Source organism: Balaenoptera acutorostrata, chromosome 14 (genome assembly GCF_949987535.1).
Source record: "Balaenoptera acutorostrata chromosome 14, mBalAcu1.1, whole genome shotgun sequence".
NCBI lineage: Eukaryota > Metazoa > Chordata > Mammalia > Artiodactyla > Balaenopteridae > Balaenoptera > Balaenoptera acutorostrata.
In genome coordinates this window covers 33081024-33225202 of record NC_080077.1, presented here as the reverse complement: position 1 = coordinate 33225202, position 144179 = coordinate 33081024, and the positions used below count along the sequence as shown (strand labels likewise).

The 144179-nt window shown below is 38.5% G+C and overlaps 2 protein-coding genes across 9 annotated transcripts in view; one reads left to right on the top strand and one right to left on the bottom strand.

Moving 5' to 3' along the window:
• The window catches only part of L3MBTL3 (L3MBTL histone methyl-lysine binding protein 3), a 120000-nt gene extending 89870 nt beyond the window's left edge, over positions 1-30130 (top strand). For all 8 annotated transcript variants that reach the window (XM_057528264.1, XM_007190838.2, XM_057528266.1 and 5 more), the window contains 4 exons: positions 12202-12281; positions 23481-23650; positions 24238-24300; positions 29728-30130. In XM_057528264.1, the coding sequence (XP_057384247.1) occupies positions 12202-12281; positions 23481-23650; positions 24238-24300; positions 29728-29871 (457 nt within the window). In that variant the 3' untranslated portion in view covers positions 29872-30130. The remainder of the gene's footprint in view (positions 1-12201; positions 12282-23480; positions 23651-24237; positions 24301-29727) is intronic.
• Positions 30131-34856: 4726 nt separating this feature from the next.
• SAMD3 (sterile alpha motif domain containing 3) lies at positions 34857-77821 on the bottom strand. Its single transcript, XM_007190842.2, has 11 exons — positions 77728-77821; positions 76869-77049; positions 76507-76512; positions 73601-73699; positions 59813-59998; positions 59474-59558; positions 53795-53962; positions 42760-42960; positions 35981-36152; positions 35373-35455; positions 34857-35141 (listed from the first exon to the last, which is right to left on the bottom strand). Exons 1-11 carry the CDS (start codon positions 77804-77806, stop codon positions 34857-34859), a joined length of 1545 nt encoding a protein of 514 aa, XP_007190904.1. The 5' UTR covers positions 77807-77821.
• Between the last annotated feature and the right edge of the window lie 66358 nt (positions 77822-144179).

The window sequence follows — 144179 nt, the reverse complement described above, 5'->3', positions numbered from 1 at the left end:
TTTCTTTTATGGAGAGTTTTTAAAATCTAAGACAATGTAGTTCTTTGATTATTTTAATATTTTGTAACTTTTATTCTCATGGATGAACCAAGTGAACATTTGAATTAATAAATCTGATTCTTGGACTTCCCTGGTGGCCCAGTGGTTAAGAATCCACCTGCCAATGCAGGGGACACGGGTTCAATCCCTGGTCCAGGAAGATCCCACATGCCACAGAGCAGCTAAGCCCGTACACCACAACTACTGAGCCTGTGCTCTAGAGCCCTCGAGCCACAACTACTAAGCTCACGTGCTGCAACTACTGAAGCCTGTATGCTAGATCCCATGCTCCGCAACAAGAGAAGCCACAGCAATGAGAAGCACATGCACTACGACAAAGAGTAACCCCTGCTCGCCGCAACTAGAGAAAAAAGCCCGTGTGCAGCAATGAAGACCCAACGCAGCCAAAAATAAATTAATTAATTAATTTAAAAAATTTTTTTTTAAAAATCTGATTCTCAGCTCACAGCAGTGTTATTGGAGTAATGGCATTTAAAGTATCAAAATCCTTAGAGAAAAGCAGTTTCGCCCTATGGATTGGGGAGAACTGTAACTTCTTTAATTATCAACAACAATGATGTTTTTTGGTTTTTTTTTTGGCTGCGTTGGGTCTTCATTGCTGCGCATGGGCTTCCTCTAGTTGCAGCGAGCGGAGGCTACTCTTCATTGCGGTGCGTGGGCTTCTCATTGTGGTGGCTTCTCTTGTTATGGAGCATGGGCTCAGTAGTTGTGGTGCACGGGCTCAGTAGTTGTGGTGCACGGGCTCTAGAGCGCAGGCTCAGTAGTTGTGGCAAACGGGCTTAGTTGCTCCGCGGCTTGTGGGATCTTCCCGGACTAGGGATCGAACCCGTGTCCCCTGCGTTAGCAGACGGATTCTTAACCACTGTGCCACCAGGGAAGTCCCTGATGATTTGTTTTTCATCCTTAAAACCGTGACTAATGTAACATAAATTCATGTACCCAGCTCAGTGCCCTATAATGAGGGCATATCAGATATTGAGGAAATTTACTTTAAGACAAATAAAGTACTAATTCACATAGTAATAATTACAGAAACAGAGTTCATTGACTCACAAGGAGGTAAGGATCCCTGAAGTTTAGATTTCAAAAGCTGAGATGTTGTTTACAATTTTAACAGGATACTCTGAAGGGCTGGCAGTTTCATCTCACAGGCTTTTCACTAACTTTCTGGGCTCTGGGCTGGATACCTGGGTCCAGTTTCCTCACAGCAGAAAGACCTAGTTGGTTTAGATGATTTTTGCGGTCCTTTTTAACTCGAAATATTTGTAAGAAAAGAGTAATTTTTTTCCTTTCAGTTTTATTGAGATATAACTGACATATAGCACTGTGTAAGTTTAAGGTGTGCAGCATAATCACTTGGCTTACGTATATTATGAAATGATTACCACAGTAAATGAACATCCATCCCTTCATGTACGTCCAAAAAAAAAAAGAAAAAAATGTTTTTTTCCTTGTGATGAGAATCTACTTTCTTAGCAGCTTTCAAATATACCATCCAACAGTGTTAACTGTAGTCATCATGCTGTACATCTTTAGGACTTATTTATTATTTTTTTTAAGTTTTTTTTTTAATTTTTATTTATTTAAACACTATTTTTTATTTATTTATGGCTGTGTTGGGTCTTCGTTTCTGTGCGAGGGCTTTCTCCAGTTGCGGCAAGTGGGGGCCACTCTTCATCGTGGTGCGCGGGGCCTCTCACTATAGCGGCCTCTCCAGACGCGCAGGCTCAGTAATTGTGGCTCACGGGCCCAGCTGCTCCGCGGCATGTGGGATCCTCCCAGACCAGGGCCCGAACCCGTGTCCCCTGCATTGGCAGACAGACTCTCAACCACTGCGCCACCAGGGAAGCCCCAGGACTTATTTATTTTATAACCGGAAGTTTGTACCTTTTAACCGCCTTCCTCCAATTCCCCCTCCCCCATCCCCTGCCTCTGGTAACCACAAGTCTGATCTCTAGAAAAGAGTGGCGTTTATAGTCGATCTAACGGTTCCAGGGATCTGTCTTCTGTGAGGATGTGAGCGTGGTTCTTCACATCATCACCCGTCACTAAGGAGACAGTCTTAGAGATTTTAAGGTTTCTGTCGTAACCCATGGCACATGTTTGATATCTAAATAATTTTTACATTACATAGATTTTTAGCCCCTCCTGTCTTTTGATTCAGTGAATTCTAACCTGCCATTACTTCTCTGTGAATTAATATTTACACTTATTTGTGTTAAAGTTAAATTGCTTCAGGGGTACCAGGATTTGGTAAATGAGCGTTATGTTATTCATGGTTTTGTAGACTTTGTTCAGATTTCTTCTCGTCTTCAACTTTCCAGGTTAACTATTTTTATTTTATTTATTTATTTACTGGCTCATTTATTTATTTATTTTGAGGCTAGTAGTAACCTGAGAGATTTGATTAGTTATATGTTGTCAAAGGAAACATGAGGGAGACAATCCCTTAATGATCCCAGACTTTTTAAGGTGAACATTTTTGACCGAGATTTTTTTTCACTTTACTTTTTATGCTAAGTATTTTTAAGAAATGATTACAGACATCATGATATTTCAATCTAAGCACTTCATTATGCATAAAAACAACATTTCCAACATAGCCAAAATAACATCGATTTATTTACTTTTCTAAATATAGATTTTATTCTTTTAAATTTTTAAAAATTGGCTTCAGATTATTTTATTTTTTTTCTTCTCCAGGCAGTCACTAGTTCTCAACAACAATCAAAATGATACATGGTATTTTAGATATAAATGATCATGGGGTAGCAACACAGCAGATGTTAACAAATGAAAGGTTGTTAACAAAGAAGTCTCATCTTAAGGCTTGAGGATGGTTGATTTAATGTCGAATTAATAGAGTTGAAGTTATCTGGCTTCTTTGCTGTAAGTGAATCTGTATGAACATATTTAATTACTTTTTTCTTTTTTAAAATTAAAAAAAAATTTTTTATTGAAGTATAGTTGATTTACAATGTTGTGTTAGTTTCAGGTGTACAGCAAAGTGAATTAGTTATACATAGATCCACTCTTTTTTAGATTCTTTTCCCATATAGGCCGTTTCAGAGTATTGAGTAGAGTTCCCTGTGCTGTACAGTAGGTCGTTATTAGTTATCTATTTTATATATAGTAGTGTGTATAGCAAACATAAAATTTTTTGATCACTGATTCTTTCACCTGGACTTAAGAATGAAATCGTGAGCTGTGCAAAGCTCTGAGAACAGTGACTAATAAGCAATAAGCCCTCAATAAATGTTAGTTTTTATTAGTGCTGTTGCAAGAGGAATAGGTTGCTTATTTGTTTCACAATATTTATTTTATTTCAGAGGAGCAAAGTAAGGCTGGCCCTTTTTTTTTTTTAATATTCCTAGGTTAAACTTTGAGTAGAGAGCACTCAAACAAGATGATTCTCATAATGTCAGATTACGGTCTCTCCTCTTTTCCCATAATCATTGCTCATGTAGATGGAATTTCCTAGTCAGGTTTTAACACATTTTCTTTGCATCCTTCTTAACAATTTGCTAAAAATTGGTTGCCAGACTCTACTTTTTTCCAAAAAAAAAAGGCATTTGGCACAGCAAGAGACAGTTGCACCCCCAGAAGCAGACCTTGAGACAGAGATTTGATGGCAAGTGGTTTACTTGAGAGGTGAGGAAAACGCCAGTAGGGGAGAGGAGAGGTGAGACCGGGGAGGGAAGACAGCCAGTAGAAGCTTCATTGTCACACCAGCTACCACTGTGGGCAGCGGGAACACAGCCCTGCTGGCGGCACTCTGGGAGGCTGTGTAAAGCACACATCTCAGGTTTTCCCACCGTGGGGATGAGGGAGCTGAGCTATTTTAAAACACCAGCTCCTCTTCGGTCACGGAGCTAGGCTGCCAGGGGAGGAGGGATGAGTTAATTTCCCAGCATGTCCCCTGCTGCACAGCAGGCAGAGCAGTCAGGGCCCCAGTAAATCCTGTGGGAAGGCAGAGCAGGTGAGAGGTAGCTAGGAGTCGGCCGCTGTGCGCTGAAGGGGTAGCATGTGGCTAGGAGATATGGGCCAGGCCCTGACAATGTCTGCTGCACCAGCCCATTCACCCATTTCAAATGCCAGCCGGTCCCCAGAGTGAAGTGTGCTGGCATGGCTTGTGATCCAGGAGCAGACGTAATAGGGCCAGATAAATGAACAATGCAAGGAATATGTGTGTCCTTTTCATACCATAACTGGTATTTTAAGGGCCAGTTCACCAGCCAGCTTGGGATAGACCCATGGACAACCAGTGTTCCATAGCAATGCTTCCCAAACCTGACTCCACGTCTGATTCCCTGAGATCTCTAAAATTCAGATTATGGGGCCCAGCCCAGCCTGCCAGAATCTTGCAGGCTAGAGCCTTAGGAGTCTGCATTTAAAAAATTCACTTGGGATATCTTCCTGCTTAAAATTTTCTGCGACTTCCCATTACCCTTGGAATTAAGACCCTAATTCTGAACATGGCCTACAAAACCAGTGTTACCTGGCCCCTGCCGAACTCTCCAGCTTTTTCTCTACTAGGCTGTTTTTAAACTTAATGCTTCAGCTACCTTGGTCCTCAAACATTCTTTTCTCTCTACCTCGAACCCCCATTCCTACACTTTCCTAGTGAGTCTCTTACCTCTCAGGCTCCAGGTTAACTCCCGTTTCCTTAGGGAAGCTTTATCTGATCCTCCAGACCGTGGGTCAGATTCCTCATTATTATGTGCTTTTGTGTCACACATCCCGACACAATTGACAATTCTGCGTAAATACTTTCTCCGAGTCTGTGTACTTTGCTCGGTGATAAGCTCCACAAGGGCAGAGGCCACGTCTTCTGTGATTCTGAGACGCCCTCGGCACCGAGCACACTACCTGGCACTCAGTGAGGTTGGAAGGCCACCATGAATCATCCACCAGCCTTCAAAGGAGACGTTATCAGTCACATAACCTAAGAGGCAACTGCTTCATAACCTTCTTTTTATTCCAGTAGAACTTCCTACTTTCTCAGCTTTGTAAAATCCCCACACTGGATATCTAAGAGGTGAATCCCCCAAACACATACCGACACTTGTATAAATTAGGGCACTGTTTCCCAAACTGTTGTTTAACTACCTGCCCACTTAGAAAATGGTACTGCGGAAACGACCACATTTGTATGACACAGAGGGCTGCCTCTGGCTGTCAAGAGCCCCACAGGCGACAGTATCTCAGAGCACTGGTACCCAAGGGTTAGGGCATCCTAGCTGGGGAGCTCTGCCCCACATTAAGAGGGCTCTACCCTGAGTCCTTCTGTGGGTGTGCTGAACGCTTGGGTCTGTTTTCCTACAGAGACTCGTCAGATGGGTGGTCAGCTGATGAATGAATTCCCAGTGTGTATTTAGATAGAAATGTGAGGATGTAATCCTCTCCCAGTTATCCATTCATTCATCAGATGCGTAAGGAGCGTCTGTGTTGCGTCTAGAGCTTTCAGTGAGATGTTTTCCTTACTTGGGAGAGCAGCCATCTCTGCCCTCGCCATGCTCCTGGCAGCAAGATGGTGAGGCTGGGCTCTGCCAATCAGTGGAGGAGCTTTTCCTGGGGACCAATAACCTTAAGTCTCTATGTGTCTACAGCTGAGTAAAAGAAAGTTTATTTTTCTCTGTCTATCTGAATAAAACCTGTGGGTTTCAAACTTTGTTTTGCATCAGAAGCATCAGATGCTTGTTAAAATCCAACCTTGGAGGTACCATCTCCAAGATACTGATTCAGAAAATGTAAGCTGCATCCCAGTTCATTTTTAACAAGCATCCCCAGGTGATTGGATGCAAGTGATCTATAAACCAGGCCTTGAGAATCATTACTGAATATAAAGACCCTTCTCCGGAGTAATAGTTCACAATGTGTTACCAAATAGAGAACATCGGCGTCTATCCCACATAGTCTTATTCTCATGAAATATATTCTACAGATGCTTGTAATTGTGTTTCTAAATTAGGTGCTATCGCTATTAAAAACTACATAATGTTTTAAGGTTCCATGTTGTTTCCACCTGCTTAGGGATAACCACAGAAGTACAATAAAGCATTTAAAAAATACCTGCTAATGCTTGTATTACCTTGCAAGGCAAATGCCCATTACTAACCTATATCCAATGAAAAAATTCAATTCAGTTCTTTATAGGCCATTAAAACAGCTTTTCAAGTTGTAGGTCTAGTGTTTCTACTCTCAGAATTACATGGAGCAGTTACAGGAATTGCAGCTTCAATCTAATTTATATATTTAGGATGAATCATATTTGCCCATCTGTACCCATGAGAAGGGCCCTGTGAAACAGATGGGAATACAGGCTAACATAAAATATGGAACTATAAGCATGTATACATCTCTTTATTTGCAAAACTGTAAAATCTAGTAGAATAAAATTAATTTAGAGCCAGAAGTTCTTAAAAGATTACAAAAGTTAATTAGGAATCTTCAGAAACTTTGTTTTGCTTCCTAAGGTTTTCTGGTCCTGAGGGCTTTGATGTTGACTACTCAGAAAGTTCCTTTAATGACTGGGTCATTCCCTGCCTGTTGTAAAGCCTCTTCCCCCCTTCTGTTGATGGGCTGCCAGATACAGATTAGGAGCTGTGGAAATTTTCAAATATTCCAGTTCTTGGGAATCTGAGTCAAATCTGTGTCGTTGGTTGTGTGCACCAGGGAGAAGCTGGGTTTGGGTTAAAACACTCGCAGTCCTGATGCCAACTGCTGTGACACAAGGCAACCATTCAGAGCGTAAGGAAGAGATGACCGTGTTACTGCTGATGCCTGGGAAGTTGTTAGAACAATATTGTAACAGAGTCTGATTTTTCTCTCCTTGAATAGCACTTATTCTTGACTCAGGAGACTCTTTTATAAATAGTAGAAAAGCAACGATATCTGTTCTTTTTCATATGACAGCAGCATGAAAGCAATGCAGTCCTGCTCTTCTTATGCTACATGATCTTTACTTCCCAGATCTCACCTTACTGGTTAGGGTTTTTCATTTTATAAGAGAATTGATTAATTAATTGATGAATTCATTTTACTGGGGAGTTTCCTTGGCATCTTGATAACATCCACTATTATTTACTTACTCATTATATTCCTTTCTTCACTAACATATGTTCCTTATGCTAAATTTTAATTCAATAGCCTTATTAATCAAAATGTTTTATTCGTAGTCATTAGATAAATAGTAAACTATGCTTATCTCTCCTGGGCTGTGTTTATGAAAACTCTATTAAAACTATTGTTCATGTATAGTCTCAAAAGGGATTTGGTTATAAAAACTCTTTATTCGAATGTTAACTGTAGACATGGAAGTTTTAATTGCACTGGTTCTATTTGCCATCTTTTCCGAATCCCTTTGAAGATGGTGACCTCCTTGTCCTGAAGCCATTAAGCACAGTTTGTAGGGGGCATTTTGGAGACAATTCAGGTTCTCTTTTACAGTTCCTCTAACATACAACCTTGAGATTCCCATTCTCTGATTTTTTACCTGTGAGTGACCTCAGCCCAGAATTTTTTTTTTCAAAATGCTGGGGACATGCAAAGAGACATCCTTTTAACATTCAAAATAGGAAACGCTACATTTTTTTACAGCTCTCAGTACATTCACTGTGTTCCCACTTGTTCCTGGGGAATACAGGTCCTCTGCAGCTCTGACAAAGCCCCTATGAGACTAGAATAAGCTCTTCTGGAAAGAGAAGGATGGGGTGGTTTTAAGGTACGAGCCAAGCCAAACTCATGCTGGAGTTAGAGAGCTGGCTGAAATCCCTGAATTGAAGCAAAATAGTTGTTTCATATTGTTTCAATATTACTTTTAACGAACTGATGACTGATTGAAACATAATGGGCTAGGGATTGTTTTTAAATGAAAAATAAAATTGAAGAAACAGCTGTTGGCATTCAAATGCTATCCTGTTACTATGTATTTACTCTTCTAATGTTTGTTTCACTAATATTTACCACAAATCTCATTTGAGTAAGATCGTAAGACATCTAAAGCATGACACATAATTACAGAGAAAAAGAGAATGCTGACTCAAAAAGAAAACATTTTTCCATTTGAGTGTATTCCACTGTCTTAATTAAAAGCCTAAAGAATATTCTTGAGTAAGATTTTAGTTATGATCATATTTCAATTCAGGCTAAAGAAATGCTGAAATAAATTGGTTGTTGAAAATTCTAAAATCCCAAGAGAAATTGCTGTGTTCCAGACACTCTTCTAGGTGCTTTTAGCTATGTTAGATCATTTAACCCTCATAATGCCTATGTGGGGTAGGCGCTATTATTACATCTACATTCAGCAAACAGACCTCTCTTGGTTACAGGTTACACAGCTAGTAAGTAGCTAGGCAGTCTGACTGTAGGCTGGCTCATAACCATTACTCTAAAGGTTGTTTTAAAACTTGAGGAAAAACAGGTTACTTAAAGAAAATAGGTGTCAGTAGATAATTTTATCCTAAAATATAAGTAATTCTTAAATAGTAATAGCTGCCATTTATCATGCTCCTACTTATGTGCCTGGCTGTATGCTAAGCACTTCCTATATATTGTTTTATTCAGTTCTCAAAAAGCCTGTGAGGTAAAGGATTTATCATCCTTGTTTTACAGAAGATGCAGCTGAAGATTAGGGAAGTTCAGTAACTTGCTGAAGGTCATATAGAACTTGTAAGTAGCAGAGCTGAAATTTGAACCAGGACTATTCACTTTCAAAGACCATCAAGACCACTGCTGGGCTGCTTTCTCCATGTTACGATTCAGCTTGTATTCCCTTCCTAAACAAAATTGTTTGTAATGAAAAATGTTGATCAAGAGGAGAAGATAAAGGAGTTTTAAAGTGAGGAAAATTGTCATATTAAAATACAACAAAAATATTTTTGCTTGTCATTAAAAAAAAAAATCTGTCAACAAGCATATCTTGTACTCTGTTCCAGAGTGTGTTATAATATTATCACAGAGTTTTGACATTGTGATATAAACATGTTTTGTTTATAATTGGAAGACTGTGCAGCTAGAATAACTTTTTGCTTGGGAAGTCGATATCCTAGATAAAGCATTTCATTTTTGCATAGAGAAAGAAATTAATCACAGTACCTATTCAGTGAGAATTAGTGAAATTTCTAACCTTATAGGTGAGAGAAATATTGGTTGCCCAGTTGAGAAAGTGATTTTTATTTTAGATAAAATATAAAACAAGTAAGAATATTAGTCAGATTCCTCATTCCTGACCTTATCAATAAAAGACAGTTTGAAAATAAGATTATGACACCAGAAGGCAAGTTCCCTTTAACTGCATGTAACAAGGATATTTACTGTATTCTGGAAAAACACAAGGGTAAAAAAACAAATAATAATTAAATCTAATTATAGATTTTGGTGTCAGTAAGATCTGGTGCTATACTTGCCCTGAAAATTTGAGATTAACCTCTTTAAGTTTCAGTGGATATAACAACAGAACCTTCTTCCAGTGACTGTTATGAAATATTGGACATGTAAAGAACTCGGCCAGTCTTTGGTGCATAATATGTTCTTAAGTATGTTAAGTTTTCTTATTATTACTTCTTATTAATACTGTTTCCACATTTCTGGATGTGCTTGGTCAGGATTCTGTTACCTTCAGGGGTTCTGTTCATCCATCTGTTTCGTAATACCCCTTCTAACAGACTATTCTTATTGACCCCACCCCAGCTAAAGGAAGCATCAGAACCCAAAGGGGCTTAGTCACTTTTAATTTTAAGGAGTTAGCAAAATCAATTTATTAATTGGAAATACAACATTCAATGAACATTTCTTGCGGAGTCCTGCATTGGAATTGTTTTTCGGTGAAGATAAATATCCATATGTATATATTCCCAAGTTTATATGGGTTACATTTAATGAAATATCATGAGTTAAAGTAAGGAAAGTAAGAACTGAACACGCTTCTATAGTGAAGGAACATGAATATACGAGCAGAAAGCTTCTTTTTTGCTTCTCTTCAGCGATGGATTATGGCACGTTTAGGATGAAGAAACTTTTGGGGTCAAACGTCTTATTTTCCTTTTCTATCTCTGTTCCCTCCTAGAAAATGATCCTTTTCCTACATTTCATAAAATAAGTCATTGGCATCGTATTTGGGCATAAGAATACAGAAGAACTTTCCTCATACTTAGGTCTTATAGCTTTAGTTTAATAAAGTTTACTTTAAAGGAAAATATAATATGCATTATTGAAACCACAAACATGTAACTGTTAATTATCAGTGGACAATTTCAACCATGAAAACTGAAATATACAGAAAATTCTAAGATATAATTTTAGCCTTTGGGCTCAGTTTGGTTTTTTGTTTGTTTCTTTGGGTTTTGTTTTTTTTTTTTTAACCGTTCATTAAAGCTTTTAGGCAATCTACATTAATTAATTGGGAATTTATTTTCTTTGACTCCGAGAAATGCCAGTTTTAAGTTATGTCACTCTAATGTGTGATTGTTTCTGATAACTATTAATATAGCCATCCACAAACCACTTATTTCAGTGGCCACAGTACATACTGGGATAGATTTGTGGGCTCAAAGATGATTATTTCCAGTTTAATATGAAACAAGTTCAGAAGATCACATAAGCTAATTTTAGCATAATAAGCTGATTTTAACATGTAATTACCAAGTCTAACTTCAACACTGTTTACAGAGAAGGCAGTTTTCTACTATCACTTCAACTAGTGTCCTTTCTCCAGTTATCAGCGATTTTCTTATTTGTTTTCACTATACCTCCATCTCCCCACTTTCTATGGAGTAAGAGCCTCCATAGTCGTTAATTGATCTCTCTTGGAAAAAAATTTTTTATTGCATAATGACGGTGATTCTTCCCATTCTCAAATAAACAAGTATTCTTCAGCAGTTGCGATAAGTTGTTTTTAGTATGAAGTAAGCCAGGGAGCTCAGATTCCAGTGAAATTTCATGTGTCCCTGGAAATGATCTTTCTAAGAACTAGTGAACATTTTATTTATCTCATGCTTACTGTGTTGGCAGCATTGTGTTAAATTATTATTGTTACAAAAAGCGAGTAAATTAGTGCCTTGGTAATTAAGACTATAGAACTCCTTTATATTTTGTTGGGATATTTGGTTTCAAAGGTATTATCCCTTTTCTTATCACCAACAGAAGTGTGGTCTGAGTCTTCAAGAAACTAAGGATATATTTGTAAAGGTAACAGCATTTGAAACAACAGAACATCATAAGTACAGAGTATTATAGAGTATTATAGAGGATTTATTTTGAACCCTGAGAACGGAATACATTAGGTTAAAATTTTTAAATCCCTGAAGTTTAGTTTTAAAGAAAATATAAGTAGCCTGTGCCTGGTTTCCTTTAAAGCCATTTTTGTCGCTGACTTCAGGGTAAAGCTCTGAATTAGGATTGGAATGGGTCCATTCCATTTTAGAGCGTTCTTGGCATGGTTAGATTAACATTAGTTCATTCCTGGTCAGAAAGGGGTGGAATCAGTTCAGCCTATGAATTTGACCTGATTAAGCCAGGAAAAGCTTCCTAGAATTGAGTTTGATTCTCCTGGGCAATCTCAGCCTCAATCTCAAATTCTGGAGCTGAGTAGTATATAGTGACTTGATTAAATGGTATGGACTTTAAAACCATTTTCTTTGTTAAAATTGTAGTCTTACCATACAGGACAAGTAAAATTCCTCATGAATACATGTCCCAATTTGAAGTTGAGCTATTCAGTAGCCACATTTTCCAGAATAGTTAACCTTAATACCATTCTTAGCTTTAAAATCTTTCTGAACAGTAAATGAAAATTGATAATGAGGAAAATGAACATTTATAGGTGTTTTTAGTATTAATTGCTTTTTAGTAAAACCAAAAATCCTTTCTAACATTTTAATGGTATCATTTGTTTCTAAATTAAAAAAAAAAAAAAAACAGTTGCTGAGGTGCAGTGTTGAGCCATTCCTTTCTTTTTTTTTCGTACTTCAATTTTTATTTTATTTTTTTTTATATACAGCAGGTTCTTATTATCTGTTTTATACATATTAGTGTATATATGTCAATCCCAATCTCCCAGTTCATCCCACCACTACCACCCACCCCCGCTTTCCCATTTTAAACATTTCTATTACAAAATATTAAAACACCTATTTTTCTCAGAGACCAGCATGCTGATGAGGTCAAAGAAGACTTTGAAGAGAGAACAGAGAGTGAAATGAGGACATCACATGAAGCCACAGGTACCCATAATAATCTCATATTTTGATGGGTATTACTATTAATACTCAACAATCAAAACTTAACTGGAATGTAGCAGTCCCTTTTATATAAGATCAACTTTGTTTGGTTGGTTCTGTTACCACAGGCAATAAAAGTTTATTGTTCAGGATAAATTTGGTGTATACTTCATAATGATATGGATTCATCTGTGACCTGTATTTACAGTCTCTTTCACATATCTGTACAATATTGTATATAAAGTTTGGATAAGGCATTCTATTTGGTCCTTGTCGTAAATTTTTTTGATATTGTTGATGTCATTTGCTTCATATGTTTCAGACTCATCTCAGAATGTGTTGAAATTCAAATAGAACTAATATGGTCTTAATCTAATACCACAAAATGAAAAGGAAATTGCTTGAACAAAAGTTTTAAGTTGTATTGGAGAAAGTAATTTGTCTTACATCTTTGCTGAATAGACATTACAGTGGTTTAACTGAACAATGAAGTCGTAATGACTGTTACTTACAGTACAGATGGTATTTATACTTTACGCATAGTGTTATAATTATTATTTATTTTTTATAAGAAAATGTTGTCCCGATTATGATTTTAATGATTGTCCCTGGGACTTTGCTTGTCATGTGCTTTATTTGGTTTAGACTATTTATAAGATTGTAGAATGGCACCTAAGGACTGTTTGCCTATAATGACCTATTCCATAAGTGATGCTTTGATTTCCATATCTGATTGTCATAAAGCAGTAACTTATGATTAATTTAAAAGTTATATTCTCTGCTGTCCTCAGCATGTTTTATGGTGTTTAATCTTTCACCACATACAAACCCTTCAGATGGCCAGGATTTGCATCCCTGATCTACCACCTGCTAGCTGTGTAATCTTGGACATTTCATGGAATACCTTTCAGTGCTTGTTTCCTTATCTGTCCAGAAGGTTGATGATGGTAACTCCCTCCCACAGTTGTTATGGGGATTGAGTACAGTAACATTTGTAACTTGCTTAGAACAGTGCCTGGCACATAATAAGTGCTATAATGTTTCTGGTCATTTAGAAAGGAAGAAAAACATTTAATTTGCAAAGCTTTTGTCATCCGGGTATATCGGGTTCTTAATCAAAGGCTTCAGCCTTTCTTTGTGAATGGTGGTTAGGAGCACCGCCTTCATTCTCTTCTCAGCTCCACCAGTACTAGCTGTGTGGCTGGCTTTGGGAAAAGTATTTAACTCTCTGTTCCTCAGTTTCTTAATAGTACCCACATCACTGGATTATTATGAGGAATAAATGCATCAGTGGCCAAAGTATTAGCTGCTAGTGGTAGTAGAAGTAATAGCAGAAGTAGTAGTAGTATTGTGAAATGAGTGTCTATTGCATGGAATTATCTGATCATTGCAAGGTTTAGATAGATTCATAATAAAATCTTCTGGGCTCTGAACTTTTTGAGGGAGTAATAATTTGACAACCTTTTCAGTTTCTTCCTAACTTGGTGATGTAATTCACTTTTCATTTTATTTGCTGAGCTGATTCTGATAATTTTTTTCTGAAAATAGTCTAATTAATGGAGAATTTCAGGTTTATTAACATGATATGCGTGGTGTTCTCTCTTCTTCTGTGGTAGTTTTATGTCTTTTCAAACTTTGTATATTTTTATCCTATTTTTTTTTATTTGAATTGCCTGAGTTTTTCTGTTTTACAGTTCTTTCCAAAGAAACATTGCTAGGATCCATATATAACTCTTTATTATTTTTGTCACCCATAAAACCTACAGTTCAATATACATATTTTACTTACTGTCTTATTTTTCATTAGTGAAAAGGAGCCTCATAAAAACAAGCTGCTTTGAGAATTTTTGCACATATGTTCCTAAGTAAGATTAGCATATTAATATCTCATCCAGTTTTAGCCTCCTAAAATGAGTTTGATGACTTCCCTTCATTTCCAAATTTTTGAAACATTTTATGTAAAACTTTCATAAAATTAATTTTTACTGTAGTGAAATCATGTTATGATTGTCAGCTTTTATTTAACTGCTTTCTTAGCTTTAGATTTCCTTTCTTTCCTTTTTTTTTTGAAAATTTTTTCCAGATTCATGTTGTATGGAAAAGATTTGAATTTCACTTCCTGACCTTACCATTTAAGAGTTTATTGGTTGTCTTTCCCTGGACCCCACGATCCTTCAGTCCAAAATGAGATCTTATGGTGTCTGAGGGCTCCTGTATCTTGGTGATGTTGGTGATATCTCAGATCCTAGTCAGTGGGTGGATGTGTTTAGTTTTTTCTGTCCTCCTGCCTCTCAGGTCTCAATAGAGCCATGACCTAGTGTCTCCGATTGGGCTCTCTGGAAACAGACGTTGAGAGTGTTGTGTGCAGAAGGTTTTTGGTGGGTGCTCTTGGGAACGATACCAATGAGAGAGTGAGAGAAGCAACAGTGGGCAGAATGAGCTGTGATGCAGTTACAGCAGAAGCCTCAGTCGATCCCATAAAGGAGCTCCAGATGACCCTTCCGAGTTATCCCGAATTTAGGCATGAGGACCAGGCCTTTGTACTGACCAGTCCTTGGATGTTGGCTGAGAGGAGCCGTGTCCTTGGGCAAGGAGCCCCCCTTTGGCTTAGGGCAGTTCCTGGAGAGGGAGGTAGCTCTGAGGCATCAGCAGTCAGCAGGTAGGAGAATGAATCTCTGGGTTCCGAAGCGGGAGCCCACCACAGTGTGCACTACACCTAGCTAGTCATTTGGTCTCTGACTTTCCTTTAAGAAAAATCAAACAGAACTGAAGAAAACTGAACAACAAACCAAAACATCCTTTCACATAGGTGGGATTAGGCCCAATTCAATCCAATTTTTTGGTTTTAGACAATGAATCTGGCTCCTAAATTCAGTCTTCTTTCATTATTTTGCCTGAGATGTCATGCGCTTTATTTACTTTTTTTTTTAGATCCAGGATTTTTTTTTAATCCAGAAAAATTCCTTCAGTTATTATTTTTATTATTACTTTTGTTCTGTTCTCTTTTTTGATTGGTAGTACCTTTTACTCTTGGGTTAGATCCAAAGGATGATATTCAAAATATTTAACAACTGGTTTGACAGCCAACATTGCACAGGACAGTTAAAACAAACACCAGCCTTAGTGCTGGAGCAGTTTGGAAGCTCCCTGCTGTACTTGGTTGCAGCATCTTAGGGAAGTCCCGCAAGGGCCTGACTGCTGAGGGTGGAGGGGACTGTTACCAGCCACTATGGAAGTAGTTTAATATTTCAACAGCTTATGCATTTTTTGATATTCTAGACATATTTCTCAAGTTGCAATGTCTTACTCTAGCTCTGTCAAGTCTACTAGTTACTGCCTTTAACATGAATTTTAATAGTGGTTTTTATTTTCCTTTAATTTCCTGCACTGGCTTGTTTTTTTCTTTTCATAGCCTGTTTTGTTTTGTAGAGGTCATGTTCCCTTGTGCCTTACTAAAATCATGAAACTCTTCTGTCAATAAATCAATGCTCCTCTCCCAGTGTTTTGTAGAACTTATCAGAGGCCCCTGGTGATTGTTTTTTATTTTATCATTTTTGAGTGCAGAGAAGTTTCCCCAGGTTTTTTGTGAAGAACACTTACCCCTCAATGCTCCCATTTGGGTGCCAGTAGAATTCCTCTTTCACACCTGAGCCTGAGGGTCAGGTAGATATGCTGAGCCTCGTAGGTGCTCACCAGTGTTCATTCACAATGCCATTCGCCAGTGGTGGAAGCAGCCCTTCCCAGATCTGGCTTGGCTGGGGGGGTGGCATAGGGGATAGGAGAGAAACCTTCTTGCAGTTTGTGCACTATTTAGTATAGAGGAGTCTGAAAAGAAGCCACCCTGTATTCCTTATAGCTAGTAGGATTTAAGATTCAGTAAGCCCATGAGAACTATTTTGTTTGGAGTCTTAGAGCAAATTGATTTTTAAAAACACTTCCCCCTAAAACAACATCTTCCTACCTTGTTTCTTCAGTTAGTTCAATTTAATTCCATACAATATGTGTAATTATGAGGCTTTTTGATTTTTTGATGATTGCCACTGTGCTACCGAATTTGACCTTTGGGGACCTTTACTGAATACAATGCATCACTTTTTTCTTCTTTTTCTTTTTGTTGGCTTCTGTCTCCTTTGCCTGAAAGATAAACTAGTTCATTTCCTCCATTGTAGGAAGGCCCATTAATAAAGGATCCTATAAATAGACCTTCAAATTTAAACTCCTGTATTCCTGGGAAATGTGTAATTTTCTTTTCCCTTCTGCAAACATTCTCTCTCACGGGTGCTGATACGCAGAAAGAGTTGAATTTTATTTTGTAATGTACTAGATTCTCACTTGCAAAATCAGGCTTGCTTTTTGCTTCCATAGCAATTGGTTTTTATTTTGGTTGTTAACCTTGAAATGATCCTCAAATATTTTTCACGCCTGAGTTTAGGATCTTGGAGCTAATTTTATCCACATTCCTTGATGTTGTGATCCATTTATTTTACCCAATCATTGTTATTGTTCATCCTTTTTATATTTAGTCACCAGTTAGTAACTCCATTAAAAAAAACTTGGTTGACAGATGTATCCCATTTCTTCTGGCTTTTTTTCCTTTCACATTAAGAGCATTTTTTTATAGACTCATGGAATATTAGCTTAAAAGAGTCATTGACTCCTTTTCATTTTTGCCTTTTTATATTCAGTATACTCTCAGTGGCATGCCTTTCTCTCAAGATAGGAATAAGTTTTCCCATTTGCTGCGTCTTTACTATATGTCAGACACTGGAATAAGCATTTTTTTAAATATCATGTTATCCTTACAATGATCCTGTTACATTGATTTAGCCAAAATTTAGAGCTAGTTAGTGGCAGAACAGGGACTTGAATCCATGTGTATCAGACTCTTAAACTCACCCCCTTGACCATGACCCTATACTTTGTTATTAGGAGACAGAAGATCTAGGGCCACTTTCTGATACTTCCCCTATCTCACAGGGTGGCTTTGGGCTTTGCCCTATCTCACAATGTGTTTTCCTCATCTTTGGGATAGCTACCTCCTAGCATTGTTTTGAAACTAAAATGAAACAAGGCAGCTGGAGATTCTGGTCTCACTTCTGTCACTGGCTTCAAGGGATAGGAATGAGTCCGGACAAATGGTAAGTCATGCTGTGGCTTGTTGATTTAGCATTGTTCAGACTTGGAAATAGGAAGCAGAGTGGGATCTGAGTCCGAAAGCAGCAGGGAGCAGCATGAAGAGTACTTTTCCTTTTCTCTGGATCTTGCCCTCCCTGTGGTTCTACTGTGGTTCTGCAGCGGTTCTACTGGGCCCTAATGGGAACAGTCCTATAGGAAGCAGGTTCTCATGCGCCATGGTAGTGAAGACATCTCTTTCTACTGGGAGATTTCATGTTTGGTTTAGATGGTGGTCTCTATTCTGAAGATTTATTGTCTTGATTCTGCATGAAACATTGGAGGATACATTTCTTCAGGATCACCTTTATCAGACCTGTCTTCTTACAAGGGTTAATCTTCTACTTCACTTTTTCCTACCCTAAGCCAAATCAAGGATTTTAATACCTATATTCTCAACCAGAACCGAGAGACATTTGTATTTGCAAACTTCTGCTTTGGATAACTACATTATTATCTATTAAACATCATTTCAAGAAAGTCTACAAGAATATGCTGTATTGATGTAGCCCTCCACATTGCATTGTAAGTGCTGAATAAGTAATTGCTGAATGAGTGATTTCCATATTATAAACAATAAATGTAAATGGTAGAGGCAGGGCTTTACTATCCATCCATTAAGTATCAACATAAGAAAAATATTCCTCATTTGATAATTGGCTAGAGAGATGAAATAGCAGTAAAACCAAAGATCCACAAAGTTATTTCTCTTAACGCTACTCCCATCTAATATTTTCTTGCTTCTGATATTAAGGGAGCCCAGCAATTGATGTTTTAATAATATATTTCCAAAAATGCATTAAATTGCTTTCCAAGTCACCAAAGTGAGGCTTTCATTTTTTGTTTGTTTGTTTGTTTGTTTTTTGGCTGCGTTGGGTCCCCGCCTCTGTGCAAGGGCCCCCTCCCGTTGCGGCAAGCGGGGGCCACTCTTCACCGCGGCGCGCGGGCCCCTCACCATCGCAGCCTCTCCCGTTGCGGGGCACAGGCTCCAGACGTGCAGGCTCAGCAATTGTGGCCCACGGGCCCAGCCGCTCCGCGGCACGTGGGATCCTCCCAGACCAGGGCTCGAACCCGTGTCCCCCGCACTGGCAGGCAGACTCCCAACCACTGCGCCACCAGGGAAGCCCTTGTTATTATTTTTGAGTAACAATAAGTAGCTTATTCAATATCGGCTTCTGGTTTTATATAACTTATTGTTAAAATAACATTTATTATAGAATAATTAGAAAATACAGGGAATCAAATAGCAGAAAATCAAAATTATCTGTAATTTTCTTTTAAATTATTATTTATTTATTTATTTATTGGGCTGTGTTGGGTCTTCGTTTCTGTGTGAGGGCTTCCTCTAGCTGCGGCAAGCAGGGGCCACTCTTCATCGCGGTGCGCGGGCCTCTCACTATCGTGGCCTCTCTTGTTGCGGAGCACAGGCTCCAGACGCGCAGGCTCAGCAGTTGTGGCTCATGGGCCTAGTTGCTCCGCGGCATGTGGGATCTTCCCAGACCAGGGCTCGAACCCGTGTCCCCTGCATTAGCAGGCAGATTCTCAACCACTTCGCCACCAGGGAAGCCCTGTAATTTTATTTTCTAACACCATTTTCTGAATTTTGGGGAGTTTTTTGGGGAGTTTTTTAATATCTGAAATATTGTACTAACTACTTTGTAACCTGCAGTTTTTTAACTACGTAATATTGCAATCATTTTTTCATAAATATTTATACTAATTACAAAATAATATTAAATATTCCCTCTGTGGATCGATGATCAACGCAGCATCATTTAACAGACCAATCTCTAGTGGATATCTAAGCTAGTTATTTCCTGTCTCTCACTATTATGAACGCTCTTGCAGTAAACCTTGGTAGTGATTAGGATAAGGGGAGTGTGTGTGTGTGTGACATAAAACACATACAAGTGGTTTATATCAGGTAAAAGCAGTTTAGTTCTCTCTCACATGGAGGAGGTTCAAAGGTAGCTGCTCCAGGATTTAATGGTACTCAACAGTATCAAGAAGTCAGGTTCCATGTATCTTGTTGCTCTCCTTTGCAGAGTGTCTGTTCCCAAGGTCTTCTCTTGGTCAAGGGTGGTTCTGGGGGGCTAGTTATTCAGTTACTGTTCTCCCCAGGAGGAAGGAGAGTCAGGGTGTGGGAGTAGTGAGAAAAAGTTTGACCATATACCTTGGGTAAATTTTCTTCTCGGGAAACTTCAAAAAATACCGAGAACTCCTTAAAAAGTATTATTTTTCATGCAGGTAGATCATTTGAGAGGAGGGTGGTGAGAAATCTGACCCTCATAAAATGCTATTGGCAGAAATGTCTTCCAGAATAAAAAAGCTTTGTTTTCTAAATCACGTTATACACATTCAAACCTACTCTTCCCTACTCTTTGCACTGAGCCAGCTACTTGAGCCAGAGTCTATGTGCGTTTATTTTAGTCTATATCACATGTTAAAATAAAAACCTGGAGTCACGTTTCTGTGCATTTCAAGGGATCAAATACATATCCACTCAAATGAAGTTGTTTTCTTTATCCTTTTTGGATTGGGAGTGTGTACCTAACATCTTCTGAGGAGATGGCATATTCTGTGGTTGGTAAATGCTACAGTTGCCCCATTCGTCAGAAAATAACACTGGGCATCAGTCAACATGAAAGAATCAGCAAAAGGAAGGGGGGGTCTTAAGGTGAAGGATGCAAAACTGGTATTAGGATTGGAGTGGTGTATGAGTCTAGGCCTATGTATAATGTCAGCTTCGAAGACATGCAAACGCTACCAGAAATATAGGAGCTTTAGGGTTTTTAGTCATTTCTTTAGAATGGCTCAGTTATTCTTCTAAGGAATAATGATGTAGGAGCATTAGAAATGAACTGTGAATAACACAACTTTAGCAGGAAAAGAATGAACATAGAATGGAGCTTCAGTGAAGGAGGAAACAGTGCCAAGTGTCAACAGAACATAAATAGTTATAGAAGAAAGTGTATGGCTTTGGAAAGAACTGACACTGTGGCAGGCAATCCAAATACAAGTTACAAAGTAGACTGTGTTGTTTTACTCTAGTGTGGAACTAGAACTCTTACCATTTCATGTAAGTCCATCTCCTGAAGGATTTACAAATAATGTGTTGCAAATAATTGCTGAACTCTTGGGACTGTCTGAGATTAAGGAGTGTTTTTAAGTTACCCCATGTTTATGCAAAACAAAAGTTTCTTGAACTCTGGGTAATTTTAAAAGAATAAAAACAAACTGGTACAGGTTTATATATTTGGCTTATAATAGATTTTCAGTAAAATAGGATGAAGACCTAAAACCTTAAAACCAATTACATGAGATTCGGTGGATGAAATGTGGAAAGAGGGACCATGAAGGGTTTTTTAAAAATATTTGAAGAATTGAAATGTTTCATGGGGAGCAGACACAGCTTTCTATATGAGCTCACTCAGGTACAGCAAGGACCAGTGGGTGTTAGCTCCAGTAAGATAGACTTTTTTTCTTTTAATTCAGTATAGCGACTTTTCTAACATTCAGAGCAATTCAAATTTAGATTAGGCTAGTTTAAGAGAAGAGTTATTAAAGATGCACAATAAAACAGTAGGAAATAGTTTTTAAAAAACTATACCACTTATAATAGCAACAGAAAACATCAGACACATAAAAATAAATTTAACAAAAGATGTGCAAGACCTCTACATGAAAATGACAAAATACTGAAGAGGGGTATTTTAAGATCCAAAGAAATGGAGAGAGATACCTTGTTCTTGGATTGAAAGGCTTGATATTGTGAAGATGTTATCTCTCACCAAATTGGTGTATATTCAGTGGTTATCCCAATGTAAATCCTAGCATTTTTTTTAACAAGCAGATCCTAAAATTGGAAATGCAAAGGGGTAAGGATAGTCAAGGAGTCTTGAAGAAGACCTAGATCACAGATACCAGTACACTCATAAAATGAGAGTAATTAAAGTCTGTGGGTCGATGTGAAGAGACCAGTGGAACAGAAGAGAATATTTGAAAACACATTTAGATTTATTTTTAACCTGGCACTGCAGTACAGCAGGGAAAGGATGGTTGGTCTTTTTCATTAAATCATGGTTGGGCAATTAGAAATTCATGTGGGAAAAAAACATGAATATTGATCTTTACCTCATACCATACACAAAAATAAATTTCATCTGGATTGTGATCTCAACGTAAAAGGTAAAACATAAAGTGTTCAGAGGAAAACAGAGGAGGCTATCTTCAGGACCTTGGGGTAAGCAAAGATTTCTCGAAGATTTCTTCAAAAGTACTAGCCCTAAAAGAAAAAATTAATAAATTTTACTACAATTAAGAACTTCTGTTTATCAAAAGACCTTTTTAGGAGAGTAAAAAGAAGACACAGAGCGGGAGGAGATATAAGTAATACATATTTTCAAGAAAGGATTCTTACCCAGAGTATATATATATAGATAACTTCTACAAATCAGTAAGAAAAAGGCAAGATGACCTGATGGAAAAATAGGCATAAAATAGATAAGTACTTCACAAAAGAGGTTCTCCGTATGACCGATGAACATAGAAAAAGGTTGTCAACTTTGTCATCAGACAAATGCAATTGTAACCACAATATGATACCATGACACCCGCACCAAAAGGGTTACAGTGAGAAAGATAGACAGTACCACATGTTGATAAGAGTATGTATGGAGCATTTGGAACACTTTTATACTGTTAGTAGGTGTGTACTATACAGCTGTTTTGGAAAACTGGTGGAATTTGCTGAGGCTTAATGTGCACAAATGTTATAACCACGAAGTCCCACTCTTCAGTATGTATGCAACAGAAAGGCATACATATATTCAAGAAAAGATATGTACAAGAGCATTCATAGCAACAATGTCGGTCTTAGCCAAAACTTAAAATCAACTCAAATGTCCATCAGCTCCAAATTACTTGTGAAATATTCATAACAATGAAAAACCACACAGCAAAGAGCAGGTGAGCTACAACTACATACAGCAATGTGGATGAATCACACAGACCCTGTTGAGAGGAAGAAGCCAGATACCAAGTTTTCATCAAATTTACAGTTCAGAACCAGGGCAAAAGAAGCGATGGTGTTCGAAGTCAGGGAAGTGGTTTCCTTGCTGGGTGGGGTGTGATTGGAGGGGGTTCTAGGTGTGCTGCCACCTTCAGTTCCTAGCTGAGCTGGTGGTCAGAGGGGAGAGTAAGTGTGGGGAGGTGCCTTCTTCTGATGGGCTTTGAGTAAGTAGTTTTCAGAAAAGATTTCCGTTCTAAAGGATCCGATCTTACGGAGATAATGATGGACAAACTCTAAGTCAAGAGTCCCAAGGACAAAAAAAACATTTGCTAGAAAACGGCTGTTTTAGAAGAGCAGCAGTAAACTAGGTTTGGATTCAGAAGAACTAGCAGATAAATAGAATATTCTGTAGTTTTAACTTTGATCTTCACAAATGAAGAATGACAAAAGCATTTGCCTTTATGCTATTTTATTTTTATTGCAATAATTTCATATCCCCTTTCAAAAAAAATAAGTTGGCTATTTAAAAAGTCGATGTGATTAGTAAATAGAAATTGGAAGAACAAAACAGGGCTGAAGTAAAAGGAGAGAACAGGTATGGTAACTACAGGGTAAACACAGTGGCTGGACTTGAGCATACAACTTGGCTCTTACTTTTAGGACATCCAAAGCCAAAAGGGAACCAAATATAATTTCCTAGGGTGAGAGTTATTTTCCTTGTCACTAAAGCTCGGGGGTAGATTTCTTATCTGAAGCATTAAAGAGGGAACGTTGAATGATATAATATGCATGTCTTCAGTGATGGGTGATGTGGCAAACATGTCAGTTGAATTTTAGGTTGTTTCTTATGGTGACTTTCAGTAAAGATGAACGAGAGTGTAATTATTCAGTGAATGTAATGTTGAACCAATGCTTTGCCTTGTTTCCATGCTACTCATTGTTTGGGGGTGACACGTGGCATTGGGGGCTTTTTTGGCTGCTTTTCAGAGAGTGACTTCCTGATTGTTTCTGTCAACCAGGTGCCCGGGAAGAACCCAGCGTACAGCAGGCACAGCGGCGGTCGGCGGTCTTTCTGTCCTTTAAGTCCCCGATTCCATGTCTGCCCTTGCGCTGGGAGCAGCAGAGCAAACTTCTCCCAACTGTAGCCGGCATCCCTGCCAGTAAAGTTTCCAAATGGAGCACAGATGAGGTATATTTTATTTTCTTGGTCTGCCAGGGGCCAGACGTAGTAGTACTGGCTTAAGGAGAGGGCAACATGAATGCATGTGGGGTTTAGTCTTTTTTTTTCTGAAAGAGAAGAAATTATTCTGAGAGAAACAATGAAAGTATAGGTTAAATATTTTGAACCTGTAGCATTTAGATTCTGGCTTCTTTTTTTTTAAAGATTTATTTTTTGATGTGGACCATTTTTTTTTTTAAATAAATTTATTTATTTTTTTATTTATGGCTGCGTTGGGTCTTCGTTGCTGTTCACAGGCTTTCTCCAGTTGTGGTGAATGGGGGCCACTCTTCACTGCACTGCGCGGGCCCCTCATTGCGGTGGCTTCTCTTGCTGCGGAGCACAGGCTCTAGGCACACGGGCCTCAGCAGCCGTGGCACAGAGGCTCAGCAGTTGTGGCACACAGGCCCAGTCGCTCCGCGGCATGTGGGATCCTCCCGGACCAGGGCTCGAACCCATGTCCCCCGCACTGGCAGGCGGACTCTTAACCACTGTGCCACCAGCAAAGTCCCCCGGCTTCTTTTTTTAAACTGGAATTTTGATCATATTTTTAACAGGTGTCAGAATTCATACAGAGCCTACCTGGATGTGAAGAACATGGAAAGGTATTTAAAGACGAAGTAAGTATTCCACTAAATTGCAGTATGTTACTTAAGGGGGGGACAAAGCACTGAAAGGCAGTGAATGGTGAAATGTTCTAAATTGGCAGAGGAAGGAAGAGACGGGTTATGTTGAAACTGACAAAGTGATATCGAGTTGTCTAACAAGCAGCATTAATCAGTTGTATAAAAATGTGTTTGTATAAAATTAGATGCAAAGGAAGTTGTTTGTGCCATTTTATTGATGCCCCACAGCAGTAGCACTAAGCTCATTATTTAACAAAACAAACACAAAACTTAAAAACATGCATTTATATAGTATATAGCACAGAAAGAAACCAACGCAAGAAAGAAGCAACGTTTCATTTTTAATAAAGTGAAATTAGTTCCTGTTATTTTATTTTCAAACATCATTTTAACACCAGGATTAACTTCATTTGATGCTGATAATTAATATTACCATTATTGCTAAAACAATCCCTTAGACCTTATACATTTCTCAGTGATGTTTATACTAACCGATATTCATTACATTTATTACCGTCTGCTGCTGGAAGATGATTTTATTAGTTGTGTTCATCTGCCCGTCCGAAACTTCAATATAAGGGATGATTAATAATGATACCGCCTCTAGTGAGCGTTAGGACAAAAAGGAATTCTACTTCTAACTACACTAGAAGCAGGAGACTCTTTTCACTAGAGACCTTTAAAAATAAGCCACTTGCCTGTCATCTCCTCCAAGCAGAACAGTCAGTTATCACCCTGATCTCAGAAGGTACAATGAGGACTGAGTCATCTCAGAAGCCTTTGTCCAGCATCTGCTGTCTGCAGCTATAAGATACCTTGTTTGCTCCTATGCTTAGCCTCCACTGTTCAAATAGCACACTTTCAGTTAAGAACACTGCAGGAGTGTCGGCACAGCCAAGAATTGAGCCACCGGTCGCCAATGTCATTATACTATTAGATATCATTTATGCTTTATGTGGATGCCTGTTAAAATGCACAAGGATCTGATTGTCATCAGCCTTTTTCTGATTTATGTTCTTTCAGAAATGTTCTGTCTTCTTTCTAGTTGAAGGTCAAATTAAAGAATTTGCAGTTATTCAGATTCTGAGTTTCTTAAGGCCCAGGTCCTAAGTGTCTTTGTGGGTTACTCTCAGTCGATTTTCGATCCCTGAGCAGACTTAGATTCCTGCAGGGAGCTGTTGCTCTTTCCTTGAAAGAGCCATGTAGTAACATTACCTTTGAAAATGATGAAACAATTTTAAAAATAAATTTCTAGCACATCTGTTTTATAAATTCTACTTTTGGTTCTGTTGATATCTGGCCAACCCATATAGATTTGCTCTGTTATTTAGGTTAAGTAAGATTCAAATTCAAATGATATGTTATTTCTTTGAAAAACTTTTTTCTTCATATTATCTTTGGAGACATTCCCCAGGCACCTAATATCCTCAAAGGCAGAGCCTTCTTTTGAAGAATGAGGCAATGAATGTTCTCTGTCCACATGTATTATTCATATGTTCATTCCGCTATTCATTCACCCTGTGAAATCTTGTTAATTTCCTACCATGTGTATGATACTACATGTAGTGCTCTAGTAAGAGGGTTAATTCAGAGATAATAGGACATGATCCTTGCTCTCACGTCTCACCAGGTCAGCAGGTGTGGGTTTTGAGTCCTAGACGAAAACGAGAAAACAAATCTAGCTGAAGTCTTGTAAGTCATCTCTAAAAGGCAAAGTGCAGGTGTGGGCTATTATCTGAAACCATCCTGGATGACTCCTTCTCTTACACACTCCGCATTTAATCTGTTGAAAACCTTATTGGATGTACTTTAAAAGCATATAAGTGTTCCAGCTCCCTCTCCCCCCTCCACCGCTACCTCTGGTCGGAGCCACCATCCTCTCCCACCTGGATTAAAGCAATAACCTCCTGGCCGAGCTCCCCGCTTCTATTTCTGCTTCTCTATAATCTTTTTTTAAAATAATATTTTTTTTATTTATTTATTTTATTTTTGGCTGCATTGGGTCTTCGTTGCTGCACGCGGGCTTTCTCTGGTTGTGGCGAGCGGGGGCGACTCTTCATTGCGGTGCATGGGCTTATCATTGTAGTGCTTCTCTTGTTGTGGAGCCTGGGCTCTAGGCATGTGGGCTTCAGTAGTTGTGACTCACAGGCTCTAGAGCGCAGGCTCAGTAGTTGTGGCTCTTGGGCTCTAGAGTGCAGGCTCAGTAGTTGTGGCCCTTGGGCTCTAGAGCACAGGCTCAGTAGTTGTGGCACACGGGCTCAGTAGTTGTGGCTCATGGGCTCTAGAGCGCAGGCTCAGTAGTTGTGGCGCACGGGCTTAGTTGCTCCACGGCATGTGAGATCTTCCCAGACCAGGGCTCGAACCCGTGTCCCCTGCATTAGCACTGCACCACCGGGGAAGTCCCTGCTCCTCTATAATTTATTTCCAGCATAGCTGGGCTGATTCTGCTACAAGATCAAGTCAAATCATGTCACTCCTCTGTTCAGGTCTTTCCGGTAGTTAAATCAGAGTAAAAGCCAAGAGCCTCACAAGGGTGACAGTCTGACACCCCATCACCTCTCTCACCGCCTGACCTCTTGGTCCACTCTGTCCCCTGCTTACACTGTTCCACACACAGACCTCCTTGCCATTCCTCAAATTATCCAGGTACACTCTGGCTCTCCCCTCTGCCTGGGATGCTCTTCCTCTAGGTGTTCACATGGCTTACTCCACTTTTCAATATCCTATCCTAACTACCCTCCTTCAATCTGCCACCTGCCACCACACATCCATCCTGGCCTACTGTCCACTCATCTCCCCAACTCGCAGTTTTTTCATACCACCTTTTAGAATTAGTTACTAATTAATTTGCTTCTTGTGGTTTTTCTTATAGTCTGTCTCCTACTACTAAAATGTAAACTCTACAAGGAGTTTTTATTTGTTTGCTTAGTTTTGTTTTTATCTGTTTTAGTCTGCACTATATGCCCAGGCCCAAGAATAATATGTAGACTATAATGGGTATTTAATAAGTTTCTGTTGAATGAATAGACTCATACCTTTACACTCTGAGAAAGACATTCAAAGAGCATGTTGCTGTGATTTGCAGAGTTACAACATTGGAAAAGAACCACGAGTGCACAGTGGAAAGAGCAATGAAATGGAAGGCAGGAACCCCAAGTTCCAAATCCTCCTTCAGAGTTTTGGGCCTTTAGCAAGATACTTAATCTCTGGAGCTAGACCAGTTTATATGCATTACAAAAGCATAAACCAAAAATAAACCCAGCAATCCATTGCAGTAATTACTGTTTTCAGAAAGTACTTTCTTAAATTATTTGCTTCTTTCCAGTTGAGGCTTATCCTTATGGCTACACATCAGAGCAGCTTGTATGTAATATACTAAAGTTTGGCTCTAGCCTCAAGATGATTTTTTTCTTCCCAGGGTAGCTTTAAAAATAATAATCTACCAAAACTTATCCTTCTCATCCCACTCCTAGCTTTCAGGCTCCAGCCTCGTAGTTCTCTGAATGTTCCTTTTCATCAGTCATCTGTCACTTTAAACTCTTACTTAGTCCCAGAAGAAGACTCAGTAGGGCCCAAAGTTATAATAAACCATTCACTCTTTGTAGTGAGCTCCCTGGGAACCCGGTACGTTGACATTTTAGTTAATGTCTTAGACGACTTCTGTCAGACCCTTCATTCTACCAAGGTCTGTCTGGGTTGAGTGAAGTGTTAGTAGATCTGCCTCTCTGCTTGGACTTGTTTATCAGAGACCTGTCACAGCACAAGCAAATGAGACCAAAGCAAATGTTTCCAAAAAACAATAGAACGTTTCTCATAGCTGCCACTTAACTTGTCTTACACTTAGAAATTAACATTGCAATGTCTTTACTTCTAGTTTATGACAGCAGGGTGTTTCCTTGCTGAAAATTAGCAAACTTTTTCCACATAATTGTTACTTAAAGTTGTATAAGATGACTCTCCTTCTTACTGATTAAGCATATAAGCAATTTAGATTTACAGGTTTTTATTTTTAGAGGAAAGGGGAAAATTTCAAGAAATGGCAACTTAATTACATTAGGCTTTATTTAGTGAACTGCTGACAGAATTTAGAGTAGTATTTGTTTGCTAGGGCTGCTGTAACAAAATACCATAAACCAGTAGCTTGAACAGCAGAAATTTAATGTCTTCCAATTCTGGAGGCTAGAAATCTGAACACAAGAAATGATGGCATTGGCAAGTAGCTTCCTTCAAGGGCTGTGAGGAAAGGAGCTGCTCCAGGCCTCTTCTCTTGGCTTGCAGATGGTGTTCTCTTGTTGTCTTCACATCGTCTTCTCTCTATGTGTGTCTGTGTCACAATTTCCCCTTTTTATAAGAACACCAGTCATCTTGGTTTAGGGACCCACCCTACTCTAGTATGACCTCATCTTAACTAATTACATCTGCAGTGACCCTGTTTCCAAATAAGGTCACATTCTAAGATTATTGGAGGTTAGTACTCCAACATAGGAATTTGGGAGGAACACAATTCAGCCCATAATAGTACACTGCTGTCAAGGTTTCTAATGTCCTCTGAGGCAGAGAGCAAAAGTGTATTTTACTTTTTGTACAAAATGAGAAGACAAAGAGAGTGAATTAATTTTTTTAAGATGGTGGACTCCCCAAGAGCTGAAAATTATACAATAAGAAGACTACTCCTTTGCTCTACCCACTGAACCAGACATCATCTTCACAGAGTTATATCTTTGAACCTCACAGTATCCTATTCTGTAAAAGTGTAGACTTTAGTCTTAGAAGGGACCCAGAGAGAGGAAGGATGCTTCTTATGGTTACCCAAGTAGTAGAAGAACCAGCCTAGAGTGTACAACTCTTCCCACCAGGCTTACATTCCTTCAGCTATACTGGTGGTTGCCTTTGTTGGTTGTTAGTAATTCCTTTTCTTCTGTATTTGAAGGATAACTGTGGCTACTCTAAAAATGAATGTTATCACTGATTTTCTTTTCTTCATGGTGGAAGGCATGTAGCTGATGTGTTTGCCTGAATTCCTTTGCTTATCAGCAAGTATTTATGTACTTATTCTCATCTCTCATTTTAAAACCTGCCCTGATAAGAACTGGATCTGAGGCACCCTAGATTTTCCCAAATTGTTCTTGACTCAGCGCCTACGTCAGAATAATCACAGATAGATATGAGCACCTTCCACTTTCCTATGAGCTGATTCTTCAGATGAATGAATTTGACTTTGTTCCCAGTCCACATTTGGGGGTGTTGTTGTAGATAAGAAAGGTCCACTTACGAGGAACTGTGGTTTGTACACATGAACTGCCCATCTGTGCCATTTCAGTGTTACTGTGTAGAAGACAGCTGAAAATTGAACCTTGAATGTGTCCCATAATCCTACATCCGATTAACTCACAATCTTTTGTCTTTTTCCTCCCATTTTAGCAAATTGATGGAGAAGCATTTCTGCTTATGACCCAAACAGACATTGTGAAAATTATGAGCATTAAGTTGGGCCCTGCTCTCAAAATTTTCAATTCTATCCTGATGTTCAAAGCCGCAGAGAAGAACTCTCACAATGAACTTTGAAGATGGTGAATTTTGAACACCATCAGCTTTCTGCTTTAAAGCTCATGTTTTACTCAAAGCACAAAGACAGTTGTAACTCCTAAGTGAGAAGTCTCCAAAACTCTAAAGAGCAATGCTGTCAGATTATTTATATTCCTTAAGAGACAATATATATGAATTCTTACGAAAGTGCTTGAGCTTTTAACCAGGTACTGTCTAACAACAGTCATCTTTCGGTTCTGTTCACTGAGCTAAATTTATCTTTGTAAATCTTTTTGAGGCTGGGGGGTGGGAGGGAAGGGGGACTTCATTAATTATTTATGGAAAAAGCGGGGGTGGGGGGGAGGGCAGAGTAAGAACTTTTGGCATTTTGTAAACATTGTTGAATTCTCTTTCATGTACACTGTTTCTTTTTCAATACTTTCAGGAACCTTTTTATATAATCAAACTTCAACTTAAACCAAATTCGTCAAAACCTGGCTAACTTTAGCCAGTGGGACTGTTATCTGTATTGTTAATTCTGTGCCATATTTTGAATTGCAACATTATGCTAAGTATAACTTTGCAAGTCATGATATTGCCTAACTGCTTGTCATAATTTGTTGGGGCTGAATAGTTGTAAAAATTACCTTTCTTTAAATCAGTGTTTTTACTTTTGCACGCAATTATGAAATGTTAAACAAATTAATTTTCACCAGCATCTTGACTTAATTACCAAAAACGTGTATATAAATAATGGAATTGAAAAATAAAATATATAAACATAAATAAATTAGGTGATGTATTTGAATGACATCAGTCTCATACATCGTGGTGCCCTGTGTGTTTACAGGACCCCAGTGATATCAAAGGAATATGCAGTTATATTGGGGGGCTGTTTGTATGATCTTGAACTATTTATGAGATTATCTTGAGCTTCTAATTGTCATTGAAATAACTGTGGTGCTCTTCAGAGATGAAGGGCTCATTCTATCGATATAAACACTAACCTGGAAAGAGCTCTGTCTCAGACCTTTGCAGTGTCCTCCAAACCCAAAGGTTTTCTTTAGGATTGGCTGAAGAGAGAGTGTATAGATTTTACCCAAGAGGCGAGATTTGAGGGAGCAACCCCAGTCAACACAAAGATTCTAAATGCTCACAGATGAGGGAGGTGACCTTCCCAGAGCAGTTATTCAAGGAGCTCTGTTTTGGAGAGACTCTTTTCTCCTCAATATAGAAGCATACAGATGCACTTTAAATGAAAGCCCTTGATGACCTATAAACTGATAGCTGGTAGTGTTTCTTTTGCAAGAATGCATTTCCAACGCAAAAGGTAAATTATTTTATCAGCCTATGTATGTAACTTTTAATTCCAGGATTCGATATTTATTTAAGAACTATTTTAAAAGTAAAAAGTAAGTTTGTAGCATGTTGTCTGAATTCTGGGGAAAGGTCCACCTCTTTCCTTAGTTGCTTTCATTTTTTTATCATGTAGGATTCCCTTGATACTCCCCCCTGCATTGGAAGTCTATGAGTGGTCCTTTGCTTTTGTCATAATTCAAGGTAAAACAGGGCCCATGACCCCCCCCTTCATTTCTTTGCATAAATCTGCTTTAAAAAAAGTTTTTTGTTGTTAGTTCTTTTCTCCTTTTTTGTTCAGAATTTGTACATTCAAGTTGTACTTGTTATACCTGACATGAATGAAATAAAATCTTAATTGCAGATACTTTTTTATATACGTATGATTCTTAAGAAACCTTGTCAGATAGGAGGGGCGTATGAGAGCAGGAACAATATCAAACATATGGGCACCTGTGTAATGAATGAATCTGTAGGATTTGGAATTGTTTGTCAAACTGTGTCCCAGATGATGTGAAGAGTGACAAAAAGGAAAAAAAAATCAAAAATTTTATGGTTACGTCAAGTAGAATTGACACGCATTGAGGACTTTTCCTTTCTAGTTTAAAGCACGTATTATAACAGGAACCTTTTCAATCTTACTGAAAACATCTGCTCATTCTAAGAAGCATGTTGTTGTATGTTAGAGGCAAGGCATTAAGCATCCCTATTAGGGTGGAAGAGTCCACCACAAGAAAAGGAAACCTTTCACCATTCCATCCCTGGGATATAGTCTAAGTATAGTCTAAGCTTTAACAGAGGAAATAGGGAGCCGGGATGACAGGGAGGTCCCTGAAATGAGAGAAGCAGGCTTGGAGTAAGACAAAAGGGAGGGATGGGGAATGTGGAACTTGACAGAACCTTCCCATCTATAAAGGCATTTTAAAAAATTACAAACACTCTACAAGCCAAAGGAGTCCGTCCCTTCTACCGGTTGAAATATTACTCCAGGTTGCTATTTTGCAACTTCTAGATTCAGTGGACTCAGCTTCCAAAGAAAATAGGATTAGGTTGGTCAAGAAATATTGAATATTTGCCAAGTGGCATGGCCATGCTGTCCACTGGAGACAGATACACCACTGAAAGAGACAATGAAGCTTATGGGAGTCTCTGCCCTCATGGTCAGCGCATGTCTGTCATGTTCGAGCCAAATTTCACTGCAGTTACCCTGCAGCTCCACCCCTATCTCTCCGCCGCCAGCCCAAAGGAACAAAGAGAGGCTTTCTTTCAAGGCTAACCCTAAGAAAAGATGATACAAATGAACTTATTTACAAAACAGACTCACAGACTTAGAAAACAAACTTATCGTTACCAGAGGAGAAAGGTGGGGGGAGGGATAAATTGGGAGTTTGGGATTGACATATACACACTACTATATATAAAATAGATCATCAACAAGGACCTACTGGATAGCACAGGGAGCTCTACTCAGTACTCTGTAATAACCTAAATGGGAAAAGAATTTGAAAAAGAATAGATACATGTATATGTATAACTGAATCACTTTGCGGTACACCTGAAACTAACACAACATTGTTAACTTTACTCCAATATTAAAAAAAAAAAGGCCAGCCATAGAGACTGTGGACCTCCAAGGGAAAGGACTCTCTCAAGAACTTGGTAAATTCATTTGGGAGAAGAGGAGTAAGATTTTGAAACTTAAAAAATGGGAGGGGGAAGGGTAAGCTGGGATGATGTGAGAGAGTGGTATGGACATATATACACTACCCAACGTAAAATAGATAGCTAGTGGGAAGCAGCCGCATAGCACAGGGAGATCAGCTCGGTGCTTTGTGACCACCTAGAGGGGTGGGCTAGGGAGGGTGGGAGGGAGACGCAAGAGGGAGGAGATATGGGGATGTATGTATATGTATAGCTGATTCACTTTGTTATAAAGCAGAAACTAACACACCATTGTAAAGCAATTATACTCCAATAAAGATGGTTAAAAAAAAACACAAAAAACGGGAGTGGGGAGAGAACAATTGGAGGAAATAAAAGAAACTTTTTTTTGTAAGGAACTAAAGGCACATTGTAGTGAAAGGGAAGAAATGGAAACTGTAGAATTGGGAATAGTTATTCAAAAATGAAATGTACCAAATTGTTATTGCCTGTCCATTCTCACGTAAGTAGCGAATAGTCATGGCAGAGGTGGGCAGCTGATCTTTCGTTTTCTTTTATCTCACTGACTTAAGCATTTTAATGAACAGTTAGAAAGATATTAGTATTTTGCAGTATTTCTAGAGACGTGCTATAAAAATATTTCTTTAGTAATTCATATGAACCCTTTTCTTATTAAACTTTAAAAAAAAAATTTTATTTGATGAAATAACCCAGGAAATGTCCATCGCATTGTGGTGCAATTATTAGCACACTTAAATTCTTCAGTCTCTAAACCAACCAGTTCTGTCAAAACTAGGTAATGTTAGGGCTTCCCTGGTGGCGCAGTGGTTGGGAGTCCGCCTGCCGGTGCGGGGGACACGGGTTCGAGCCCTGGTCTGGGAGGATCCCGCATGCCGCGGAGCAACTAAGCCCGTGAGCCAACTACTGAGCTTGCGCGTCTGGAGCCTGTGCTCCGCAAGAAGAGAGGCCGCGATAGTGAGAGGCCCGCGCACCGCGATGAAGAGTGGCCTCTGCTCGCCGCAGCTGGAGAAAAAGCCCTCACACAGAAACGAAGACCCAACACAGCCAAAAATAAATAAATTAATTAATAAAAAAAGAAAACTAAGGAATGTTGAGATTGTGATGGTGACAACAAGGGGCACCTTAAAGCTAATGTTGGATGAGTTACAACATGGGGCTTTGGGCTGCGTGAGGCACCAGGACCAGGGCTCCTGAGAGAGGCTGGAGAGCCAGTCTAGGAAGGGTCCTGACCTGGAAGCTAGAAGCTGGGGCCCAAGTGGTGCTGGGAGTGAAAAGCAAGATCCTTATTATAGATCAAAACAAGCCCAAGGGGCAACCAGGGCAGATGAGGTCAAGGCGAAGGAAAACCAGAAACTGGGGGGAGACAAGGACCAGGCACATCACTGCATCTCGAGGGAGGGAAGCAGAGAAAGATGAAGACGGGTCACAGATGATCAAAACCTGTGCCAGCGAGATTGGCCAGAAGTGAGACCTCAGGAATGAAGCAGCCCGGGTTCTCAACAGGTAGGAATGAAGGAAACCAAAACACCCCTCAGGGCAGGTCAGCTGAGGGAAAGAGGAACTGGGGAGCGCGAGCATCTTCTTAAAATGCTCAAAATGTTTCCAAGCAATGTTCAGACCAGAGGCAGAACCACAGGCCACAAATGTGCAGCTCCTGGGCATTAAGTCTTTCAAAAGGGGTCATACCCTAATCTGAAGGATTTAAGAAAATGTGAAGCGTAGTGTCTTTTAAAAACTAATGCACCCTTGAAAGTGTTAACTTGGACTGGAATTGCTTAGAACTCAAACATCTCTTTAAGTAGTATTTTATTACAGAATTTCAATAAAGAATTAAAGTATCGAAGTGTAAGGATAGAAGGCATTGATATTCATTCAAATCCTAGAGACAAGATGATTTTCTAATACCTACCTCTACTAAAGCAAAACAATTTTTAATAGTTTCAGCCATCCTAGAGATCAATTCTGATAAAATATTTGGCATGCTATTAAGTGACTGGGTGTTGAAATCCTACTTCCTTTTCCTTTTCTTTCACAGAAGGAAAATATGGACTGTGCGTATCAAAAATCAGTGTCTCTAGGAAGTTGAGGGTTTGGGACAGTCTTCTTGGACACTCGATCCCAAATACATGGAAGGCAGCTATGAGAGTGGCCAAGGCTGTAATACAGTCATCCACCTTTGTGAGTCTCTCTTTTTCTAAATACAAAGAAAATTCACAGACATCCATGTTGAAAGGGTTCTTAACTTCTAACACGGGTGTGGACACTTGCACCTGAAAAAAGAAAAGATTACAGTAGTCACCAACCCATGATGTGTAAACTAGCTAAATAATACAAGATGCCTCAATCTAACCGTGATATTACAATATATGAGCTTGTTGCAATTTAGCATATTTGTAAATATGACAAAACATAACTTCAAAATAGGCCACCATCCTGCTTCAAATAAATGATCATAGAAAGATACGAAATCTCAAACAAGTGATCATTGACATACCGCATACCTTCTCATTCACAATGACAAAAAGGCTGGGATCCTCCCCGAAAACATCTGGTAGGAGTAAACAGGTGGCTGTCATCTTCATATCTGTCAAAGCAAACAGGCTCACAGTCTAAGTAAAAGTAAGCTCTTACCAGTTGTTGTAAGTAAAGCCAGTATCAAAACATGTGGATTTTTTTTTTGTTACCTTCTACGGAGAACAAACTAGCCTTCTTAGATCAGTGTTTCCCTACCATTTTTTAAGCCAACATCCCCTTCTAATAAACATTCAAGATCTCCTGTTCTGCCCTCCAGATCACTGCCAGGAGAAGATAAGAGTTCTGTACTCTCTGTCCCTCAGCCAGGGTGATTTCATTGTACTTTACCTTGTGGCTTGTAAATTACCTTGTGTATGAAATTAACAGGTTACTAGTTTCCTAAATATAATTTTACAATATCAAGTGTACTTTTAAAATCTATACCTCAACTCCTCCTAGTTGAGAAATTCTTTTTTGCTTTCCCACATGTTGTTTCACTGAATTCTACTGAATTCTACAAAGCATAGCTTTCCTAATTATCCTGACTTACACAGATAACTGAGACCACATCACCCTATCCCTTAGGTTTACTAACGTTTCAACATGTCTTCATCTGTATGTTGTTTCATTTTTTCTTGCAATGCAATATTGATTGGATTGTCCACCAAAGAAAAAGAAGCCAGTATATTTTCTGAATAGGATTCCAAAATGTGCCTTGTTTTCTTATAAATATCTGTTCTTGTAAGAAGTTGGAATTCTCTGAACAGCTGAAAAAAGAAAAAGATCACAAGAAAAGCTAATGTATAGAATGTAAGGAAGTAAATTACTCTTTAGAATTATATTAAGCTCTGAATGTTAGTTTATATACTAGATATTTGATTAGCTTTAGTGGGGAAGTATAAAGACTTAGGATGGAGGAGGAGAAAAGAATGAAAGCCTGAAGTGAATAGGAAGAAATAAATAATGGACATGACAAACGTCTAAGCCTGTAGAATTAAAACTGGATGCAGACTCAAGTGAATGAGGGTTACAAAGTACTTGGAAAAAAGCAAACAGAAAACAAATCCCTCTACAAAGTATATGACACATATTTTGGCTGTCTGGGTTACCAAGCTAAGATTCTAGGATCTTACATTTCTTTGCTACGTTGTTATATTTTGGCATTGTCCAACAAAAGGCACAAGAAGAAAACTGTCAGATTTCAGGAAGCAAACCTTGAAAAATTCCTGACCATGGTATCCTAAAGGGAAAAGAGCTTTAGAAACTCTGTAAGATCAGACAGAAATAAAGGGTGAAAAACAAAATGAGTCTAGGAGATTTGACTACAAAGTGAAAGCAAAAACAGTTTACCTGTATGGAAACCCCTTTACTCAAAACCACCTTTTCTTGCCACTGCCTAAGTTCTTCCCTTCGGAGAAGTCCACCACCACTGTCCCCCTCCCAACTTTTCTGACAGAGTGGCATTATAAGACTGTTCATCACCCACACTGGTAGGAATTATGTAATTATCACTTTCCTTAAAACACTATAAGGAACAGTTATATACTACCCACTGGGTCTCATCATTTCTTGAGTATTTTGGTGGATCATAAATTGCCCAAAGAGTAGGTCCAAAAGTTAAGTTATTGGAAAATTGGAATTCACATTCTCATAAAGACATAGCGGCTCTGCTATCAGGCAACACTCAGTGGACGACTAATTTAGATTAATACCCTGCAAAGAACCTCTCTCAGCAGAGAGATGTGAAGTGAAGCATGAGGAAGGTAAATATTGTCCACTTTCTTGGGCGCACAGCTTAGGAATTCTTTTAACCTTTTTAAAAAAAAAACTAATTTCAAGTCGACCTTAAAGTTGCAGAAAGAGTAAACAGAGCTCGCAACTTCCCCCAAGGCTAACATTTCTGATCCACTTGAAAGTAAGCTGTAGACCCCTTAATTCTTCATTGCGTATTATTCTTCCTTGCACTTAGCTAGAAGTACAAGGATGCTCTCCTATATAACCACAGCATAACCATCAAAATCAGGAACATCTAATCCATTCAAACTTGCCCGTTGTTGCAGTCATGCTCTTCATAAATCCAGGACCTAATCCAGGAACACGTGAGATTTAGATATCTTGTTTCTTTAGCCTCCTTCAATCTGAAGCAGCATCTTGGTTTTCTTAAATTCCCTGACATTTTTGAAAAGTAGAGGCCAATTACTTAGCAGAACACCCCTCATTCTAGGTTCGTATGATGTTTCTTCATGATTTATGAATTACGGCAAGAATGCTGGCACTTCTCCGTCAGCAGGTGGTAACTGGAGCCATTACTGAAGATACTAACTTATCACTCGGTGAAGGTGGAATCTGACAGGTTAATTAATATACATGTTATTAATTAACATATAGTTGTAAGTGTTTTAAGGGGGGGGGTTCCCTTGAGTTGATGTAAATATATTGTTTTTCCTGTCTTTCAGCCATAAGATTTCACATCCACCAACGATTCTTGCCTGAATCAAGTATTACTACTGAATATGATAGTTGCCAAATGGTGATTTTCTAATTCCATAATTCTTTCTCCATTTATTGGCTGTCTACTCTACGGTGTAGCTTTCTCTTCTCCTACATTAATTATTTATTCATTTATTTGTATCACTACAGAATAATAAATTCCTCTTTACTCAAATGATCATAACTCTAATCCTTTTTTTATTTATATTAATGCTCAGATTGTCCAGATTCGGCCAGTAGGAGTTGACCCCTGAATCCTCTTGACATAGCCTCTTGGTCTGTGAGCACTTCCTTAGTTTCTGGCACTACGCAATATTTCAGGTTCATCTCGTATTTTTTCTGCCTCGACCTTGGAGTCAGCTATTTCTCCAAAAGCCCCGGGTTCCTTCTAATGGAGAATGATATTTAAAAACTAAGATTTCAGCCCTTGATGTGCTCATTGCTTCACTGGTGTTCTAGGATTTCTTACAGAACAAAGCTAGGAAATACATATTTGTATATACAGGCACACAGACATACATCTATCTGTTTAAATATCTATATATAAGTATTAAAAACCATGAGTTCACACTGATATCTTCAATTCCAACCCAACAACACAGGCCTTATTCCAACCTCCGTGCTTCCCTTACATCCTCTCTCAACTGCGAAAACCTGGCTCCCATTATCCTGGATGTATTGATATTTACTTATTTGCCCAAATCTTCCCCAAATGTCATGTAGCCAAACCCCCAGCCATGAATGGTCAGTCACAGAATGGCCAACCCAATATTTACTTCTTTGCTCAAATCCTCCCCAAACCCCATGTAGCCAAACCCCCAGTCATGAATGGTCAGTCACAGAATAGCCCCTCTCTCTACAACCCCAGGTTTTGTCCCAAAGGTTATGAACCTTAATCCTTTTTCCTTTTCTATTCAGATTGGATCACTTCTATCTTCAAGTTCACAGACCCTTAGTTTATATTTCCCAATAAGCATTTCCCTATCCAATGATGTTTTCATTTCAGATAAATGTTCTTTTCAGTTCTGAATTTCAATTTGGTTCTTTTAAAATACATATTCCATTCTCTGCTAAGATGCCCCACAGTGATGCTGCATGAATTCACTGGTTTTACCGTGTTCCCACCATCCTGAAGCAGCTGGCTTGATGGAACGGTGAAATGGCCTTTTGAAGACTTGGTTACAGCACCAGTTAGACAGCAGTTCCTTGTAGGGCTGGGGAAAGGTTCTCCAGGAGCTGTATATGCGCTGAGTCAGAGCCCAATATATGGTGCTGTTTCTCTCGTAGCCAGAATTCACAGGTCCAGGAATCCAGGGGTGGAAACTGGAGCGGCACCACTCACTGTTACCCCTAGTGACCACTAGTAGGGAGGCGGAATTAAACTGTGTTCCTTTCAAGGGTGTTAAATTTTGTTCTGGCAGGCAATTAAATTTCTGGTTGATCCTTCTGGTTCTGTCAGACTTAATCTTATCGTTTGTTTGAACGAGTTTATTTTGGTTTATTTTGGTTTTCGTCCTTAGTTCTAGGCAATGGCCCCAACTCAAATCTCGGACATAAAGTATGGACTTTCTGGAGTCTCAGATGGATGCCCAAGACTCTCAGCAAGGTCTTCCCGCTCTGACTGGGCCAGAATTCTTATTTTTCAACACCGTGTGGCCTCTGCTTTCAGGTTGCCGTCTTGTGGCAGCCTCTCTTCGCAGCTTTGTGGGGTCTTGTCCTGTGCAGTCCAGCTCTCAGCCAAAGACCTCTGGGGGATCCCTCCATGGACTTCTGCCCTCCATCTTTCTTCTAGTACCTTGTCTCGCAAATACCAGCTACTTCATCATTCCCAGACTCCCACCTCTAACTGTTCAACTCTGTGAGACCACCATTCTGCTTGGCTTTCACCTTTTTGTGCCGTGATCTAGAAAGTAACCCCAAGGAAGAAACCTGAGGCATATCCTGTATGTTCCCCTTTAATCAAGATCAGAGTCCTACAGATACAGAGAACAAACTAGTGGTTCCCAGAGGGAAGGGGATGGGGAATGGGTGAAATACATGAAGGGGACCAAGAGGTAAAAAATTACTAGTTATAAAATAAATAAGTCACAGGGTTGTAAGGTACAACACAGGAAATATAGTCAATATAATTGTAGTAACTTTCTATAATGCATAATCTATAAAAATATTGAATCACTACGTTGTACACCTGAAACTAACATAATGTTGTAAGTCAACTACATTTCAATTAATTCATTAAAAATAATCAATTTCATAAAACAAACAAAAGAGCAGAGTCCTGCGATGCCTACTCTCTAATGCCTGGAAGCAGTTGCCTCACAGATATTTTTCCCAGTTTTATCCATGTTAATGATGGGAAGGTAGGCCCACCAGTTTCTCCATCATGGCCAAAAACAAAACTCAGATTCTTTTGTTTTCCTTTGAAACTTTATTGTATTAGCTGGTGATTCTTAGGCACTTTGCTTAAGTTTTAAACAATGATTGCTGAAATAGTTTCTCAGTAAGGTGAAAACTATAGCATTTCAAAGGATTTACTGGAAATTTGAGGAATTAATTAAATTTGTGTTTGGTATTTTCCCCTCCTCAACTTTTCTTACTTGTCTTGTGCCACATCAACTAGGTCCCAGTAACAAATTCCTAGTTGATAATATCCTAGTCTCATGAAGTACATTTTAAAAGTTTAAATTTTTAAATTTTCTGTTGAGAGAAAGTTTCTTGAGAGGAGGACGTTGATGAGTACAGGTGGTAATTGAGGGTCCTGGGACCAGCTTCCCACACTGGCTGCTTCTCTTCAACCAACCTGCATCCACAAGCTCCCTAAGCGCCAAGTGTTTTCACATTGGTAGTAGAAACAAACAGGTAATGGGGGAGGTCTGAAGCAGAGGCAGCTGTCCTACTAAAGGAATTGTTTGTTAACCGGGTATTTGTAAGCAAGGTCAAACTTGCTTTTATTTTCAGAAGCGCCACAAGGATTTTATGAATTGTTAATCCCAGCTAGCTACCCAAGGCTGAGTTAGGGACGTACTTCCTGAAGAAGCCTAAAATGTTTAATCCTTTTGTTTACAACAATAAATAGGGCAACTTTATTCAGTAAGTACAGCCATTGCCAAAACTATACCCCAATCCACATTTTGAATATAAAGGGTGAAATACCTGAGGGAATAGGAAGAGAAGACTTACAGATGCCACAATGGGAGACTTAAACAAAGCAGGAGAGATACAGCCTTAGGTCTGAAATGTCTCTATTCTTCATTAGAGCTATAATGAACCCCAGATTTACTATCAACTATAGTTCTTTGAAAGGCCACTGAACCATAGCTCATCTGTTTTAATCACTAAAACTTTGCAGGCTGCAGTCCAGTGAAAACCTCAAAGGTTGCAACATCAGTGACCAGAGCAGCCTTACCAACCACTATTGTAAGTGGGGAATGGGGGAAATACATGAAGGGGACCAAGAGTCCCCTTGGTTTGTGTCCCCCACCAAATGTTTGTGTCCCCCACCAAATGTTTGTGTCCCCCACCAAATTCATACGTTGAAACCTAGCAGTGTGATGGTATTAGGAGATGAGGTCTTTGGGAGGTGCTTAGGTCATGAGGGCAGAGTCCTCATAAACGGGATTAGTGCCCTTATACAAAAGTCCCCAGAGAGCTAGCTTGCCCTTCAGCCATATGAAGTTACAGCTAAGAAGCACCATCCATGAACCAGAAAGTGGACTCTCACCAGACACCAAATCTGAAGGCACCTTGATCTTGAACTTCCCCGATTCTAGAACTGGGAGAAATAAATTTCAATTGTTTATAAGCTACTCAGTCGATGGTATTTTTGTTTATAGCAGCTAGATTGGACTAAGACACCAACCATCTACTAACTCATCCAGAATTCAAAAAAATCAATACTTTATTTGTATTTTACACACAGTACTCTGCTAGGTACTTTGGGAACTACTACAATGTTCAGAACATGCTCCTTACATTTAAAGAGTTTATAGACTATCAGTTTAACAGTTTTTCACTTTAAAAGTATATTTTGTACGTGTGTCAATCTGGCATACTCTTCTAACAGCTAGAGGCTACCATATGCTACTGTTCCTAGCAACCCAAAGATTAAGGAGAAAGCAAGCAATAAATAAGGTAGGGTTGCTGAGAAAAAATTAAATAAAATAATCCATGTAAAGCACTGAGAACATAGCTGCTATGTAGCAAACACTCAGATGTTTGCTATAGACATTATTATTAAAATAAAGCATGCAGGCAAATTCTTATTTCAGTTTCTTTTGGAAGAAAAGCATGTAAAACTTTTCATTTCCAGTTTGGTTGACTGCACCTACAGAATTCCTCCATGAAATGTATTCTCAGATAAAAACATTGAAGAGTCTTTCATTATATACTACAGCCAGAATTACACTAAAATTGTAATAGGACCCTTTAATGGCCACCTTAAATAAACTAAATGGCAGGGTGTCTGATTTACCCATAAACTTCGTATATTTTAAGACCACTTTATGAAATGATTTGGGATCATAAAGGAAATAGATTTTGAGTAATGTTGCATGCTAACAGTTATCTCATAAACTATCTTGATTGTCTAAATGCATGCTAAGGGAAAATGTTTCCCATTGTCAAAATATCCCAAAGTAGTGGTGCCCCTGCCTCCACAATGTGTCCAGTGATGGAGAACTCTTCAAAGCTGAAGGCAGCCAGTGTGTGTTATCAGAATATGATTCCAGAAATTTTTACCAAATGGTCCTAGTTGTACCCCTTGGGCCTCACGCATTCTCCTGAGATTCATAACCACCATCTTGCTGCATAGTCCTGCTACCACTCCAAGAGGAAAGAGACAAAAATCAATTTGGACATTATAATCAGACTATTATAAGCAAATACCTGATAGGGGCACTTCAGGAAAGGAAACATTTTAAGAATGTCCTTGAGAGGTGTTCTGCTGCTGATCAACTTTCTTCTTATTTCCAAAGTCTGGCTCATCCTCTTATCAATTTCACTCCAGTCCTTTTCTGTTTTCACATATTCTTGCTGGAACCAGTTAATATGTTCATCTACCTCATAATCTAAACAAACAGCTTCCTCCTGCAAAATATTTTCAAAATATTAATATGTTCCATGTTTCAAGTGGCAGTTTAATGCTTCATGAAAACCTGAATTATGGGCTATTACGGCACACTCAACGATTCACTCATATGGTGAGCACTACTATGTAGCATTATGCTTGGCTTGGAACATGGTTAACAAATGTCTTTGACGCTGTGAACAAATCAAACAGTTAATTACTGACTCTGGAATTATAATCTGTTCTCTTTTTTAAAAAATTTATTTATTTATTCATTTATTTAATTTTTGGCTGCATTGGGTCTTTGCTGCTGCACGCGGGTTTTCTCTAGTTGCTGAGAGCAGGGGCTACTCTTCGTTGCGGTGGGTGGGCTTCTCATTGCGGTGGCTTCTCTTGTTGCGGAGCACTGGCTTCTAGGTGCGCGGGCTTCAGTAGTTGTGGCACATGGGCTCCAGTAGTTGTGGCTCGCGGGCTGTAGAGCGCAGGCTCAGTAGTTGTGGCGCACGGGCTTAGTTGCTCCGCGGCATGTGGGATCCTCCCGGACCAGGGCTCGAACCTGTGTCCCTTGCATTGGCAGGTGGATTCTTAACCACTGCACCACCAGGGAAGTCCCAAAATTAAGTTTTTGTTATTGTTATTGTTTGTATTTTTCCTTCTTAAATGCTTTTTTAGGGCTGCAGTACTATGCCATATAATCCAAATTCAAAATAATTATGGTGGGTATTTTGTGATGCTAAATCATGAAGCTGTCAATTATATTCGCTATGCGTTTGGGTACATTGGATGGGGTGGGGTGGCTAAAAGTACCTCACATATTCTCATTAAAAATCTAAGGTAATCAATAGGCTTTGAGGAGACAAGAAAAAAATCTTTCTAGAAAAGTTAGTTGAGCGGACACTTGGCTGAACTACACTTGAAGCAACAAGTTGACAAACTGTCTAGCTGACCAGAATGTGAGCAGATGTTACCTGTAAAAGATGGAAAAATGGTAAAGAGCCTAAAAGACTCCTATATCAAGACTTTTACAAGCATATTAGGAAAGCGTCAGGTAGATCCACTATCTGTGAACATAGGATGATTAGCAAGACATAGACCAACTGAACAAATTCCTAGAAAAATATAACATACAAACAGACTAAAAAGAAATTCCTAGACCCTTATATAAATTTAATTAGAAGACAAAAGTCTTTCCACAAAGAAAATACCAAGACCTGAGGTTTTCACAGACAAATTCTACTAAACTTTCAAAACAGAGGGCATACCAAATTTATGCAGATTTTTTCAAGGAGTCAAAAAAAAGAAATTCTATGAAGAATTCCAACCCATTCTACAAAGCCTCTATGTCTATGAATTTGATTCCCAAACCTGAAAGAACTGTATGAGAGAGGATAATTACAGGTCAGTCTCATTCATGAACAAAGTTACAAATATTAGGAACAAGACACAACTAACTTGGATTTATCCCAGAAATGCAACAAGGGTTTGACATTAGTAACTGGTCATGCTCCCTGCTAAGTATGGTGTTCCCCAGAGAGTGTCATTTAACCCTCTAATTCCTCTAAGGGGGTATTTATCTGAGTTATCCGGTCTAAAAGCCACTAGCCACATATGGCTATGGAGCACTTGAACTGTGGCTAGACCAAATTAAGATGTGTGCTGGAAACACTGAATTTCAGACTTAGTATGCAAAAAAAGAATGTAAAACATCTCATTAACAATTTTTCATAATGATTACATGTTGAAATGATAATATTGGGTTAAGTAAACTATACTCTTAATGTTATAATTCTGCCTGCTTCTTTTTACATTTTTTAATGTGGCTACTAGGAAATCTTAAATTATATCTGTGGTTTGTATTATGTTTCTATTGAACAGTGCTGTGTTAGATGCTAGAGTTTTCTTCATACCAAATTCCAGTCATCCCTGTTTCCACTTCTATTGTCATCAAATTGACTTTGGAAACTATGTTTCCCTGTGTAACTTGAACAGTCTCTTTCCTTAACATTCAGTCACGTGTCTTAGTCAATCGGCAGGGAAACTGCCTTGACTTTGCCCCGTGTTTCCAAGTGCACAGCTGACTTGTAAAACTTCACAGTATTAGCAAACGTGCCACCTGCTGATGGCAGTAATTGCATTATATCCAGAATGCAATTAACTGTCAACATTTTTCTTCAACTTTTGCTTCTTGTTCAGTTTTGCACCATGAGAGAAACATCTGTGGAAAAGGCTATAAAAATGATTAGTATTTATACAATAAATCATTATGTCAGGTGCAGTAAGAAACAAACAGTAAATGCCCTAAAAGAAATCAAAAGAAACCTAGTGTATGTCCTTAGCATTGACTAAGCAGTTTTTGCATGACTTTCAATTCCATTGTATTTGTAAGCCAAAGAAAGCTAACACACAAAACTACTTCATGACTTTCAAAGTCACTGGGTACATGTATACCCAACAAGTAGGAAAAGAAATGTTTAAAGAGAGAAATGAATTACAGTAGCCCCCTACTTATCTGTGGGGGATACGTTCCAAAGCCCCACTGGAAGCCTGAAACCACAGATGGTACTGAACCTTATATATACTATGTTTTTCCCTTAACACGTACCTATGGAGAAGTTTAATTTATAAATTAGGCACAGTAAGAGATTAACAACAACAATAATAAAATAGAACAATTATAACAATACACTGTAATAAAAGTTATGTGAATGTGGTCTCTCTCTCAACTTAAAACTTATAAATTGTTTATTTCTAGAACTTTCCATTTAATATTTTGAGAACACAGTTGACTGAGGGTAACTGAAACCCCAGAAAGTGAAACTGTGGATGTTGCAGGGGTTACTGTATAAGTATAGTGTTAGTAATTTAACACCCGGCAGTTTGTTTATTTATTTATCTATTTATTTATTTAACAAAAGTCTGGAGGACTTTGGATGCACCCCACAATCATTTATTAAATCCCTGTGTTCCTGTCCTAGATATAGCATAAGTTTAAAAAAAAAGCATAAATTAACCTCTCTACAGAAACTGCTGCAACATTCCCAGTATATGTTTGATAAGATATTTCACATCAGAATCGGGCAAAATATTGTGTTTTCTTCATGTTTTAGACTCTGAGAAAAGTCCATAAAACTCCATCACTTGATGAAGCCTGCCCTGGAACAGGAGAATCACTGAGATGTGGGTCCAAAGCCTGACATGCTGTACTTGGAGCCGCTGGTATTACTCAGGATAGGCAAGATACTGCGGCTCTATCTAGCAACCCCCAAACGTTAGGGCAACAGAAGTTTATCACTCATGGGAATGTCCCTCTCGGGGCCCAGCTCCTCACCCTCTTCACCCAAGAAACTGGCTCCACCATCTAGAATATCAGTCATCATTGCAAAAGAAAGGGGAAAGATGGGGCACTGCATACTGGATCTTCAATGCGCTTGACATTTCTTCTCACATTCCATTGATCAGAGTCAGTCTCATGGCCACATCTCACTTCAAGGGAGTGGAGATGTACAAACATGATGATTGTCTGGAGGAGACGAGCTGATTAAATTGGTGAGCAGCAATCATATCCACACTCATCCACCTCTGGGTTTCTTATTATGTGAAGGCATAGCTCTCCTTATAGTTTTAGCCAATTTCAGACAGGATTTTCTGGTAGCTATAGCCAAAACCATAACAATTGAACACTGGAACACCCAATTCTCAAACCAGAAATCAATTCCCTCAATGAATTCTATGTCTAGCAAAACATCCTTCAAATAATAAAGGAGAGATTTAAGACATTCCCAGATAAATAAAAAGTTAGAGAATTGATCACGAGCAGATCTGCCCTACCAGAAATACTAAAGATGGTCTTTCAAGCTAAAATGGAAGAACGTTGACTGTAACTCAAATCCACATGAAAAAACAGAGCAGTGGTAAAGGTCACTACATAGGTAAGTATAAAAGACAGTATCAATGTATTTTCTGGTTGTAACTCTTTCTTTCTCCCACCTTGTTTTCAAAACAATTGCATGAAGCAAGAGTTATAAATTCTGTGTTGATGGGCATACAGTGTATAAAAGGAAGACAAGTGTAGTTATACAGGGGGAAAGTTTTTATGTGCTGTTATAATTAAATGGATATTAATCCAAACTAGATTATTATAAATCAAGATGTTAGTTGTAATCCCCAGGGCAACCACTAAGGAAATAACTATGAATGTTTATTTACTAAAAGAAACAATAGGGAAATTAAATTAATACACTAGAAAACATTTACTTAACACAAAATAAGGCAGTAATTAAGGAATAAAGTAACAAGAAAAAGATGACATAGAAAACAAATAGCAGACATAAATCCTAACTTATCACTAATCACATTAGGTAATTGACAAAATGGGTTTTTTAAAAATGATCCAAATATATACTGTCTACTAGAGACACACTTTAGATTCAAAGACATAAGTAGATTGAAAGTAAAAAGATGGGAAAAGATATACCAGTAAGCAGTAACCAAAAGAGAGACAGAATAGCTATACTAATATGAAACAAAATAAATTTTAAGACAAAAATTGTTCCTAGAGACAAAGGAAGATATTTTATAATGGGAAGAGGGCCAATCCATTAGGAAGATATAACAATTATAAACTTATATACACTAGCAACAGCAACCCCAAAACCATGTGGCAAAAACTGATAGAATGGAAGGGAGAAAGAGACAATTCAGTAATAACAGTAGCTGGAGCTTTTAATATGTCACTTTCAATAATGAATAGAGCCACTATACAGATGGTAAACAAGGAACTGGAAGACTAGAGTGACTGCTCTTCCTGGAGAAGACAACATGGATTTTAAGAACTTGGAGCTGGATGTAATAAATCATGCATAAAATGAAAACCTCCAAGAAGATGATATCAAAAGGAATTTTGAAGAAACTGATTGATAGGATTAAATTACTTACTTAAAACTCTTTAAAAAAACCAAAATGTAGACTACATTAACTGATAAAGATAAAATAAGCTGTACACTTAAAGATCACATTAATAGCCTCCAAACTGAGAGAACTTCATTGCAATTAGGAAAAAAAAAAATAGAAAGAGAGAAAAGCAAAAGCTCCTGTGGAAAATTCAAAGTCCTTCCTGTACTGCTTCAAGGAACCAAAATAAATGTTCACCAAATATCCATTTCAGAGTTAATCTACTCCATAAAGACAGAGGAGAATCTTTTCAAAGTGGATGAAAAGATCAGGCATTAAATGTGAAAGACTGGACACATGAAAGATTCAAGCCAGGTTTTTATCAGAAAAATTTGAAAGAAGCAATGACTATTATTAAAGTCAGCTTATATCCCAAGAGTGAAAAGTTTATGGTAATAAGTCGAAGCCTCTACTGGATGAAAGAAACCTCAATAACTTAAGAAAAGAAAATGCGTGCATTAGTCAAAAAGCATTAAAGATGAGTTTAAGCATTTCAAAGTATGTTTACATCCTGATGTTTCAAATGGGGCATGGATGGGGGAGGGATAAATTAGGAGTCAGCAGAGGCCCAAAGGGACCACCAAGGAATCCTCTGCATGAAGAGATTTCCGAGAAATGATGTGCATCAGGCTGGGTAAGTGTGAAGATCGGGGTCCAGTGCCCTATGTCAACCAGTTGCCATGCCCACTCCACCCCAGGGTCAGGATGACAGGAGCAGGATGCCTCCATAGGCCACCTCCATCCTGTCACAGCAGGCTCTCCACAAGAGCAAGACAGAGCTTATCCTGATGCTCCTTGCACGGGCAGATGCTCGGGACCTTCCTTTGGTCCTACCCTCCCACCTGAGCTCAGCACCCCTAGGCCAGGCTCTAGTTCTTCTATGAGAAGGCAGGTGCTACAAAGGAGTCCCAGGGTGGGTTCTTGAGACAAGGACCCCCTGTCCTTCCCCTTATTCCAGAAAATGAGGGTGAACCACCCCAGAAGTGTCTGTACACTAAGTGCTAAGTGATACTAAGTAATAAACACTAAGTAATCAACTGTAATGTGACAATGGCGTAAGAGTAGACTGAGAGACCAGTGGAATAAGGGACAGTGCCCAGAACACACCCAAGTCTTTTGGGGGAACTTAACATACAATAAAAGTACCACCATAAATAAATAAAAAAAGGATGGATTGTTTAGTAATTGGTGTTGTAAGAGCAACTCACCCTATGGCTATCCTTACTTAATAGCATATACAAAGACAGACTCCAGATGACTTAAAGATCTAAACATGAAAATGCAAACTATAAACTTAATAAGAGAAAGAGTAGGAGAATATCTTTGTGACTTAGGGCATGGGAAGGACTGCTTCCTACAAATTAACAAGAAAAAGATGCCAACCCATTAAAAACTGGGCAATGGATCTAAAGAGGTAATTTTCTAAAAGAAGAAACTCAAAAGTCTAACAAACACATGAAGAGATGCTCAGACTCATTAGTTATCAAGGGAAATGCAAATCACAAGAATCAGATTGCACTTTATACCTATTAGACTTGGCAAAACTCACAAGGCTGGCTAGTGCCAAGCAATGGCAGGAAGACAGGGATATGCAGTATTATGGGAGTGAGACTAACAAAATCATTCTAGAAAGTAATTGGTCAGATTAACTACATGCATGCCCTCTGCCCCATCAGTTCCACTTCTTGGTGGACAAGCCAAAGGAATAACACACAGGTGAGTCCATAACCAGACAGGTATAATGGCATTCTCTGCAGTACAACCCGTTGAGGGGCTTGAGGCAAGGGCTTGTAATAATCGTTACAATCATGGGCTAGAAACATACATAGTAACATGAATGAGTCTTAAAGAGTGTCAGTGAAAAAGTGAAACACGAATGAGATATAGAATACCATTTTCACTGGGTCAAATATGTATACACCCAAAATCATAGTACACATTTTAGAACACCTTACAAACAAAAAGATACAGATGAAACACAATAGAAGGATTGCCCAAGAGCAGAGGTGGGGAAGAGGGCAGAGAAGAACGAGCACAAAAAGAAGTGAATAGAACAAGAGAAAGGCCTGGCACAGAACAATGACAATAATATACCATGAGGTGAGGAGTTTGATTCATTCAACTTTAACACCTGAGGTTTTGCACAAAAAATAATACAGTACAAAGTTAATTCCACTACTCTGCATGCAGCTCCATACAATTCCTGTAAGCTTTTAAAACCAGTGTGTCTTCATCATTTAAACAGGATAATGTTGTCAGCAACTTAAGAAATTACTCAGTTAAGATACAAATGAACTTATTAACAAGACAGAAATAGACTCACAGATATAGAAAACAAACTTATGGTTACCAAAGGGGAAAGGGGGTGGGGGAGGGATAAATTAGGAGTTTAAGCTTGACATATACACACCACTATATATAAAATAGGTAAACAAGGACCTACTGTATAGCACAGGGAACTATATTCAATAGCTTGTAATAAACTATAATGGAAAAGAATCTGAAAAAGAACATATATATATGTGTGTATATATATATAACTGAATCATTTTGCTGTACATCTGAAACACTGTAAATCAACTATACATCAATAAAAAAAGAAATTACTCAGTTAATTCTGTTTTGAGAATCTAATTATGTCTCCGTTTATAAATACTAGAAGAAGTATAATAAAAGGCAATTAAGCAAAGCAAACAGATTTTTCAATTCACAGGGCTACAAGTTGCTTGGACCTAAAGCTAAAAGTCAGATGCATAAGAAGCAACGTCACTTATGTTGCACTTGACAGCATGATTTACAAGCAGCAGTGACATGAGGTCGTGAGGTTGGCAAAGGATTTTTAAACATTGCATTTAAAACCAGTATTTTGTAGGACTGATCTGGAAACAGTCTGGTATTCTGACAAGTATAGCCATCTGCATACCATGGTTATAAGTTTTTTTAAGAGTAGAATATGAGGAACCCAGGCATTTTTAAGACTCATGGGTGGATGTTTTGATGCTGCTGAAGCTTTGGGTTTTGTAGCGTAGTTTAAGCAGTGCCACGCTGACCTTGGAGATTGAGGGAGGAGGAGGGTTGGGGACAAAAGATCTGTGACCTAAGCTCAAACTCACACAAATTCTGCAGCTGCTTGGTTATCTGCAGAAGCCCATGTGACAGGACTAAGAAACACACTGTCCTTCGTTGAGGCATCTACCATCAATTCTTTGGTAAATTCCTTCCAACCACCAAAGGACAAACAACAGAAACAAAAGGAATGAAAAATCTCTTCCCCTCCCTTACTCCTTCCCCAAACCTTCCTCCAGTTTAGCCAAACCCACTTCCCTGCCTTTGAGGGAACGGCCTGCCTCCTGGCGTCTTGCCTGCATCAATATTTTCCATCTCTACAGCACAGGAAATAACTTTTTTCTATATTATGGAAATGCTGTGCCCAGTCAAGAAATTTTAAAAGATGTGAAAGTTGTCACAGTGTATCTTAATCCAACTATCTTTAATTTTCAGAAATCATAAAGACATTAAAAAGGAGCTATCAGAAATTCAAAATGAAGCCCAAAATAATTTAGGCAATTCATCTGAAGTCTAAAATCCCATGAGATAAGTGGTATGTTCAATGGATTTATCCCTCTACTCTTCTTAGTGTTTTTCCATTTGCTTAATCACCATGGAGGGTACAAAACACGGAAACACGTTGTAATGTAATATTCTAGTGTAAAATTTTCTCCATCCTTCAAAGCTTTTGGCTTTACAGAACATGAGGTCATAAACAGGGATGCTACAGTGTTTAAAAGAATCAGCAATTTGTAGCTCCATTTGTAAGAGGGAGGAAAGTAAATCCTTATGAATTAGATTTGCTTGGCAGGAAAAATGTTGCCTCTTCAGATGTGAACAATGACCTCTTTTTGCCCCAGTTGGCAGGAAGGTCAAAACTAAATTCTGTTGCAACTTAACTCATCTTGGGCCCTGGTACATCAACTCATCTTGGGCCCTGGTACATTCAATCCCTGTTCTTTTTGTAGCAAAGACCCTTGCATGGGCCTTAGTAGGATTCAATTTAGAATCCCAGCATGTCTGGGAGACTCCAAGACAGGAACAACAAAAGGTGCAGTTACATGAAGAATTGCGGTGGTTTTGAGAAAGAACGGAAAGATGATTGTACAAACTGGGTCAGTGATGATGTGTCAACATAGGAGAGGAGCTGCCATTTAGCCTGTGTCCCTCAGGGTGGCCTCTGACCCCCTGGGCTTACCCTTGCTGGGGATAAGTGCTACTTTTCCGATTTTACCATTCATCCATTCCAATGAATTTTGGTGGGACGTGCATCAATTCTGGTGGCATGTGGTGGGAAAGAAAGAAAACTGAATTTAAAATTTGTAAAATTTTAAATTGTAAAATTTGTAAAATTTTAATTCATTTATAAAGGAACTCCATTTGTAGTATATGGAAAATCACATATTTTGAAAATATGCACAATATAATTATGTTCCTTTACAAAGTGGCTTTTTATTTTAAGAATATAAAAGATTTTAAAATGAATGTAATTCTACCTTATCATGATTTCAGTTTATAATTGGAATATTGCAGTTAAAGTTTCTATAAAATTACACTAAATTTAGGTACCTTTCATCTGTCTTGTCTTTTCATCAAAGAGCAGACTTAAAATTATATTATCTTAACTGGCCTGTCATTTGAAAATCTCTTTGAAAATTATAATAAGGTATTTCTTTTTATTTATTTATTTGGCTGCCCCGGGTCTTAGTTGCGGCACGTGGGATCTTTTAGTTGCAGCATGCGAACTCTTAGCTGCAGCATGTGGGATCTAGTTCTTTGGCCAGGGATCGAACCCAGGCCCCCTGCATTGGAGTGTGGAGTCTTAGCCACTGGACCACCAGGGAAGCCCCAATAAGGAATTTCAAAATACTCCTTCATCTAAAATGTTTCTTACTTCTAATGCTGGGATGAACAGTTTACAAAATATGTTAAAAAATATTCCCGGCCCCTGGTGCTTATAAGTAGTGATAATAAAATTGAGATGATCTGACAGGTTGCTCTATTAATATCAGATAACTATACCAGCTGAAGAAGAAAACAGCATATTTACACCAAGTACATTCACTGACATAAACGTGTCTGTAGTGAAAAATTATATTTACATATTCATGTTGGATTGATGTGAAAAGAGATTTTGGGGAGGACCTGAGATTTAGCTTCTATAACTTGATAGTTTGGACATCCTTCCTAAGGAGCTCAATCTACTTTATTAGCAGGGGACATTTTTGTTTCTGAGAACACTTGGGGGCTGTGAGGTAGATAAGGAATATTTATAGAATTTCAGGTAATTAGGACCCACGTGAACATTATGTACAGCAAACCCACTGCAGAGGGAGGAATCTCCAGGCCCTGCCTGGGGCCCTTTGCCTGTAGCTCCTCATGGCCGCCTCTGTACAAAGTGAGAACAGTATGGGGTTTTGGACCCATGCATGTGGATTAGTTTCCACCCTGAAACCTTGAAACCAGAAGCAATTTGACCCCTACAATATGAGTATTAAAAAAACTTTCTGTAGCAGTAAGAACAGCAAGAACGCAGGATACATTTTAGGATGAGAGGGAAAAAAATTATTCAAAGATCCAGAACTTTAGGGTTTCTCCAGGTTTTTTGAAGATTGTGAAAGAATAAACTTGTGATGTTCAATAACACTCTCTGCTCCGTTTTTGGAAGTCCTCTTTTAGAAATATTCTCATTCACAAAAAAAAAAAAACAGATTTTTTTTTGGTTTCTGACCCACACCTCAAATTTTCAAAAGGATATTTTATTTTGTTTTAATTATTTTAAATGCTAGCATTTATTATCCCTTAATCAATCAACCAACCAATACATTGTCAGAACAATTAAAGATTCAATCTTACTTTTATCTGGACGATTTTAATTTCATCAAATCTTATATCAGCAAGAGATTTCCTTGTCTGGCCTCTTCGGTGTCCAAATTTACACTTATTTCTCATCACTTGTTCATCATCTTCTATGGGTCTTCGAACATATTTAAAACGATCTTTGAGGGCTCGTTTCCATAAAAACTGTGTAAAATTATAAAACAGGGCAGTTAATCTTCAAAGAGATTGGAATAATCCTATATAAACAATAAGATCTTTGCCTATCACCTTTGGGCTTGAAATTATTTTCCCATCACAGTAATAGAAATAATATATCTATTCTTCTATTTATCCTCACAATAATCTTGTGATAATGCTATAAATATATACATATATTGATATTTTGTATAGTACATAGTTATATGTGTGTGTGTGTGTGTGTGTATTTATATACAATGTCATATAGCTAAATATACTGGCTCTTGAGTCTAGAGTTCCTAATTGCTAAAATTGGATACTTTCCACTTTACTCTGGTGTCTCCACAATGCACTCCACTTTCCTGTTGGATTCTAGAAAAGAACTGATACTGGCTTATGCATATATGGAGTGACGCGCTTTCTTTAAATGCATCATCAGATGAAGCAGCGTGTGCAACAGAGGAGAGGAAGAGATGGTACCCTTTGGGGAACTGCCAAGAGTCGTGCAGGGCAGGAACAGAGAGCTCAAGATGTGGAAGGGTAGGAGGTGTAGAAAATAGAGAAGTCAGCCCCAACCTGAAGGGCATGGTTACCCCAAAAAGAGCTTCAAGGTAATCCGGAACCAGATCCTTTCAAACCCCTCTCTGTGGACAGAGAAGTTCTCTTCTAGAGCAATGGTTCTCAAACTTCAGCCTGAATCACAATTCTTGGAGGATCTGTTAAAACACAGGTTGCTGGGTCCTACCCTCAGAGCCTCTAATTCAGTAGGTCAGGGGCAGGGCTGAGGATCTGCATTTCTTCCAAGTTCCCGAGGGGCGGTGCTGCTGGTGCTTAGCCAGACTCTAGAGATTCTGCTTCAGCAGGTCTGAGAGGAGCCCAGGTGTCTGTATCCTTTAAAGCTTTGTAGAAAGTGGCTGCAGAGCTGGGTTAGGAAGCCCTCTTAGGCCACATCGAGTGAGAAGTGTGGATGGTCAGATTGTGCTCTGGGAGAATCTGTCTGGCATGTGGACAGCTTGGAAGACAAGAGACGTGGTTAACAACTTGGGGACACACCTGGGCTTCTTCCTCAACACACCAACACTGCTAACATTCTTTCCCTCTGCTGGGCCTTTGGTTTTGGCCTGGAAAGCTCTGTCCCTCTCCTCGCCTACCCTGCTGGTATCTAGGTAAAGCTTGCTCTGTTTCCAGATCTCAGCTCAGCCATCACTCCCTTACGGCCTCCCTAACGGCTCACTTCCCTTGGTTATCAGGCTCACCTTTCCTTGTCAACACTTATCACACTGGTAGTTTACCCTCATCTATGTGATGTTTTTGTTTCTTTTCTTTTTTTGTTCTTTTCATTCTTCCTCTCTTCAAATTTCCCCTTCCTTTCTTCCTTCCTTCCATTCTTTCCTTCCCCTAGGCTGTGAGCACATGAAGAAGGTCTTGGGTCTACTTTGCTCACCAAACCCAGCACAGTGCTTGGTGCATCTGGGAAACTATAAACACTAGATGCCTTGTGTCTGTCCTCTGTGAAGTACATGGACCCAGGTGTTGAGCAACAGACTAGAAGCAAGACTCTGAGTCTTGGTCTTGCTTGGTAAGTATCTCACTGTGTGAAGAGTGGCCAAACCTGAGCCTCAAGGCTTCTTTTCAGCCCCTCATCTTCCCTGCAATGCCATGCACTTGAATAGGCCCAAGAGTGGGTGCAGGGAAAGAAATGGCCATTTGTAGCTACACAGGCCCATATTTGCCTCCTAGTCTTGGCCACTAGATGGGTTAAGTCACTGGGTGACTTTGGGCATATCTTATGATCTCAGGCAAATGGGAATGCCACTGAGATCATGTTAGTCCAGTGTCTGGCACTTAGATTTTGTCATTCCCGGTTCCTTGGTTTAAGTCTCAATAAGAGCTATTTCCTGCCCCTGAAAAAGCACTGGGACCTAAACTGGAAAGACCCAGGATGCTGGACTAGCTCCAGTATGTATTAGCTAAGAAATCTTCAACAAGTAATCCCTCAGCCTTAGTTTCTTCAACTATAATGGAATAAGAAGATTAGTCCTGTCAACTGCCCTGGGTTAGGGGGACACTCAAATGAAGAGCTACTTCATGGAAGACATTTGTAAACTAAAGTGCTGCTCACACAGGGAGATCAGCTCGGTGCTTTGTGACCACCTAGAGGGGTGGGATAGGGAGGGTGGGAGGGAGACGCAAGAGGGAGGAGATATGGGGACATATGTATATGTATAGCTGATTCACTTGTTATAAAGCAGAAACTAACACACCATTGTAAAGCAATTATACTCCAATAAAGATGTTAAAAAAAAAATAACAAAAAACCCTTGGCAGCCCTGGTGAGGAGTACTGGGGCTTGGGGGTTGGGAAGGCAGCTTCGGCCCCAATTAAGCGCCTGGGTATGTATGAGTCAGAGATACTTCCTCACCTCCCACAGGCTTGTGGGTCTGGACACTGCCACTGCTGTTTTACAACAGCACAGAAATAATGGATGGCTTGTATTTTTCTTAGCCCTGAAATCTGAACTAGTGCCAATACATTTTTTCCCCCCTCATGTTTCCCACAGCTCTTAAGGGCTTCTAAACCTGCGGACTTGGTGGGAGGTATTACAGCAATCAACTGCTAGGACATTTTTTAATTGCCAATGTCTTCTTTCCAGCCTCTCCCTTCTCTCCTTAGCAAGTATCTGATAGGAACAAAAAAAGGGCCAGTCAATGCAGTGGTCCACATGAGCAGTCAATCAAGGAGCGTGCCCTGAGCATCTGCTACGTGCGTGGCACAGAGAATTCCTGACACAGATGCCACAACAGAAAATCTTTTCGTCACTGAACAATCATCCTTCTTCTCCATGCTTTTCCAGCTAGAGGGGGTGTGGAAAGAGCTACATAGACACAGTTCTCCAATCACTCTGAAATGAAACACAACCCTGAAGTTATGGCCTCCTGATCAGATATGTGAAAAGTCCACATATCACCAGCAGATCTTCCCCTAACATTGTAAACCCAAATATAATCATTAGGAAACATTTAGACAAACCCAAAATGTGGATCATTGTACACAGCAACTGGACTAGCCTTGTCCAAAAGAGAAAATATCATGGAAAAAAAAAAAAAAAAAAAAGGTAGGGAAACTATCCTAGAGACAAAAAGAAATTAAAGAGACATAGTAACTACATGGAATGCATAATCTCTGATTAGATGTTATAGCCAAAAATCCATTTTAAAAACTTTGTTTCAATAACTGAAGAAACAGGGATATGGATTGTATATGATATTATGCAATTATTGTTAATTCTTTTGGTACAAAAATGGTATTGTGGTTAGGTAGGAGATTGTCCTTATCCTTGTAAGATATATGCTGAGGTATTTAGGAGTGGCAACTGCGACTTGCTTTTTTTCAGATGCTCAGTCAAAACAAACAAATAAATATGAGAAAGGAAAAGTAAATGTGGCAAAATGGTGATACCTAGTGAATCTAGATCAGTGATTTTCAGTCATCGGAGATTTTGCCCCCCGCCCAGGATACATTTGGCAATGTTTGGAGACACGGTTGGTTGTTACATCAGTTTGGGTGAAGGGGTACTAGTCACACTTGGTGAGTGCCAGGGATGTTGCTAAGTACCCTCCAATGCAGAGGACAGCCCACACCGCAAAGAAGTATCCACCCAAAACGCAATACTGCCCAGACTAAGAAACCTCGAGCTACATAAAGGGTATATGGCTGCCCACTGCAGCAGTCTTTCAACTCCTGGGTAGATTTGAAAACTTTTGAAATAAAAAGTTGAGAATATCAGTATCTTGTAATAACCTATGGTAGAGAATGATCTGTAAAATATATATATACATATAAATATAACTGAATCACTTTGCTATACATCTGAAATACAACATTATAAATCAACTATACTTCAATATAAAAAAGTTGAGAATAAAGTTAGTCCTAAAAATGACTAAATGCTTCCTTGCTGTGTGCATGCTCTCTCGCTCTCTCTCTCTCTCTCTCTCTCTCTCACACACACACACACACACACACACACACACACACAGTGTGTCTTGAAGACACACACTATGTCTTCAAGAAAGTACAGCAAACAATTTTTCTCAGAGATATCTGCTATAATAAGGTGCAAAAGACATCTATCTTATTTAGATAAGACTTCCAATGTATGCGTATATGGCATATAGAGATATAAGGACTAATAGACAGCAAATCTTATGTACCCAAAGCTATAATTCCCCACAATTGTCCCTTAAATCATATAGTTCCAGTGTCACAATACACTCAATTTTTTTAACCATCTTAACTATTTTTAAGTGTACAGTTCAGTAGAGTTAAGCATACTCACATTGTTGGGCAATGGATATCCCAGGCTTTTAAAGCCAAGAGACTTGCAGACCCAGAGAGCAAAGCTTGTATTGAAACCTCTAGAGCAGTGTTTCCCAACCCTGACTGCACATCAGAATCATCTGGGGAACTTTAAGGTGTCAGGGTTTCTTCTCCAGATCAACTAAACCAGAATCTCTGGGGATCCTGATGTACAGCCAGAGTGGAGAACTGCTGCCCCAGAACACCTCCAGGATCTGTTTTTGTCAGAACAGCAGAGATGTGAGAGGGCCAGGTGAGGCTGGAGGTCAAGACCTCAAAAGCAGACCACTTCTCCACTGGCTCTAAACAAAGGCAAGAACCACTTTATTGATGAAAACACTGATGTAGGTGCCGTCACAGCCTTCTTTCCACGTATCGCATCTCTTAAAGATCCTTCCTAGAGACTCATCTTTACACATGAGCTTCCAAACAGCTTTCAGAGAGAGACAGAACGATGATGACATAGAGAGAGAAAGAAGATGGAGAAGGATGAGGAGGGATGAACAGGTGGCACACAGAGGATTTTTAGAGCAGTGAAAATAGTAGACATATACACGATACAGTAATGATGGATACATTTGTCTCATGGCATAGAATGTACTACACCAAGAGTGAACCTTAACGTAACCTACAGACTTTGGGTGATAACGATGTGTCAATATAGGTTCATCCACTGTAACAAAGGTACCCCTCTGGTTGGGGATGTTGATAATGGGGGAGGCTGTGCATGTGTGGGTCGGGGGGGAGATGGGAAATCTCTGTACCTTTCACTCAATTTTGCTGTGTACGTAAAACTGCTCTAAAAAATAAAGTGTTATTATTTTTTAAAGAAGACAAAGGAACACAGAGAGACACAGAGAAGTCATCAAAAAGAACAGAGCTAGAGGGAAGAGAGAGAGATAGAAAAGAGAAAGAAAGACCAAAACTTAGAACAAAACAGGGACTGACAGCGAGAGACAGGAGAGACGGCCGAAGGAACAGAATCAGAGACCAGACAGAGTCAGAGAAATTGACAGAGAAAGAGAAACAGATAGACCCAGATAAACAGACAGAAAGAGACTGAGGAAAGGGGAAAGAGGCATAAGATTACTGGACAATACAAGGTTCTTATTTTAAGAAAGGTTGAGAGAAACAGAAGGGCTCCACGTTGTCACTTACAAAGCCACAGCCGTCCTCATCCAGGAAAGGGTGGGCCTGCAGCAGGGCGTTGACCACGTCGTTATACTGCTGGGTGGTGGGGTACCTGTTCGGTGCGACAGGGAGGACATTTTTCAGTTCAAGAAGCCCACGTTCCTCCTCATAAGATGAGTCTAAATTACATTCACTTTTCTTCACATCTTTCTATATGACAATGTAGACATTCAAATATTGGGCAATGTTGGACTTACTACCAATATGTCATGCAAAATCTGAAGAGAATCGGTTCCAAATGAATTCAAGTCTACTCTGAAAACACACCCTCTCTCAAAGCAGCAAGTCTGCCCTGTTATTACTCACAGTGAGCCTTCCAGATACTTCGTCATGTCAGCCTGGAGAAACTCAATGATCCTTATCCTCATGCTGTGATCAGGACACTTCTGCTCTGCTAACATGCATTTGACATCATAGGGAAACTCCGGTAAAACATAGGACTTAGTCCATTGTAAGGCTTTATTCCCTGTTAGAACCTGTTTCACATTCCTTCTGTTAAATAAAAACACACAAATGGTGAAATTCTGTTTCAAATATATGCAACTTATTAATTCTCTACACCCTGAGAACTTATGACAGAAACCACTTTGTTGAGACCTAAATATATGGAAGTCATCAATCCATCTTCCATCCAATCATCTACCTGCCAATGTTTGAGGCCTCATTGGGTATCTCTGTTTTCTTTTCCTTTGCACACACACGAATACTTGTCATTCTGGAGAAAAATTTCATAACAGTATAGACTATAGAATAAAGTCTGAAGTTGGAAAGAGTATTGATCCATATATCTTGAAGAGTTAATATGTAATGCATAGCTCAAAACTGAACAAGGTATCTAACTAAGAGAGAGTAAATTGCAATTCAGCAAAGCAAATGAGGCACATGATAAGGTCTTAGCACCTGATTCAGAAAATTCTTCTAATTAACTTATTTGGCTTCTGTTTGTAGTAAAATACAAGAGTCACTTAATTCAGTTGTTCTTGGCTATTTTAATAAGGTGAACTTGGTCTCTAAATTTAAAATAAGTATCAGATATTCTGATCCATTCAGATGAAGTTGCTACAAAAGGCTACAGAAAATGATAGCTACAGAAAGCAGATCAGTGGTTGCCTGGGGCTGGGGGCTGGAGTGAAGATTGACTGAAAAAAGGACACCAGGGAATTTTTAGGGTGATGAAAGCATTCCAAAATGGATTGTGACAATGGCTGCACACCCGCATAAATCTGCTAAAATTAACTGAGCTGTATAATTTAATGGGTGAATTTTATGTTATGAAAATTACACCTCAATAAGGTTTTTTATAAAATTAAATATCAGAACCACTTTAAAACCTTAAAGTTAATGATTGATCCAGTGTATAAAAAGTAAAATTTCCAAGCAAGTTACCAGAGACAATAGATAGCTTTTAACCCATTTCACTAATAGGATTGATTGGAATGGAAGTGAAGCAATAGAGGCAAGCCAAGCAGAAGACAAAGAAAGATTTCCTAAGTTAACTTAAGTAGGTTAATTTTCTGGTACAAGCATGGAAGCCTTAGTAGTACAAATAAAATTCAGATGAGCTTTGAAAGGCCAGGTTTCCTTTAGAATTTTAAGTCATATTTTGTAAGAATGCAAGAGGTATAATGAAACATGGGGAATAAAGAAAATAAGAGAAATAACTCTCCTCTCTTTTCATGATAAGCTCTTTCTCCTTTTTTTCCCTCTTTGGCAATAACTGCATCGGCGATGAAAAGATGTCCTGGCTAAAATGAGCACACCGATAATTTCAACGCTGGCTTCAGTACAGCAACAGGCCGTTCCCAGAAGAAATTTTTGCCTCAGCCCAAATTATTTTCCAGTGTTCCTCTCTCATTTCATTCATTTACTCAACCAATATTTATTGGGGGTGTACTAGGTGGCAAATACTCTTCTACAATCCCTATTTCCTTTCCTATTCTATTCTATTATTTCTTTCTCTCATGATCTCTCCCTTATCTACTTAAACCGAGGGTGTAAAGTAATGGCAAGTTTTGTTTGCTGTATTTTGTGCCTTCCCAAGATTTTTGAAAAGTGCTGCAACTGTGCAGGTGTTAAACTTGGTTTCAGTACAAGATTTTAACATCTATCTCCTTTTCCTCAGGAGTTTCAAGCTAATTTAGCTGCATGACCCCTTTAGACTTGTGAGGTTGCCATGTCTTATTTAGTACCACATCAATGGATAACTTCCACATTCCAATGCTATAAAATAGGGCTGGAGGCAATTTTTACCTTCTTGTTCTATATATTTTTTCTGTATGTCTTTTCAACATCAGGGTAGGCACTATATAGCATGGTCTTATTTCTGTCAAATACCTAGAATGTAACTAGACACATACAAGCTCTATCAAAGCCAGATATTCCATCTTGCTCCTAATTAGACAAAATCAGGGGCATCAAATTATCCTTTTCTTTACATTAAAACAATTTAACAAGATATTTGGGGAGTGAATAGAATACAAGCTATGCTAACTAATACAAGTCAAAACTAGTATTACACAGAATACTAGAATCAGAAATTAAAAATACACTCTAATTTAGGTGCAGATAACTGCAGGCACAATCACTTCCCAACCATAAAACAATATTTGCATTGGATTTTAAAAACTTTACTGTGAGGTTAAGATTATTCATATCTTTATTGAGGTAGAGTTGGGCAGAACACACTAGAAGTCAGCTTAAAGTAAGTGCACAGAGCAGAAAAAATTCCCAGACTAAGAGGATGTTGATATTTCTGTTCCTACCTCAGAGCCAGTGCCCTTCACCAAGATACCACCACAGAACAAAGATCTTTAATCCAATGGATCTCAACCCTGGGTACACAGTACAATCATCTGGAGAGCTTTTAAAACATGTTAATGGCTAGGATTGTTCCCAGTCTAACTAATCAGAGTCTATTGCACTGAACACTCAGTATGTATGTAGAGTTTATATTCGTAATAAAATAAAACTTACAATAAGGGTAAGCTGACACATATGATAATAGTATTATTACTGCAGTATGCGCTAATTAAAAAAAATTATGAGGTGGAGGTTCTCATGAAAAAGCTCATTGACTGAGTGGAGTCAAGATGGCGTACTAGGAGGATGTGGAATTCGCGTCTGCTCACAACTAGGGCACCTACCAGGCACCGGTGGGGGACGATGGACACCTAAGGGGACAGGAGGACCCACCAGCAACCGGGCAGGATGTGGGGCTTGGGGGGAGTGAAGGGAGAGGAGAAGTGGAGGCGGGACGGGACTGGGGCCCCTGAGGGGCGGCTGGGGGAGGGGAAGGGATCCCACACCTGAAGGGGGAAATTGGGGAACCACTGGGAGGGCAGAGGATCAAAAGGGAGTGTGGCCAGGTTTCCCCTGCCCACTTGGATCCCCCAGGAACCTGTTGAGATCCCGGACCTGACCCTCTGCCCACCGAGGCCCCCTCCAGCCTCGTGGGTCCTAAGGGAGTGGGAGGGAGGGAAGGGGGAGCAAAAGTAAAGGCTGGGCCTCCGGGACTGGCACCCTGAGGGGTGGCTGGGGGAGGGGAGGTGTTCCTACACCCAGCGGGACCCACCCATGGTTAGGAGTCCAGGGTCGACAGGAGAGACCCTGGGGGAGACGGTGGGGGAGGCGTGTGAAGGAATGGAAAGGAACGGGACCAGCGCTTTCCCTGTCCACTTAGGCACCGGGGAGCCTGTTGGACCTAAACCCCACCCACACACCCTCACCCAGGGCCCTACCTCCAAACTCGGAACTCCACACTCCAGAAGCCCTCCTTTCCACGTGCTGCCTCTCCCCTTCTGCACAGGTTCTAAGCAGAGGCCCCGCCCCACACTCAAAGGTCACCCCCCCACCCACCTAGGTCCCGCCCCACCTTAAACCCTGCCCCCACCTAAGTTCCACCCCCTGCTTAAATTCCCCCCCATAGCCAAGGTTTTATTTTTTCTTTTTTTTTCTTCTTTTAGATTGGGGTTCTGATTCATTGTTGTTGATACTTTTATATTTTTATTTTTCCTAATAAATCTCTTATTTTTCTAATTTTATTTTATTCTTTTTACTTTGTTAGTGATCTCTCCTTTTGGCTTGTTCCCCACGCCCCCCCAAAGCCTTTTTTATATTATTTTTTTTCCTTTTTTCTGTTGTGGTTTTATTTTACCTTGTTGCAGTTGTTTCAATTATAGTTTTATTTTTCCTAATATATCTTTTATCTTTCTAATTTTATTTTGTTTTTTATTCTTTGATATTGTACTGTTGTACTGGTCCTTTTTTTCTTTCTTTCTTCCTTTTTTTTTTTTTTTTTTTTTTTTAACCGTGCCAGGAAGCTTGCAGGATCTTGGTTCCCAGGCCGGAGGTCGGGCCCGAGCTCCTGTGGTGGGAGCTCCGAGTCCAAACCACTGGACTAACAGAGAAACTCAGACCCCAGGGAATGTCAGTCAGAGTGAGGCCTCATGGAGGTCCTCATCTCAGCACCAAGACCCGGCTCTATCCAACTGCCTGCAAACTCCAGTGCTGGACGTCTCAGACCAAACAACCAGTAAGACAGGAATACAGTACCACCCATCAAAAAAAAAAAAAAAATGAAATGACAAAAAACTTTGTAACAGATGAAGGAGCAAGGTAAAAACCTACAAGACCAAATAAATGAAGACGAAATAGGCAACCTACCTGAAAAAGAATTCAGAGTAATGATAATAAAGATGATCCAAAATCACGGAAACAGAATGGAGAAAATACAAGAAACATTTAACAAGGATCTAGAACAACTAAAGAGCAAACAGTGAGGAACAACACAATTACTGAAATTAAAAATACTCTAGAAGGAATCAATAACACAATAACTGAGACAGAAGAATGCATAAGTGAGCTGGAAGATAAAATGGTGGAAATAACTGCCAGGGTGCAGAATAAAGAAAAAAGAATAAAAAGAATTGAGGACAGTCTCAGAGACCTCTGGGACAACATTAAATGCACTAACATTCGAATCATAGGGTCCCAGAAGAAGAAGAGTAAAAGAAAGGGTCTGAGAAAATATTTGAAGAGATTATGGTCAAAAACTTCCCTAACATGGGAAAGGAAATAGTCAATCAAGTCCAGGAAGCACAGAGAGTCCCATACAGGATAAACCCAAAGAGAAACAAGACAAGACACATATTAATCAAACTATCAAAAATTAAATACAAAGAAAAAATATTAAAAGCAGCAAGGGAAAAAACAAGGGAATCCCCATAAAGTTAAAGTTCTCTTAAGAAAAAATCTCAATGTAGAGAAGGCAGATGTTGAGCCATGGCAGGGAGCAGAAGAGACATACATGAGGGTAGGGACTACTTGTTTTATCTCCAGTTACATAACTTACTTAATAATTAGGACAATTCATAATATGGTCCAATTTTGTGTGCCATTTTATTATCAGCTAGTATCCAATGTGAATTCTCAGATCCAGCCAAGGTTCAAGCCTACTAAGTCTCCAGGCCACACTATGCATGTGTTAGCAGTTGTTTCTCTCACCCCAATGCCCTAAGTTTCCCTCGATCTTCTTGGCTCATCTTAGCCCTCTCCCCAGGTGGATTCTCTTCCCCACTCTCCTGCCTCTTGGGTGGTCTTTCTTGTCTGAATCTCCCACGTGACCTGGTCCAACACTGGCCCTGTGAGTAGTCATCTTAAGTCTTGGCTCCTTATCTGTTTTGATTTCCCTATGTCATTGTTGAGTGGAACAGTTTGTAACAAAAATGTTGTAGAAAGTTTTAGGAACATTTGAGAGAGATACAAAACATTAAATGTAACATTCTATGACAGATAAGCAAAGGGAGACATTAGTTCCACGAACTTGTGTTTTCATACATGAAATTGAAGTGTCACATCACTAAGTCCCCAAGTTTGAGATATGAAAACTAGTGGGACCCAAATGCAAGAGAGGCAGATCTGGCAATTGGAGTAGAGTCCTCTGTATATACAAAGTGTACCTAGGAATTAGACTGTGGCTGTTGAGAATTACAAAATGATCAAACATCACTGGAAAAAACGTCCCAAAGAAGTTTTCTCAGTATCTCACCAGGCTTCAGCTGCATCGCATGTGGATTCTTTACAGAACAAAGGGCAGAATTCACATCACACTCAACTGACTTCTGGTTGACTTTTGGAGTCGTTATGAATCATGCCTGCTTTCCTAGAATTTAGGTAACAAATGACACCTTTTTCTAGGGGCCCCAGCTTGGAGATAATCTGCTACCTTGAGGGATTGTGATGCTTTTCTAGTCTCGTAAAATGGTATTGCTTTCTGGTCCTCAAGGAAGAAGAACAAGAGACAAGTGAGGACTTAGCTGTGAAGAACAGCCTTTCTCGCTACTGGTCTTAGTCTTCACATCTAAAGTACCACTACCATCAGCAGCAGTACTCCCACCATCGGAAGAGAAAGCAGCGACAAATACCATGCTCTCCAGGGACCTACCTGAAAGACTGTGTTCCACAAGCCTACATTCATTTTATTCTTTTCCACACCCAAGCTTGCAGACTTTATACACTGAAAATGGTATATATTGGGATGCCCAATTTTTGTATTATCAACTCTGAAACTAAATGGCATGTAACCACAGAAACATCTAAATGTTTCAGTGTTTTTGGAACATAGAAGAAGAGAAAGGAAGCTAGAGGAGGCTTAGACGTTTGTTTAAAGAACTTGCTATCATCTTACCATAGGACAGAAAAGGACCTCATAATGCATATCTTCAAAATAGGGACCAAATTTCACCAAACGACAAAGTTAAACAGAAATGTTGCTTCTGTGTTACGATGCCAGTACCCTGACAATTACCTGCTTTACTTCACCTAGGCAAGACTTTCCACTGCTAAGGAAACAAAGTAAACAAGACGTTCTGAAAAGCCCAATAAAGAGATACATGCCAATGAGCAAGGTGAGATGCCATCTCTGAAAATAGTGAACAATGTCACTGCAAGACATGCAAGAACTATGAAGGAAATGCTGCTTTCTTGCTGCAACTGATGATAACCACCACTAATTCAGGAAATGTTTGCTCCACATTCTCAGCATTTTGATGATTGCTTTTAATTTATGTTTTATAGCTCTGGGCTATCACAGCTGCTATTTAATCTACGAGACTTCCAGAAGAATTTAGTTTCTGAAAGGCATGTGTGAACACATAATCAAGCATAAAGTAGAGGTAAAGATGGCATCAGGCATTCTGCTGTGACACAAACTGGCACCTCTCAAATCCTCCCGGTCCTTGCTTGCCAATGCGAGATTCAAGAACCCAGGAACTTCTGGGGCCCTGACTTATCAAGCAAAGAAGCATAAAATACATAAATCTGTTATTTCTTCCTATTCCCCAATTCTTCTTGGTAGTGAGAGATGGACAAAGACCCAGAAACTTCTGGCTTTTACCCTCAATATTTACACTTATTAGCATGACAGTCACAAAAACAGATCTCATGGAGCTATCATGTCTGAGTCCCTCTTCTTTCTTTTTAATTCCTCATTCATACCAAAGAAAAAGTAATGAGACATTACCTACACAATTGTTGCAAAATGGTTGAGGACTACTATTTTGTAGTTCAGAATTATCAAAATCTGGTAGTTCAGGGTTGAATGGATCTAGGGCAGCTTTTTATTAATCTACCTGTATACAACTAGCTTTTGAATCCTGACCTCGCAGTGAACAGCATACATCCTCAGAGCAACTTCTAAACGGAGATGGAGGTGTAAAATTCACTTCTCAAATCTGGCCCAGAGTGCTGGTTTTATGTGCTTCGTGGAAAAAAAAAAAAAACAAAGACTGACAGTCTTCTCCCAACTGTGTGTCACCTAGGCTGTGGCTTGCCAGTTCCTCCACTATGTAGCGTCATAAAAATAAAAGTTTCCTATTTGTAAGGATTCAAGTAACTTGATTTATACCAGATTACCATTAAACTGGGTGGCTTAAACAACAAACATTAATTTCTCACAGTTATGGAGGCTGGATGTTCCAGATGAGGGTGACAGCAAAGTTGGGTTCCTGGTGAATGCCCTCTTCCAGGTTTACAGAAGGCTGTCTTCTTGCTGTGTCCTCACTTGCCAGAAAGAGAGCTAGCTAGCTTTCTGGCCTCTTCTTTTAATGACACTAATCCCATCCATGAGGGGTCCACTTTCATGACCTAATTACCTCCCGAAAGTCCTCTCCCTCCAATTACCATCATATTGGGATTAGGGTTTCAACATATGAATTTTGGAGGGACACAAGCATCCAGTCTGTTGTACACCTCCAGAAATGACTTGCTACTACTACACAGGGTAGTCCTAGGACAGCTTGGCATTTCTTAGGGGTTCTGTTAGAAATGCTGAATCTTGAGCCCCACCCCGACCTACTAAATTAGAATCTGCATTTTAATAAGATTCCTGGGTGACCTTTCATTACATTAGAGTTTGAGGAGCACGGTCTAGGGCTCTGCTAAATTTTGTTTAAGTCCTCCAGGAGAATCTAATGTACAGTCAAGGTTAAAAACCACTGTCTTGTCCATGGGCACAGCACAGAGGCTCCTTACCTCCCTAACAGCACCTCTCACCATTCCCAGCAAGTCCATCTCCTCTGCTTCTATCTCTCACATTCCAAAAATACTTATTCCAAATAGAATGCCCTATTCCGTTTCAGGTGCCTGTACCTTTGCACGTGCTGTTTGCTTTGCTGTGAATGTCCTTTTCTTCTCTTGTTTCATCTTCCTTCAGATGAAATTCTAATCATGTTTCAAAATCCTCCCTCGGTTTTTGTGCAGACTTCCCCCAGGGGCATTCTCCATACTCACTTCCCTGAAAGTCTTATTTATCCTTCTTCTGTGCTTTTTCTGTACCCTGTGCATATCTATTTCTGCATCTCTTTCTCAGTATTGCAGTTATTAACTTATGTATCTTTCTTGTCAGACTCTGAGTGCCCCTAGGCAAGGACAAAATTGCCCCCGCTTCACCCACTGTCCATATAATACCTAGCTCATGGGATATATTTAGTAACTTTTGGACTGAACGAAAGGGAAAAAGAGGCTAGAAATCCAGCTTATTTTGATCTCTCCGAAGACATCCCATTAGATTTAATGGGAATGGGCAGGAGTCAGAGAGTTATTTATCAGTCATGCCAGCCCAACTGTCCCTGATTTTGTAATTCCTGTTTGGCTGGGTCCACAGATATCTTCCACTGAAGGAAATTTCGGTTCTAGCTCATTTCATGTGGGTCTCTGCTCAAGCATTACTTAGTCAAAGTTGAAGGACTTAACTGAAAACCCCATCTGGAATAGAACCCTCCTGTAGCTAACACACACATATGCACATACACACGCCACTCACTCTCTATTCCCCCCTTTTTTCTTGGCATTATTGGCCTTCATAGCACTTAAACATATTTACAATGTAATATCATATGTATTTGTTATTCCCCCCACCATTAGACCGTGAACTCTGTGAGCTGAGAGGCTTGGTCTGCTCCGCTCACCCCTGTATCCTCTGTGTCTACCAGTACCTGGCACAGAGTAAGCACTCAGTAAGTATCTACTGTGGGATGAATGAATGAATCCTGACTTAAGTAAGACATCTTTAAGTCAGTATTTCCTGAGGTGTTTCCTGTAATGTTAATAGCTGTTACACAAAGAAAGAATTCTGGGCCAGACAGAGTGAAAGGAGTTTTCTTACTGTAGGACTCCTCATAGCCTTTACTATGTTAATGTACACTGGGAATCTCCAATCAAGGACTAGAGTTACAATATAACACTTCCAAACACACAACCCTTAGGTATGGGGTGTTCTCTACACCTGTGGGGTAGGAGATGTGGGATCCTGCACTTCACTCTGAGGGATGCTTGTTGTTTCACGGACCTGGGATTCAGCATCTAAATGTGATAATTTATCACCTATGTTGTCTTTGGTGCAATTCACTGAACCTCCCTTTGTTACGACGTGCTGGATAAGATGCATACGTAAGTGTGCTGCCCCTTTTCTGGGCTGTGTGTGTGGCAGTGACTACAAACAATACATCAAGTGCGGACCCACTGACATTTTCCCTCCTGAGCATAGGCAGGTGGGTAAGATCACTCTACAACATCTTACAGCAGTAGCCAGACCCAGAAAAAAAATCATCGTTAAAATAATTTTTTAATATGAGTGAAACTGTGACTAATTTATAATTACACCCAAAGGCTGAAGCAAAATATCTGCATGCATATATTTAAAGTTCAAGCCAAGTGTTTTTAAAGTGACATTTAGGAAACCTCTACCTGTTTATCTGATTTCATGCCTTACTAGGTACTAAAAGGGAAGCAAACAGTTTCAAATAGTGTAGAGGCAAAACGAAGAATAGCATGGAAAAAAAGTCTTTCTAAAGGATCACCAACACATGTTGAGGATGGGACCTTATAAGCCTTCCATTAAGAAAGGGCATTTAAGCAATTCGGTAAAGAGCACGGGGTCATCTATCACCAAAGAAAACTGCATTGTGTCACAGCACCCTAGTGTTTCCTTGGGACTTGGAATTCATCCACTGGGAAAATCTTTTCAAGGGCCACAGTCACGTGAATGTCCTGCCTCTAGAGCCTTCTTTGACTTCTTGTCTGCAAATAATCTGGATGGAAAACACATGTTCATTTTAGGGAACTTGGGAAAAAAATATCACAAGAATGATGACGGCCACCTTGTATGGTGTGATGACAGCTGCCAGTACCTTAATTGTCATCTCACGAGCAGGTGGGTGTGCCCATCACACATTGTTCAGAGACCACCTGGAGAACAAGTGAAGGGTCGGGATTCCCACCCAGGTGTGTGAGACCCCAAAGCTGGCACTTGGTCCAGCATCCCTCCCTGCCTCGTGAAAGCAGTAGCCAACCATCAGCTTTCTAGCCTGTTAATGTGTGAGGGGCGCATAAACTCCTGGAGTTTAATTCTGTTAAAAAAATTAGCATATTCAGCAGGAATTGTATCAAAAAGGTCTAAAGAGAAATTGATGTTATTCGAATATTTATCCCGTCCCATGAAGATATAATCAGTCTTTCATTGGACCATGCGTCCTCATTTCAATTAAAAACTCCTATTTAGCCTCTGTGTGTCAGGAACTATGCCAAATGCTGTGTTTACAAGGACAGAAGGGTACAGTCTTTGTCCAGGAGGTGCTTCTAAGGAAGGAATACAAACTTTAAAGCAATCAGTTCCATCATCTAGTTTTACAAGTGAAGCAAGAGAGACGTAGAGGATGCTATACATAGAAGGGCACCTTGCCAGACCTGGAATATCACTGGAGGGGCTTCCTTCCAACAGAGGGATTTTGAGCAGAGTCTTCAAAAATGAGCAGGTAGGGGAGGGAAGGGAACAACACAGCCTGACCCAGGAGCCATGCAATAGGCTCTTAATCAACACCTGTTGAATGAATAGCACCCTAGGCAGAAGGGCAGGAGGAGGGGATCAAGGGTGACTCCAGTGATTTTAACTCACACGGCTGGATGACGGAACCACTGTCTGAGACAGGACTTGGGAAGGGAGAGAATCTTCTGTCCCACTCCATTCCACAGCCCTGGACAAAGGGCAGGACCAGAGTGAAAATATTTAAAACGGGTACCCCTGCCTTGTCCTCATCGGCCCACACATAGCTGATTGCCCAGGAGGGGACATCTGATCCACAGGAGACCCCTCAGTTCCTCTTCCCCAGATACTGAACTAAGCAACACTGAAAGGCTGAGTCCGTTGGCTGGAACGAGCTGAGCTGTTTTCAGGGAGAACTTCCTCTGGAGGCAGTGCTATGGCCAGCCAGTCTGAACGGGGCAGAGCAGCCATGAGTAGTAGGGTAACCCATCCTCACAGGAAGAAGCAAGGGACTGAAACGGATGAGGAAGGCAGAAGAGAGATGGCGACAGCCATCATGTGGATCCACGAGAGGGAGGGACAGCTTCACCCCTGGCTTCCCAGCACCAGTGCTTCTGTACCCAGGGCACTGGGTTTGAGTACATTTGCATTTCTTACACCTATATATATGCTAAGGCAAGGGACATGAGCTCATTGCTGGACACGTTTAACTCTGCGGTGCTTGTGGATAGTGATGGGTACCTTGGTGGTCATATAGATTAGGAGAGACTTTATGATTAGAAGAAAGATACGAGAGTATTGGCTCTGGTTTCCAAACCCTCTTATTTCTCTCCATGTCTAACCCAATTCTGTTTTTTTCCATGCTAGACACTATAAAGAATGAGACATACCCTGAAGCAAAGGCTGTGTCTTCGATCAGCCTCGTGAAAAAAAGGGGAATAATAATCCTGCCTGGCCAGCATCACAGGACCGTATGAGAATGGGATATCACCAGAGGGCTGAGGAAGGGAAACGACCTAGAGAACTTGTAGAAGGTGGCATCCTCCTTTCCCACAGGCAGCAAGCAGGGAGAGGAAAGAAGTCCTCGGGCACGTGGGATTACTGCCTGGAGCAGTGCTGCGTAGATGGCGGTACACTGAATGCTTTCCAGGTGCTTCCACTGTGCTTAGCACCGCGCAGGTATTACCTGTTTTTAGACAGTGGTCCTCACAGGAGCACTGTGAGGAATGTACTGTGTTTATTATTCCTGTTTTGCAGTTTGGATACTGATTCACAGCGGTATTAGGGTTGGACCACTGGGACTAATCATCGCTCTTCCTGTCTCTGCTGAACAGTCAGAGAAGGCCCGGCTGCCTTTGGCAGCTTCCTGAAGGGGTCGCTGAGGACGCACGGCCGACTCCGCACACCTGGCACCACATCCAAGACAGCACTTGGGACCAACAAGCTCCCATGAGTAGAAAGGAGGTGAATGAAGCCACCATTAAAATGTATTTACATCTTCTGAACCATAGTTCAGACCAGGAAGACCACGTAGGACATCGCCCTCTACCTCCTCGCTCACCACCCCGAATGGGAACCAATGGCACGGAGGAAGATGGACCCTAACACTGGGACATCTTGGGCAGCTGGAGACTTTGAGCCCAGGGGTGAGAGTGAGAGGTTGAAGGTGGTGGAGCGAGAAAGAGAACAGAGAGGACGCCCAGAGCTGAAGCCCATTTGCAAGAGCTTCTGACCAGAGGTGCAGTGTTTCCTGCACTCACGGGGCCTCTGGGGGCAGGCAGCCAGGGGCTGAGGCTGCTGTCTTTGGTCCCCTGAGCTCCCACACTGATGGCGGTAGATTCTGTGCTGAGGTGAGAACAGCCCATTTGGGAAACCTAGCTAGAAGCCCCTTGACTTCTCTAAATCTCAGTTTAACTCATTCACATAAAAGAGAATAATGCCCACCTTGCAGGACTTCTGTGTGGACTAAACAAGATGATAACGTAAAGGGCTTGTAAAAACTATAAAGGACCACACCCTGGCTTGACTGTTGCCTGACTATTCTTCTACGCCAGCTGACATCTCTCCTTTCAGTGACAGTACATTTAACGAAAAGCATTTGCTCATCAGCTGCTGCAAACAATAGGTATCACGAGTGATGGGTGAACGGCACAGGCCAGGTGGCTGGAAAGTGCTGCATAGGCCGCCATGACTCTCGGACCGTATCTTACCTACAGTGCCCCTCAGAACTTCGTCTGAGCGCCACATTTCTGGGTCTGGTTCTCTAGGTCTATAGTTTTCCTCTGTTCCAGCGTAGCCTGTATATTGAACTACTACAGCCCCAAATCCCAGTGTAGGAATATGAGGAAATGTTTACCAAAGCAGTGCTTCCATCAGGAGCCGTCGAGTTAAGACACCAACTATAAAACTCAAATCCGAAACTCAAAGACTCCACAAAAGGCATATTCTATAGGACACTATTTACTGAATAAATTCCATCTCTGTGGCTACTGCCAATCACTCTGGACAGTGTAGGGCACAGAAATCATCTTTTTCCTTAACAACGTGTAATTGAAAGATGCATGATATCATCTCAAAACTTTACTTTTTCAATGTGAAGATCAAAAAGTTTAACCTTCACCTCTTACCAAGTAACTTCATCACTTGATTTACAAAAATCCCTTCCAGAAAAACAAATAGCTTCCACTCAGAAATACATTTAAACACACGAAACGTCATAAAAATAAAGGCAAATATTATCATTTGGATTTCAAATGTTTAGAAGTCGTCAATCCCACCTCTGTTTCAGTACTCTTTGGTCAATCGGATCATTATTATGGTTTTCAACCGGATAGAAAGATGGCATCTGCTCCCCACGACTGGAGGACTGTTCATCCCTGTCACCAAGAAAGAAAAGGTGGGTCAGGGGCTATTCAACAGGGGTCACAGCTACTGCTCTCATAGAGGCTCTCACAGAGAGTAGGAGTCAGCCCGTAGAAACACTATGATCTGTGTCCACTTTTAAGCTCCACTTTAGAGTCCTGACTGAGAGAACTGAAAGAGAAATCCTCTGAGGTCATCTCACTCAGTTCATACATGCCAGGAGACAGACAATGCCACTTCACACTGCTGTTTTCCCCAATCCATCACATTTATAATTGGTGTTATGATAATCCTTTCCTTTATGAAATAATAGTGATGACAGAATGCACTTTTATTGGTTAATATTCTTATTTGGCAAAAAAAAAAAAAAAAAAGAACTCTGTGTCAGATCCTTTCTCTATTCCCTGTCATTTTGGGGGACATTTTATTATGTGTAAAATTTCATGATCGTTGAACCACACTTCACTAACAAACACCCTCATTTTCTTTCTTTTTAAATTTTATTTATTTATTTATTTTTGGCTGTGTTGGGTCTTCATTTCTGTGCGAGGGCCTTCTCTAATTGCGGCGAGTGGGGGCCACTCTTCATCGCGGTGCGCGGGCCTCTCACTATCGCGGCCTCTCTTGTTGCGGAGCACAAGCTACAGACGTGCAGGCTCAGTAGTTGTGGCTCACAGGCCTAGTTGCTCTGTGGCATGTGGGATCTTCCCAGACCAGGGCCCGAACCCGTGTCCCCTGCATTGGCAGGCAGATTCTCAACCACTGCGCCACCAGGGAAGCCCAACACCCTCATTTTCTAAATGATACAACTAAAGCCCTGAAAGGAAAACAACTTGCTCACCACCACAAGCTACTTAGTAGCAACACCAGTTGACCTCAGTTTTCCAACTTCCAACTTTCCAACTTCCTGTCCAGTGATTTTTCTACCAGCTTCAACAAGAACGACACCAAAAAGCAACTGCAGATACTCCTACCTATTACATATTCCTATCATTTGCCTAAGTCTGAATAGGATGCCAAATATCCTGTCCAGATGTGGCCTGTAAAGTTTTTTTCAAAATAACATACCAGGCAACCATTAGCCATTAAAGGAAATTTATACGCAAGTTGAAACCCATCTGCAATCTCTGATCTAGAATGCTATTTTATAAACCATTTAGAAGGAGTCTTAAGCATCATTTATTCTACTCACTTCATTTTACAGTTGAAACTAAGAAAAGTCAAGCAAATCTCCAAGGTTAGATGAGTAGCTAATATCAGAACAGGGATTTAAAATCAAGTGTTTTAATACCTAGCTTCAGGGTTCTTTTTACTACGCTGAGTTTCCTATCTTTATTAAGCACTTCCTAAAAGGGTTTAATTAAATAGCGTATTAAATAAATAGCATATTCTCATACCTTTCTCTATTATCATGATTCCCATAGGACAATATATTTGTCAAGTGACTATATATTTGACAATAAGCAAATATAGCCAATAAACATTTTAACAAACTACCTATAAACCCACCTGCAATTGTGATTTTGCAGCAGAATAATTTAATTTGAATGCCAGACAACACAAACCTTAGAGTCAACTATTTACTGGGTGAAAAGCCCCCACTCAGTCCCTGGAAAACCAGTGTTCCAAGTCTTGGTTACATTTGAAAATGGCTTTCTTAACCAGGTTAACACAGCTTAATATTTAGCAAAAGACTATTTTGGTCTGGGAGAAGGAGGAGAGATTTTCTCAAAGACTGTGATACTCCTAAGATCAGTGTGAATTAACACGGAGTTAAGTACTGTATTACTTTTCACAACCTACAGATGAAGCAACAGGAGTGTCAACATTTAACATAATCAATCCAAGTCAGTGGTAGAACCAGGAATGATGCCCGGGTTTCCTGGCAGTCCAGTTAGTTCTCATTTACTAGAGAACATTATAAACTGATTTGCAGTGGAAACAAGGGTGTCTGTTTTCTTCCAAGCTCTGCCTAAGGCAATATCAAGATTCTAGTCAACTGAGGGGAACTTCCAGCTCAAAAGTCCAACTCATCCAAGAATGCTGGGAAATTACTTTGAGCTCTATTTGAGGTTTACACCCTCCCCTTGCTGGAAAGGAGTAAAAACATACAATGGGAACTTCAACAAAAGTCACATATCTTTTACATAGATATGTCAAAACAATGTTTAGAAGAAATCCTTCAAATAAATCAGATGGTAGAATCTCCAGACCAACTGTGGACCATTCCTTCAAGTCTACCTATCCCCCTCCTTGTCCCAAATATCCAAATATTCTAGAAGTCAAATTACTTAAGCCAGGTCTCTCTAACATTGTATTGCTTATAACAGAGCAAGACAGAAATATATAGTTTGACAGATATAACCTGAAAAACTTAAAGTAAAAACTTAGAATGAATTTCACCAAACATCATAATCTTACTTTAAAAATTAATAATTGGTCTGCAGTAATTATTTAAACTTAGAAACCTTGCAAAAGTCTCAAATACAGAAAAACCAAAACAGAATGCCTGAGATGATCCTGGGGCATAGAATTGCAAAGTGAAATTTTAAATTTTATAATTCCTGTCATCATTCCTTTTTATTGTAGAAGTCAGTGATAAAAAACAAACAAAAACATCCCTAAACCTCAAAGCCATCACAAATTTTTCTACATGACTTTTGTGGGATGCTATCATAGCATTCAGTACTCCAAGAATACTCTTGAGAAATTTTAAAAATCCATTGCAGCAAGAGTCTTTAGCAAATTATATTATGAAGGCCTCTAGAGGAGAATATAAATTAGTTACTATAAGGAATCCTTGGCAAATAAATAAATACACAAATAGCTTTGGGAAAAGCAAAGGAGCAGAAAAAGATGCCTTTCTCAAACACTAGCTTTAAGACCTAAGCTGCAGGAGTTCATTTCTGCTGGTGTTATATGTACATTTTAACTGCTTGTTATAGAGCTTTCTATGTAGGAACTTTGGGCTTATAGGTCTTCCTTAACAAACGGAGTCAGTGTTTAAAAAACTGGTGCATTTAAAAAAAAAAGTACCTTGACTCATAAAACTTTGCAAAAAGTGTCACTGTACACACAATCTGAAAATGGCCACAATTTTCAAAGAGGTTTAAACCCCAAATGTCACGCTACAGCCATCATCAGGAGAGCACAGCAAAAATAAAGCCATTCATGAACACTTACTCTGGCGGTGCTTCTGCTTGCGTGACCAGGGCTGTTTCTCCAGGGGACTTCAGTTCTTGACTCTTCTGCTTATATTTTGTAATTAAATCCATTAGAACAGCCTGGTGCCCAATTTTCTTTACTAGTTGCTGAACCATTCGATCATTAAGCGCTAGAAGAGCGGCCCCACTTACTTCTTCCTCTGGGAAAAAGGAAAAAAAAATGTCTCTACCTGTCTGCTGGGTAAAGCACTGTAAAACACGGCACTCTGAGCAGGCAGAATTATTTCCGATATTAAAAGATGCATCTAAACTTGTGCTCTGCAGTTATAAAATTATCTGTGCTTTTGACAAAAGTATAACACTAATATTGCATAATTCCAAATACATGCTTGCTCCTAAGAAAGTACCACAACCTAGAGTCACAATAAAAACTTTTTACTTCCACGTTAATGCCTCCCCTCTCCCGATTCTTTCTAACAGACATTGTTTTGATAAGGAAGAAATATTTTCGGAAAAGTATTCTTCATGGTACCTACCAGGCAATATTCCATACTTGTAAACCCAACACTACGCAACGCTGCACAAAAAATGCACAAGCTGCATATTTATAGACAGAAGCAGTATCAAATGCATATATCAAATATGTATTTTAAGTTACTCAAGATTTATCTTATTTGAGATCCTTTTGAAATATTAGATTCTCTCGTGGATACTAGGTCAAACGCAAACTCTGCTACAGTCAGTAGAGAAATGAGTTTCCCACTGCAGCAACTCCACATCAATGTTCACATGCATTAGGAAAAAAAAAAAAAATCAATAACACAGGACACTCAATATCTAAGCTGCTCAATTAACATTTTTGAAAGTAAACAACTCACCTTGAAACCTATGAACTAGCTCTCCTAAGTTTTTCTCCACCAACCAACTGCAGACCTGATCAACTGACCAAGTTTCCATTGCTGTAGCCTGTAAATACACCTGTAGAATAAAAAGAGGAGTCTTCAGTTTTTCTTTCTGACTGTTGTTCTTCTATTTATTTCTTTATTTTTACCAATCAGCGCTCTAATCTCAGCCCTTTCTTTGCCAGACTCTTTGAGACTCTCAATGCTAAGCTTCTTTAAAATTATTCTTTTCCTAATACACATTTAAAAGTTGCTAATAAAACAAACACTCTTTTAAAAAATGAGACCAATTTGAACCTATTTCCTGGTCTCATTTCTCAAATTTCTTCACCTTCTCCTACTTTTTTTCCACAGGCATCCCTCAGCTTTACTCACAGACGGCCAGAGTCATACAATGGTACCCAATCCTGTACCATTAACACCCAGGTTTCTTCACAAAGAAAAGGAAGGTGTGAAATTCACCACTACCAGGCTCATCAGGAAGTTGTTGACATTTACAAAAGGGGTGGGCAGGGGAGGAAGGGAGGAAGGATCAGATAAAAGCCTGACAAAGATACTTAGTAAACCAAGACTGGTTAACCCCTTGCTGCTCCCCATGGAGGAGAGAGAGCTTGCAGCTGCTTCTGATTGCTTTGCTTTAACAAGATTAGGAAGTAGGAGCCAAATTCTCAGGAGAATCTGTTTCTCTCCTTCCTTTCAATAATATTCTTACATATTCCATTCAGTTCTAGAACTTTATTGAACACCATTATGATTCGTAAAATAACTAGTACAAACTAACACGTTGATTGAAAACTTAAAAAAAATTAGTCGGTAGATTAAAAATGTGAAGACAATTCAGTATGTCAATAATTGTAAGTGAAACGAGTATACAAAGTTTGCAAGATATATTCTTTAACTATTCAGTTATGTTTGTATGCCACTATTCGTCTCTACCACTTAGAAAACTTAAAACAATATGCCAATTACAATAATTTTTCTAATTTCCCTTAGGCAGCTCATCCTTGTTTTTTTACAATTCAATCCAAATGACTTTCAATGGACTGGGGAGGAACTGAAAAACTTAAAACATTTAAATCTTTTTAACATTACTTTCGATTTCATCTTTCAAACTAAATGATGTAGATTTACCTGTACAGTAAGATACTAACTCTCCCATAAAGACAGAAGGAAAAGCTACTCTTAGAGAAATGGAATCTTAAGGAAAGATAAAAAACACTTATTAAATCATATATTTAAATATTATTGCTAGAAGTTCTCAAAATAAGTATTATTGTATTTTTCACTTTTGTGTGTTTGAATGTCACAATTTCCAACAGTTAGAATGGTGGAAAGGGAGAACCTGTTTACCTTTCATTCTTGACAATCTGAAAAAATAACAGCCTTCAAAAATCATTTCCTAAAAAACAAGGACACTTCAAAGTAATAAGACACATTCTCATAAGTATTCACAAATACTAAGTTGCAAAATTGAGAACAAGGGTTAAATGTAGACAAACATCGCCCCAAATTACAGCAGTGGATTTAATTTGCTAGGACAGTAGCCTCAACACTCCTCCCCTAGGCTAAGCAGCCAAAGCAGGGTGTGAAAAGTCATTATTTGCGAGACTCTGGTGTAAATTAAAAATCACACCTTCCTGTCACACTTCTGGCTTCCTTGCAAAGAGTAGGACTTAGAAAAAAAGTAGAAGAGGGAGAACAAAAAGGCAACAATTCTCTAAACTTCAAGATTAAAAGGTATGCAGAGCAGAAGATACTGCCCTGCAGCCATCGATGGATAAAAGGAAATTTGAAAATAAAATGAATCCTTGGAAACCTTTTGGATTTTTTAATTCCCAGATTTCTACAAAATCTACTTCTGGGTAAAACAAAACAGTTATCAAATTATACCTCGTACAAAATAATAAGATTAAAATAAGTATAGTATAACCCATTTGTTTTTCTGAATATTTCGTAAAATAAAATAATATCGCGGCCTAGGCAATGTAACATCTTTAAGTACCAACCTTAAAACTTCCTCTCACATAAATAATGGATATATTATTTATGATCTTATACATCATAAAGGAATAAAAGATATGGCAAATGTGAAAAGATGTATCCAGCAGCTTTACTGCGTATCCAGCAGTTTCAGAAACATCTGAAGATTTTGAAATGTGAGGGCAAGTATGATCACTAAATATTTTAAGACTCAATAATAAAAAAAGAATAAAAATAATTAATAATAGTATTCTGTTGGGATACTCCAGCCAAACCAGTCTTATTATTTGATTAAATTATATTTCAATTAAATAAATTGGTATTAAATATTAAAGGATATCATCTAATGAAAGCCAGGGAGAGGCAAGACTTTAGCTAAAGCAACCTGAATGTGGGCAAGTCTTATTTAATAAGTTTGTTAAAACTCCAAAGGAAGATAATAATGCCAACTGTTGTGGGTGTGGTTTATAATCTTTAAGAGCAATGTAACATACAACAACATCAGCCACAAATAAACACTTTTTAAGAAAATGTAAAAATATTTTGTCTCTTTCCCTTTTGTTTGCACTTTTATTTTCCCAGAGTTCAAAAGCCGAGACAAAACAAAAAGATCTTTAAAAGCGCTAACTCTCTTGGATCAATTCATCGTCCTGCTCTGGGAAAGGACATCTCCTGCCATGGCTGTACTTGAAGGAACCAGCCATTTAGCAAAAATCAGGTCCCGTTGGTGAAAAAGAAGGAAAATCGAGGGACAAAAATAGGGATGTGGCTGTCACGTGGAGCGATGTCCAGACAGCTCTGTTGGGTAGCAGCCTTGCTTTGACATGAAGCAATGATATCATTGAACTCCACTGGAGCATAACATCTCATCTGCTTTGGGCAGTTGTTCATTCCAACTATCACCAGACCAGGAGGAATGAAAACTGGAATCGTCAACTAGAATACCTTGCATACTTTAGTCATCAAAAGGTTTACTGCCTAGATAGCTCAGAGCTAGGTGAATGGTGATACACCAAAGAAGCTAGAAGCCTTACCAAGAAGATAAGACACGTACATAAGCAGAATATAAATATAGAGTCAATTATAATGGGTGCTGTAAATAACACTAGGGGCTGAATTTTCCCACTCTCCTGGAAAGGAATGCATCTTGATTTGGAATCTGAACAAAAGATACAGTTTAGGTACAGAAAGAGCCAGAAGAAATGGGATCAATAGAATGAACTACAGGTAAAAGGTCAGAAATAAGCAAGTTATGTTTTGGGACCTGAAAATGGACCACACTGCAGAGAATGGTGAGCACATTGTAGGGAGTGACAGCAGAGAGGGTCGGAAAGATCGCTGGAGAGCTTGGAATACTGAGTTCAGAGTTTATAGATATACTTAAGCTTTGAGAAAGAAGTCATTGAGCTGATCATATACACCATGTTTTAGAAAGATTATTTATGCAGCTGAGCCAGATGAATTACAGGAAAGGGTGGTCTTTCTTGAAGTAAATTGCACATGAGAAGGAATGGTTTAACTTTTACTAAACATTCACATATGGACCAATTTTTCTTCATTTTAGAAAGATAGATATTTATATTAGTCTTTCCAAAAAATTTGGAAATAAGAGTTTTAATTTTTTTCATACATCGTGGGCAAAAAGGGAGTGAGATGTACAAAGCTAGCTGACACCAAGCAAGTGAAACACACCAAAAGGAACTGTCAGTATACATTAAGCTAAGCCATATGAAATTGCCATTTTTGTACATACAAGAGTCTAAGATCAGTAATTTCTTATAGTTGAACTTACTGATTGAACCTTGATTTTCTGAAAACTACTAATAAATCTTGGTTGGTTCCTTTTGTTCAGCAAAACTTATCAGACGTCTCTGTGATTCACACCACCTCCAAAATTTGAGGGAGAGGAGAAGTGGGGAGCACAGTAATAGTCATTTAAATTTTTTGTTTTTACACTTATAAAGAAAATAAACAGCAATCTATCTGAGAGGTTTAATTAAATTAATGAACAAAAAATAGCAGTGAATCAGAGTTTCAGGTCTTTTGGGACTTTTGAGTCACAAACACCCAGGTCTTTTGGCTTTTGAGTCCGACTTCTGTGGCATCCTTGCTTCTTCCTAGTTGACTGTCAAAGCTTATGGATCAGCAACATGAACTACATCCTCTGGGTTCTGGCCAGAGAGGGTAACTGTGAGCTGTGCTGTCAACTTTTATCAAAAACTGAATCTGTAACTGAGAAGACTCTTCCAGAATTAATCTATAAATTCCAATTAATATTTAAATGTGTTTATATACTGTTACTTACTATGGTACTGGTACTGGATAAATAGACAGAAAGAGCTAGAAATGCCTGGCAAAAGGACTTGCACTCCCAGATGTTCAAAAGTATAAAATTATAATAAATATAAAAACATGGTATTGGAGCAAAAGAGGACAGATCATTGAAACAGAATAGAAACCTGAAAACAGAAATATATGGAAGTATTAAAAAGATGTTTTCTCAAGTTGGTGGTGAAAGAAGGGATCATTCAACAAATTTTGTTGGGACACTACCTCATACCACCTATAAAATAAATTACTTGGATGAGTTAAATAATTAAATATGAAAAATTAAATTTAAAAATTAAATGAATCTGAAATAAGTTTATAAAATAAAAATAAAAGATTGATAGATATGACCACAAATAAATGAAAAAGTGTATATATACATATATGTCACATAAAATTGTGGAGACTATAATAATTCCTTAAAACCAATAAAAAGATAAATATATCAATAGAAAAATAGGGACAGGCAATTCATGAACAAAATTTTAAGTAATTAAATATCTAAAAATGTGCCACATTTTGTGAAATAAAATAATTAAATTAAATATCATTCTTATTTATTCTACTAGAAAAGGTGAGAAAAAAGATTAGCAAGAGGTCTAACATTCTCTTACACATTGCTAAGGGAGGTATAAACTGGTACAATTTATTCTGACGTATTATTCTCATTTTATAGATGAAAACCTTGAAGTTTACAGAAGTAATTCACCTAAGATCTCATAGATGGTGAGGGGAAGAGTAGATCTGAACCCCAATCTATCCAACTTTAAAGGCTACTAATATACATCAAAAATCTTCAAAATACTCTAATGCTTTGACCCCAAAATAACATTTCTAAGAATTTACCCTGAGGATATTAACAGAATGAGCACAAAGATGTCTGCCAAAGCAATAGTTAGAATTGCAAAGAAATCAGACAAATTAAGTTTCAGCAATAGGAACTGACCAATAAATTGTGGTCATTTATATTTAAGACGGAATATGTAGTGATTAAAGACTGTGTTTTAGAGAAATAGTTGCGAAATATATATAAGTGAAAATAGGTTTAAAATAGTATGATTCAACTTGTACAAAGAATAAAATAAAAATAGAATAACACACAAAGGTAACACAAAGACTGGGAAAACATACCCATAGGTAAAAGTGATTCTTTCATTTTGGTGGAATCAATGTATTTTATTTTTTGATTTGCTACTCTCAAAATCGTTCCCATGTAAGAATGTTACTGTTATTTTCAGGAAAGTTAGGGTTTTAAAGATACAAGGTAAAAAGTGATATTTATAGATCATTGCTGGAGAGGCCTCAGTCCATCTGTTCTACACCAGAAAATTAAAAGAGAGAGCACTGGATCAAATACAGCCCGTCGAAGTGGTTTTGGTTCCTTTATTTCATTTTAAAAATGGAAGATTTCACCTATAAATCTGGAATCTTAGTTTCTTTTGAAAAATCAGATGTTCTTGCAACACTGGGTTCATATTTCTGAACGGCAAGAATTTGAGTAGAGGCAGCTCCCTTGAAAGAAGAGTAAGACACTCTCTGAGGAGGTGTAGGTTATAGGAAGCATATAGCAAGTTTGAAACAGGCTGGATCTCGGAAAGCTAATGACTGTCAGCTCTCGAAGGACGAAGGTTTTGAGAAGAGTGATAAATACCTATATATACATGTATATATATGTATGTGTATACATATATGTGTGTACATATATGTGCACAATAATTATCTTTGAATACACTTAGTTCTTAATTAACTTTTTGTTAAGTCCTAGAAGAAATAATACCTATCAGAAAAACATGTGTCACAGCAAACTTAAGGCGGAGATGATAATACATATATTAGAATTTAGGTCTTGAATCAAAGTCAAGGACGCAAAGCTTTGTGCTTCAGAAAGCCCTGGTATGTTGGGGCTTTTGTTTCCTGGTAACTATACTCTTGAAGTAAAAGGCACTTTATTGATCATAGACCCTGGCTTACTGTAATTCTTCTTACATAGCTCAATGGGTATGCAATAGTACAGGTGAGAACTGCTTATCTTATAGCTCTGTATGGTGGCAAGAACGGATGCTATTAAAACATTACAGTTATTAAACTCTTTCTTCGGAGCCACTCATCTGTTAGAGCACGTGACAGTTGATTTCTGCAGCCTCCTAGAAGGTTTAGCTGGTAGAGCCAAGCTGGGCTCTCTTGATCTGTTACACCAAGTGTTGGTCTGACTTTTTAGGTCCCTTCTGGAGGAAGAGGACACAAGGTGGAGGATCTTCTTAATGCGCTGTCACTGCAGCCACACGTGGGAGGTGTGGGGATGAAAAAGGCACAGGACTCTGTAGCTCTCCTACAAGATTTATACAGGTTGAGAGACCAACGCTCATGCTTCTGTCACCCCTGGGTTTCTCCGAAGACAGGCTGGAATGTTCAAACGTTTTGCTGATACCAAGCCACTCTTCCTAAAAAATTGGCCAAAACAGTCAAAGTGGTACCAATTGGTAGTCTATAGTTGACTGGCTAGTCTGAGTGTGTGTGCTTGAGTTTGTGTGTGAGGTGTGTGTGTGAGAGAGAGACAGAGAGAGAGAGAGACAGAGAGAATGAAACCAAAACTGAACAAGGGAGCAAGCCAGGCTAGGGGAGAGAGTAAGGAGGAGAGGAAGAGATTATAGTGAATGATAACAAATAAATGATAATGTTACCGAACCAAACTTGGGTCCGCTGGCTCACTCACAGTAAAGCCAATCTACGGACACCGGGTTGTGGTGAAGGCAAGTGCAGTGTTTATTGCGGGGCACTAAGCAAGGAGTTCAGGGCAGCTAGTGCTCAAAAAGCCTGCACTCCCCATGGGTTTCAAGAAAGCATTTTTTAAAGGCCAGGTGAGGGAGGGGTGTCCCAGAGTGTGTGAGCAGCTCATGCACATTCTCTAATCGGCTGATGGTAAGGTAACAGGGCTGTGTCACAGGGATTAGTTATCAATGTTTAGGCTCCAGGAGGCCTGAGGGCTATGTGCTCATGGTCATCAAGTAGTTCGCATCTTCCATTTGGTGGGGGGGTTTCACATCTCTAAAACAACCGGTAAATGTGCATCAGATAGTATTATCTAGGTACTTCAGAGAGGAACTAGAGCAGAGGATATGGGGCAAGGGTCTGTCCCAGAAAGACCCCATACGGTCCTGCTCGGTTACAATAAGATAATCATATTGGAAATAAAGATTGTAGGAATGTAATGAAGTTTTCATGTTAAACGTGGTAAACACGTTTTTAAAATTTGTTTCATGGTAAATTTGTAAAACTCTCCACATTTCAGTCTTAACTCTCATCCTATTCACTTCTACCCTTCTTTGATTGCATTTGAGAACAAATGTGGCACGCCAGAGTAACGGTGAGAGTACTTTGGGGGAAGAGGAAGAAAAATAAATTGGATTCAGAAATTAGGTCTTCCCCAAAAGATTAAAATATGAAAAAACAATCTATATTTCTGCAACCAGGCCTAAAACTAATTTGTCATTTCAAATTTCTTGGCATTTAGAATACAGCTTAAAAAATGCTTGCCTGGGCACTTGTTCCTAGTAAAATGCTAAGGAGAGATGCCTAAGTGAATTAAGCTGTCAGTCTGCTATTGGCTTAATCGTAGATTCATTGTCTACTGATCACATTACCCTTTTAATCCAATTGCCCAAATCCCCTGTTGAGTTATCCACATCAGGTTGTTCTCTTCCTAGTACAGTTTTCCATCCATTGTTGCAGAAATATTTGCAGTTATTCAGCACAGCATCAACTTTCCCGAGAAAGAGTATTAGTGGAGCTGTCACCTGGTGGCACCTGACAGGCAGACCAGGGGCGGAGAGTGGTAAGAGGTGTTGCTGAGGGACGTCTGGGTGCTGCTGATTACCTGCTTCTCTCTCAGTTGAACTCAGAATTCAGAATTTGATCTCAAAAATGTATTTCCCACCTTATCTAATATAAGAGTCAACCGGGGGGACTTCATGAAAATATTGATTCCCAAGCTTTTTCCCAGAAGATTCTGATTCAGATGGCTTGGGGTAAGTCCCAGTAATAAATATTTTGAATCATTTCTAGTGGTTCTTCTAATTAGCCAAGTTTGAGAAGCAATTGAAATATTCATCATGACTTATTTCCAATTTTTAGGGTGCAACAGGTCAAAGTTTACAAACCATCCTAACATGTCATTAGGCATAAATTATATCATAGAAAAACTTTTTAGCAATTTATAAAAATAATCATGTAAATATCACTGAAATTAATGCAGTGCTATTGTATTTACAAGGATTTTTCATAAAACTAAGAATGTAAAATAAATGTAGTAACCTCATTTTAAAAAATAGTTTTTGTTGTGGTTAAATATATATATATATGTATAAAATAAAATTTACCATTTTAACCCTTTTTGTGTGTGCAGTTCAGTGGCATTACGTACATTCACACTGAGCAGAACCATTACTATGATCAATCTCCAGAACTGCTTTACCATCCCAAACTGAAACTCTCTACTCATTAAATAATAACTCCTATCCTTCACCCTGATAACTGCCATTCTACTTTCTCTCTCTATGAATCTGACTATTCTAGGTACCTCATATAGGTGGAATCATAGAATATTTGTCCTTGTGTATCTGGCTTATTTCACTTAGTATAATGCTTTCTATGTTGTATTATCCTTCCTTTTTAAGGCTGGATAATATTTCTTTGTATATTTATATCACATTCTATTTATCCTTTCATCTGTCAATTGACATTTGGGTTGTTTCCCCCTTTTGGCTGCTGTGTGTAATGCTGATATGAATATGGGTGTACAAATATCTGTTCAAGTCCCTGCTTTAGTAACTTGATTTTCATGGTTTTAAATGTCAGAGGAATCATTCAACATACTCTGATTTCTTTCTACTTCATTAGCAGACATGTAGACCTTACATGGATCATCCAGATCTGGCAAAATCCTCTCATTTCCTAGATGGAGGAAAAAAGGGTTTCAGAAATGTTAAGGGACTTGCCCAAGGATGCACAGCTAGCTGAATGAGAATGCACTTTTTATCAGGCCCAGTAAGGCAAGTAAAATGAATTATATTTAATGAGACCAACCTATAAGGCACTTTCATCCTAAAAAAGACTAGAAGCCCTTGCATGGTGACAACTATGTCTTTTCAATTTTGTATTCCCTCTGCTGAACACTAACAACAAACACATAATAGGACACAAAGGTTATTGAGTAAACATTTCAATGCACAGATACACTAACATTTATTGTGTGAATTTGCTTTGAAGGAAAAGACATACAGGTTGTAAACACAAGGGCAGTTGCCTGTCTTAACCTAGAGTGGCCCAGCTGCAGTGTCTGGGCACTCTGGTTGCCTCCAATCTGTTGACAGGCGGTGAGAACTGACTTCTCTCTTTGCCATAGCTAGCATTTCTTCCAGGTGTACAGAGGCTCCAAACACTCTCATATTCAGCCCATTGCTCTCTAAAAATTTTTTTTTTCCTCTGTATGTCATGATGTGAAAAAGTTTGAGAAGCAAAGGGCAGTCTAGAAAATGGAGCTTGGAAGGACCAGGAGGAGATGGATATAGCAATGCTTCAATCATTACCTCTGACTGCATGTTCCTCTCCAGGGGACTGTGCCCAGCTTCCATGCCAGTCCAGTTAAACGAGAATTTCTGGAGGCGGGGTTCACAGGCATTAGTAATTTGTAAAGCTTTCCCAAGTGATTCCAGTGTGCATCAGGGCTGAGAACTGGTATAAAGCGAGGCAGAGAGAACAGACTTGCAGAAACAAGCAAAGACTTTGCCATGGAAACATTTTCTTTTTCAGCCTCCTCTTGAATTGTATGCCATCAACTCAAGAGAGGCTCTCCTGGAGGCCTGCAGGTGGGAGGTGTGAGAAGACAGTGCTCAGCAGACGCATTTCTTTGTGCATCTGGGGTAATTCCCAAGCCCACATTTCTCCCTCCTCACTACCAGCCCTCTCCCAAGTAGGTTTTGGGCTCATTGCCACTCGGGAGGAACATGGCAGTGTAGAAATCAGAAATGAGCACAGGTGTTCCTGGTTATTATAAACAAAATCTTGGGCCCTAAGGGAAGTTTAGGTACTTAGGCTTAGAGAGAGTGTCCTGGTAAAACACGAAGAGAGGAGGACTTTCCCCAGACTGGAGGGAGAGTTCTCTCGGGGATTGGGGGTTACCTCTGCCATCTCAGTAGCACTGACAGGGAGAGAGCAATACCGGGGACCAGCACTGCTGTGCTGTGAGTCTGCACAGATGTGACCTGGGAGGCCTGGGCCAAGTTTCGTGTGCCCAATCGTGGCCCAGATGTAATAGTGAGCCTCTGGACCCAAGGACCGTGTCAATGGGTGCAGTGGATGTTGTGATGGGAAATTGTGTATCGAACCACCAAAGGCCAGATGCCACCTGTCCCCTCCTCCTCAATATTTCAGTGCCCAAGTTATGGGATCCATGGCACAGGCCTAGGGATTAGGAGTGTGGTTGGTTGTCTTTCTCCTTACTCTGGTGGAACTGGGACCCAGAGCCTGGTATTTAATTGCTATGAAATAATGAAAAATTGATAGCTTACACTACTGATTTATTGGACAGAGGTTTATGCCTGTGTGCTGACACATTTTATATTAAGTAAGTCATAGGAATTAAGAGAAACAGGGGGTGGTAAAGCATGAATTCGGTGCACTGTAACATCATATTATGCTTCTATTATGACATTCATCACATAGAAATAATATTGTTTGATCATGAACCTGGGTTTTCCCCATTATATGATTTTTGAGGATAAGGACTGTGTAGTATCCAGCTTTGTATTTCTAGCACTTAGTACTATGGCTGGCACAGAGCAAGCCATCAATTAATTGGAGTAATAAACTGCATAGCTCCTTATGAGCAAATTCATAGCTAGCAAACTGAATAGTTAGTAAAATGCAGAGCTAGTAAAACGCACAGCTCCCTATGAGTCAATGAACTAGTATAGTAGATGCTATGCTAGCTAGTATAGGAGACGCTCAAAGAAAAAAAGTCAGAAAACATCCCACAGCGACAATTTTAATGGTTATCAAACTGCAGACTCTGAAATATAGACAAGTTTCATGGCTGGAGAAATTATTTTGTTCTAGTCGTGGTTCATAATACAAGTACCTGCTCATACAAATACTACCAAATGTTTGACAATAAATTGTGATCTGTTGAGGAGCCAAAGTTTAAAAATAAAGAATGACTCCATGGTATTATATCTTACTCATGTAGTAGAAGCTGTGATGCAGAACAGTGTCGATTAAATTACTAAAGAGAAGAATGCAGATTTCTTTCCACCAAGTTCCCTAAAGAGTTCCTAAGAACCTAAATGCTGAAGCGATTCCTTTGAGCCCATTGGATGAATGGTATGATATTGGAACTTTTTGCACTAGAGCATTAATGTCAAACCCAAAGGACTCTCTGGTGGGAAGGTTCAGCAGGCTGGGGCCAAGCAGGGGCAAGGGGACAGGGGACTGTCAAACTCCTACAGCCGCGCCCAGGACAGGGTCTGCTGTGCTCACGGCTATGGTGATGTTTGTCCACCTCTCGAGTGCAAAACCCCAGGACCCTTCCTGTTCAGCTGGAGGACGACGGCTCCTTAACAAATGTTTGTTGAATAAGCTGAACGAACAAATTCAGTCCTGGTTAAAGAAATCTTATTAACATCTTGTGGTCAAGATATAGAAATATGGGTTGGGTGACAAGATAAAAAGGAATTTTTTAAATGGGTGAATAATCATACCTGAAAAGTTGTGATAAGGCAAAATCAAACCTGGGGGAATATCTCCAGTGTCTGTCACCTCAATTCAGCCTGTAGTCACGTTCTATTTAAGAGCATTATCAATGACTTAGAAAAGAAAACAAAGATTTCAAAGACCTTAACAATTGTGTGTATGTGTGTACTGTTTTTATTTTATTTATGACTATAGAGATAACATTATCATTATAGGAAATGTGGAAAACATGTAAGATAGATAGAAAAATATTTAAACCCTATAATGTATATGTTTTAATATAGTTAAGACTATAGTACACAGTTATTTTTATTTTTTATTTCTGCCATTTCTCCTGCTATTAAAAAATTTCTCCACCTTATTCAACTTTGTAAAATATAATTTTTAATAGGAAGCATTTCAACTTATGGAAGTATAATTAGCCCACCCCAAATATTGAATGTTTAAATTGTTTCTGGTTTTGTGTGGGTGTGTTGGCATTAAAAATAATACTACAATAAACATCTTTATTCATGATGGCTCACAGATATTTCAAGGATTAGTTCCTTGACCAATTAAGGCTGGTCAGTCAAAGGTATAAACAGTTATAAGGTTTTTGATTTTTTTTTTCCAAATTGCTTTCTAGAAGGGATATCTCCCCAACTTCCCTACATAACAGCATAGACTAGTGCTGAACAAAAGAACTTTTATTGTTAATGGAAATGTTTTATATCCACTTTGTCTAATGTAGTAGTCCCTAGTTACATATGGTCATGAGGCATTTGAAACACAATTAATGTGGCTGAGGGAATAAAATTTTAATTTTATTTAATTTTAATTAATTTTCACTTAAATAGTTACATGTGGCTTCTGGTTACTGTACTAGACAGCACAGGGAGAGAGTTTCCGTCACTATGAGGAATGTATAACAGAACTTGTCAGTGTCCACCCATAACTTCTCATGTCTAACCATTATAGTGTGGGAAATGCTGACTTCCACTTCCCCGGGGGCTTTCTCTAGCAACTAGAGCCCATGATGCCCAAGGCAGGCTGCAAGCACAACAGTCTTAACAATAGAATATGGTAATTCTATTGAATTACTAATAGAATTTGGTGTATAAATACTCCTGTGGGGTTGGGGAAGGCCACTATAGATATCTCAGAAGCACAAGTTCACTCAGACTTCAAGAGTTCCCAAGCAGGATTAAGTTTGGTTACCTACTGTGGTGACAGGCTTGTTAATTCACCTTTTATAAGCTGTCTTACATTCCCTTTTTCATTTCTCCACTTCTATCCTCGTGTTTCTTTGCATCCAAGTTCTCTCAGTATCTACTTGGGAAACCAAAACTAAGAGTGCTACCAGTTCCAGAAATGTACCTACATGCTGAGACATGTATGTTCTGAGAGCATACAGTGAAAACTGTAAGACAATGAGGAAAAAAATTGAAGACGGCACAGATCAATGGAAAGATATACCCTACTTGTGAATTGGAAGGATAAATATTATTAAAATGCCCAAACAATCTAAAAATTCAATGTAATCCCTGTCAAAACACCAAAGGCATTTTTCACAGAAGTAGAACAAGTAATCCTAAAATTTGTATGGAACCACAAACAAACAAACAAACAAACAAACAAAAAAAACCCCCCCTGAATAGCCAAAGCAATCTTGAGAAAGAAGAACAAAGCTGGAGGTATCCCACTCCTGGACTTGAAACTATACTACAAAGCTACAGCTATCAAAACAGTAAGGTACTGGCACAAAAACAAGCACATAGATCAGTGCAACAGAATAGAGAGTCCAGAAATAAACCCACACTCATTTGGTCAATTAATCTACACAATAGAGGCAAGAGTATAAAATGGAGTAAAGACAGTCTCATGGACAGCTACATGCAAAAGAATCAAACTGGACTACTTCTTTACACCGTATACAAAAATAAATTCAAAATGGATTAAAGACTTAAATGTAAGACCTGAAACCAGAAAACATAGGCAGTAACCTCTTTAATATTGATCTTAGAAATATTTTTTGGATACGTCTCCATGGACAAGGGAAACAAAAGCAAAAATAAACAAATAGGACTACATCAAATTAGAAAGGTTTTGCACCGTGAATGCAACCACCAACAAAACAAAAAGGCAACCTACTACTGAGTGGGAGAAGATATTTGTAAATGATATATCTGATAAAGGATTGATATCCGAAATACATAAAGAACTCATACAACTCAATATAAAGTATGAGTAAATGGGCAGAAGACCTGAATAAACGTTTTTCCAAAGAAGACATGCAGATGACCAACAGGGACATGAAAAGACGCTCAATATCTCTAATCATCAGAGAAATGCAAATCAAAACCACAATGAGATACCACATCACACCTGTCAGGATGGCTATTACCAGAAACACAACAAATAACAAGTGTTGGAGAGGATGTGGAGAAAAGAGAACACTTGTACACTGTTGGTGGAAATGTAAATTGTTGCAGCCACTGTGGAAAACTGTATGGCAGTTCCTCAAAAAATGAAAACTACAACTACCATACAATCCAGCAATTCCACTTCTGGGTATTTATCCAAAGAAAATGAAAACACTAATTCGAAGAGATAGATGTACCCTTATGTTCACTGCAGCATTATTTACAATAGTTGAGATATGGAAGCAACCTAAGCGTCCATTGATAGATGAATGGATAAAGAAGAAGTGGTATATATATATACAATGGAATATTTCTGAATCATAAAAAAGAATGAAATCTTGCCATTTGAAGTAACATGGTTGGACCTGGAGGGTATTATGCTAGATGAAATAAGTCAGACAGAGATAAACAAATACTGTGTGACTTCACTTATATGTGAAATCTAAAAACGAAACAAATGAACAAACAAAACAGAAACAGACTTATAAATACAGAAAACAAACCGATGGTTGCCAGAGGGGAGGGGGAAGGGGGACAGACAAAACAGGTGAAGGGGATTAATAGGTACAAACTTCCAGCTATAAAAGAAATAAATCATGTGGATGTAACGTACACACAGGAATACCATACTATTGTAACAACTTTGTGTGGTGGCTGATAGTAACATTTCATAATGTATAAAAATATCAAATCAACTAGCAAATGTTGACACAGCATTAATTGTTATTTTCTTAACTGTGATTTTTAATAATGGTGTGGAGTGCTATTTGCTAAGCGGGGCCAGTTTGTATATGAAAAACTGGAACATATTCCAAGCTATTTAACAGAAGAATTAGCCAGTGGGGAGAGTAAAGAGAGCGTTTCACAGATGTGGCACTGGTCTTGGTTCATTCACTGTGATACGAGCTGAGCCTGTACTGTTTCTGATAGGCAAAGACAGGCCTGGCTGGAAGCTTTGGAAGAGCAGTCCAATGAGTTTGTCAGGCCACGAGGTCTGAGGGCACAGTCCTTCATAAAACTGACCTCCCTTCAGAACCAGCAGCAAGTTCAGGGGTCCCCAGGGACACCCTCACTTCTGACAAGCTAGCTACAAATTTGGATGTTCCCACAACCACTTTAGGTTCCATAATTCACTAGAAAGACTGACAGATCTCACTGAAAGTGCTCTACATATGATTACAGCTTTATTATGGCAAAGGGATACACATTAGAAGCAGCCAAAAGAAAAGACACACAGGGCACAGTCTGTGAGGGTTCCAAATGCAAAGCTCTCATCCTCAGGACGTCATCCCTTCCCTGTACTGAAGTGTGACAATACTCAGAGCATTGTTGACCAGGGAAGTTCACTCAATCTTTGGTGTCCAGAGTTTTATTGAGGGTTCATTATGTAGGCAAACTTGATTGATTCACAATAAAGACACTCCTATCACTTGGCAAATTCCAAGTCTTAGAAGTTAACTCCCAGGGACAAAGTCCCACCAAATCCTTGATGATAATGACAGTAATTGGACTGAAGTGCAGTGAGTCCATGGGCTCCATAATCACTGGAGACAAAGAGCATAATGTGTGGACCCAGTGCCCTCATCTCCCTGATCACTCTGAAAGCTTTTGGTTTCAAAGACTAAAATGGAAATAACAGGAGGAGAACTCTATCACAGTTCACAGCAGACCACAGCTATGGGACTCTTCATAAACTCCTGAAAATGATCTAAGTTTGCCATATTGCATGGCTGAGCTGACCTAGATGGAGGGCAGGGGAGATGTGAGAACCTTCTTTATATTCTACAACCCAATTTGCCCTTGAAGTTCCCTGCATCCAAGGGAGAAAACAGGCAAGGGAGGAACAGAAGGAGCAGGGGGCAAAATAGAAACCTTCCCTTTCCTCTGACTTCTGTCAAAGAAACAAACACCAGCAACCAAATTCTGTCTATTCATTTGTAAAATCAAACGGAGGTATTAGCTGAGTTCAGGGGGTAATTTACTTTCATATGTCACCTAGGGTTCATCTTTAGTATTTGGGACAAGGAGCCATGTCAGCATACAAATTATTCTTAGTCAAGTTTGGCCCAGCCTAGACATGGCCCAGGTTGGTTAGGAGTTTTGATTTGCATGGTGAAAACTGCTTGGAAAAAGAAACTGTCAACAAATGGATTTGTCATCTTGTATAAAGCCCCTGATTACTAGGCAGCCTTAACTTTCTGATTAGTTAATGATCACTGACACTTAAAATTTCAAGCTCAAAATGGAAAGGATTTGATTTAATTTTCAGATTAGCAAAAGTGTCACACCATCCTCTCAGCAATCTAGCAATGTGAATGAATAGCAAAAGAGGTCATCAAGGATTCTGAGTTGAATGGAAAAATAAATGTCAAACATTTGCTTGAGGAGAGTACTTCAAGATGGCGGAGGAGTAAGATGTGGAGATCACCTTCCTCCCCACAAATACATCAGAAATACATCTACGTGTGGAACAACTCCTACAGAACACCTACTGAACGCTGGCAGAAGACCTCAGACTTCCCAAAAGGCAAGAAACTCCCCATGTACCTGGCTGTGTGGCTGACAGTGTCTTTGTGCTCCAGCCGGATGTCAGGCCTGAACCTCTGAGGTGGGAGAGCTGAGTTCAGGACATTGGTCCACCAGAGACTTCCCGGCTCCACATAATATCAAACGGCGAAAGCTCTCCCAGAGATCTCCATCTCAATGCTAAAACCGAGCTCCACTCAATGACCAGCAAACTACAGTGCTGGACACCCTATGCCAAACAACTAGTAAGACAGGAACACAGCCCCACCCATTAGCAGAGAGGCAAAAACCCACCAGACCAAACAAATGAAGAGGAAATAGGCAGTCCACCTGAAAAAGAATTCAGAGTAATGATAGTAAAGATGATCCAAAATCTTGGAAATAGAATGGAGAAAGTACAAGAAATGTTTAACAAGGATCTAGAAGAACTAAAGAGCAAACAAACAATGATGAACAACACAAAAAATGAAATTAAAAATTCTCTACAAGCAATCAATAGCAGAATAACTGAGGCAGAAGAACGGGTAAGTGACCTGGAAGATAAAATAGTGGAAATAACGACTGCAGAGCAGAATAAAAAAAAAAGAATGAAAAGAATTGAGGACAGTCTCAGAGACCTCTGGGACAGCATTAAATGTACCAACATTCAAATTATAGGGGTCCCAGAAGAAGAAGAGAAAAAGAAAGGGACTGAGAAAATACTTGAAGAGATTATACATGAAAACTTCCCTAATATGGGAAAGGAAATAGTCATCCAAGTCCAGGAAACACAGAGAGTCCCATACAGGATAAGTCCAAGGAGAAACATGCCAAGACACATATTAATCAAACTATCAAAAATTAAATACAAAAAAAAAATATTAAAAGCAGCAAGGGAATAACAACAAATAACATACGGGGGAATCCTCATAAGGTTAACAGCTGATCTTTCAGCAGAAAATCTGCAAGCCAGAAGGAAGTGGCAGGACATATTTAAAGCGATGAAAGGGAAAAGCCTACAACCAAGATTACTCTACCCAGCAAGGATCTCATTCAGATTTGACAGAGAAATTAAAACCTTTATAGACAAGCAAAAACTAAGAGAATTCAGCACCACCAAACCAGCTCTACAACAAATGTTAAAGTAACTTCTCTAAGTGGGAAAAACAAGAGAAGAAAAGGACCTACAAAAAGAAACCCAAAACAATTAAGAAAATGGTAATAGGAATGTACATATCGATAATCACCTTAAATGTAAATGGATTAAATGCTCCAACCATAAAACAGAGGCTCGCTGAATGGATACCAAAACAAGACCCATTTATATGCTGTTTACAAGAGACCCACTTCAGACCGAGGGACACATACAGACTGAAAGTGAGGGGACGGAAAAAGATATTCCATGCAAATGGAAACCAAAATAAAGCTGTAGTAGCAATACTCATATCAGATAAAATAGACTTTAAAATAAAGAATGTTACAAGAGACAAGGCAGGACACTACATAATGATCAAGGGATCAACCCAAGAAGAAGATATAACAATTATAAATATGTATGCACCCAACACAGGAGCACCTCAAACATAAGGCAACTGCTAGCAGCTATAAAAGAGGAAATCGACAGTAACACAATAATAGTGGGGGACTTTAACACCTCACTTACACCAATGGACAGATCATCCAAACAGAAAATTAATAAGGAAACACAAGTTTTGAATGACACAATAGACCAGATAGATTTAATTGATATTTATAGGAATATAAAAAACAGCAGATGACACTTTCTTCTCAAGTGCACATGGAACATTCTCCAGGATAGATCATATCTTGGGTAACAAATCAAGCCTCAGTAAATTTAAGAAAATTGAAATCGTATCAAGTATCTTTTCCAACAACAACGCTATGAGACTAGATATCAATTACAGGAAAAAATCTGTAAAAAATACAAATACATGGATGCTAAACAATACACTAGTTAATAACCAAGAAATCCGTGAAGAAATCAAAGAGGAAATCAAAAAATACCTAGAAACAGAGGGCAATGAAAACACAATGACCCAAAACCTATGGGATGCACCAAAAGCAGTTCTAAGAAGGAAGTTTATAACAATACAATCTTACCTCAAGAAACAAGAAATATCTCAAATAAACAACCTAAACTTACAACTAAAGCAATTAGAGAAATAAGAACAAAAACCCCCAAAGTTAGCAGAAGGAAAGAAATCATAAAGATCAGATCAGAAATAAATGAAAAAGAATTGAAGGAAACAATAGCAAAGACCTATAAAACTGAACGCTGCTTCTTTGAGAAAATAAACAAAATTGATAAACCATTAGCCAGTCTCATCAAGAAAAACAGGGAGAAGACTCAGATAAATAGAATTAGAAATGAAAAAGGGGAAGTAACAACTGACACTGCAGAAATACAAAGTGTCATGAGAGATTACTACAAGCAACTGTATGCCAGTAAAACAGACAACCTGGAAGAAATGGACACATTCTTAGAGAACCACAACCTTCCGAGACGAAACCAGGAAGAAATAGAAAATACAAACAGACCAATCACAAGCACTGAAATTGAAACTGTGATGAAAAATCTTCCAACAAACAAAAGCCCAGGACCAGATGGCTTCACAGAAGAATTCTATCAAACATTTAGAAAAGAGCTAATACCTATACTTCGCAAAGTCTTCCAAAATATAGCAGAGGGAGGAACACTCCCAAATTCATTCTACGAGGCCACCATCACCCTGATACCAAAACCAGACAAAGATGTCACAAAAAAAGGAAAATTTTTTTGACATCTGGCCAATATCTCTGATGACCAGAGATGCAAAAATCCTCAACAAAATACTAGCAAACAGAATCCAACAACACATTAAAAGGATCATACACATTGATTAAGTGGGATTTATCCCAGGAATACAAGGATTCTTCAATATACGCATATCAATCAATGTGATAAAGCATATTAACAAATTGAAGGAGAAAAACCATATGATCATCTCAATAGATACAGAAAAACTTTCAACAAAATTCAACACACATTTATGATAAAAACCCTCCAGAAAGTAGGCATAGAAGGAACTTACCTCAACATAATAAATGACAAACCCACAGCCAACATCATTCTCAATGGTGAAAAACTGAAACCATTTCCTCTAAGAACAGGAACAAGGCAAGGTTGTCCACTCTCACCACTATTATTCAACATAGTTTTGGAAGTGTTAGCCACAGCAATCAGAGAAGAAAAAGAAATAAAAGGAATCCAAATAGGGAAAGAAGAAGTAAAGCTGTCACTGTTTGCAGATGACATGACTATACATAGAGAATCCTAAAGACACCACCAGAAAACTGCTAGAGCTAATCAATGAATTTGGTAAAGTAGCAGGATACAAAATTAATGCACAGAAATCTCTTCCATTCCTAGACACTAATGATGAAAAATCTTAACGAGAAATTAAGGAAACACTCCCATTTACCACTGCAACAAAAAGAATAAAATACCTAGGATTAAACCTACCTAAGGAAACAAAAGTCCTGTATGCAAAAAACTATAAGACACTGATGAAAGAAATTAAAGATGATACAAACAAATGGAGAGATATACCATGTTCTTGGATTGGAAGAATCAACATTGTGAAAATGACTCTACTACCCAAAGCAATCTACAGATTCAATGCAATCCCTATCAAACTACCACTGGCATTTTTCACGGAACTAGAACAAAAAATTTCACAATTTGTATGGAAACACAAAAGACCCCAAATAGCCAAAGCAATCTTGAGAAAGAAAAACGGAGCTGGAGGAATCAGGCTCCCGGACTTCACACTGTGCTACAAAGCTACAGTAATCAAGACAGTATGGTACTGGCACAAAAACAGAAATGTAAATCAATGGAACAGGATAGAAAGCCCAGAGATAAACCCATGAACCTATGGTTACCTTATTTTTGATAAAGGAGGTAAGACTATACAACGGAGAAAAGACAGCCTCTTCAATAAATGGTGCTGGGAAAACTGGACAGCTACATGTAAAAGAATGAAATTAGAACACTCCCTAACACCATACACAAAAATAAACTCAAAATGGATTAAAGACCTAAATGTAAGGCTAGACACTATAAAACTCTTAGAGGAAAACATAGGCAGAACACACTATGACATAAATCACAGCAAGATCCTTTTTGACTCATCTCCTAGAGAAATGGAAATAAAAACAAAAATAAACAAATAGGATCTAATGAAACTTAAAAGCTTTTGTACAACAAAGGAAACCATAAACAAGAGGAAAAGACAGCCCTCAGAATGGGAAAAAATACTTGCAGATGAAGCGACTGACAAAGGATTAATCTCCAAAATTTACAAGCAGCTCATGCAGCTCAATATCAAAAAAACGAACAACCCAATCCAAAACTGGGCAGAAGACCTAAATAGACATTTCTCCAAAGAAGATATACAGATTGCCAACAAACACATGAAAGGATGCTCAACATCACTAATTATTAGAGAAATGCAAGTCAAAACTATAATGAGGTATCGCCTCACACTGGTCAGAATGGCCATCATCAAAAAATCTAGAAACAATAAATGCTGAAGAGGGTGTGGAGAAAAGGGAACCCTCTTGCACTGTTGGTGGGAATGTAAATTGATACAGCCACTATGGAGAACAGTATGGAGGTTACTCAAAAAACTAAATAGAATTACCATATGACCCAGTAATCCCACTACTGGGCATATACCCTGAGAAAACCATAATTCAAAAAGAGTCATGTACCACAATGTTCACTGCAGCTCTATTTACAATAAGCAGGACATGGAAGCAACCTAAGTGTCCATTGACAGATGAATGGATAAAGAAGAGGTGGTACATATATACAATGGAATATTACTCAGCCATAAAAAGAAATGAAATTGAGTTATTTGTAGTGAGGTGGATTGACCTAGAGTCTGTCATACAGAGTGAAGTAAGTCAGAAACAGAAAACAAATACCTTATGCTAACACATATATATGGAATCTAAAAAGCAAAAAAAACAAATGGTTCTGAAGAACCTAGGGGAAGGACAGGAATAAAGGCACAGACATAGAGATTGGACTTGAGGACATGGGGAGGGGGAAGGGTAAGCTGGGACGAAGTGAGAGAGCAGCACTGACATATATACACTACCAAATGTAAAATAGATAGCTAATGGGAAGCAGCCGCATAGCACAGGGAGATCAGCTTGGTGCTTTGTGACCACCTAGAGGGGTGGGATAGGGAGGGTGGGAGAGAGGGAGATGCAAGAGGGAGGAGCTATGGGGATATATGTATATGTATATGTAAGCAAAAAATTTTTAAACATCTTTATTGGAGTAAAATTGCTTTACAATGGTGTGTTAGTTTCTGCTGTATAAAAAAGTGAATCAGCTATACGTATACATATATCCCCATATCCCCTCCCTCTTGCATCTCTCTCCCACTCTCCCTAACGCACCCCTTTAGGTGGTCACACAGCACTGAGTTGATCTCCCTCTGCTATGTGGCTGCTTCCCACTAGCTGTCTATTTTACATTTGGTAGTGTATATATGTCCATGCCACTCTCTCACTTCATCCCAGCTTACCCTTCCCCCTCCCCATGTCCTCAAATCCATTCTGCATCTTTATTCCTCTCCTGCCCCTAGGTTCTTCAGAACCATTTCTTTTTCTTTAGATTCCACATATATGTGTTACCATATGGTATTTGTTTTTCTCTTTCTGACTTACTTCATTGTGTATGACAGACTCTAGGTCCATCCACCTCACTACAAATAACTCAATTTCGTTTCTTTTCATGGCTGAGTAATATTCCATTGTATATATGTGCCACATCTTCTTTATCCATTCATCTGTCGATGGACACTTAGGTTGCTTCCATGTCCTGGCTATTGTAAATAGAGCTGCAATGAACATTGTGGTACATGACTCTTTTTGAATTATGGTTTTCTCAGGGTATATGCCCTGTAGTGGGATTGCTGGGTCGTATGGTAGTTCTATTTTTAGTTTTTTAAGGAACATCCATACTGTTCTCCATAGTGGCTGTATCAATTTATATTCCCACCAACAGTGCAAGAGGGTTCCCTTTTCTCCACACCCTCTCCAGCATTTATTGTGTGTAGATTTTTTGATGATGGCCATTCTGACTGGTGTGAGGTGATACCTCATTGTAGTTTGTTTTTTTAAAAAAATTATTTATTTATTTATTTTTGGGTGTGTTGGGTCTTCGTTTCTGTGCGAGGGCTTTCTCTAGTTGCGGCGAGCGAGGGCCCACTCTTCATCGCGGTGTGCAGGCCTCTCACTTTCGCAGCCTCTCCCGTTGCGGGGCACAGGCTCCAGACGCGCAGGCTCAGCAGTTGTGGCTCACGGGCCCAGTTGCTCCGTGGCATGTGGGATCTTCCCAGACCAGGGCTCGAACCCGTGTCCCGTGCATTAGCAGGCAGATTCTCAACCATTGTGCCACCAGGGAAGCCTCTCTCATTGTAGTTTTGATTTGCATTTCTCTAATGATTAGTGATGTTGAGCATCCTTTACAATAGACAATTTGAAGCCTCACTAACCTTATGAGATGTGTCATAAAAACATATGAATGATTGAGATACTTCTCGGGTAGCAATTTTCATTAGAAGACAGCAAGTATAGTAGTTCAGAATGGACTCAAAAGTCAGAATGTCTAGGTTTGATTCCTGGCTCCTTCATTTACTATATAATGTATATTTAGCCAAGTGCTCTCGAGTAAGTATTTAATATCTCTGTGCCTCCTTTTTTTTTTTTCACCTGTAGAATAGCACAGTGGTATACCAGCTGTATAGGATTGTGTGATTAACCACATGATGCTGTGGAACTGTGCAGGACTAAACTGAAGAACTGCGCCCCCAGTAAATATTCACCGTTTTTACTTCCAATCCATGTTCTAGGGGAACACAGCTATGAAGAATGTTAGCACCCATGCCTGGAGAGCAGCACTGTGGCTGAAATGCTCTGACATTCTCATGGGCTACATGAATTCCTCTGCAGGGTGAATCTCTGTAGAAGTTCCCAAGTTCATTTGAATTTGGAATATTTTGAGTACATGCCTACAAATGCTCACAGGAAAATGTTCCAGAGAACAATGGAAAAATACAACCTAAGGCATACCATCTTCTGTAAAAAACTAAGATTGTGTGGAAGGTGCTAGCCTAATTTGAAAAGGCGTTAAAAGGTGTTTCTGCTGCCAAAGAACAAGGAGAAAATACACAACATGATCAGAAATGTCTAGAAACTTTTAAGACGCTTAGCATGGAAAAGAGCCAAGTGATGCTATTTTGATACGACATCTCTATACTTCACCACTAGATCACAGATTCGCAAAGTTCAAATCTCTCCCTTTTGTCAGGGCACCATGTATGCTCAAGCGTAGTTGAGAGGAAGTATTCTCTCTCTCACCTACTTCTCTGTGATAACGTCTCAATTCAGACTTACACTGGACTCAAACAGAGGAAGTGATATCCCATTTAGATCAGAGGTCACTGCATTCTGCAAGGAGGATGGACGCCACTGCGCTGTGTGTTTTATAATCTAATAAAGGGAATCGCTCTCCAAGAGCACATTGGTGGCCACAACACAGTAAGTGGAGACTCTTGAGAATATAAGCCTCTCAACCCCCTTTGGAGCAGAGTCATGAACAGACCTCAGAGAACACAACAAACCTCTTGAAACGTGTATAAGACTGTACATAACAGGGTAAGGCAGAAATGAAACAGAATGCCAACCGAGGTGGATACCTAAAATTTATGCCAGCCTCTCCCATGTCTATTTTGTGGCAAAGCACTTGTGTGGTGTCCCTTAGTTACATGAATATAGGACAAGGTAGGAGGGTGGTAAAGGTGTAACAGACACTTTAATAACTTTCAAATCGACACATTGAGATTTTGTTCATGCAAAACTAGTTTCAGGAAGTATAGATCAATCTGCAAATGGACTCAGTTGCCCATCCAACAGCTACTCCTGCAGTACCAGTTAAGCTTCTTAGTTGCAAGCAACAGTAGCCAAGCCTAGTAGACTAAGCAAAAAAAAAAAAAAAGGGTTTATTAAAAAGACATTCAGTAGCTCAGCTCATAGAACCACTGAGAGTCCTGGAAAACCAAGATCAAAACTAAGCTTCTACAGGGAGATCAGCTCAGTGCTTTGTGACCACCTAGAGGGGTGGGATAGGGAGGGTGGGAGGGAGGCTCAAGAGGGAGGAGATATGGGGATATATGTATATGTATAGCTGATTCACTTTGTTATAAAGCAGAAACTAACACACCATTGTAAAGCAATTATACTCCAATAAAGATGTTTAAAAAAAAAACAACTAAGCTTCTAGAAAATATATAAGAGATCATGACACACACAAAATTTAATATATATATATGTATATACACATATATGTATACCACATTTTGTACATTTAACTTTGAAACCATGTAAATATGTTACATAACTATAAAACAGAATAAAAATTTTACAAATCATCCCTACAAACTGAAAGCAAAGCAAAATGAAACAAAGGAACACAATAGTATGCCAAGCTGGCAAACTGCACAGAAGAGAAATTATTTCAAATGGCTCTAAAATACCTTAATTTGACTATATAACACCAGCGGATGGACTGTAAGGACAAAGAGAGCCCCCCCAAATTATAACCTATTTTCAGTAATCATATCTTTGGTGGTAGTGTTGGTATTGTTGGTATTGAGACTGCTATGTGTGTATTGTTGGTATTGAGACTGCTATGTGTGTATTAAATGGGTAATTATGTTGATTTTAGAAAGTAGAATTTTAGGTGTGGGAAAAAGCAGATAAAAATATGAGATTGGAAAAGCTAAGTAAAATCCCTCTAGCTGTAAATTTGCACTTGAAATTTCAATACGAACTCATGATTTATTTTAAATATATATGATTATATTATATATTTATATATTATATTTACATATATATCATATTTTATATAATTTTGACCACCAAAAAGGCCTAGAAACATTGAGCACTCTTAGAATGCAGATTTTATCTCTAAAATCTATTTTCAAAGGAACCAGTTCTCCTTGATGAAATGACTATGTTCCAACCTTGGGCGAGAGGTAACTCAATAAGCCTGCGTCATCCTGTCGTATCAGAAATTGAAGGAGAGGTTAAAGATTCTTGTTATCATGTCGAAAGGACTCAGGAATCAACTTGAAAATGCTCCTAGTGAACAAAGATGGGGCAATTTGAATGTCAGTGTGAATAATACCTTTACTGGATTGAAATACATCAAGCATATTTAAAACCATGAATTCATAATAGAATAAAACAAAATCATGGGGTCAATCACCTTTGGAGGATGCTCGATGAACAAGCCATTATTTTGCAAACTGGTAAATCAGAGAACAATAATGAAGTCAGGAGTCTATCCTGTCTTTCTGGTATGACATGCATCTCAGGATAAGCACATAGTTGATGAGAAGTTCCATTTTTTTTTTTAATCTTTATTGGAGTATAATTGCTTTACAATGGTGTGTTAGTTTCTGCTTTATAACAAAGTGAATCAGTTATACATATACATATGTTCCCATATCTCTTCTCTCTTGCGTCTCCCTCCCTCCCACCCTCCCTATCCCACCCCTCTAGGTGGTCACAAAGCACCAAGCTGATCTCCCTGTGCTATGCGGCTGCTTCCCACTAGCTATCTATTTTACATTTGGTAGTGTATATATGTCCATGCCACTCTCTCACTTTGCCACAGCTTACCCTTCCCCCTCCCCATGTCCTCAAGTCCAATCTCTATGTCTGTGCCTTTATTCCTGTCCTTCCCCTAGGTTCTTCAGAACCATTTGTTTTTTTTGCTTTTTAGATTCCATATATATGTGTTAGCATAAGGTGTTTGTTTTCTGTTTCTGACTTACTTCACTCTGTATGACAGACTCTAGGTCCATCCACCTCACTACAAATAACTCAATTTCATTTCTTTTTATGACTGAGTAATATTCCATTGTATATATGTACCACCTCTTCTTTATCCATTCATCTGTCAATGGACACTTAGGTTGCTTCCATGTCCTGGCTATTGTAAACAGAGCTGCAATGAACATTGTGGTACATGACTCTTTTTGAATTATGGTTTTCTCAGGGTATATGCCCAGTAGTGGGATTGCTGGGTCGTATGGTAGTTCTATTTGTAGTTTTTTAAGGAACATCCATACTGTTCTCCATAGTGGCTGTATCAACTTACATTCCCACCAACAGTGCAAGAGGGTTCCCTTTTCTCCACACCTTCTCCAGCATTTATTGTTTCTAGATTTTTTGATGATGGCCATTCTGACCGGTGTGAGATGATATCTCATTGTAGTTTTGATTTGCATTTCTCTAATGGTTAATGATGTTGAGCATTCTTTCATGTGTTTGTTGGCAATCTGTATATCTTCTTTGGAGAAATGTCTATTTAAGTCTTCTGCCCATTTTTGGATTGGGTTGTTTGTTTTTTTGATATTGCGCTGCATGAGCTGCTTGTAAATTTTGGAGATTAATCCTTTGTCAGTTGCTTCATTTGCAAATATTGAGAAGTTCCATTTTTTTAAAGTATTTGGATAAAACATGAAGAAACTACTAGGTTATTTAGCGTTTCTAGTTCTCTACTCATTTTTGGACAATTGATCCATCATAGTCTGAGTGAGTTGCATTACAATTGTCTATCGCTAGTGTTTCTGGGTATTTCTGTTTGTATCTTGTTTCTTTTATGATTGTTGTTATAGCATTTGGTTCATAAGTGTTCATAACATATTTAGTATGAAGTATATCCTGTAGCGTTATAAACTGCCCCTCATTTTGTTGTTTGATATTTTGTGCCATATTTCCACCTTGTTGATATTAAGAGTCACAGATACACTTTCCATGTGTTAACATTCATCTGGTATACTTTTGTTCCCCTCCGTTATTTTGAACTACTATGAATCCTTTTGTTTAAGGTACCTTTTGTGTTCCAATCTGAAACTTTTGATTTGTGTGCTTCTTTGCCTTTATTAACAAAAATCACTTACAGCATTTCAAAATTTATTCAAATACAGTAGCCAGTGACTCCAACGAGGGACCACCTAGTGTCTGGATCAAAGCCACACTGCAGGGAGCTGTATCCTCTCCAGTCTACCTCATAAGCATCTTCATCTCTTCTTTTCTTTGATCTAATATGCCTGATAGAAAATGTGCAGAAACAAAATCACAGTGGAGGAGTTGGGGGCCCACCTCATTAACAAGGGAAAACATTAGATGTCTGATGGAGCAAACAGGAAAAGCACTGCTTGTCATCCAGAGGATGCCAGTCTACCCACTGAATCTGGCTGCCCCATGCTCAGCCTGTCGATTCCCTTGGTCCCAGTAGGGACTCAGCACAGAGAAAGAAGCAAGGAAGATACTCCAAGTGTGGCATTATCCGGCACTGAAGAAATTAATGCTGACCCAATCAATGGCCAGAACTCTGCAGTAATAAGCCAGCCTCTCCTTGAGGGGCAAGGGGTAGGGAGAGAGGCTTTAGAGAAAGGACCTGGGCTTCATTTACCAGCAGCTCAGCTAAGATGCCTCTTAGAAATCTTAATGATGAATCCTGCCCTTATTCTTGGGGCATTAGGAAATTTTAAATTAATATTAGACGGCTAGCAGGATAAAACTTGATTAAAACCATCCCCCAAGGGTAGAAGTATCATCAATGTCTGTCTCACAGAGCATCTGATATAGGGCTCAATACCAGGTTTTTAAAACGAGATTGTACAGAGGACTTCTGAAAAGACAAATGAAATAAAATTTATCAATGAGATAATTGTTCTTATATCTGCTTTTCCAGACCACCTTTCCCTTTCCTGGAAAACTTGATAATACAACTTGGGTAGGGACCAGATGCATACCCCCCAGCCATGAGTCTGGGCCACCCCAGGAAAGGAAATAAAAGGGTTGGAGTCTAAACAATCAGAATTATTTGGACACATGGCCCTGAATTTAGCTTCTCTTTGTCTTCATGACTCTAACATTACTCACTCTAATTGTCCTAAGAGTACCTCTTCCAAAGCCATTTGTCTTACTCTAGCAGAAAGAGCTTCTTAAAAATTTTTCATTTTTTTCTTGAATACATCCAAACCTCATTTTTGAGAAAGAATGGTGTCTAGGAACTTTTAGGAAAGAGGCGATGATACTCTCACTCTAATTTATCTAACATTTTGCAGCTACGAACATCTTGGGCATTGGCTGGAGTTTTGCCACACCAGCATCTATAATTTTAGTTGCTTGTATACATGTATGTGTCATCAGACATAACTGTACTCCAAGGTATATGTTTTTATCCTATTGTACAGGATTAAGGAAACAAGGAATGAAAGAGAAACCAGCAGAAGAGTTGTGCTAACTGGTCAGAGTAATACAAGAAGCTCAAAATATATTTGACATAGTTTATACTAGTTTCTAAAAATTATCAGTCTAGACCCAACTCATAAGCACATGAGCTGTGGGATATGGAGAACCACTGATATTAAGGTACTCAGGAGGACCAGTCTCAGGGCAAGTCTTTCATCAAAGAAGCATTCCCCAGAGAAGTTATACTTCTGAGTAGGACTTGAGATAATACTGGAGGTTATCCAGGAAAAAAAAAAAAGATTCTTTGGTTATTTCATATTCAAAACAGTCTCACTGAGACCCATAAGCTCTAAGAGAAAGTCCAGAAACAAGCTCTATGTCACAATCTTAAGGAGGGTTTACGATTTACATCACCCAACCCTGGTCAAACACGAGGTTTGATGCTAAAAACATGGCGATCCCAGGAATGAAGTGATGAGCATTAGGTGGGGCTGGAAATGCACATGAGCCCTGAAACTGCTGTGCAACATATACATACAGTTATGGGTGTAAACTAGAATCATCAGCACCACAATGAGACAAGTTTGGCTAAGATTTGTAGCCAAAAAGAGGCACAAGCTTAGTACATTTAATAAAGGTACAGTCGACCCTTGAATAACAAGAAGATTAGGAGCTCTTATCCCCATGCAGTCGAAAAGCCATGTATAACTTTTGACTCCCCCCAAACTTAACTGGTAGTAATAGTCTACTGTTGACTGAAAACCTTGCTGATAACATTAGCGGTTAATACATATTTTGTATGTTATATGTATTATATACTGTATTGTTACAATAAATTAAGCTAGAGAAAAGAAAATGTTATTAAGAAAATCATAATGAAGGGAAAATACATTTACAGTATGTACATGTATTTAGTGAAAAAAAAAATCAGTGTATAAGTGGACCTTCACAGTTCAAAGCTGTGTTGTTCAAGGGTCAAGTATATTTCCAAAGACAGTCACAGAAATAACACCATTTTTTAGACACAGCAACATAACACATTTGACACCTTCCAAAGCTTTCCGCCTCTTGCTCTAAGCTGTCAAAAGAAGGCCTACCAAGTGCCCTTACCCTTGGTCTAGCACAAAAAGACCGGGAAGAGAGGGGGTAAGGAAATGCTGTAGAAGCAGTTATACCTGCTAAATAAAAGCCTCCCTCCTATTACATCTTTACTGAGATAAATTTCACATAACATGAAATTTATCCATTTAAGTGTATAGTATAGGTGTTTAGGGTATGTTCACAGAGTTGCGCAATCATCACAATTTAATTTTAGAACATTTACATCACTACAAAAAGAAACTGCACACATATTAACTGTCATTCCCCAATTCCTCCCTCCCAACTGCTCCAGCTGGAGACAAGCACTAATCTACCTTTTATGTCTTTGGATTTGCCTATTCTGGACATTTCACATAAATGGAATCACATAGTGTATGGCCCTTTGTGTCTGACTTCTTTCACTTAGCACAATGTTTTTAAGGTTCATCCACATTGGAGCATGAATCAGTAATTCATTCCTTTCTAGACCACATAATATTACAATGTATTAACATAGCACATTTTGCTTATACTTGTTCATCAGCACTGGCATAAGTTATGGTGCCTTTGTTTCTTCTCAGACAATGGAGAAAGTCACATTAGTCAACATAAAGGCTCCTCTTCCTTCACTGCCTCAGAGTCAGATTGCTTCCTGAAAACATGGCTGCCTGTGTGAATTTGCCATTTTCTTCCACCTCCTCAAAACCAAAAAGAGCTCAGGAATGCTCCTGTCAACAGCTATTGCACTTCACTGGGTGTCTTTTACCTTTAAGAAATGTAACTTTCTAGTCCTGCTGATATCTGAAGCTAATGAGTTTTCTTGCCTGTAAATTATCTTTGGGTGTATCTTCTCTCCACTTCTTTCCTTATAATTCTTGATTTCCCTGTTCAACCTCAGCTATTTTCAGTAGCCCTGGTCTCTACTTTAGAGTCTGGAAAATTTAGCTTCTTGCAGTTTCATTTTTTTAAAAAAAAGTGGTTTGAAGATCTAAGGTGATTTCCAAGAGTAAGAGGGAAGAAATTTTAATTAATGCCACCATGTATACACAAGAAGTCAGCTAATAACATTTTACATAGGAAACTCACTTTACCTCACTAGGCTTTATACATTCACTTGTGATTATTAAATGCCTACTATGTATTAGGTCCTTTCTTAGTAAAATGAGGTTGTGAATCTCTATCACTAATGTTTGGACACTTTTTGATTTTAATGCTTATTAACTGATCTTACTTTATAAACATTTTTCTATATCACTAAACAATTTCATTTTTAAATTCCTGTCAGTCTGTAAAAAACATTAGCTCCAGAAATGAGGGAATAAAAGAATGTGAAGATGAACTTATAAAGAATAAGAAAACATTTAAATGTATAGTTGAAAAGAAACCCTATCCTGTCAGTAATATTCATGTGCTAACAGAGTTGTTTTAATATAATAATGGGTATCATTTATTCAGTGTGCAACATGGATCAGATAACACACAAGGCTTCTATATCCTTTATGTCTAATTTTTATATGAATCTTACAACGTATACATTATTAATCCTTTTTATGTATGAGCAAACTAAGGATCAGAATGGCTAGCCTAGGCTTACAGAACTAGTTGACAGTGCAGAGCAAGGATTCTAAAAAATTCTGTAAGCTATCATAGCTATGCCTATCAGTTCAACTATATTCTTTCACTTACCCTACTCTTCAAATTTTTACAGTGAGAGTGTAGCAGTCGTATTCCCAAGAGTTATTTTCCCTCCTCAACTCTGTTCCTTGATAACAGAATTTTCTTCCTATTAGGAAGGCTGATAATATCAGATACTTCCCTTCCTGCCCATCCTCCTGTTGTAAAGAACTTGGGGATGTGGCTTAATTCTAATCAAGGGGACTGAGGAGGAACCTGTTGCTTCTTCTTCAACAACCAAAAACTGATGCCTAGTAGGAAGTACTCTTATTTTGTTCAGCCAAATTTGTGTCTATAAGTCTGAGACTGTAGCAGCCACATTGTAACCATGACAGCCAATGTAAGTACCAAGCAGGTAAGCTGAAGACGGCATACTGGAAAGATGGAAAGGATTTGAATCCTTGATTTCATTGATGAGTTGCTTAATGGAACTGCTGCATAACCATGGAATTCCAGGCTTCATGTACTTTAGCACAATTAGGAATGAGATCCTTATACCAGAACCTCTTCTGTAGCTAGTAGTTGTAACATTAAAATACAGAAGAATTTATTGTTTAAACTATTTATATGCCCTTTATATTGAAATTTAAGACAATCATTATAATTGTACTCCAGAGATCTTTCTCTTTTTTAAAATTAATTAATTTTATTTATTTATTTTTTGGCTGCATTGGGTCTCCATTGCTGCATGCGGGCTTTCTCTAGTTGTGGCTAGCAGGGGCTACTCTTCCTTGCCGTGCACAGACTTCTCATTGCGGTGACTTCTCTTGTTGTGGAGCATGGGCTCTAGGCGCACAGGCTTCAGTAGTTGCGGCACACGGGCTTAGTTGCTCCGTGGCATGTGGGATCTTCCCAGACCAGGGCTTGAACCCGTGTCCCCTGCATTGGCAGGCGGATTCATAACCACTGCACCACCAGGGAAGTCCCCAGTGATCTTTCAAGACTTTTGATGACTCTGTACTAAATCTTGGCTATTTGCTGCCATGTAAAAATGAAGGATTGTTTTTTCTCATGCATACCCATTATTTTTTTAAAGCCACTTTATTGAGGTATGATTAACATACAAAAAGCAATACATATTTAATGTATACAACTTGATGATGAGTTTGGAGATAAGTATACACCTAGGAGACTATCACCATAATCAAGGCCTTAACCTTATCCATCATCTCCAAAAGTTTCCTTTTGCCAGTTTTATTTATTTATAATGTTCTAATTTTCTTTTTTGATGTAAGAGCATTTAACATAACATATACCTTTTTGTAAATTTTAAGTTTACAATACATTATTGCTTATTGCATAATCCAACTTTTATGAAGAATTTAAAATAGTCAACTCGTAAAACCAGAGAGTAGAATAGTGGTTCCCAGGACTGGGAGGATGAGGAAATTGGGAGCCATCAGTCAAAGGAGACAAAATTAAGATGAATCAGTTCTGGAGATCTGCTGTATGCCATTATCATTCTTTGTAGAGTATTTCCTTGCCTGCTATGATTCTTCTTGAAAGCAAATCTTCTTGCTCGGAGATCCCTCTAGTTTTTACTGCTTCATATCATTCCCTTTTTATACCAGAAGAGTCTTTGTCTCCTGTCTCGTCTGTTTATGATTATATGTTGTGTCTATATGCACTCCTCTCCAATTTTCAAGGAAACAGATGTTGTTGCCTAAGCTCTTTCCCCAATGTAGTAAATGAAACAGGATTGGAATAAAAAACAAAACGTTTTCTGGTTTCAAATTTATTTTAAACATCCAACCCAGATGTTCCAGCTGATCCAGATGTCATTAAATGGATGAGTTCACTTTTCTATCACTCTGTAAGACGCTTAATTCAGCTTTATGAAACTGCATGAAACAAAGGTATTTTACAAGCACTCAAAAATCATTAGTTAGCTAGCTCACATTCTTTGGGGAATAGCTACTCTGTTAATAATTCTCTAAAACTCCCCCCTGGTGTACAAGTGTTTTGGCCTCAACACTGAATTGGCCTGATCTAAATTATTTAAAAAATAATAGAGAAATTGAGTTAATAAAGTAGTTGTCATTCATTTAATCTATTTTTAAAATAAGTTAAAAGAATAACTTAACTGCTGATAGATTAAGAAAACCATCAATTTTCTATCCCTCAACCACTATTCCCACTACCTCTTAACACCAACTCTCCCCCCAAGTAGAATCAAATTTTCTAGCAATGACTCATATCTAATTTACTCAAAATGTTATAGCATTAACTGAGTTTTTAATTTAAAATTTTACTCACTTTTAAAATATTTTTAAAGTTATAACATACACACAGCAAAATGTATGCATTTTAAGTGTATACCTTGATGATTTTTAACGTAAGTATATACACCCAGCAACCCGGCTTTCAGATCAAGATATAGAATATTTCCAGCTACCTAGGAGACTCCCTTGTGCCTCTTCCTGCTGATACCCATGAAGTAATCATTATTCTGACTTGTATTATCATAGTTTTGCCTCTTCTTGAACTTCATATAAATGGAATCATACAATCTATGTTATTGTCTATAGCAATGCATGTTATTGCTTGTTCATGTTCATACAATGCATGTTGTTGCATTGTAGCAGCTTGTTCTTTTTCTATTATTGTTAGTATTCTATTGAATGAATATACGGCAGTTAATTTTTTCCTTCTGCTGTTAATGGTCATGTGGGTTTTCTAGTTTTTTTCCTATTATGAATAAAGATGTTTTGAACATTCTTGTGTATTTCATTTGGTCTACTTTGTCTGATATTAATATAATCATGCCAGCTGTCTTATTTTTATTGTTTTCATGGTATATTTTTTCCCATCCCCTTACCTTTCATCTATCGCTCCCTAAATATTTAAAGTTTCCCTCTATTCCTTACTCACTAAGAGATTTTATTGTCAATGAGTGTTTTATATTATCAAATATTTTTTCAATGGATCAATGGATATGATCATGTGATTTTTCTTCTCTAGCCTGCTGATGTAGTGGATCACATTGATCAATTTTCAAATGTTGAACCAGCCTTGCATACCTGGAATAACTCCCACTTGGTCATGCCATATCATTGTTTTTATATATTATTGGATTCAATATGCTAACATTTTATTGAGAATATTTACATTTAATTTTATGAAAGATATTGATCTGTAGTTTTCTTTTATTATACTGTCTTTGTATAGTTTTGGTATTGGGGTAATATTTGCCTCATAAAATGAGTTTGAAAGTTTTCTTCCTCTTCCATTTCCTGGAAGAGATTATATAAAATTGGTGCTAACTCTTCAAATGTTTGGTAGAATTCTCCATCCGGCTCTGGAGAGCTTTTAAAAAATATGACTTTGATTTCTTTCATTGTTATAGAACTTTTCAGATTATCTATTTCATCTTGGTTGAGTTTGAGTAGTTTGTGGTCTTTGAGCACTTGGTCCATTTTCCCTAAATTGTTTAATTTATAAACATAAAGTTGTTTGTAGTATTGCCTTACTATCTTTTTAATGGCTGAGGATTGGTAGTTATATCCCTGGTTCCAGTCCTGATATTGATGATTTGTGTCTTCTCTCTTTTTATTTTGTCATCTTGCTAGAGTTTTACTGATTCATTGATATTTTTCAAAGAACCAGCATTTTCATTGATTTTCTCTATTGTCCTGTTTTCAATTTAAATAATTTCTGCTCTTACCTTTATCATATCCTTCCTTTTGTTTGTTTTGGGTTTATTTTGCTCTTTTTCTTCTTTATTGAGGTAGGAACTCTCATTGTTTGAGACATTTCCTCCATTCTAATATAAGCAATTAAGCTTCCCTCTTGGTTTTGTTTTCCCTGCACCCCACAAATTTTAAAATTTCCATTGTGATTTCTTCTTTGACCAGTGGACTATTAACAAGTGTGTTGCTTAACTATCAAACATTTTCTAGGTATCCTTCTGTTATCAAGTTTTATTTTAATTTCACTGTGGTACAAAAATAAACTCTAAATGATATCAACCTTTTGAAATCATAACTATGGAATTTTTAAGGCTATGAAAATACTTTAAAATAATTTTGTGCAACTCCTCATTTTAAAAATGAGGTAATGCATTTTTATAACTAAAATAAGAGATAATAATGGAGATAATAATGAGATTTAAGTAATTTTCTGAAAGTCTCACTAACTGAATAAAGTTGTAATAGGAACCAGAACGCAGGTCTTCTGAATCTTTAGCCATTTTCTACAATCCCATGCTTCCTCTTCTTCCTGGTTAAATTCATTCATTGACTTCTTGGTTAGTCCTATGCTCTCCATTAAAGTGTATGTGACTAATTCCGCCTTTCTTACTATACCTTTTCCCTGAAATCCTATTGTAGACTTTTAATTACCATGTGGGTTAGCTCTCATTATTATTTTTAAATTTAATCTTAGCTGTCCCATATTTTTTAGAAGGACTGGCCTCAGGTGTTTTAATTCTTCTGTTTCTCCTACCGTACTGAGTTTGATTCTGGGCAGATAACACTTGGTATATATTTATTAACTAATTAAATCCCCATGCTAGTTTTTCATTTTTCAAACAAACAACTTACTTTTAAGTTTTTATGTAGCCAAGAATTTACAGTTAAAATTTTTGTTAAAATTTTGGATTAGAAAGTAACTCCCTTAAAAGTCCTTAACTTGAATATAGAGGAGCAGAATTTGCTTATTTTCCCCAGGATAGAAAAGGATGCAGTAAGAAATTAAATATTAAAAAATATAATACATTGATACATTTTAAAATGTATCAAAAGAAACTTATATTGAACATAAGATACTAAGTAACAATCATCTTAATTAAATCATACTAATATAATAAAAAGTACCATATACTACTACTATTAGTACTAATAGATAACATTTACTGACTGCTTTCCATGTCAATAATTGTTTTAAAATTCCAACAACCCTATTAAGAAGGTTGTAAGATATCACAAGTCTTATAATTTGGGTATCACTATATTTATTCTGTGTTTGATGGGGATTTCACTTTGAGCATAAGCCTGTCTACAATCATATCAGAATATATGGCAAACTGGTTATATGGGCCAACACTGTTCTATTTTCATGGAGGCTGAAGTGTGTTCTGGGAAGAACAATCTTCTAAGGGAAGGAAGAGCCAAACATATTGAGCAGAAGTTATAAATAGAAGAAAAGGAATTCTGAATACAATATGAGATTTATCACTTTTCATTAACTTCTAGAACAGCCTCTATGGAAGGCTTAGTCTTACAGAAAGTGGGTGGTCTGTAAATTAAGGAAAGGAAAGGAAGAAGAAAAAGAGAGAATGAGGTGCAGACAGGGAGGGAAGGATGGAGAAAGAGAGGGAGAGAGAAGAAAAAGGAAAAAGAAGGAAGGAGAGAATGAAAGAGCTCTGTCACTGGCACACAAAATCACCACGTTTTTGAAAACTCTAACGGAAAGTACTGCCCAGGGGAGGGGAACCTCTTCTCTTCAAATCCCCAAGCAACTTTGAGCCCCCAAGTGCAGTTGTTTGGGATGGCACCTAGAGGGGCAGCAGAGGTTGCTGCCAGGGCTAGAGGTCTAGTGGCGGCAGGTAGAGTTAGCACCAGGGACTTACTGTCTCATGTGGAGTATTAGTGTTGCTCAGGAATCCACTGTAGACAGAAGCAAGGCTGGAACCCAGGGGAGTAGTAGGGCACAGCGGAGAACTGCAGTGCCCATGGAGCAAGGTAGTATCCAGAAGAAGCAAACTGGAAACACCTGGGGAGAAGTGTACAGGATACTGAGGTTTTGAAACTAGCATGTGGGGAAAATGAGCCAGTAAAACTTGCATGATTCTTATTAATGAGAATTCACGTGTGCCCAAATTGGCACTGAAAAATGTTGGCAACGCCTAGGGGGAGTATAGTTTCTCCATAGATGAGAACATTGACTTGCTCTAAGTCACACAGCTAGTGAGTAGAAGAGCCAGGATTGGAATCCAGTCTGTCTCATTCCGAAGACCATGCTCTTGGACCAGTCTCCTCAAATAATTAATTAATTCTAATATTTATTGAGCAACTATTAAGTGCAAGACTATGTATTAAACTCTGTGAGGAAAGTCCCAGTCTTCAAGGAATAAATGATCTGCCTTGTGGTTTTGAAGGTTTATTTGTGGTCCTGAATGGAAACAGATGGTTAGACTAGAATGAATTATTTCTATAAGTGCCTTGAAAGCATAGGTTTCTATATTTCCAGATATCTTGGTGATCTTGAGATTCTACTTTATCGCTGTTATTCATAAAAGAAATCTCTTTAACAACCATAGCAACTTGGACAGTGTACAAAAAACTGTTGCCATTTTGTTCAGAATAACCTGTAATTATGAACAAGTCTCTGATCATTTAAACAGCTCTTCTTCAAGATATTAATATCATTTCATGGCAAAATGCAAAGCATTCCATGAATTATACATATGATACTGGCTTTAAAGTCAAATTAAAATTGCTTTGAAGTCAAATTAAAATTGCTTTGAAGTATATGGCTTTGAAAATTTGTTAAGACTATATATTATGCAAATGAACATCAGTTATGACTGGTTCCATAAATATTCTTGGACCTCCAGTTCCATATCTGTAAAGCCTGGAGCTATAACTGGATATCTTAATAGTTCCCATGAAACCATGACTCAGAGGTTAGCTCTAGATCTCATGATGTTTTCTGGGACTTTTTTGGCCTGAAGCAATCTCTTCCTCCTGTTTCAACTTCAGCATCTTTCCCAGAGATTTTAGGTAAGAGGATTAAACAAACGAGAATTTGCCTATGTAGTTAAACCTAAATCAAGCTGTGATGACTTACAAACGTAAACCATGGATAGTCTAAAAATCACTTTTTCAGAAATTTGCTCTCCAAAGTATTTTCATATGGTCTTCATCTGATCTTGCAATACGTTAATACATAGACTTATTCATTTTAATTGTTACATAATGTTTCTTTGTATGAATAAATAATAATTTATTTAGTCAGCATTTTACTAATGGGTTTTAAGATATTCTCAGGGGTACAGCACAGGGAATACCTCCAATATTTTACAATGACTTTAAATGGAGAATAATCTATAAAAACATTGAATCACTATGTTGTACAACTGAAATTAATATAACGTTGTAAATCAACTATACTTCAATAAAAATTTTTAACAAATAAAAAAAAATTCTCAGGGGTTTCTGTTATTATAAATAATAATACAGGAAATATTCATGTACATATTCTTTGGAATATTGTATGAATAAATCTGTCAAAAATTCCTAGAAGTAGAATTTTTGGGTCAAAGTACATGAGTATTTTAAGTATTGTTAATACTGCCAAATAACCTTCCAAAGAATTTGTACTCATGTTTGTCAACAGTCTATGAAAATTCCTGTTTACTTTTAACCTCACCAACACTGGGTACCGTCAAATACAAATTTGTGTTGCTTACAAATCTGATTGGGTTAAAAAGTTTTCTCACTGTGATTTTAATTAGCATTTTAAAGTTTATGAATGAGCATCTTTTTTTATGTTTTTAAGACTTTTTTATGGTTATGTTCTTTCCCCATTTTCTATTGAATTGTTTGTTTTCTACTGTTTGGTTTGTAGGTGTTCTTATATGTTTAGAAATTAACCTTTAATCTGTCATATCCAAGATCTCCCTCCACAACTGTCACAGGGGAGGACCGAGGAGCCCGGAGAATCAGGCTTTTTATTGCTTCAGCCCCCAGATGGCATGTGACTTTTGCTCACATTTCAACCTCTTGAACTATTCACACAGCTCCACCCAACAGCAAGGGGCTGAGATGTACACGCCACGTGCCCGGAAGGGAAGGAGAACTGGGTGGTGGTGACCCGCAGTAATGACTACAACACAGACTGAGCTTAGCAAGAGCTTATCACTTACTAGACGGATTAGGCAGAAGGTGGGAAAACATGGATAGGCTCACTTTCTTTGCAATTCTACTGAACATTCTCCTTCTGTCAGGTTCAACTCAGTATAGGAGATGGAGAATGAGGCTAGGAGTCAAGTTAGAGCTGAATTTAAATCCTAGCCGTACCACTGAACCTGCTATATGGCCTTGGCAAGTTACTTCACCACTTCTGAGTCTCAGTTTCCTAAATCATAAAACGAGCTTAATGATACTTACCTGACACTGTTGTTGTAAAAACTACATTATTTAATGGATGTAAGGTTCCTAGCACTCCGCTTGGCATACAGTAAGCACTAAATTTAAAAAATGGCCTTGATTATTATCTGAGTCTTTGCACTGCCATCCCTGGGGGACCCTATGTAATTCTCCATTTCTCTCTCAAATGTAAATCTCTCTCTCCCTTTATGACTCTTATCTTCAGTTGCAAACCATAATTATCTTTCCTAAATTAAAAATAAAACCAAATCAACCAAAACAGATTCAAAAGCCTTGACCTCAAACTCATTGTCCCTTTAGGCTATTTTTGCATTTCCCCCTTATCACCAGATTCCTCAAATGTTCTGTTTTGTGTGGTACTGTTTTTCACAGCTGCTTCTACTTTCTAGATTCTCATTCACTACTGAGTCAGTCCATCATAATCTTCCTTTTTGCTTCCTGCTTACTGGAGCCATTCTCCTGCAGATTATAACCAGCCCCATCAGGCCCAAGTTACTAAACTTCACAAGTATTTTGCACTGCAGTTCTTCCCTCTAGCTTGACTTTCTCATTTCCTTTGCCTTTGATAAAAGTACACAATCTCACATCTTTTTCCCTTCTCACCATTCCTAAATTGCTTTTCCTTACTTGGTTCCACTTCCTGTTGCCTCCAGGAGCACCTTCCAGAAGGTTCACTTTTTGGCTCTCTTCTCCTGTTTCGCATGCTTCTCCTTGGCACTCAGATTTACTATCAAAGCTTCAAACTATCACCTCTGGATGGGCAACTTCCAAATCTAGTCTTCAACACCAGCCTCTCATCTGAGCTCTGTTCCAGCTTCCCAGTTGCCCAGTCAAATTGTCACATGGATTTTGTTCCTGCATCTCAAATTTAGTGTGTCCCAAATTGGATTCAGTGCCCTTTTGGCAATTGTTCATGCTCCTATTTTGGCATGTATCCCACAGTGTCATATTGTGGTTATTTGGAACATTGTATTGCAGGTTACGAATTCCCTAGGACATTAATTGTTTAGTCAATCTTTTTGCTTCTTTTTTGATTCCCCTCTTCACTTTTGTATAAAGAGTCTGTAATCATTCATCTCTATGACTGTTAAGCGTCTATCTGATAATTATAATATGTGCAATAATATACTTGGATGTAACTTCACACTAAAAATGTGGTCTAACATAACTGAGCACAAGAGGAATCATCAGAGTACAAAATGATAGAAAAAGAGAAAGTCTCTTGCTTATTGATTTTATAGTATAAAATTATTATTTCCCCTTTATTTAAATTTCAGGGCTATCAGGCATGCACCACCGTGGATACTATTTAATTGAGGTTAGAGGTGCACTGCTGCCAATATGGAGAAGAAGCAGCTTGCATTTCCCAAAAGAACATAAAAGCTAGATAACAGCAGTCGCATCCCTGGAGCGTCACCAGTTAGAGCTCATCATCTGGGATAAAGTGGGTTTTGTTTTAAATTTAGAATATCACAATCGTCATGCTGTTTCTCTCCCATTGGAATAGGAATAGAGTGATAAACACCTGCCAAGCTCAACAGCTTTGCCAGATTCGTCTTTACAGACAAAATGGGAAATCAAGACAGCCCAGATTGTTTCTTCTGGCAGGAACGCTGCCACCTTGCCCCATATGAGATTTCTATCTCTGTACCCACTGAGATACAGCTACAATTACATTAAAGAATTACTTCTTTCTAGTCAAAGCAGTGTAAAGCATTAATTACATATCATTATGTTTGTTCATCCTTTTTATTGTTGACTTTACTTAAGGATGAATTTTCAGTGATGCTGATGTATCAAAGAGACCCAATCAGAAAGGTAGTAGCAAGAAGCAGGGGGACGCATGCATCTGTCATGCGAATGAGTGAAAATGGGCATATCTAAAAGCTTTACCATTATTGACCACAACATATCATAACTGATAGCACCAAACTTTTATCCCTGTTCTCAGCATTTCTTTAGCTTGGCCTGCATTTTTCTGGTCTAAATTTCTTGGCACTTTAACCAAACTTGGATACTGGTCTATGATCCAGTTTTGGCAACCTCATGATTCCTCTTCTGGTTCTCCTGGACTTCAGACCCTCTGCCCAGCTTCCCACCTGATCCTTCCTTTGGCTTTTGAGTCCTTGATATCAAGTATCTGTCCCTGGCACTCTTTCTCTTCATCCCTTCCCTTCCTTGACATCATCTGCCCCCAGATGACTCTTTATGGCATGGGGAAAAGACACATGGATTACTGCCAGGGTCTCTTGTCACCCTGCATCTGTTCTTCATATTGGCTCTCTATAGAGGAAATCTAATCATGTCACTCTTCTGCTTGAAATCCTTCAAGGGCATTCAATTGTCTTTAGGATAAAATCTAAGCTTCTTGACATGGAATTAAAATGGATTTACATCATGCATCCCTAGAGTTTGATCATTTCCCCATGTTCCGCTTATGCTTTTATTGCATGGACCTACTTACAGATCACCAAATAATCCATGTTCCCTTAAGTCTTTGTGCACTTACCAATGCTGTGTCCTCTGCCTGGAACAGTACTCCTGTGCCTCTTTAGCAAATTTTTCTTCTCCCCACTCTTCAGGAAAGTCTTCCCTGATGGAGGCTTATTTTCACACACTTATCGCATTCATACAGCCATACTTGTGTCTACTTATACACACACACGCGTGCGTGCACAGGCTTGACCTTCCTCTTTGCCCTAATGTTGACTTCTATACCTGGGGAAATGGCCTTGTTTTCCAGCCTTACAGAAGTTGCAGCAGCTTTAGAGAGATTTGACAGATGGAGAACAAAGAGAAGCAGAAATTCTCCTACTACCAGCACTTATTAAATGCTGGATACATGTTGTAAAGAAAAAGTTTTAAATGCATAGTTGAGCATGCAAGGAAGAACAGACTACTCTGGTGGCAGAGTGGAGTATGTGAGACCACGAGCTACTGTGACCGCCCTGAGGTATTCTTGGTCTCCGTAATCCAGAGTCTCAAGAGTTTAACATCCTCAGAGGGACAGAAATTGAAGCTTTGTATTCAAAAGAAGAAGGGGATTGAAACTGAGACCTTTGAATAAATATCGGACCCTCAAAGTACTAAATCTCAGGAAAACTCTCAGAGAAAAAGTATTCTTAAAAAAAAAAGTCCACCCATTGGTGTAGAAAGAAGATAAAGAAGCTGAAACGAAAGAGAATTTTCTGCGACGCCATACCCTAAACTTGCATTTCATGCAGGGTTAGGGTTCAAAATAATACTTCTCACAAAGCTTGGAACTCTCAAAGGAAAGAAGTTTGCATAAAAATTGGAGCCAGCAGGGTGGTACCCTTGGGGGCACCTGGAAGAAAGAAGCAAATGCAAAACTGCTCTAGAGACAATCCTCAACCCATGCTATAGAGATACAATTCATCTTGAGCAAAAGACAGCAGATGCCACAATGAGGAGCGCTGAAACCCCAAGAATTTCAGCTCCTGGAACACTCAGGTAGAACCTAGAAAATAAGTTTGTTTGAAAAGGATATAGCAAAACCTGTGGAATATAAATCCTAAGAAAACAAGAGGGCACCATGAAAAATGGCGCATTTGTAAAAGAAGAAATAGAATTTCTAGGAAAAAAAGTCAATAGGTACACTAGATAGAAAATAAAATACAACTAAAAAGAGGATTAGTGAACAGAGAGTTAGACTGGAGAACATTATGCTGACTATAGTACTGAGAGATAAAGAATTGGAAAACAGAAAGGAGAAATTAGGAGACGGATGAGAATACCAGATGGTAGGAGTTGTAGGGGATGATTGAGAGAAAGAGAGAGGAAACGTGTGTTGAAGTAATGACTGAGAGTTTTCCAGAAATGGTGAAAGATATGAATCCTTTAATTAAAGAAACACTATGAGTCATGAGCAGGTTAAATAAATGTAAATCACACCTGAAACTTTATTGTAAAACTGTAGAAAACCATAGACAAAGAGAGGCTCTTGAAGTGATCACAGAGACAGGATATATTATTTAAAAAGAAACAAAAATTATTCTGGCACAAACTTTCAAGAGCAAGAACAAAAGCTAAAAGACAATGGTATTTTAGAATACCATTTTAAAAAAGAATATATATATATATATTCTTTTTTCTGATTTTTTTCCATTATAGGTTATTACAAGATATTGAATATAGTATCCTGTGCTATAGAATTATTAATTTTAGTCCCTGTTTAATCAAGTATATATGTTAACAATTTCAACATAATTAAATAATAAAAAATTGATTGTATAATATCTAAATGCTTAGAGGATAAAAAGGAATAAAGATACCTTGGTCAATATTATAGAAGGCAGGGAAAGATAAAAGAATTTTAAAGGAAAGAAAAAGAATGGGAAGATAGAGATAAACCTCCCAAATTTCATTAATCACAAGAAATATCAAAATTCTCCAGGTAAAGGACAGAGGTTATAAATTGGGTTTTAAACATCCAATAAAATTCTCTTTATAAGGGAACATAAATATATTGATGCTGAATAATTCAATGTAAAAGGATGAAAAAAAGGAGACCAGGTAAATAATAATCATAAATAAGTTAGTGTTGCTATATTAATATAAAAAAGGCACTTTGAGGGGAAAAGCATTATGAGGGATAAAGATGTTTACTACACATTGGTATATTTCAGGTCACAAGTAAGTAATAACATTTCAAAATATATATGCCTCCACAACATATACAGAGAACATTTTACACAATTAGAAGGAGAAATTGTGGGCAAACCCACAATTATACTGGGAAGTAAATGCTCCTTATTCCACAGTAGCAGACATGTGAAAATTCTTTATTTGCAGCTCTGTAATAGAAATGTAGGAACAACTGCCCCAAGTCAAGGAAATAGATAGCTAACCTGTGGTTTATTTCTACATTAGATTAGCATTCAGTGGTTGAAAACGGACTAGATCTCATGGATAACAGAGATAGTTCTCTAAAACATGATACAAGATGACAAAAGATAGTTGAAAAATATCACATACAGTATGATGCCAAGTGGACATATGAGTTGGTTATGTGGACAATGGAACTTGGAGATGAGATTTGGGTTGGAATAGTATAAGGTTGACAGTTGTCTGCATTTATCTCTTTAAAGCATGAGAAAGCATAAACTTGTCAAGGAGAGTTAAGTAGAGAAGGTCCCTAGAGCCAGGCTTCCCAACTTTTACAGAGCAAATTGAGAGGAGGAGACTCAAGCAAATGAAATCCAGAAAAGCAGCCTCACTGATAAGGTAAAGAGAGAGACAAACAAGGAAAGCTCTCTTGTTGCTTGTCCTCACGGCTTCCTGCTTTGAAAGTGGTCCTATGAGGTCACAGGATGCCCAAGGCTACAGTAGCCATTTGGCATCATGAAGGAGAAAAGCTTGAAGGTGAAAAGTCAGCACACTGGGGATGGTGGATTAGGAGAGAAAGAACTTGACATCACAGAGTCACTTGACTCATCTGGAAACTTACTACCTCTAGAATTCTGTTACATGAGATAAGCATCTATTTTGTAAAGTCACTGCTAGTTATATTTTCTGCAACATGAGGCCAAATGCATCTTATTCTATCCTAGTGGCAATGTAACAATTCCACCTATTTCCTAAATAAAGAAAGTTTGTGTTGAATAAATGTATTAAGCTATTCACTGGGGTTACAAAGATGACTACGACAGTCCCTGGTCCAGGGGAGACATAGTCTAGGAGAGAGAAATTTATGTTTAAAGTAGTAAGAAATAGTAGGGCCTTGAAGGCTTTTGGTCACGGATGTAGAATAATAAAGGCTGTGTTCTAGGAACATTAGCTCGGTATCACAATAAAAATGATTGAGCACCTTGTGTGCATACAGGTGTCTATATAACACATTTTATTTCATTCGAACATTACAACAAACCAATAAGGAAGTCTTGTCTATGTTTTAGGGATGAAGAAACTGAGGGCCATGGAATTTACATAATTGGCTCAAGACCAGACAGCAATAAGATTGAAGCCAGCCTTCACCTCCAGAGACCAGGCTCTTATCCACTTTCTTTCATATTATCCTGTCCCTCCTGTGGCACCTGCTGTCTTTAAACTCCTGATTTCATCATCCACACAGGATGGTCTGGAGGGAGGAGGAATGGGAGTCTAGGTGACAGATTAAAGCAGGACAGAGGCAGGTATAGAAAGGGAAAGGAAGGGTCAAGACAGATGGCATCTGTAAGAGGAATAATGAGCCCTAGCGACGGACAGATGTGGGATGGAGGGAGTGAAGCATCCCAGGGACATCAGAGGTCCTTCTCAGTACCCTTCTTCCTTGAAAGAAGACTTAGTATTCCTTGCTTCCATTACTTCACACATTTCTTAACACATGAGAATCTAGCTTCTGCCTCAACTATTTTTTTGGAAACTGTTCTCTATATATTCACCCTTTGCCTAAAACATTGAAGATATATACATACATATTTTTTTCTTTTCTTTTTTTCTATTCTTCTCGACACATCTTTACTTTCTTTAAATGTTCTTCATAGGTCTCTCCACAAAACTGGGTTTATCCCTAGAGAAACTCATTGTCTCTTTTAAAATCTCTCCATCCTCCACCTTTTGCCTTCCAGAATTATTGGTGGTTGCCTCATATCTTATCTGTCTTCTTACTTGACTCCAATTTTTTTCTTTTGTCCTCTAAATGAGCTCTTGGAATATGTCCTTTACTACAACGATCTTTACCTACGCTTTGTCTCTTCCTGGAAAACTTCTAAAGAATCCCAACCGTTTGATGCCCTATCTCCATACCTCCTTGTCTATAACTATCACATGGCTTTATATATGTTTATATGTACATGTTTATGTGTACCAATATATGTTTTGTTTAAGGAGTAATTTTTATATTTTTCAGTAGCCTTCATAGTGCCTCGCATTTTTGCATCTAGAAGACTCTCCATTCATTCATTTCTTCACTCATTTGAACAAGTATAAGAATAGGATGCACAGAAAGGAGAAGAACAGAATAAATAATTATAAAAAGTGTGAAACAGAGAAGAGAAATAAGGTGGTAATCTGAAGATGCTGCAGAAATTCATATTCTATTTTTTTTAACCTGATGGCTTAGGCTTATTTAAAAGCCAAGGAGAAGTAGAACATACAAGGGAGAGAAGTAAGCAAAGAGGTAGGTGGGCAGGGCCTCCCTCGAGGAGTGTACAGCTAAAAATTACAGATGTGCAGCTTTTTAGTACAGCTAAAAAGTCATGGTGTCTTCAGCTCCTGGTAGGAGGAGCTTGCAGCCATGAGCAGCCAGTGTGTTATAGAAATATTATTGTTTTTATACAAGCCATTTTGTAGACAGTAGATGGGGACTTTCGTATTAGTCAGAGTTCTCCAGAGGAACAGAACTAATAGGAAGGATGAGGGGGTGGATTTTAAAGCATCAGCTCATGGGATTGTGGGAGCTGGCAAGTTTGAAATTTGCAGGGCAAGCTGGGGGGCTGGAAATTCTGGCAAAAGCTGATGGTCTAGTCCTGATTCTGAAGGCAGAATTTCTTCCTCATCTGGGGCGCTCAGTCTTTTCTATTAAGGCCTTCAACTTCAGTTGGATAAGGCTCACCAGAATATGGAAGGTAATCTGTTTTGACTCAAAGTCTACTGATTTAAACGCTAATCACTTCTAAAAACCACTTTCAAGGCAACATGAAAACTGGCATTTGACCAAAACCTGGGTACCGTAGCCTAGCCAAGAGATATAAAATTCACCATCACAGGATGGAAGCCGAGGAACCAGGGGAAGGTTTAGCTCTGGATAGGAGAAGGGTCAGCTCCTCCAATGTAAATGGGAAATGAGGATGTGTACTGATGTGGGGTTAGGGAGTTCGCATCAGATGGCTTCTATTTTGCTATGAAGTAGTTGAGATCTGGGATTGGAGGAAAGGACTGAAGGTTTGAAGGTAGTAGATCGGGTTTGCAAAATTCAATGAAGTAAGTGGGAGAGTGAGTTTCCAAGTGAAATAGATTGCTGAGCAGAACTAAGGGCTGGTAATCACAATCTTATGTGTAGTACAGTCTTCTTAATAAATACTCATGGCATAACTATTTCACAGAAGATGACATATTTATGAGTGTTTACACTGTATTGCTCTTTCTGCTGGCAAACACCACTCTTCAGTTAAGTACTCTGCACTATAATCTCTTATTCCATCTATTAGACCTAAGTAGTGTCAAGGTCTGCTTGTTTGGCGACCTTATTATTGTTTGCCTTGTAACACTATGCATAGAATAAATATTAAAATTTAATATTTTAAGCAGGTGACATGGTGTATCAGCTTAAGGAGAAGGATACAACTATCGGCACTATTTAAATGCTAGAAGTATTTTATAGGCTTTTAGCATAGACCCACTGCCCTGTAACTCAATACTAATACACTCCTCTTGCCATCTTTCAAAGGACAAGCTTACATACTGTGCAATAGGCACTCCATAAGTATTTAAATAAACAAATGAAGATATTAGTTTTCTGGATTCTATTTTCTACATCTTTCCCTATTTGCATATCATGCCCCAGAAACTGGCTAAGAGGCAAAGTATATCTAAAGCTTTTGATTCAGTGTTCTCTTCTGCCTCTGTCTGAATTATCTGGTAAGTGGTACTTGTTTATTTGAGAGGTAGTGTGAGGTAGAGGAAATATTTTTAAACCATGAAGTAGGAAGACCTAGGTAGGTGGTGGAAAACTCAAATCCCTACAGAAATATAACACATCTGCTGCAGCCAGACATAACACATCTGCGGGCAGATCTTGTAATCTTTGACTCACGTTTTAGTTCAGGCTTTATTACTTGCTAGTGCTATGATGTAGAGAAGTAATTCACCTTCTGCTGGCTTCATTTTCTTTACCTGTAACATGTTAATATTACTTGTTTTACCTAGGGCATACGGTTATAGTGAGGGTTAAATACAATTATATAACACAACTTTCAGGTTATAACAATACACATCTATTAGTTCAAGAAAGAGAGAGAGATTGATTTTAAGGAACTGGCTCATGCATTTATGAAGGCTGGCAAGTCTGAAATCCGTAGAGCAGCCTGGCAGCGTGGAAACTCAAAGAGTTGATGTTGCAGTCCTGAGTCTCATACCTGCAGGTTGGAAACTCACACACAGTTTCTACGTTGCAGTCTTGAGGCAGGATTCCTTTTTCTTCAGGAAACCTTGTCTTTGCTCTTTGGGCCTTCAACTGATTAGAGAAGGCCCACCCACATTATGGGTGATAATCTGCTTTACTTAAAGTGTACTGATTTAAATGTTAGTTACATCTAAAAATTACCTTCACAGCAACATTTAGACTGGTGTCTGACCAAACAATGGTGTCCAATAGCCCAGCCAGGTTGACACATCAAATTAATCATCACAATACAGCGCTACAACTAATACTTGGCTCTTGAGTTAAGCTGCTTAGATTTAATTCTAGTGTCACCTTTTGGGGGCTGAGTTCCCTTGAGCAAATACTGTATTCTCTCTGTAAGTCACTCTCCTTTCCTGTTAAAGCACCTTACAGAGTTGTTATGAGATTAGATGATACACATAATGTGTTCAGAATAGGGTAGCACAGACTAAATGTACAGGAAATTATGGCTATTATTATTAAACATACATCACTATTATCACTGTTTTCAAAAAATATTTATTTATTTATTTTTGTCTACTCCTCTTTGCGGTGCGCGGGCTTCTCATTGTGGTGGCTTCTCTTGTTGCGGAGCATGGGCTCTAGGCACGCGGGCTTCAGTAGTTGTGGCACTCGGGCTCAGTAGTTGTGGCTCACGGGCTCTAGAGCACAGGCTCAGTAGTTGTGGCTCATGGGCTTAGTTGCTCCGCGGCATGTGGGATCTTCCCAGACCAGGGCTTGAACCCGTGTCCCCTGCATTGGAAGGCAGATTCTTAACCACTGTGCCACCCAGGAAGCCCATCACTGTTTTAAAATATAGAAATATACCAATACAAAACTCTGAAATGGAAAATAATATTTCACGTTTATTAATCCTATTGCTTTCCTTCCCCAGTAACCAATCATCCTAGATTTATTGGAACAATCAAAATTTCAATATTCTGCTCTAATATCTCCTTTAGCACACTCTGTTTTTCAGAACTTTCATTCTGATGTTTGGCTTACAAAATATTTGTGCTATAAAAAACAATTGACCTTTATAAGATGGTGGTTAAGCCTGGCTACTCAGACTCATGGTTTATTCTATAGTTTAATAGAGAACCAGCAAATTAATTAGCCATCTGCCAGATAAGAAGCCTCATTGCTTTGTAGGCAGTATCTTAGTAATTGATTCTTAATTTCATGCAAAGTTATTCATTAATTTTTTGCCATAAGCTCAGAGGGTTATAGTTTATTTATTTCTCTGCATCTGAACATACCAGCATCATCTAAAACAATTTATTGATATGTGATTTTATTTGCTAATACTCATGTGGATTTACCATTTCCAGCTCTTATTGGTTTTTCAGAGTTACTTAATTAACTTTGAGATTTCCTTCTGTCACATAAGTGTATATTCAATAAATTCCCCATTCCATTAGAGTAACTGTATGTAGGCAGATCTATGGGTTCTTAATGTGTCTCTAAACCAGTTCTCTTTAGATGAAAAATAATTTAGCTTAGAAAAAGAAACTAGAAATTAAGAAAGGAATTCAAAATTTTAAAAGGTCAGTTAAATGACCCTTATTATTAGAACTAATCTAATACTTACCTGTTTTTGAGAAAAAACTTTAACATGGATTTACTAAGTTATGAATGAATAAGAAGTCATTTTCTGTTGCACATACAGAATTGAGATCAAGAACTGGCCACCAAGGAAGGCTATCACAGGCTGGCAGTGAGTTGGCAATGCCACTCTGACCCAGGGCCTGGATCCTGGATTTTATGTTTAGAGCCTCAATTTCATCAGGTCCTCAGTCGACTTGATTCTCAGGAACAACCCTTAAAAATCAAGCTCATAAATGATTGCTGTATAATTTAGAACGTTGGTTTATCTATTTACACTGGAGGCTGTTTCTATCGAAAGATTAATCTAAGGTACTGCCCTCTTCTGGTATCAAAGTCCCTGAAAACCTGAATTAGCATTTAAAATTATATTTAGAGAATCCATGGTTAGGGTAAAAGGATGTGGATAGTCGCATCTATGTTAGAGGAGCAATTTAGTTTTAAGTTATGACCCATCTCTATTTCCTTGGTGTGATGGGTTGAAAAGTATTTTGAGACAACATTTGATGCCAGTGAGAAAAGAATGCTATGCTTGAACGACAGTGCCTTACATCTGGCCAAGATTTCCGGTGTGAGCCGAGCGTGCCATGTATCTGTCACCTTTGATCTAAGCTATTTTTTTTTTTAACATCTTTATTGGAGTATAATTGCTTCACAATGGTGTGCCAGCTTCCACCTTACAACAAAGTGGATCAGCTCTACATATACACATGTCCCCATATCTCGCCCCTCTTGCGTCTCCCTCCCACCCTCCCTATCCCACCCCTCTAGGTGGTCACAAAGCACTGAGCTGATCCCTGTGCTATGTGGTTGCTTCCCACTAGCTATCTATTTTACATTTGGTAGTATATACAAGTCCATGCCACTCTCTCACTTCATCCCAGCTTACCCTTCCCCCTCCCCATGTCCTCAAGTCCACTCTCTACATCTGCATCTTTATTCCTGTCCTGTCCCTAGGTTCTTCAGAACCTTTTTTTTTTTTTAGATTCCACATGTATGTGTTAGTATACGGTATTTGTTTTTCTCTTTCTGACTTACTTCAGTCTGTATGACAGGCTCCAGGTCCATCCACCTCACTACAAATAACTCAATTTCATTTCTTTTTATGGCTGAGTAATATTCCATTGTATATATGTGCCACATCTTCTTTATCCATTCATCGGTCGATGGACACTTAGGTTGCTTCCATGTCCTGGCTGTTGTAAATAGAGCTGCAATGAACATTGTGGTACATGACTCCTTTTGAATTATGGTTTTCTCAGGGTATATGCCCAGTAGTGGGATTGCTGGGTCGTATGGTAGTTCTACTTTTAGTTTTTTAAGGAACCTCCATACTGTTCTCCATAGTGGCTGTATCAACTTACATTCCCACCAACAGTGCAAGAGGGTTCCCTTTTCTCCACACCCTCCCCAGTATTTATTGTTTCTAGATTTTTTTATGATGGTCATTCTGACTGATGTGAGGTGATACCTCATTGTAGTTTTGATTTGCATTTCTCTAATGATTAGTGATGTTGAGCATCCTTTCAGGTGTTTGTTGGCAATCTGTATATCTTCTTTGGAGAAATGTCTATTTAGGTCTTCTGCCCACTTTTGGATTGGGTTGTTTGTTTTTTTGATATTGAGCTGCATGAGCTACTTGTAAATTTTGGAGATTAATCCTTTGTCAGTTGCAAATATTTTCTCCCATTCTGAGGGTTGTCTTTTAGTCTTGTTTATGGTTTCCTCTGCTGTGCAAAAGCTTTTAAGTTTCATTGATCTAAGCTATTGAAAATGGCTCCCAAATATCCTCGACCCATAATAAAATGCCCCACTCTACTCATTTCACTATAGTCATTAGAATGCAGATATCTTCCAGATGCATTGCCCGTTTCCCTTAGGCAAATATTGAAAAAAATCTTATTATCCAACTAAGTACTCTCTTTCACAGAAAACAATACGACCACATTTTTCTGGCAGGTGACAATATCCTTAAGTAGGATATAGTTTTCTTTAGTTATATCAGAGTCCTAAGAATAGCCCAGAATTGTGATGTTTCCATGGTCTCCATAAACAACATTTAAAAAATCACATTCCTTAAAGATTAATATATGATACAGACATATTATTAATTCAATGTGGACTGACTCTGTCATTAGAAGTGAGTTTGCTCTAACCAAGTTTAAGGATACTCCATGCCTCCTTATGTGGACAACTTGTTTTTAGTGCTTCATACTACAAAAGACTTCATAGTTTGTCTCTTAAGTTTCCCAACTTTCCTGGATAAGGATTGAATTTGTTTTCCCTAAGTTTTCTGCTAGGTAGACAAGGAGAGAAGCTCACAGCCTCGTCTTTGAGTTTGGCTGAGCGTGGTTTGGCTTCAAGACTGACCAGAAGAGGGCAGGCAACCTCTTGGGTTGCCTTAATTTAAATGATCTTTCATATTCTGTAAGGAACACAGATTTCACTCCCAAGACATTTGGGGGGGGGCGGGCAGGAATAGACATTGAGGGATATGGATTTGAAGACCTGGTGTGTAAGAGTAAACTATTTATTTTTAAGTTGTAGTTCATACTTTGTTTTTTAAAGAAACTGACTGCTTAAGAGAATACTTTTTTTCTTTTTGGTATTTCAGTTGGGATTAGCCTAAAGATGACATATAATATATATACACTAGACTTCAAAAGGGTTTACACATTCTGCATGACTCTAGAAATTACTTCAGAGAGTTGTGAATAAATTTTTCTTCAGGGTATTTCAGACTAATCTAAGAAAATCTTTGCCTGAACAGTCCTTTGTGTGTATTTTTTTAGAAAGAATTCTACTCTGTCTCCAGTTATTAATGTTTATTTCTTTTGTGAAGTTCTTTAGATGCTTCAAAAAGAAAGATTAATGATTAAGTACCAAGGTAAAATATTATTCCTTCTTCATTCGTGCATTGTATTTTCTAATAACATATTAATCATTATTATTACATATTTATTAATGTTTCTACTTCCAAGAATTTATTTTTATTTTTCCGATGACATTTATTTTTCAATATGACTGTGAGGATGGTCTCAAAATTATATAACTCCCTGACTTTTGGTTCTTCAGAAGATTGTACACTTTTGAGTATCCTGACTGTCCCAAACATCTCCAAGTCCTTCATCTCTAAGGTCAATTTTCTCTTCAATATCTAACAAACACAGTCTAATCATTCATCTAGATTCTTTGCAGGTAGTTCATCTCTTGTTACTGGAGTTTCTTCCTTTCATATTTTTGATCTCCGAGAATATTTAATTTTCCCATAAATCCTTCTGATTATTGTGTACCTACATTAGTTTCAATTAAAATGTTTTCAGCTTCAACCAGCATGAAATCCAACCTAAACTGGGCTCAAAAAAGTAAGGGATGTGTTGACTCATATCAGACAATCTCCAGAGTAAGGCATGTCTCAGAGCCAGCTGTTTGATGAGAAGGACTGAGTTCTTGCTGTCTTTCCCCACTACATCCTCTGGATCAATTTCATCCCCAATTTTTCTTGTGATCATAGGATGGGGGTTGATAACAATTGAAATTACAGAGTTCCATTTTCAACCCTAGGAAGAAGGAGGTTGACATTTTATAGCTTTCTCTTAAGAAGCAAGACACTTCTTTCCCAGGAGCCTATAGCAAAACTCTCCTCACTTATCATTGGTATAAACTGGCTTAAGCATTTCCACCAACAACCTCCAGCAGGGAAGATAAAATAAACGTAATGGGCGCATATTAATCAGTGAGTCTTGCTGCCTCCCCCAGCCCCTGCCTCAGACAGAAAATGGATACTGAGTAGTCAATCATTCAGAATGCTGCTATGGACTAATGTTCTAGGCTTTTCTACTGGTTTCCACTTACTACATTATACCTACTTTCCCAGACTGCCGCTACTTCTCTCCCTGCTTGGCCCTAGCCATGGACACAACAACAAGCTTAATTATCCCCTACATAGGCATTCAGTGAAGACATTAGAAGACTACTGCTTGGGTAATAAAACTTAATACTATCATATATTACTGTTCCTGGAGCTGATCAACTCAGTGCCATTCCTGCCTATTGAACAATACTGTCTTTAATACCTTTCTTGTCTTCATCATCTGGAGAAGCATGTCTCCTCCAAGGAAGGGACCTTTTCACTTTGTCTTTCTTCCCCAAAGTCAAAAACCACAAAATTCTGTCTTTCAGGTCACATTCGGTGGGTGTGGGGGTGGGGTGGGGAAAGGTAACTTATACCATATATGGCCATTGACCTCCAAATTAATATTTTAAGTTTGATCTCTCTGTTGTGTTCTGAGCTAAAGCAGCCAATGGCTATTTTAATGGAGCCACTGTCTCCATTTAGATATCTAATGAGCAACTCAAACTTGACATGGCCAAAAGTGAACTCTTGATTCCTTCTCAACCCTACACTTTTCCTCCCTCAGGCATCTTCATAAATAGAAAGACAATTTCTTATTTAAAGAACCCCATTTATCCACTTGAAGAAGCCCAAAATCAAAGTAGAATCATATCAGTTTTTTTTTTCTTTTTCTTCCAAACACACATACAGTTTGTCAGCAAGTCCTATAGCCCATATAGGCAAAAACATATCTTGAATCTATCTACTTCTCTTTTCTTCACTGCTACTACCCCAGTCAAAAATTCCATCATTATTCACCTAACTTGTCTCTTAACCATTCTCCCAGTTTTCACTTTTGCACCTATACAATTTATTGAACAAGCAATGGCCTAATGAGCTTTGAAAAACATGTGTAAGATCATGCCACTTCTCTCCTGAATATACTCTAGATTTTAATTCTTACTATTTATATGGTTGCAACTATACACTCCCAGTTTCGGTCCAGCTTTTCATCTTCTAAAAATGTTTTGATAACATAAAACTTTAATTTTAAAGTGGTTGAATATATCAATATTTTACATTAAAGTTTGTCATCTCTGTTTTTCCTTAATAAATTCTAACTTGAGTGTCTTAGCATAGTTCTCCATATTTTCTCCTGAACATTCTTAATGTTTTTCCTTTCAAATTTAAGTTTTTAAACCTCCTGGGATGGATTTTTGTGTATCATGTGAGTTACATATCAATTTTCTTTTTTCGACTCCCTCTTGCAAGAGCAGCAGAATTACAACTAACTGCTGAACAATCATCAACAGGAAGACACTGGAACTCACCAAAAAGATACCCCACATCCAAAGACAAAGGAGAAGCCACAATGAGATGGTAGGAGGGGCGCAATCACAACAAAATCAAATCCCATAACTGCTGGGTGGGTGACTCACAAACTGGAGAACAATTATACCACAGAAGTCCACCTACTGGAGTGAAAGTTCTGAGCCCCACGTCAGGCTTCCCAACCTGGGGGTCCGGCAACGGGAGGAGGAATTCCTAGAGAATCAGACTTTGAAGGCTAGCGGGATTTGATTGCAGGACTTCAACAGGACTGGGGGAAACTGAGACTCCGCTCTTGGAGGGCACACACAAAGTAGCATACGCATTGGGACCCAGGGGAAGGAGCAGTGACACCATAGGAGACTGAACCGGAATTACCTGCTAATTTTGGAGGGTCTTCTGCAGCGGTGGCTGTGTCTCACCGTGAGGACAAGGACACTGGCAGCAGAAGTTCTGGGAAGTACTCCTTGGCGTGAGCCCTCCCAGAATCTGCCATTAGCGCCACCAAAGAGCCTAGGTAGACTCCAGTGTTGGGTCGCCTCAGGCCAAACAACCAACAGGGAGGGAACCCAACCCCACCCATCAGCAGACAAGAAGATTAAAGTTTTACTGAGCTCTGCCCACAAGAACAACAGCCAGCTCTACCCACCACCAGTCCCTCCCATCAGGAAACTTGCACAAGCCTCTTAGATAGCCTCATCCACCAGAGGGCAGACAGCAGAAGCAAGAAGAATGACAATCATGCAGCCTGTGGACAAAAAAACCACATTCAAAGAAAGATAGACAAGATGAAAAGGCAGAGGGCTATGTACCAGGTGAAAAAACAAGATAGAACCCCAGAAAAAAAACCTAAATGAAGTGGAGATATGCAATGTTCCAGAAAAAGAATTCAGAATAATGATAGTGAAGATGATCCAGGACCCTGGAAAAAAATGGAGGCAAAGATCAAGAAGATGCAAGAAATGTTTAACAAAGACCTAGAAAGAATTAAAGAACAAGCAAACAGAGATGAACAATACAATAACAGAAATGAAAAATGAGCTAGAAGGAACCAATAGCAGAATAACTGAGGCAGAAGAACGGATAAGAGACCTGGAAGACACAATGGTGGAATTCACTGCTGTGGAACAGAATTAAGAAAAGAGAATGAAAAGAAATGAAGACAGCCTAAGAGACCTCTGGGACAACATTAAATGCAACAACATTCGCATTATAGCAGTCCCAGAAGGAGAAGAGAGAGAAAGGACCCGAGAAAATATTTGAAGAGATTAGAGTCAAAGAATTCCTTAACATGGGAAAAGAAAGAGCCACCCAAGTCCAGGAAGCGCAAAGAGTCCCAGGCAGGATAAACCCAAGGAGAAACACACTGAGACACATAGTAATCAAACTGACAAAAATTAAAGCCAAAGAAAAATTATTGAAAGCAGCAAGGGAAAAATGACAAATAACATACAAGGGAACTCCCATAAGAATAACAGCTGATTTCTCAGCAGAAACTCTACAAGCCAGAAGAGAGTGGCTTGACATATTTAAGGTGATGAAAGGGAAGAACCTAGAACCAAGAAAACTCTATCCAGCAAGGATCTCATTCAGATTTGATGGAGAAAGCAAAAGCTTTACAGACAAGCAAAAGCTAAGAGAATTCAGCACCACCAAACCAGCTCTACAACAAATGCTAAAGGAACTTCTCTAAGTGGGAAACACAAGAGAAGAAAAGGACCTACAAAAACAAACCCAAAACAATTAAGAATATGGTAATATGTACATACATATCAGTAATTACCTTAAACGTGAATGGATTAAATGCTCCAACCGAAAGACACAGGCCCACTGAATAGATACAAAAACAAGACCCATATATATGCTGTCTACAAGAGACCCACTTCAGACCTAGGGACACATACAGACTGAAAGTGAGGGGATGGAAAAAGATATTCCATGCAAATGGAAATCAAAATAAAGCTGTAGTAGCAATACTCATATCAGATAAAATAGACTTAAAATAAAGAATGTTACAAGAGACAAGGAAAGACACTACATAATGATGAAGGGATCAACCCAAGAAGAAGATATAACAATTATTAATATATATGCACCCAACATAGGAGCACCTCAATACATAAGGCAACTGCTAACAGCTATAAAAGAGGAAATCAACAGTAACACAATAATAGTGTGGGACTTTAACACCTCACTTACACCAATGGACAGATTATCCAAACAGAAAATTAATAAGGAAACACAACCTTTAAATGACACAATAGACCAGATAGATTAAATTGATATTTATAGGACATTCCATGCAAAAGCAGCAGATTACACTTTCTTCTCAAGTGCACACAACATTCTCCAGGATAGATCATATCTTGGGTCACAAATCAAGCCTCAATAAATTTAAGAAAATTGAAATCATATCAAGCATCTTTTCTGACCACAATGCTATGAGATTAAAAATCAATTACAGGGTAAAAAATGTAAAAAACACAAACACATGGAGGGTAAACAATACGTTACTAAACAACCAAGAAATCACTGAAGAAATCAAAGAGGAAATCAAAAAATACCTAGAAACAAAGGGCAATGAAAACACAATGACCCAAAACCTATGGGAGGTAGCAAAGGCAGTTCTAAGAGGGAAGTTTACAGCAATACAATCCCACCTCAAGAAACAACAAACATCTCAAATAAAATATCTAACCTTACACCTAAAGGAACTAGAGAAAGAAGAACAAACAAAACCCAAAGTTAGTAGAAGGAAAGAAATCATAAAGATCAGAGCAGAAATAAATGAAATAGAAACAAAGAAAACAATAGGAAAGATCAAGAAAACTAAAAGCTGGTTCTTTGAGAAGATAAACAAAATTGATAAACCATCAGCCAGACACATCAAGAAAAAGAGGGAGAGGACTCAAATCAATAAAATTAGAAATGAAAAAGGAGAAGTTACAACAGACACCACAGAAATACAAAGCATCCGAAGAGACTACTACAAGCAACTCTATGCCAATAAAATGGACAACCTGGAAGAAATGGACAAATGCTTAGAAAGGTAAAACCTTCCAAGACTGAACCGGGAAAAAATAGGAAATATGAACAGACCAATCACAAGTAATGAAATTGAAACTGTGATTAAAAATCTTCCAACAAACAGAAGTCCAGGACCAGATGGCTTCACAGGTGAATTCAATCAAACATTTAGAGAAGAGCTAACACCCATCCTTCTCCAACTCTTCCAAAAAATTGTAGAGGAAGGAACACTCCCAAACTCATTCTATGAGGCTGCGGTCATGCTGATACCAAAACCAGACAAACATACTACAAAAAAAGAAAATTACAGTCCAATATCACTGATGAATATAGGTGCAAAAATCCTCAACAAAATACTAGTAAACAGAATCCAACAACACATTAAAAGGATCATACACCATGATCAAGTGGGATTTATCCCAGGGATGCAAGGATTCTTCAATATACTCAAACCAATCAATATGATACACCATATTAACAAATTGAAGGAGAAAAACCATATGATCACCTCAATAGATGCAGGAAAAGCTTTTGACAAAATTCAACACCCATTTATGATAAAAGCTCTCTAGAAAGTGGGCATAGAGGGAACGTACCTCACCATAATAAAGGTCATATATGACAAACCCACAGCAAACATTATTCTCAATGGTGAAAAACTGAAAGCATTTCCTCTAAGATCAGGAACAAGATAAGGATGTCCACTCTCACCACTATTATTCAACATAGTTTGGAAGTCCTAGCTGTGGCAATCAGAGAAGAAAAAGAAATAAAAGGAATCCAAATTGGAAAAGTAGAAGTAAAACTGTCACTGTCTGCAGATGACATGATATTTTATGTAGAGAATCCTAAAGATGCCACCAGAAAACTACTACAGCTAATCAATGAATTTCATAAAATTGCAGGATACAAAATTAATGCACAGAAATCTCTTGCATTCCTATACACTAGTGATGAAATGTCTGAAAGAGAATTTAAGGAGTCACTCCCATTTACCATTGCAACAAAAAGAATAAAATAGCTAGGAATAAACCTACCTAAGGAGAGAAAAGACCTGTATGCAGAAAACTATAAGACACTGATTAAAGATGATACCAACAGATGGAGAGATATACCATATTCTTGGATTGGAAGAATCAACACTGTGAAAATGACTCTACTACCCAAAGCAATCTACAGATTCAATGCAATCCCTATCAAATTACCAATGGCATTTTTTACAGAACTAGAACAAAAAATCTTAAAATCTGTATGGAGACCCAAAGACTCCGAATAGCCAAAGCGGTCTTGAGGGAAAAAATGGAGCTGGAGGAATCAGACTCCCTGACTTCAGACTACACTACAAAGCTACAGTAATCAAGACAATATGGTACTGGCACAAAAACAGAAATACAGATCAATGGAACAGGAGAGAAAGCCCAGAGGTAAACCCATGCACCTATGGTCAACTAATCTATGACAAAGGAGGCAAGGATATACAACGGAGAAAAGACAGCCTCTCCAATAAGTGGTGCTGGAAAAACTGGACAGCTACATGTAAAAGAATGAAATTAGAACACTCCCTAACACCATACACAAAAATAAACTCAAAATGGATTAGAGACCTAAATGTAAGACCAAACACTATAAAACTCATAGAGGAAAACATAGGAAGAACACTCTTTGACATAAATCACAGCAAGATCTTTTTTGATCCACCTCCTAGAGAAATGGAAATGAAACAGAAATAAACAAATGGGACCTAATGCAACTTAAAAGATTTTGCACAGCAAGGGAAACTACAAACAAGAAGAAAAGACAACCCTCAGAATGGGAGAATATATTTGCAAACTAATCAATGGACAAAGGATTAATCTCCAAAATATATAAACAGTTTATGCTGCTCAATATTAAAAAAACAGACAACCCAATCCAAAGGTGGGCAGAAGACCTAAATAGACATTTCTCCAAAGAAGACATACAGATGGCCAAGAAGCACATGAAAATCTGCTCAACATCACTAATTATTAGAGAAATGCAAATCAAAACTACAATGAGGTATCACCTCATACCAGTTAGAAAGGGCATCATCAGAAAATCTACAAACAACAAATGCTGGAGAGGGTGTGGAGAAAAGGGAACCCTCTTGCACTGTTGGTGGAATGTAAATTGATACAGCCACTATGGAGAACAGTATGGAGGTTCCTTAAAAAACTAAAAATAGAAGCACCATACGACCCAGCAATCCCACTACTCTGGGCATATACCCAGAGAAAATCATAATTCAAAAAGACACATGCACCCCAATGTTTCTTGCAGCACTATTTACAATAGCCAGGACATGGAGGCAGCCTAAATGCCCATCGACAGACGAATGGATAAAGAAGATGTGGTACATATATACAATGGAATATTACTCAGCCATAAAAAGGAACGAAATTGAGTCATTTGTAGAGATGGGGATGGATCTAGAGACTGTCATACAGAGTGAAGTAAGTCAGTAAGAGAAAAACAAATATCGTATATTAATGCATATATGTGGACCCTAGAAATATGGTACAGATGAACTGGTTTGCAGGGCAGAAATTGAGACACAGATGTAGAGAACAAACGTATGGACACCAAAGAGGGAAAGTGGTGGGTGGTGGGGGGGGTGGTGGTGGGATGAATTGGGAGATTGGGATTGACATATATCCACTAATATGTATAAAACGGGTAACTAATAAGTGCCGCAGACCGGCTGCAGAAAGCTAGAAGTTCCTGGCGGTGAGGGGTAAGGAACTGAAAAGCACCAGTATGGGGTCAGAAGGGCCAAGACAACTGATGGTTGCAAGGCAAGTTTATTCAAAGAGCATGAATGTATATATAGGTTTAGTACGGAACGAATATTAGACAATAAATCAGTAAACCTTGTATTTCCACATAATTCTGTCGCCACTATCTATGCGCCACTATCTATGCGCCACTATCTATGCGTCAGCATGCCTTATGGGCCATTCTTTGGAGATACAGACTTCCCCCTCAGGGCAGCACGTCCTTCTTCTGGGGAACAACCAGGGGCTCTTAGATCCAGAGCAGTCACCTGGAACGAAACTGGCCGCAAGCCATTTTCCTTTTTTACGCTCAATACCGCAGCGTCAGGGGTGCATACCAAGAAAGAGACAAGCAGTTCTCCAGAAAGCAGAAAGCTGAATAAGCTTACAGCTTGGGGGCCACCACAAATAAGAACCTGCTGTATAAAAAAAATGAAAAAATAAAATTCAAAGAAAAAATAATGAAAAAAATTTTTTTTCTTTTTTCCCATGTGGTTACACAATTGTTCTGTCAACATTATTGAATATTCCCTTATTTCCCCTCTGATCTAAAATGCTAAATTTGTTCATAAATCAAGTTTCCATAAATATGTGGATTAGTGGTAGGGGCTTTCTTTTTAGTTCCTCAGCCAAATTCTCTATCTCTGTGCTAATATTATATTTATATCTTAATTAATAGACCTTTATACCTTTTTACTGCAGTTAAAGCAAATCTCCCAGAGTTATTCTTTTTCCTCAGAAGAATTTTGGCTCTTCTCAGGACTCTTTGATCTTCAGTGCATAGAATCACCTTGCAAAGTTCCACACACAAAAAAATCATGCTGAAGTTTTAATTCGAATTCCATCCAAACTTTAAGTTAATGAGAGTAAAATTGATATATGTTTTTGATTATGTTGAGTCTTTCTCTCCAAGAACATGGTATGTTGATCTATTTATTCAGGTGTTTTAAAATATCTTTCAATAAAATTTTATTATTTTTCTACAGTGCTTACACATTTTTATAGTTTTTTTTTTGGTTGCCATTATAAATAGTAAAATTGCATTGTCTATTTGTTGCTGGTGTAAAAAAATAAATAAGTCTTGTTTTCAGCAACTCTGGTAAACTTTTAATCCTAATAATTTTTCTATAGCTTCTTGGGTTTTCTGAGTAGACAATTAACTATATCATCCATGTCATATAAGTAATGACAGTATTCACTCCTTATTTTCAATACTCTATCCTTTTACTTATATTTTTCTTGCCTTATTTTCCTGACTGTGATCTCTAGAAAAATGTTAAATAGAAATTGTGATAGTGGGAATCATTGTGACTACTTTAGAATCCTGATTCTAAAGAGAAGGTTTATAGCATTTCAACATTAAGAAAAATGATAGCTATGTAGGCCTTTGTAGATTCCCTTTATCAGATTACGGACATCCCTTCAATTCCTAGTTAGACAACAATTTTAACCATGAATGGATACTAAATTCCATTAAACGTTTTTCCTGAGTCTATAAAGAAGATCATATGGTTTTTCTACTTTCAAATATTACTGGTGTGAAATGTGTTGATTGATCAGCCCATATTCAACCAACCTTGAAATCTTGGAATAAACACAACTTGGCAATCACGTATTATCTTTTTAAATACATTGCTAAATTGATTTGCTAATATTTTTTAGGACCTTTGCACTCATACAAAAATGTTTAATTCTTTCTCAGACTATTCTTGGATGATTTAAGCACTAAGTCAGTATTCAAGCAGGAAAATACAGGACTATTCTAGATATTTCAAGAAGTGGAAACATAATATAGGGCATTAAATTCGTTACAAAGTTATTCGGTGGGTTAGAGGAGCACAAAAGAAAAAACTAGTTACTCAACGATACTTAGTACCTAAGATTGCTATGATTCTGAGGCTGCTGCAGTTGAAAGGGAGTTGACAAATCACTTAACGCACTCTTATAGGTGGCTACCACTGCCCAGCGGAAGCTGCCATTGCTGGAGGAACTGCCAGAAATGAGAAATCACTTCATTTTTCTCATCTTTCAATCTCTTGTCAGTGCCTCAAATCAGCAGAAATTAACAGAAAGCCAGATGACAAGGAGACTATGAGATATAGTTTGCAAGCTTCTAATCCCAGAGAAAAGTATAAAGGGCAACTACAGAGTAGAGGGAGAACATTATCCAAAACAGGTATCAAGATTCACACTAACCTCATAAAATGAGCCAGGAAATGTTCTTTCTTCTATTCTCTGGAAGAGTTCATTGAATATTTGGTAGAACTAGCTGATAAACCATCTGAGCCTGTTTCTTTTTTGTAAAGATTCGAAACTACTGATTAAGTTTTAACTATGGATTCACTACTGGGGTTCTATTTCTATAATGTGACAAGGGATATGCATGATCTAACTATTGATCTGACTTTCTCACTTTCTCTGTCTCCTAACTTCTTTGAATTATCTTAATCTATTTTCCCTGTATTTTCTGTGCTTTTGAACACACTTTCATGTATCTAAAATATTTTGTAATATTTATAAAATGACAAAGCCCAAATTTTATACACATATCTAAACTTACACATGCAGTGAAAAAGGAAGCATTGACTAACTATGAGAGACCGTATATGGGGTGAATACAGCTGTGAGCAGGGCTGGCTTCATGCACATGTGAACTGTGCATTGCACAGAGCCCCATGTTTGAAGGGCCCAGTCTTGGTTTATTGCTCTGCTGTTGCTGTCTTGAAATTCTTAATTTTTGAAGGTGGTGAGTATTGGTGAGTATTGGAGGATAGGTTTGGAGTTAAGCTTTCTTTTTTGTTTTTGTATTTTTCTGTTTTTGGTAATTGCTTAAAAGTATTCAATAACCATGAAAATAAGTATTCTCCTAAGGCCTTATTAAAAATATAACTCAAATATTCTTTAAGGGAGGAATTAGAGTATTAATTTAGGAAACCCAGGTTTACAATTTAACGAGGGAAAAATGGCTTAATATTCAGTTGGATTGTTCCACAAACAGTGGGAAGAACAGAGAATTTACTTTTGGAAACTGAATAACTATGCTCCTCAATGTATTTTTGTAGGATTTTATTACAGAGTTAATTTAGGTCAATTGGCTGTTAATGATTAGTCCACAAGTTAGAATAAGTTTTAAATAGCTTTGGTTATAAAATTAAGTAGGCCAATACTTTATTTAATTTGATCATTCTAATCAATTTTTAAAATATGAGTAGACAGATGCTGGCCTAAAAGGGCTTAGCATCTATCAAATATGAGCTAGTTATTTAGAAATGAAGATCTGTAAAAAGTCCATTTCCACATTGCCAATTGAGACCTGTACTTTCATAATGTCTTTTGACATTGACATAAGTGGCTGACCATGAGGGAGATGAGTTTCATCTCAAAGGGAGCCAAGGGCTTCCCATCCAATATTTTAAATTTAAGTTTTTAGGGAACATAAAGAATTTGTTGAGTTATATGTGATAAATTCCTAGGAGAAGAATGTGAGAAGTCTCATATTCTGCTCCACATTAGGCCTCCCCAGTCAAACAAGGTTTTGTTTGGTTTTTATTTTATTCCTTTGGGTTTGCTTGGTTTAGCTCTATGTTAGTCTTCATCAAACCAGGAACTGGAGTGCATGACCAACAAATTCCTGGGGCGTCTCCTTCAGAAAGTGAAGATAAAGTCCCAGAGGATTTTGAGATGTCTATAAATTCTGGAAAGGGCCAAGAGGCCTTCTTTCCATCTCAACCTCCTTGATTTGGCAAGTTCAAAGATTCATGCTACTTTATATATATATATATATACACACACACATACATATATATATATAGTAGAAAAGGTCCTAGGAGAGAAATTTCATCTGTAAACTGACCTGGAAAGATTCCAAGATCCCAATTTTGATGGTGCCAGAGCATACTTTGTAAAAGATATAGGTAGATTGAATTTGGGGGCTGGTGGGTAGGTCCTAGATAACTAGATTAAGACTCTGGAACAAGAGAATGATACTGTCTGCTTCAAATCAAGGCAAAAATTCCTTTTCAAAGAAGCAGAGTTACTCTGATGTAAAAGAAAATCAAGGTGCTGAAAATTCTTCCTAGATACTGATTCACAATGGCCATTTGACCTAGATCCAAGTAAAGATGTCCCAATGTACTTGGGAGAGAAATTTGTGAGGCTATCTTTCAGGAGAAAAATACCAATATTAATATTAGAATAGCCAACATTTATTGAGAAATTAGAATGAGTATATGTTGTTCTTTACATGTTATAATTCTTAATAACTCTTGAAACAGATATAACTATTATCTTTATTTTAATGATGAAGAATCATAGGCTTAGAGAGTTTAAATAACTTTACAAAATTAGTGAGTGGCAAAATCAAGACTCATATTCTAATCTCTGGTGGTAAGACTTGGCTACTACTACAGCAGTCTTTTTATGTAATTTTGACCTCAGTGGGAAGAGATCCTTCTCCAAATCCACTGAAGGAGGGTCAGAGTATTTTAAGCACTGTGGTCACTAATGGGCAGATGCAGGTGGAGTACTTGATATCCTGCTTGG

Coding starts and splice junctions, on each gene's coding strand:
- SAMD3 (XM_007190842.2), bottom strand. CDS start 77,806: ATGGAAACTTGGTCAGTTGATCAGGTCTGCAGTTGGTTGGTGGAGAAA. Junction 59,999..73,600: donor CAAAGAGTACTGAAACAGAG/GTGGGATTGACG, acceptor TTTATTTAACAG/AAGGAATGTGAAACAGGTTC. Junction 59,559..59,812: donor AAGTATCTGGAAGGCTCACT/GTGAGTAATAAC, acceptor CGCACCGAACAG/GTACCCCACCACCCAGCAGT.